At 52.3% G+C, this 111,256-nt stretch overlaps 4 protein-coding genes and 1 long non-coding RNA gene across 10 annotated transcripts; 1 reads left to right on the top strand and 4 right to left on the bottom strand.

Annotated features, from left to right (window-relative positions):
- Positions 1 to 1,613: 1,613 nt before the first annotated feature.
- On the bottom strand, positions 1,614 to 5,200 carry CD79B (CD79b molecule). Of its 2 annotated transcripts, none has more exons than XM_009251937.4 (6): positions 5,064 to 5,200; positions 4,195 to 4,245; positions 2,946 to 3,257; positions 2,642 to 2,760; positions 2,306 to 2,347; positions 1,614 to 2,198 (listed from the first exon to the last, which is right to left on the bottom strand). In XM_009251937.4, exons 1-6 carry the CDS (start codon positions 5,128 to 5,130, stop codon positions 2,100 to 2,102), a joined length of 690 nt encoding a protein of 229 aa, XP_009250212.1. In that variant the 5' UTR covers positions 5,131 to 5,200; the 3' UTR covers positions 1,614 to 2,099. The 2 variants fall into 2 exon arrangements, with proteins under 2 accessions (XP_009250212.1, XP_002827757.1); XM_002827711.5 differs by having other exon boundaries at positions 4,195 to 4,248.
- A 6,248-nt stretch (positions 5,201 to 11,448) lies between these two features.
- SCN4A (sodium voltage-gated channel alpha subunit 4) lies at positions 11,449 to 63,304 on the bottom strand. Of its 2 annotated transcripts, XM_024234933.3 has the most exons (25): positions 62,524 to 63,304; positions 45,609 to 46,269; positions 45,391 to 45,509; positions 45,175 to 45,264; positions 44,761 to 44,889; positions 44,202 to 44,293; positions 41,085 to 41,417; positions 39,539 to 39,602; positions 39,159 to 39,300; positions 37,529 to 37,738; positions 36,733 to 36,886; positions 34,174 to 34,412; positions 32,263 to 32,436; positions 30,117 to 30,473; positions 24,350 to 24,826; positions 22,318 to 22,453; positions 21,536 to 21,690; positions 20,812 to 20,985; positions 19,968 to 20,090; positions 18,300 to 18,578; positions 17,947 to 18,000; positions 17,613 to 17,750; positions 16,689 to 16,793; positions 15,747 to 16,017; positions 11,449 to 14,892 (listed from the first exon to the last, which is right to left on the bottom strand). In XM_024234933.3, exons 2-25 carry the CDS (start codon positions 45,879 to 45,881, stop codon positions 13,670 to 13,672), a joined length of 5,511 nt encoding a protein of 1,836 aa, XP_024090701.3. In that variant the 5' UTR covers positions 45,882 to 46,269; positions 62,524 to 63,304; the 3' UTR covers positions 11,449 to 13,669. The 2 variants fall into 2 exon arrangements, with proteins under 2 accessions (XP_024090701.3, XP_063574320.1); XM_063718250.1 differs by lacking the exons at positions 45,391 to 45,509; positions 45,609 to 46,269; positions 62,524 to 63,304 and having other exon boundaries at positions 45,175 to 45,348.
- A 4,876-nt stretch (positions 63,305 to 68,180) lies between these two features.
- Positions 68,181 to 71,305, bottom strand: LOC112129676 (uncharacterized). The gene is made up of 3 exons (XR_008515678.2): positions 71,066 to 71,305; positions 69,515 to 70,230; positions 68,181 to 68,606 (listed from the first exon to the last, which is right to left on the bottom strand). It is a non-coding gene; the product is annotated as an uncharacterized LOC112129676 (long non-coding RNA).
- PRR29 (proline rich 29) lies at positions 71,260 to 75,979 on the top strand. Of its 4 annotated transcripts, XM_063718251.1 has the most exons (7): positions 71,275 to 71,393; positions 71,687 to 71,762; positions 71,949 to 72,055; positions 74,162 to 74,391; positions 74,548 to 74,618; positions 74,814 to 75,052; positions 75,741 to 75,979. In XM_063718251.1, the coding sequence occupies exons 1-6, from the start codon at positions 71,334 to 71,336 to the stop codon at positions 74,840 to 74,842; spliced, it is 573 nt and encodes a 190-aa protein (XP_063574321.1). In that variant the 5' UTR covers positions 71,275 to 71,333; the 3' UTR covers positions 74,843 to 75,052; positions 75,741 to 75,979. The 4 variants fall into 4 exon arrangements, with proteins under 4 accessions (XP_063574322.1, XP_024091226.2, XP_063574321.1 ...); XM_063718252.1 differs by lacking the exon at positions 74,162 to 74,391 and having other exon boundaries at positions 71,260 to 71,393; XM_024235458.3 differs by lacking the exons at positions 74,548 to 74,618; positions 75,741 to 75,979 and having other exon boundaries at positions 71,274 to 71,393; positions 74,162 to 74,389; positions 74,814 to 75,056.
- Positions 75,676 to 80,064, bottom strand: ICAM2 (intercellular adhesion molecule 2). Its single transcript, XM_002827713.6, has 4 exons — positions 79,703 to 80,064; positions 78,220 to 78,486; positions 76,737 to 77,057; positions 75,676 to 76,006 (listed from the first exon to the last, which is right to left on the bottom strand). Exons 1-4 carry the CDS (start codon positions 79,761 to 79,763, stop codon positions 75,828 to 75,830), a joined length of 828 nt encoding a protein of 275 aa, XP_002827759.4. The 5' UTR covers positions 79,764 to 80,064; the 3' UTR covers positions 75,676 to 75,827.
- Between the last annotated feature and the right edge of the window lie 31,192 nt (positions 80,065 to 111,256).

Here is a 111,256-nt window from a genome sequence, read left to right on the forward strand (position 1 = left end):
GGCGGATGGATCACTTGAGGTCAGGAGTTTGAGACCAGCCTGGCCAACATGGTGAAACCCCGTCTCTACTAAAAACACAAAAATTAGCCAAGTATGGTGGTGTACGCCTGTAATCCCGGCTACTTGGGAGGCTGAGGCAGGAGAATTGCTTGAACTCGGGAGACGGAGGTTGCAGTGAGCCGAGATGGCGCCACTGCACTCCAGCTTGGGCAACAGAGTGAGACTCTGTCTACAAATAAATAAACAAGTAAATAAATAAATAAAACAAGAACTTCAAAGTCTCAGGGAAACTGAGTTGTTCAAAGGTGTTAAAAAGTCTTTAGGTAAAGCCAAGGCCTCCCCCAACCCAGGGCAGCCTCAAGCAGGTGGAGACCCTGCTTGGGGGAGAAGTGAAGCCTCCTCCACCATCTACCCGGCTGCCTAGGTCCCTGGTGGAGGTAGGAGGACGGAATTAGTGCCACTATGCAAAGCAGCAGGAAAGGAAGGGCTCCGGCTCAGTAGAGGCTGATGCCAAAACAACCCGGTTCCCTCCAGCAGCCCAGAGACTGGGGAAAACACAGGGGCCGCCTGGCTTGGCCCAGCCTGGCCCAGCCTGTCCCAGGGTGGTGGAGAGATTTACCTGAAACTGCAGGCGTGGGGGCCTTACCCACCTGCCCCACCTGGAATTCCAGAGGGAATCTGGTGAAAATTGGCACTGTTCTCACTAGTTCCCGTGTGCTGGTCTTGATTCCCCAGTTAAACTGGCAGCTCCCACAGCATAGGGGCTCCCTTGCTGGAATTCAGAGCAGGAATAGCAGAGGGGCCTCGAAGGATTCCCTCCAGGGTCAACAGGAAGTGGAGCACAGCCTGGCTTGGGAGGGAGGCTTTGCACATGCAGGTTGATTGCAGTGGGCCTCCCAGCTGGGAGCTGTTCCCAGTACCTCCCACAGCTAGTGGGCTGGAGGGCCCTAGGGGCCATTGTTTGAGGACCCTGGGGCCATAGGGGACCTCCGATGTGAGGCTGGGAAAGTCTGAAGGGGTCCCCTGGCTAAGAACCCCAAAGCTTCACCATACAAAGCTCCACTCTTCAGGATCTCACTCTTGATGGCTTTGCATCAAGCTTTCTTAGGCTTCCTGGGAGGTGGGGGTGGGAGTGTTGTAGAGGCAGGGAAACCCCTGCCCTCAGGGAGCTTCCAGTTTGACTGAAGAACCAAGGCCAGTGTGAGTAGCACAAGGCAGTAGCTAAGTCACCGCTGCATAGGCTGGTCTGAACAGGGCTTGGACGAGGACCCAGGTGCTTTGGGAGGGCTTCCTGTAGGTGGAGGCAGAGTGGGACTCAATTGCTGCTTTTTGGCTGAATGGAGTGCAAGATGAGGGTGTCCCTGCTGAGGGGAAGGACAGGCCCAGTCACTGGCCAGCTGCTCTGGGTCCAGCTAGGGCCTGGCATGCAGCCCCATTCCAGGGAGAAGAAAGGGGGATGTGACCACAGGTTCCAACTGGGTCTTCAGACAGAAGGAGTGGCTGTCACCTTTCCTACACCCTGGAGGGCTCACAGGTGCCACATTCAAACAACAGAAGTGCCCCCATAGATGTTCTATCCACCCCAAACCCATAAGATGCCACGAGCCTGTGTGTGGTTTCTCAGGACACACTGTTTATTCCACGGGGGAAGGCACTGGAGGCCAGGGCCTCCCTGGGGTGGGAGCGGTTGCAGGAGAGAAGTGATGTTCCTGTGGCTCTTCTGGGGCCCAGTTGGGTCCATGGCCCTTCCCAAGCTCTGCTGGGAGGCCCTCGGCTCCGAGTCCATTTGCGGGCTCTGGACAAGTCTCTGCCTCCCCCATCCCATGCGTGGGGACGGATCCCCTCATAGCACCCCCAGAAGGCTGGGTCCCGTCCATCCCCAGAGAACTCCCTCCAAGTTGCTGCCCTGTTGTCCTTCTACTCCAGGCCCTTTGGCAAGAGCTGGGGACCAGGGGCTGGAGACGCATGGCAGCTCTGGTGGGCCAGCTTCAGAGGCCAGCTGGGGGTCTGGGAAAGGGGTTGGGCCATGAGCCAGGCAGCTCCGAAGCAGTCACTGAGGCTGGGGAGCCTGCACCCAGGGCGTGGGGACGACCTGGCTCTCACTCCTGGCCTGGGTGCTCACCTACAGACCACTTCACTTCCCCTGTCCGCAGCGTCACTATGTCCTCGTAGGTGGCTGTCTGGTCAATGTCCAGGCCCTGGAGACATTAAGTGGAGCTCAGGCTGGGGCCACACCCCGACCACCAGCAGATAGTGGCCACTGACCCCGAGGACTCAGAGCTGCTGGGCCTGCCCTGCTCCTTACCTCATAGGTGTGATCTTCCTCCATGCCAGCCTTGCTGTCATCCTGAGGGCGGAGAGGGATGGAGATCAGAGTGTCAGTGTCCCCCAGCCCCATCCCCCTCTGGGCCAGGCTGGGGAGGGCCAGGGAGAGGGGTAAGGGGTCAGGAGTGAGGTGCATTCTGCAAGAACAGCTGAATGAAGGAAGGAAGGAAGGAATGATTGAATAGGTGAGGCAGTGGGGACAGGCTGGACCAAGAAGGCCACAACGAGAGCTGGGGAGATGGAGACCCTGCATATGCCTGGCCTATGCAGTGGCCTCCTCTGCGGTCCCCCAAGGCTTCCCCCGTCCCCTGATCACCTTGTCCAGCAGCAGGAAGATGGGTACGATGATGAAGAGGATGATCAGCAGCGTCTGGATCATGATGATACCGTCTTTCAGCGTGTTCCTCTGCTTCAGCTGTGCCAAGGTGCTGAATCCTGCGGGGACAGGGGTGGGGTTGGGAGCCTGGGCCACAGTCCACCTTTTAGGCCTACAAGGGCAGCTCCCTCAGGTCCCAGTGGCTCTCCTGAGTGCTCTAGGGCCATGACCATCACCACAAGAGGCAGGCCGGGCTAGGGTGGGGTGGACAGCTACAGGAGCGTCCCAGCCACCTGGCACACACCCATGACTCGCAGCTCGGTGCCGCAGCCCCGGTAGAAGTCCGAGGTGTTGTTGCACTTCTGCTGGCAGAAGTAGATGCCATTGTCCTCAAACCGGATGCCTTGGATGGTGAGGGTGGCGACAGATTTGTTCTGGGACTCCTCCATGTGGCCCTGTTCCATCTTCAGCTGCTGGGGCTCCTCGTCCATCTCCCGCTTCCAGAGCCAGGTCACATTGCTGGAGGCGCTGTTCACGTAGCAGTGCATTTTCACCGTGAAGCCCCGTTTCCTGGCTATGAAACGTGGGCTCTGCCAGATCCGCGAACATGCACTACCTGCGGGTGCCAAGGCCAGGTTCAGCATTCCGCTTGGCATCTTCCTGACTGCCAGCCCCGGCAGCAGGCCCCTGCCCTGGCTGGCACAGACTCCCTGGGCTTAGTCCTTGCTTCTCAGGGTGTGGGACAGGCAGGAGGCTGAGGCTGGAGTTACGTGCGACGCTGAGCCACATGAACAGCCACGGCCAAGCTCTCAGACTCCACCTCTTCCCGACTGCCCCACCTCCCCTTGGATTTTCCTTTGGAAGAGCCCTGGGATCTTGCCATTCCTTCCTATGCCCATTACAACAGCCTGACCCAGGCCACACCCCCAGGACCTGGAGGCCTACAGGCCTGGCCCCTCCTTTCACTGGGCTGCCCTGCGCAGGCCTGAAATCCTCAGTGTCCCCCTCAGTCTCCGGGGATAAAGGCCAAATTCCTAGCCTGTCAACTGAGACCTTCCTCAGTCGACCCCCTCCCTGCATGACTTCCCTCCATCATCCCCCTCTTCCCTCCTGCAGGGACTGGGTCCGCTTCTTGTTCCAGAACTCTCTTTCCAGCTTCGACTGCCTTGTTCTTAGCGAGCACTGCCTGGGAATCCCTGAGCCCCTCACATAGTGACCCTGCGCTGGAGGGCTCACCCGAGACTCAGCCAGATTCCCAGCTAGACAGGCCCGGGCCTGAGTCCTAGAGGAACCCCCAGGCTCCCCTGCTGTGACCTAGAGTTTAGCCCAGCCCTTCAGTGGCCAAGGCTGGAGAGCATGTGTCTGATGAGGATGACAGTGGGCTGGGGGTGGGGCTCAGAGGAAATCCTAAGGAGGCCTGAGGATGGTAATCCTGGGTGGGAAGATCAGGCAAGGGTGGGAAGGCGGGCCACCCGCAGGACAGGGACCATAGTCGGACACAGGACATAGTCGCACACAACTTGTCCTCAGAAGCGGCAGGCGAGGCTACTGACCTTTGGGATTCTGGTACAGGTCCTCTGGTCTGGCTGCTGGCACTGGCTCAGCTGCTGGGTGGGAGGAAGTGGGCGGGGCCAGGTCAGGGCCTCCTCTGGCCTGGGCTGCCCCACCCCTGCATGCCCTCTATGTTCCCGGAGCTACTTCCTCCTTCCATGACAGCAGCTTCAAGACCCCTCGTTCCTCTCTGCCCCCTGTACTTGGGAGACAGGCATGGGGTTGGGGTACCGGAAGCCCCGCCCCCAGCCCCCTTTCTGCCTTTGACCCTCAGGGTGGCTTTAAGCGGGCATCTGAATGAGACAGGAAGGACAGGGAAATCTCAGTATTTTGAGAGGCCAAGACAGGAGGATCGCTTGAGGCCAGGAGTTTGAGACCAGCCTGGGCAACATAGGGACACCCTTTCTCTATTTTTTTTTTTTTTTTTTTTTTTTAAAGAGAGACAGGAAGAAAGTCACAGCCTGGAGGATCTTTCATCTCTCAGAAGAGGGGGCCATATTTGGATCTCGCATCTTCCAGGGTCCGGTTGGGACAGCCTCTTCCCTCCCGACCCCCGGCAGTGCCCTCAGCCTCTCTTCCTCCTGAGCCTAGTTCTTCCACGGTCCTGGTTGCTAACTCTGGTTTGCTCCTCATGCCCAGCTCAACCTGACGCCCTCCAAGCAGGAGAGGAACTGGGGCCACAGGCTCCTGAGCCCATCACCACGTGCAGCTGACACCCACAGACCCAGGCCCCAGGGCCATGAGAGGGAGACAGGCGGTAAAAAGAGTGAGAGACAGAGGAGGAGGGTGGAGCAAGCAGGAGGCAGAGCCACAGGGCCCAGACAGCTGGAGATGAGAGCAAACCCCACAGGCCTTGTCCTGGGTGCTGTACCTGAGAGCAGCAGCAGCAACGCCACCATCCAGTGGCTGGGCACAGGAGACAACGCCAGCCTGGCCATGGTCACCGCTCTGTCCCCGACCCCAAACCCGTGACAACGTCCGAGGCTCCTTGGAGGAAAACGTGTAACTGCACCGGCTGCAGCCTGTCCCCCCCCGCCTCTTCCTCACCAGGCCCCTTCCTGCCATGCAAATTGGGACCCAGGGGAGGCACCAGCTCTCCGGGGACCCTGGGGGAGGGCGGGCTCTTGTCAGCTGGGCCGCTAAGGTTTGGCGGTCGCCCAGCTTGGGCAGCACAGCTGGGGTCCTCTGTGGATGCCTCTGGGGGCCTCTCAGTCTTCTGGGGGAAGCCTATGCTCCCCTCTGTCTGTGCTTACCCCACCGGTGGTCATCCCCTGGGCCAGCCAGCCTCCCCTCTGCCGTCTGCCAGCTCCCTGAAGGGCCGAGCCTGGCAAGTCTTTATTCCTGGGCTGTGAGCGAAATAGGCACCTGTCCTATGAATGAACCTGAACTTAGCTCCTCTGCCCTGAACTATTCCTCACCCAGCGGGAAGAGGAGCACTGAAGAAGGACAGGGCAGCCACAGACCCAGTTCAGGCACCTGGAGGGGCCCAGAGCAGAGCCTCTTGGCTGGAGTGCAGGCAGCCATGTTGGAAGTTGACTCTGTGGAGGATGGGAGCCACAGAGGTTCTGGAGCAAGAGCAGGCCAAGTGTGGCAGCCACTGGGAGAAGATTCAGTCCAGGTCTTGGTGAGAGGCCTCCCTTCCTCATGCTGTGAAAGAGTATGTAGGGGCTGCCAAACAGGGTGGATGTAGGTGGAGACAGCTTTGCGAAAATCCACCACGCAGCCACTGGGGGCTTCTTCAGGGAGTTCTTAACTGTGGGACTCTGAGTGCGTTGAATTGTTGTCTGCAGGTCCAGGGGGTCTTGGGCAGGGAACGGGAGCTGGTGTGGGGAGCCCTCAGGTCCTCCAGCTGTATCCTGCCTGTCCGCAGGGTGCTGGATGGAGCCACAGTGCTCAGGAACTGATATAAGCTCACCTTTGGGCCCCTGCTCCTGGGTCCAATGCAGCCCCTTCAGAGATGCCCTTGTGCAGGGCACAACATGCATGACTGTACACAGCATGCTTGCAGACCTCAGCCCTGCAGCTGAGCCCTCTTTGAGTTTTGTGTTTCCTGGCAGCTTCTCTTTTGTTTCTCATCCTCGACCCCCAGGAGAGGAAGAGACACTAAATCGTCGGTGCCCTCTGTCCACCTCTCACTCTCCTCACGACCCTCCATTTTCCAGTCTGTGCTGGGGCAGGTCTGTCTGGATTTAGGGAGAAGCAGAACCGCCTACCATGCCGTGCTTAGAAGGCAGAGGGTCTGGGTGGTCCCTCTTTAGATCTTGGCCTAGGCCTCGGACCTGATAAGGTGGGGGCCACTCTCAAGGGGTGCAGGCCAGGACCTGAGCCACGGAAATCAGGGGCAGGAGGGTTAAGGTTTCATCCGAGGAACAGCCCGTTCCGGGCAGCCCCAGATGTTCTTTCTTGTTTCCAGATGTTCCAAATGAAAAAACATTTCTCTGAAAAGGTGTCAGATGTTCAGTTCATGGAATAAACAGCTCAGAAATATAAACATCACCTGAGGTCAGCTTGAGGACCATGGGCCCCCATGCTGGTGAGGGTGGCTGGAGAGAGACTGACCCGGGGGGAGTGGGGCAAAATCTGGGAGTCTCATGGTTTAGGAAATACTCTTCCCGAGCCCCTAACGACAGAGTCCTTCGTTAACTTTGGGGCTAGTGTCTCCCCAAAGTTGGGGGTATAACTGGGAGAGGGTTGGGGCACACGTGTTTGTGGGGGGGTGGGTGTGTGTGTGTGTGCATGCTCACACAAGTGTGTTGCCTGGACCCTGTAGTGTGGGGCCTACTCGGGAGCTGGTCCTAGGGCCCAGCAGACTGTAGGGGACACAGAGGTTGGTAGGGGACAGTTGGCATCCATCCTCAGGTGACAGGTGCACTAAAATCTCAGAAATCACCACTAAAGAACTTATTCGGGTAACCAAAAAAACTACCTGTACCCCAAAAACTATTGAAATAAAAAATTAAAAAAAACAAGTGAGAAGCAGCTCCCACTCCAGGGAGGGAAGACACACACATCCCATGGACAAGGATGCAGATGTGGCCTTTGGGCTTCATTCCCATTCATGCCGGGCAGGGATCTGTTTTCAGGAGGGGCGGAGGCAGCGGGGGCCCCACCGCCTGCAGGGTTATTTGTCACATTTTGAGCCGTGCTGTTCCCTCACTGGTGACAACAGCCCTGAGCCCCATCTTGGGCTCATGATGCCCTTTTCTTCCCAGAACAGGAGGCCTCACAAGCCTACCCCCGCCTCTGCCCTCGGCTGCCCCGGGCTTCACATTCTGACATCTGACGACACCTCCCTTTCCAGGAAGGCAACATTGAAATAAGGAATGGGGGCCGGGGTCAGGGAAAGGGACAAGGGGCTCAGGGGGTGGGGAAGCAAGAAGGCAGTGACCCCCAGCCACCCTAGGATGCTGGGAGGGGGAAGAACCTCAGGGAAAGAAGAGCTCAGACCCCTGCCTCCTTCTCCAGCCCAGGTGTCCTGGATCTGCTGGGCTGCTGTGACTGGGAAGAGACCTGCTAAGAAGGACATGGGTTTGAGTCCTGAACCAGCAGTGTAGCAGCCAGGAAACCTCCCCAGGTTACCAGTGGTTCTCTACTAGGGGTGGCTTTGCCCCCACGGAGGGAGCGTCTGCACATGCATCAGGGCAATTGCGCTGGTCTCAATGACCGGTGGGTGCCCGGGGTGGGGGGGCATTGGCTGGCAAAGCAGAGTTCCCTGCCCCACATGCCAACAGCACCCATGAGGCAACACCCATTCTTAACCTCTCAGTCACCAAGGTTCCTCATTTTCGTAAAACAGAAATAAGCCCAATAGCGCGTTTTTTTTTTTTTTGTTGTTGTTTTTTTCTGGGGTTTTTCTGAGACAAGATCTTACTCTGTTGTCCAGGCTGGAGTGCAGTGGTGCAATCTCCATTCATGGCAAACTCTGCCACCTGGGCTCAAGTGATTCACCCACCTCAGCCTCCTGAGTAGCTGGGACTACAGGTCATGTCACTACACCTGGCTAATCTGTGTATTTCTTGTGGAGACAGGTTTTACCACGTTGCCCAGGCTGGTCTCAAACTCCTGAGCTCAAGCGATCCACCCGCCTCAGCCTCCCAAAGTGCTGGGATTACAGGCATGAGCCACCGCGCCCGGCCCCAGCAGTGCGTTCTTCGAAGGGCAGCTGTGCACATTGAAGGCCATCCTACATCTGAGGTACTTGGTGAATGTGGCGGACAGCACGCCCTGAGGAGGGCGAGGAGTGGCACAGATGCCTGGGGAGGTGGGTAGCTGTGCACTGTTGTCCCATGTTGTCTCTGTTTCTCACCCAAAATGAGGCCTTTTTTCTTCCACCATTCAAGGCTCAAAGGATGTGTGGGCTTGAGCACCCTGCGCTCTGCAAATCTTCCTGGCCCTGATGCCAGAGAGGGCTCCAGGTGAGGTCTGGAGGAACTTAAAGTGAAAAGAATATCTCCAGTTTCATTTCTAATAGAGCTTATTTGGATCTTCTCTCTTTTCTTGGTTAATCTTGCTAATGGTCTATCAATTCTATCTTTTCAAAGAACCAGTTTTTTTTTTTTTTTGAGACGGAGTCTTGCTCTGTTGCCCAGGCTGGAGTGCAGTGGCATGATCTCAGCTCACTGCAACCTCCGCCTCCTGGGTTCAAGTGATTCTCCTGCCTCAGCCTCCCAAGTAGCTGGGATTATAGGTGTGCAACACTGCACCCAGCTAATTTTTGTATTTTTAGTAGCGATGGGGTTTCACCACGTTGGCCAGGCTGGTCTCAAACTCCTGTCCTCGTGATCTGCCTGCCTCGGCTTCTCAAAGTGCTGGGATTACAGGCATGAGCCACTGTGCCCAGCCCAACTTTTTGTTTTAATTGATCTTTTGTGTTGTTTGTTTCAATTTCATTTGGTTCTGCTCTGATTTTTGTCATTTCTTCTCTTCTGCTGGGTTTGAGTTTAATTTGTTCTTGTTTCTCTGGTACCTTGAGGCATGACCTTACATTGTCTATTTGTGCTCTTCCAGAGTTTTTGATGTAGGCATTTAATGCTATGAACTTTCCTCTTACCACTGCTTTTGCTGTATCGCAGAGGTTTTGAGAAGCTGTGTCATTATCATTCATTTCAAAGAATTTTTAAATTTCCATCTTGATTTTATTGTTAACCCCCAAATCATTCAAGCACAGATTAATTTCCAAATATTTGTATAATTTTGAGGGTTCCTTTTGGAGTGGATTTCTAGTTTTATTCCACTGTGGTTGGAGAAGTTACTTGATATAATTTTGATTTTCTAAAAGACACATGCACATGCATGCTTATAGCAGCACAATTCACAATTGCAAAGATATGGAACGAACCTGAGTGCGTACTAACCTATGAGTGGATAAAGAAAATGTGGTGCATATATACACCTCTTTATGGAATACTACTTAGCCATAAAAAGGAGTGAAATAGGCTGGGCATCGTGGCTCACACCTGTAATCCCAGCACTTTGGGAAGCTGAGGCGGGCAGATCATGAGGTCAGGAGATTGAGACCATCCTGGCTAACCAGGTGAAACCCTGTCTCTACTAAAAATACAAAAAATTAGCTGAGCATGGTGGCGGGCGCCTGTAGTCCCAGCTGCTTGGGAGGCTGAGGCAGGAGAATGGCATGAACCTGAGAGGCAGAGCTTGCAGTGAGCCGAGATCGCGCCACTGCACTCCAGCCTGGGCGACAGAGTGCAACTCTGTCTCAAAAAAAAAAAAAAAAAGTAGCGAAATAGCATCTTTTTGCAGCAACCTGGTTGGAGCTGTAGGCCATTATTCTAAGTAAAGTAACTCAGGAATGGAAAACCAGATATCATATGTTCTCACTTGTAAGTGGGAGCTAAGCTATGAGGATACAAAGGCATAAGAATGATATAATGGACTTTGGGAACTCAGTGGGGAACGTTGAGGGAGGGGTGAGGGATAAAAGACTACATATTGGGTATAGTGTACACTGCTCAGGTGACAGGTGCACTAAAATCTCAGAAATCACCACTAAAGAAGTTATCCAGGTAACCAAAAAAAAACTACCTGTACCCCCAAAACTATTGACATAAAAAATTTGAAAAAACAAGTGAGAAGAAGCTCCCACTCCAGGGAGGGAAGACAGCACCCTGGGGGCACTCAGACAACCCTGTAGAGATTCTCCACACCTCCCCTCGCACTGCACGCACAGAGAGCTGCAAGGTGGAAGGTGCTGCAGAGACAATGGAAGGACACCGGGGGGCAGCCTGAGGGCCCCTCCCCATCCCCAACGCCAGTGCTACATAACCTCAGGACCCAGGAAGAGAGGGTGCAGAAATTCTGAAAATAATTAAGTGCTTACTTATCTGGAAGAATACAGCCCTGGGAGTCAGAAGTTGTTACAGAAAATAAAATTACAGGCTGGGTGCAGTGGCTCATGCCTGTAATCCCAGCAACTTGGGAGACCGAGGCAGGAGGATCACTTGAGGCCAGGAGGTTGAGACAAGCCTGGGCAACAGAGCAAGACCCTATCTCTATAAAAAAACCATCCAGGTGTGGTGGCATGTGCCTGTAGTCCCAGGCTCAGTCGGGAGGCTGAGGTGGGAGGATTTTTTGAGCCCTGGAGTTCGAAGCTGCAGTGAGCCATGATTGCACCACTGCACTCCAGTTTGGGTGACAGAGTGAGACCCTATCTCCAAAAAAAAAAAAAAAAGAAAAAGAAAGAAAAAGAAAATTACATACAAGATTATATTTCACTCTCTGGGGGCTGTGGGCTAAACTTGCTGCATAAGAATATGCTTAGTCACAGGTCCACGTGACCCTGGGCTATCCGGGGTCAGAAGTCAGTCCTGGGGTCAGCGCCTCTGAGGAGAGGGAGAGGCTGTGCTGTGTGCCCCACAGGCACCTTGAGGCCTCTGAGAGGGGCAGAGAAATGAAGGGGCCTCTGGAGAGGAGGAGCTGGGGACACAGAGTTCCAAAATGGATCACCCGGAAGAGAAGGAGTGCAGTGCTGCCTGTTGTGGGAGCCAGGCCTTGACCCCTGATCCTATCTGGTCTCTTGGATTCCAGCTAAGGGGCTTTTGTAAGGAGGCTGGAGAGAGCTGGACTGGGCCAGAGCGGGGACCTGGGGCCTCCTTATCCTGCCCGGCCGCCTGAGAGGCTCCCGTGTCTTCCACGTTTGGCTCCAATCCCCACCGACCCTTTCTGCTTCTCACTGCCCTCAGCCCCCATCCACATCCACACACTGACACGCAGAAGGCAGAAGCCACACACCAGAGGCACCAAGGAGGGTTTATTGTAAGAACTGTACAAAGGAGCCCGCCTGCTGGCCTGGCGTGGGACTTGTTCCCCACTGGACCAGGCAGGAATGGGCATCCGGCTGCAGGGGAGGGGCCACAGGCAGGGAGAGGCCTGACCCGGCTCATCTACTCTTCCTCTGCAACCTGCGCACAGTCCGAGGAGAATATCCAATTAAACAGATTTCTGAGGCTCCAGGGGCTGTGCCAGCCCAGGGCCCAGGAGGGCAAGGCAGAGGGGCAACGTGCCGGGCAGGGGAGACTGCCCCCATTAGACGAAACTTCTGAAGGAAGAGACGGAAGGAGTGGAGGCCTCCTTCCATAGAGGAGACACAGGCAGGAGGCAGGGAGCAGGGCTGAGGCCAGGGGTGTGACAACGAGAAACAGGAAGGGAAGGAGAGGGGAGTGAGAGAGAGGGCTGTTCAGGCAGGACCGGGAGCAGGTGAGAGAGCATGGTGGACAATAAAGACAACTCTGGCCCATAGGCATGGCACGTAGATGTGCACACACACACACACGTGTGCACACACTCAAGCACGCATACATGTCTTGTTTTGAAGGTTTTGCTGCTTCAATTTTAATCAAACATTTCATGAGAAACAAGAAGAAAAAGAAGAGGCACTTAGGCCAACAGAATGCCCTGAGTACACACCTTACCACATACGTTCACACTCATCCACACACTCATAGCACAGGTCCACTCTCCCAGGCACAGAAACACTCCCAGGGACAGGTCTACACAGTATGACACACCAGCCGTACTCCATGGACCTTGAAACAGTCCAGGGCACACCGACACACATATATACAAAGATACCCAGACACATGTGCATAATGCAGGCACCAGTACACAGTGGTTCACACACACACGTACAGTCATGCACTTGAACACACACACAGCTATACACACAGGCCTATAAAAGCATACAAGCAGACACACAGCCACAGGTACACACACAAGTAAATAAATCCAGTGACGCCTGAGCAGGTCTCTCACCCCTCCTCCTCCAGGCACAGCCTCTGTTCTCCAGGAGCCAGCAGAGGCCTGGCCCTGCCATGCCCAGAACACCGATGCAGCAGAAGTGCTTCTTCAGGCCACAGAAGTTGGAAGGTTGAGCCTGAACCAGTTGGGCCTTCCCTGCTGCACGCTCCAGGGTCGAAATATCTAACCTGAGCTCAACTGTACATTCTTAGGATCACTTTGGGGAGAGAGGTGGGAAAGGTGAGAAAGAGTCGGGCTTGGGGAGATGAGAAGGGAGATCTCTGAGGCTGGATGAGGCTCCTGGAGCCCTGGCGGTGCCCACGGAGGAGTGAGGCAGGGAGAGAGGGAAGGGGCGAGAATCTTCTTACTGAGCAGCAGGTCCCTGACCCCCGCTCAGGTCTGGATGCTCAGGCCATGTGCAGCAATCCAGCTGGCAGGACCCAGCCTGTCTCACCCCCCCGTGCTTCCTAGAAAAGGACAATTCCCAAGTGGCATCCTTCCTTCTGCTCTTCCCCTAGGGGCCAGCCAGGGGAGCTACAGACCTGGACATGGCCTGGGAAAAGGTTTCAGGAGTCACCATCCCAGCCCAAAGCAGCAGGATCCAGTGGCCAATCAGGTTTTGAGGCTTCAAGGAGCTATTTCTGAACCAGTCACATTCCCTTTTCCAGGGAATTCCTGAGCTGGCCTGCTGCGCGAAGCTGCATCCCAGAGTCAAAGGGGGTGGGCTGGCAGTGCCCTGGGGTTAGGTGTCTGCACTCCCTGAGGTTAAGACATCTTTGTCTGGGCTGGGGCTGAGGGGTCTGAGCCACTTCCTGGGGAGAAGCCAGTGACCCTTAAGACTCTGGTGATGGGGGGCAACTGATCCCTCCACCGCAGGCCAGCTCCTCCCCAAGTGAGGGGCAGAGATTCAAATGTTCTGACCGCCCCCAGGCCAAAAGGAGGGGCGACAGGGTCCAGAGGGGGTCAGAGCAACTTGAAGGTTAAATCATGGAGGTAGGGGCCTCAGACCCAGCATGGAGCCCCTGAGCGCAATTCCCATTTCCCGTGGTCTGGGAACGCAGGTGCTTGGGCCTGGGTGTCAGCCCCAGTGTGGCCAAATCCTGTCCTCCATCAGGGAGCCAGACACAGTCTCAGATTCAAAGCCCTCTCCCTCACTCTGTGTGCAGGCACCATGGGTGAGCTCTGGGGACTATGCCGAGACTCAGCGGGCCACCCCGACGCTGCCTGCTAGACAAGAGACTCCTTGACCCCTGGGCGCACCGTCTGCCCTGGGGGAGGGGCGGGAGGCCAGGCAGTGTCTGAGGGGCTGATGGGCATCAGCCCCATAGTGGGTCCGGCGTCCCCTGCCTCGCCCTTCTCCTCCGGGCTCGGCAAGCTGCTGTTCCCATTCTCCTGGCCATACATCTTGCTCATGGTGTTGGCAAGCAGCCCCTCCTTCTCAGGGGCATCGTCCCCACTGCCGTCGTGGCTGTGGCGGTACATGTAGGATGCCTGCTTCACGGAGCGCTGTAGCAGGTGCCGGCGGTAGGCCCTCTGGATCTTGATGGCGCACACCTCCTCGTGCTTCCTCTTGAGGGTGGTGGTGATGGGCTCGTAGGACACCTTGGAGGGGTTGGCCGCCATGAACTTCTCCTCCATGGTCTGTTTGAGGGCGTCCATTTCCCCAGAGTCACCCAGGACCTCTTTGGTCAGGGCAAAGAGGATGTCCAGGCAGTGGATCTTGTCCCCCGGCACCATGGGCAAGTCCAGCGTGATGAGCTTGATCTTGTTGGGCTTGGCTATCCTCAGCGGTTCCTGCAGGGTGTCCACGAAGTCAGAGAGGCGGCTGTAGGCGATGAACTGGGTGGCGTCGGGGTCGAACTTCTCCCACGTCTCATAGAACATCTCAAAGTCATCCTCACCAAGGGGCTCGCTGCTCTCCTCTGTGGCCACATTGAAGTTCTCCAGGATGATGGCTATGTACATGTTGACCACGATGAGGAAAGAGATGATGATATAGCTGCAGAAGAAGCAGATGCCGATGGAGGGGTTGCCGCAGTCACCCTTGACACTGGTGCCTGGGTTCTCCAGGTTGGGGTCACAGTCCGGGGGCCCGCTGTTGAGGATGGGGTTGAGGAGCCCGTCCCAGCCAGCCGATGTGGTGATCTCGAACAGGCAGATGATGCTGTTGCCGAAGGTCTCGAAGTTGAACATATCATCGATGCCCGACTCCTTCTTGACGTAGGCAAAGTTGGACATGCCGAAGATGGAGTAGATGAACATGACTAGGAAGAGGAGGAGGCCGATGTTGAAGAGGGCAGGCAGCGACATCATGAGGGCGAACAGCAGCGTCCGGATGCCCTTGGCCCCGCGGATCAGCCGCAGGACACGCCCGATCCGTGCCAGGCGGATCACACGGAACAGCGTGGGTGACACGAAGTACTTCTGGATCAGGTCAGAGAGCGCAAGGCCTGCGGGGAGGAGCTAGTGAGGATGCTGCCATTGGGGAGGGGGGCTGGCACAGGGTGTGGGGAGCATGCAGGGCTCAGGGGGCCCGGCCTGGTGTGCTCTGCTCAAGTCTCAGAGCACAGCCCAGATGACTGACAGGTGAGGCTGGGCTCTCCCACGGGTCTTGGGGCCAGGGGCTGCAGCTTTGTCTTGATGGAATTGGAGGTGGGATACCCTGAAGTGGGGGAGTGTAAGGCCCATTCCCAAGGCTGTTTGCAAATGCCACTGGTGTGTGTGTGTGTGTGTGTGTGTGTGTGTGTAAGACACAGAGAGAGAGAAAGAGAGATAGACAGAGAGAGAGAGAGAGAGACAGAACAGCTGTGTGACTCTGGGTCTCCACTTCACTTGTTTGTGCCTCAATTTCCTTACCTGTAAAATGGGAACAACAGTTCCTGATCATGACATTGTCATGAACAACAGGTGAGATAACACCTGTCAAGCGCACAGCACAGTTGATAATAAATGGCAGCTAGTTTCTATCATAAGTACACGCATGACCGTGCACTTCTCAGTGCACACAGACATGGAACCATCTTTTACACTTTTCACTCAGTATGTGGGCACCTGAGTTGTGTGTCCTGAGGTTGTGTGTCCTGAGGTGCATCCACGTGTGCGTGGGTGACGATCTGCCTGTGTGCACACACGTGTGCCTTTGTGCATTGAGAGTGAATGGCAGGCATGAACAGGTGTGTGTCTGCGTGGGCGTGTGTCTTCGTGAGCGTGTGAGGGTGCAGGGGCAGGTGTGTGCATGAGAGGATGGATCTTCCCGAGTACCTCAGCTCAGTGTTGCCCTGCTGGCCCAGCCTGCCCCGCTCACCCACAATGGACAGGATGACGACCACGAAGTCGAAGATGTTCCAGCCGACGGTGAAGTAGTACTGGCGCAGGGCGAGCATCTTGAGCACGCACTCCCCAGTGAAGATGATGATAAAGATCATGTTGATGTTGTACAGGATGTCCACCTTGAGCTGGCTCTGGTCGTCTGTCTCCACCATCATGGTGACCATGTTGAGGCAGATGAGGATCATGATGGTGATGTCGAAGGCCTGCTTTGTCACGAGGTCATACACCATGCCCTGGATCTTGTTCTGCAGCATGGGTGGGAGTGGATGTGGGGGAGTTGGGGTGGCCAGGCCCAGACAGGACATGGACAGGCAGGAGACACAGGATGGCACCACAGCATGACAGAGATGACAGAGACAGAGAGAGAGAAAGAGAGAGAGAGAGAGAGAAAGGAGGTGTTGGGGGTTGTGGTGGAGTCAGCCAGGGGAGGAGGGGTGACCCATCAGATCACGACAGGTCTGGGACCAGGTCATTTTATGGGGTTCATGGTTCTCTCTCCTCCCCCGGGGACCTCCTTCAAGGTCCCCCAGATGCTCCTCCCCTTTCTTTCAAAGTCATTGTTCCTGGGGAGGGTGTCTGGACATCCTCTTCTTTCCACTTGTGGGAGCCCTTGCCCCAGGGGCCACTGGGGTCCCAGGTGGGAGGTAGATGAGCACTGAGGGGCTTCGCAGGGCCAGGTGAGGGTAAAGCAGTCACTGAAGTTTCATGGACAGCCTCTGTGCATATGGTGTCTCTGTGGCACTACAAAGAGGCGTCCCTCCCTGCAGGTAGACCAAGTCCCCTGCCCCTGGGGTGGGCCTAACCTCACCCAGGGACACAGCCTGGTGGGTGGAGGGCAGGAAGTCTTTTACCCCCATCAGTCCCCTAGGCAGGAGCCTGGCACCACACACAGGACAGGGGCCCCAGAGGGCTGTACCTGGGGCCGGGGAATTGGCTTCTGAGGCTTCTTGGAGCCAAGCTTCTTCATGGCGTTATAGTATTTCTTCTGTTCCTCCGTCATAAAGATGTCTTTCCCTCCTAAGTATAGTGGGATAGGGCTTGTCAGGTTGAGGTGCAGTTCCCTTTCCTGCCTCCAGGACCCCCCACCTCAGGCACCACCTTTAAGGCAGCCCCTGCCCCTGTAGATCGGCCTCGAGGAAGGGAGAGGGTCAGAGATGGAGGGACAAGGGGAGAATGGGGGACCGAGGAGAAGGGAGGGAAGGGGAGTGGGGATCAATGCTGTCTTGCAGCCTGTTTCTGGCTACTTTTCATCAACATCTCGCTGAGCCCTAGAGTAACCCACAAGGCAGGTTGTAGCAGCCTCGTTTTTTTTTTTTTTTTTTTTTTTTGAGATGGAGCCTAGCTCTATTGCCCAGGCTATAGTGCAGTGGCATGATCTCGGCCCACTGCAACCTCCATCTCCTGGGTTTAAGCAATTCTCCTGCCTCAGCCTCCTGAGTAGCTGGGATTACAGGTGCCTGCCACCACGCCCGGCTAATTTTTTAAAATTTTTTTTGGTATTTTTAGTATAGACGGGGTTTTACCACGTTAGCCAGGCTGGTCTCGAACTCGACCTTGTGATCCACCTGCCTTGGCCTCCCAAAGTGCTGGGATTACAAGCATGAGCCACTGCACCTGGCCCAGCAGTCTCATTTCATAGATAAGGACACCGAGGTTCACGGAGGCCAAGCCACTTGTTCAAGGTGGCCTGGTGGGACTGGGACCCAAGCTAGCTGCCTGAACCAACAACCTGGTAGGTGCTCAGGCAGCATTTGTGGGTTTGCACAATGGAGAGTGGACAAGGGAGGCAGGAGGGAGGCCCGGCACGGGGAGGGCCCCGGGGGGCTGAGCTGATACTCATCTTCTTCTTCTGCTGGTTGAAGTTGTCAATGATGACGCCAATGAAGAGGTTGAGGGTGAAGAAGGAGCCAAAGATGATGAAGATGACAAAGTAGAGGTACATGTAGAGGTTCACCTCGTACTGCGGCTGCTCCTCCTTCTGCAGGAGCCACAGGGTGGGATGGCATGGGTTTGCACGCTGGCTTCTCCCTGCCCCTCACAGCCCTGAGGGCAGGACCCATCCACCCCCAGGGCTGCCGAGTCTCGGGGACAGAATGTGCTGCCGTGTCTCCCTCCTGTCTTGAGTCCTTTTCCCTGGCTCACTCACCAGCCACATCTCAGCGACCCCGACTCACCTCCCGGGAGTCCACGGCTGCATACATGATGTCCATCCAACCCTTGAAGGTGGCCTGAGAGAGTGTGGTTGGGGAGTGAGCCGGGGGGCCGCTCCCTGCTTTCATCATCCATGAGTTTCCCTCCCCCGCCCAACCTGGTCCTCCCCTGCCAGAGGCCGCCTGCCAGAGCCCCACTGAGCAAGCATCAAGTAAAGACCAGAGAGGTCTAGACACTGCCTGGGGATCCCACAGCATTGGAAGCAGGGTGGGCGGTCCCCTAACTGGAGTGACATTGGGGTTGGGTACAACGAGAGGGACCGGGGTGGGGGGCACCTCCACCCAGGTTCCCGGCAGGGGTTGTGGGTCACACTCACCACCTGCAGGAGGGAGAGGTAGCCCAGACCCACGTTGTCGTAGTTGACCTTGACATTGAGCCAGCGGACCTGGCCCGTGTGCATGAGGCTCTCGCACTCAGACTTGTTGTTGACCTCGGAGATGTCGAACCTCTCAGAGGTGGTGGTGTTGATGCAGTAGTAGAACTTGCCGGCAAACAGGTTGACACCCATGATGCTGAAGATTAGCCAGAAGATGAGGCAGACGAGCAGCACGTTCATGATGGAGGGGATGGCGCCCAGGAGGGCGTTCACCACCACCTGGGGGCCAGGGGGTCCATTGCCAGTGCCTCTCCCAGCCTCTGAGAGAGCGCTCCCCATCTCCATGCCACCCAGGGGACCAGGCAGAGCTGGGCATTGTCAATTAGGGAGGGCTTCCTAGAGGAGGGCTGACCTGCTGGGCTGTGTGTGTGCAGGTTGGGGGTGGTAAGGGGGAGGGGGAGGGAGCTGCAGGCCTGGTGGTCAAGAGGGCTCTCTGCTTGGCTGGAGCCATCAGCCTACAGTAGGGGTGCTGGGTTTCTCTGGAAGAAGCCTGGTCACGGGTCACCAGGCAGGAGACAAACACTCTTTGCTCAGCCCCCATAGGAAACTCAGCTCACGTGACCCAGCCCCTGCTCATGGGTTTTCAGCCCCAGAGCCCCAGACACAGGCACAGAAAAGAGGGCACCAGGGTCTTTGAAGCAGCAGGAACTCTGGGACAGAAGCCCCATCCCCACCAGCCCTAGTCACACAGCCCACCTGACCACTGCAGACTGGGCTGGATCTGACACCCCTCTCTTTTTAAGGAGGAGCCATTTCATGACCTCTAGAGCGTGTGGCACAAGCCTGGTGTGCCCAGGGGAGCTCTGTTCCTGGTTGGGGCACCGACCAGCTGCATGGCCACAGGAAGCTTGTCTCCCCTCAATGGGAGGGCTCCCTGGCTCTGGGGGGTCAGAGGGCCCAACATTCGGCTGGCCTCTTGCAGGGACAGGAAGGGGCCGCTTGGGTGGGCTCGCCATGGCCTCCAGATTTGCAGAAATTTGTCCCGCTGGAGCAGGTCTTGCTCCCGGCAGACCTCTCTTCCTGGGGAAGTCCCATTTTTCTTGCCCCCCCAACCCTGTGTTTACCTGTCGCTTCCGCTCTCCAGGGCCTGAGTGGATCTTCCCCAAACTGACCCCAAGCTCAAGGGCATGGCCCCAACCGTGACTCCAAGCTCATCAGGGGGTGAGGGGGAGGCTCAGAGCCAGGGTGCAGGCACCTTGTTTCTAAGCCTTGGGTGGCTCAGTCTGAGGCTGGGGAGGGCCACCCATAAACCCACTCATAAACCACCCATAAACACCACATAAACCTGCCTTCCTTCCTCCTCTTCCCTGGCCGTGGGGCCCTCCTGGGTGCTTCTGCAGTCTCTGCTCCCCTCAAGTAGTGGCAGAGGTAAGCTAAGGGCGGGCTGGATCGGGGGCTGAGAGCGGGAGTGGGGCAGGCAGGAGATGGCCTGTGGGGAGGACAGCTAGGGGAGGTGGGGGCCAGACCTGGCCTCAGGCAGGGCCGTGGGTCCAAGCTCTCTGCTTCCCTCTGGTGGTGGTTGGAGTATAGACATGCAACCTCCCCCCTGCAGTGAAGGTGGCGGGTCCCCCATCCCCAGCCCACCCCAGAGGCCCCTTCAGCACCCACCCTCATGCCCTCGAATCGGGACAGTGCCCTCAGGGGACGCAGGGCCCGCAGTGTCCGCAGGGATTTGATGGGTCCCAGCTCCGAGTAGCCCAGCCAGTTGGCCACCAAGCTGATGATGGAGACCTGCAGGGGAGTGGTGAGGGGGTCAGTGCGTGCAAGGCCCCCAGCCTCCCCTCAAGCCCAGGCCACGGGGGTCTTCCTGGACTCACAGCTCCTGGCTGTCTCCCTCAGATCCGCGCCCTAGTGGGTGGTCCTGTCCGGTGGGAAGAGCAGCCCTGGGACCTGTCCCAGTACCTGTAGGAGCCTGGCACCACCTCAGTGATGTCATCAACTAACTGGGGATGACTGTGAATAGGAGGGATGGTACCCGACTCCTTCAGGAGGCCTGTGAGCCCATCTAAGAGGCTAAGAAAATCCTCCATTCCTGGCCGGGCGTGGTGGCTCACGCCTGTAATCCCAGCACTTTGGGAGGCCGAGGTGGGAGGATTGCTTGAGCCCGGGAGTTCAAGACTAGCCTGGGCAACGTAGCAAGACCTCATCTTAAAAATAAATAAATAAAATGTATGAAGTAAGAAACTCCTCCACTCCTATTGGCAGGGATGGTAAGTAGCCCCCCTGCCTGCTGTCCTCCCCCAAAGCCTCCTTTCCCTGAGGAGAAGGGAAGGCCTCCCAGTCCCTAACCCTTCCCTGGGCAGCTGTGTCTGAGAAGGGCAGCGCTGATCGAGGATCTGACTCTGGGGGTGGCCTTGGGCAGGTCCTGCCCTTCAGGGCCTGGGCTTCCTGAGGTCCCTGACACATTGACAGCCTCTGGATGTAGCTACGGGGCCAGCGTGTGGGGACTCACGTCCACGATGAGGAAGTCAAGCCAGCACCAGGCATTGGTGAAGTACACCTTAAAGCCGTAGGCCACCCATTTGAGCAGCATCTCCATGATGAAGATGTAGGTGAAGACCTTGTCAGCATATTCGAGGATGGTGCGGATGACTCGACGCTGCTCAATGTAGATGTCCTCGAAGGCCTGGGGGCACCAGCACCACCAGGGTGGCTGGGGTCCAGCAGGCTGGGGCGGCAGCCAGGTCCCCTGCCCTGCTCTATGTTGCTGGTTCCCGGGGGTCTGCCGAGGGGGCCCAGCCCAAGGGACAGGCTGTCCGCATCTTCTGGACTCCCACCACCCATCATGGGGATGAGCGTATTTCCCAGTGGGGAGAATCCCTCAGCCCCGCCCTTCCCCAAGCCCAACAACAGCAAATTGCCATCATCTGCTGGACAGGTCAACAGTGACACATCTTCAGTCCTGCGCCCCCAGTTCCCAGGGTTCTCCTGCCTCCTCATCAGCAGAGAGTGCACAAAAGTCAGCGCCCACGTAATAAGAGAGGCACCTCTGCCATGTTAAGAAAGTCAGCACATCCTATAACCTATCCTGGAGGCACAGCGAGTTCCTTTAAGATTCTCAGGGTTTGGGAATGACCAGAGCATGGCCCTTCCTGTGTGTGGAGATGGGGAGCCCCAGGAGGACCTGCTGCGGGCCTGGCCCCTGCCCCTGCCCCGTGCTCCCAGGCGGTGCCTACCAGAGCCCCACTGCTGAGCAGGATCATGAAAACAATGAAGGTCTCGAACCAATTGTGCTCGACGATCTTGAAGCAGGCCCTGCGCAGAGTCCACCACTTCTTCCCGCGGCCCTGGGAGATGTCCACGTAGAGGCAGGGCCAGCGCTGCACGCAGGCTGATGGGGTCGGGGGAGGCAGGGACAGGCACCACATCATGGGCCTGGGGTTGCCTTGGGGTGCACAGTCAGCGCCCTCCCACGGCGTCCCAGGATGCCCCTCTCCAGCTCCCAGACTCAGGGCCCCCACCTCCTCCCTCACCCAGCTCCATCTGGCTCACATGGGGGACTCAGGGCCTCCCTCCCCAGCCGGATCCAACATGCGACAATGGCTGCTGGGGAGCGGCATGCAGAAGAAAGGCCTCCTGGCCCCCAGCTCCAGTGCTGCCCCACCCCCCACCTCGCCCAGGCGGTCTCCATCCTGCACAGTCCAGCAAGCTCTATGGACAATGACATTTCTCCAGTGCCATGTCCTGAAGGCTTTGCTCCCTGAAGATGGAGAGGAGGATCTCAGGAGCTGACACCCACACTTCTGCACGTTTGCTCCAAGCTAGGTCTGCACCAAGGGCTCTGCATGGATTTTGTGCCACAGTTCTGGGCATGCACTGCCACCACCCCTAGACACGTGAGGCACGGGGATGGCCAGGCAGCCCCAGGTTCGTGTGCTTTTTGTCCTGGTGTAGCCTGCCCCTTGCAGGGGCTGCAGGCCTGGGGGAGACACCCAGACGAGGTGAGGGGTGCCCTCACCCTCGGTGAAGCACTCCTCAGGCTGCTCCCCCTCGGGGTTCTCCTCTGCCTGCTCCTCAGGGTCCTCCTCAGGGGGCTTGTAGTCAGCTGTGCTGCAGACGGACGAGTTCCCATCATAGAGAGGCTGCGGCGGTTTCTGTAGAGGCCACAGGGTCACATGACATCTGGGTCCCTGAAAGACCCCCTCATCCTCCCACCAGATGGGGCAGGATGGGAGACCAGAAGGGAAGGGAAGAAGAGAGGGAGGAGCAAAATCATTCATTCATTCATTCATTCATCCAGCCCTGGATGGTCGAGGAACCACGGGGACGTAGGTGGCCCTGGTCATGCCCGCATGACACTTACATAAGGAGTGGGGCGGGGCTGATGCCTGGGAAGGGACGGTGAGGGCATGAGGACACATGCGAAGGCCTCAGATAAGGGAGGAGGCAGGGACCCCGGCCCGAGTGGGGGGTCTGGGAGGCATGGGGGGCCTAAAGGTAGCTCTGAGGGGGCAGGGGTATGAAAAGGGGTCAGGATGGAGCCAGGCTGTCACAGCCCTCAGAGCATGGGTGTGTGGTGCCCCTAGCGTCTGAGCCTTCCCACCCCCAGGGTCTGTTTGGCTGAGGAATCCAGAAAGGGTGGAAAATGTTCCCTAGCCAAAGCCTCCATCCCGTGCCAAGGGAACCTGATCAGTGTTGGGAGCGGGAGTGGGGAAGGCGGGTGCTCCGGCCGGGCCAGGCCTCCTCCCACCTCCTCCTGCTGGGCCAGGCCAGCTTCCCGGCCCTAGCCTCCACCCCGCAGGGGACCCCTTCAAGGCTGAGGGTGAGGCCTCTGAAGAGAAGAAGAGGGCAACTTGCGGGGCAGCTCTGTATCCAGAGTGGTAACCAGAAAACCACCATGGTGGGGGGGGGTCCTTGTTTTCAGTAGACTAAAAGGGAAACTGAGGCACAGAGTGTTAGGTCAGCCAGGGCATCCACTGAGTTGCTTGCCCCGATTGTGCACCCAACTCCCTAAATCCCCCTTGGAGTTGTGCTCGCCCTCCTTGAACAAGTCCCCAGGCCTCGGCCCCGGCCCCGGGGAACCTGGGACTTTGGTGCTCTCCAGCTCCCCCGCCACCTGAGTGCCTCATACTGAGGTCTGCGCCACAGTTGCCTGGGTATTTATAGCTCACAGGCACTTGGTCCCTGGTAAGCCAGCGTGCCACATATTTGGGAGGAATAAGGAGTCAAAAGCTTTCAGGGCAAAGTTCATTAGGCTCAGGCCGATGGTGCAGGGGTGGGCAGGGGCTCCCGTCCTAGCTCCTGTACGAGTCCTTTCCCTGCCAGAGCTGGACGGTGGGGAAGGGGGCTCAAGACCCAGGCAGGGTCCCAGCCTCAGCCTCAGCTGCTGGGGGTGACCACCACTGCATTCCTGTCCCTTCCTCGCCCTCGCAGTGGAGGGGTGGGGAGGGGCATCTGAGCCCAGCAGCACACCCCCTGCATGGCCGAAGGGTCAGGGCTCCTGCCCGAGGCTTCTGCCCTCCTTGTCCCCAACTCCCGTTGGCCCTTGGCTCCTTTCCTGAGTCCCCTGCCTGGATCTGGCACTTTGGCCCACACTGGGAGGTTGAGAGCAGACCCAGGTGGGGTCTAAACAGAGATAGAGGATAAGTGTGAGGACTGGGCAAGGGGCCTCAAGCCCAGCGGAGAATATGTAAGAGAGGCCTCTCAGGTCCTGGTCCTGGAGCTGCGGTGCCCAGGTAAAAGCAGCATGTCCAAGGGCACCACCTGCTGGTGAGAGGGGCCCAGGTGTTCTGGTCCGAGGGAATCAGGGTTTCCGGACAGACAGGGTTGATCATAATAACCACATCAATAATGATAGTGACAGCCGCCACTCACAGGGCGCAGACTGCATGCTTTACATACAGCGTCTCACATAATGCTCGCAACAATGCCATAGGGCACCACCCCCATTTTACAGCTGGAGAAACTGAGGCTCAGAGAGGATTTAGGGCTTGCTCCAGGTCACAGGAGAATTTGAAGCCGGGTCTGTCTGAGCCTCCGCCCCGGCTCACCTTGCTATCCTCAGGCTCCGAGAAAGTGTCGGTTTCCTCCTCGGTGGGCATCTCCAGGTCGGACTCCTCGGAGGCGATGGGCACCTGTATGGTCAGGTAGGGGTTGTTGATGAAGTTAAGGTGGTCCAGCTCAAGGCTGGATGGGGGGCCGTCAGCCAGGCCCATGTGGTTCAGGATGTGATTGTCCTTCTTCAGGTCCTCCTCGGGCGGCTCCTTCTTCTCATCCTCGGGGGCAGTCTCCTCTGCTTCTCCAGCCTCCCCGGCCCCATCAGCCTCCCCGAGGCTGAGCATGATGTCCTTGGGGCTTAGGATCTTGCCATGCAGCAGCCCCAGGAGGAAGGCCTTGGCAAAGCCGATGCCCAACTTGATGCGCCCGATGGCAATCTGCAGGTTGTTCACCTCACCATCCTCATCTGAGGCTGCCAGACTGTCGGCGCTGAAGGAGCTCAGCAGCAGAGCCAGGAACAGGTTCAGGACCTGGGGCATGGGGTCAGGGGGAGTCTCACATCAGTCCCCGGGACCCAGAGGGTGCCACCTTCAGCCAGCACAGGGGTCCTCAGTCTACAGATCCAAACTACCACATGTTGGGCATTTAAAAGAACGCCACCTAAGAGGTGTTCACAACTGCTCATGGAGGTGATGGTTATTATCATCCCTTCTGCAGATGGGGAAACTGCAGATGGGGAAACTCAGAAGGCTTGGGCTTCTGAGAGGACTCTGCTACCCAGGGCAGAGGCAGGGTTTAGGGAGGTCTGCTGGGGGACAGGAACTCTCTCCATGACTGTCCTTTTTTTTTTTTTTTTTTTTTGAGATGGAGGAGTCTCCCTCTGTTGCCTCCAGACTCCAGGCTGGAGTGCTGTGGCACGATTTCGGCTCACTGCAACCTCCGCCTCCCAAGTTCAAGTGCCACCATGCCCAGCTAATCTTTGTACTTTTTGAAGAGATGGGGTTTCAACATGTTGCCCAGGCTGGTCTCAAACTCCTGACCTCAGGTGATCCACCTGCCTCGGCCTCCCAAAGTGCTGGGATTAGAGGCATCACCATGGTGCCTGGCCCATGACTGTCCTTTACCTCCACTTCTGGAGGATGCGGAACAAAGAACTGGGCTCAACTCGCCGAGCCTCCAGGACTTACTGGGAACCTTTATCTTTTGTGCCTTCTTCTCCACCTCTGTTAAGTGGGACTTTATAGACCCCGCGCTCCTGGAGTGCAGAAGCTTGGCCCCTGCTACTCTGGAAGGGACATCTGACCTACTATTTACCCTCTTTTCTCCTCTTGGGGTTTCCGACTCCATCTATTCTGGTTCTTGTCCCACATCCCTACGGAAAGAGACTTAGGAGGCTACTGCTCTTCCCCCCCGCAAGCACCCTCACCCACTTTATTTTCCAGTGGATAGACATTTCCTGAGCCCCCGTCACTGCATGAATGGCCGCAGGGAGCTCACAGACCAGCAGAGACAGAGAGCAGATCAAACACATGCAATACTGTGGGTTTGGGTGGCAGCAGAGACTGGTGTGCACAGCTTTTGAAACCACATTGCAGGGCTCTGAACCCCAGTTTATTAGCTGTGTGCTCTGAGGCAATTTGCCTCACTGCCCTGTGCCTCAGTTTCCTCATCTGTGAAAAGGAGATTATCCAAGTGTTCCTCCCATTGTTGTGAGGATTAAAAGATCAATACAAGCCCGGGCGCGGTGGCTCACACCTATAATCCCAGCACTTTGGGAGGCTGGGGCGGGCGGATCACGAGGTCAAAAGATCGAGACCATCTTGGCTAACATGGTGAAACCCCGTCTCTACTAAAAATACAAAAAATTAGCTGGGCGTGGTGGCATGCGCCTGTAGTCCTAACTACTTGGGAGGCTGAGGCAGGAGAATTGCTTGAACCCGGGAGGTGGAGGTTGCAGTGAGCCGAGATCACGCCATTGCACTCCAGCCTGGGCGACAGAGCGAGATTCCATCTCAAAACAAAACAAAACAAAAAAACAAAAACAAACAAACAAAAAAACCCATCAATACAAGTAGACTACACAGTAGGCACTCAACACATGTTGGCTGTTATTATGTTTGAAATAATAGAAAGCTATACAAGGTGCTCCAGCCTGGCCAACATGGTGAAATCGTGTACTAAAAATACAAAAATTAGCTAGGTGTGGTGGCACACACCTATAATCCCAGCTACTTGGGAGGCTGAGGCAGGAGAATCACTTGAACCCGGGAGGCGGAGGTTGCAGTGAGCCCAGATCGCACCACTGCACTCCAGCCTGGGTGACAGAGCGAGACCCTGCCTTGAAAAAAAAAAAAAGAAAGAAAAAGAAAGAAAGAAAAAGTAAGTTATACAAAGTGTAAGGAAGAGTGTGGTGAACTCTGAGGCCAGCTCAGCATTTTATAGACGAGTAAACTGAGTCCTAGAGAGGTGGCGTGGCATGCCCTAGGACACAGAGCATAGCCGGGACTCGAACCAGGATTCTAGTCATTGTATAACTTTAGAAGGCATCATTCACTTAGCCTACAAGGTGAATGGCAGCCCCGAAGGTCTTTAATGTGGTTGCCCTTCCTTCTACCAGTCTGCCTGGCCCTGGGCAGTGGGAGGAAGGAGAATGCTGGCTGGGGTGAGGGTCCTGGCTCCTGTCAGCCGGAAGCATAGCCAGGTTCTTCCTCGGAGGCCTGGGGGAGTGAGAGGGTGTGGGGAGTTGGGGAGCCTGCACTTGCAGATCCGCCACTCTTGGCCGTCTCCTGAGCGGGTCTCACTCCTGGCTGTCACCAGCCTCCTCCAAGGTCTTCTCGTCATTGTCTTCACTACATTCTGTTGATTATATTCTGTTAATCATGTTAAATACTCTCTTTAAGAAATATCTGAAAACCCTCTTTGAGAGAATGTGCTGGGGGAATTTCCACGGCTCCCTTCCTCCCTGCCATGTCCCCTAGAGGCTTTTCTGCCTTTGCCCCCCACCAAAACGCATTAGTCTTTCTTCTCCCTCTCTGGGAGGAGGCATCCAGTTGCCAGAAACACATCTGAGATGGGAATTAGCTGCTCTCTGGGTCAGCAGGGTTTGCACACGGCTCCTGCCCAAGACAGAAATAGCTGCCCTAGGCATGGGGGAAGGGAGGAGGGGAGGGGGCCGACATCAATTTCCCTGGGGGTTCTGTGCTTTGGGTTACTGATGACCTAGTCACTTCCTCTTCTTCTTCAGTTACCCGCAAGAAGTGACCAAGTGCCATGGGTGCAGGGGACGCGGGTCCTCACTCTCTGGCAGGGTGCCCTGGTGGCCTCTGGCAGACACCTGCTTCTCCGAAGCCTGGGGAGGTGGTGGGAGGGGACAGTGCCCAAGGAGCTGACAGTGCCACCTCCCTGGGCCGTTCCACTCCATCTGAGCAAACTGGGAGAGCCACAGAGCTGGGCTGGGAAAGGATGTCAGTGGTGTGTGCGTGTGTGCATGTCTGTGTGATAGGGGTGACAGGCACACAGAAGCAGGGCCTGCACTGGTTCCAGACTCTGCAGCCAGACTGCAGGGGCTCCCATCCCACACACGAGACAGATTCACCTCCCTGAGCCTGTTTCCTCATCTATAAAACAGATGAACCAGCGCGCCCCTCACAGGTGGGTGTGAGGATGAGGTGAAATGAATACACGTGAAGCACCCAGAATGCTAGGTAAATGCTAAATAAATGTCAGCTGTCACCATGCTTCTGCTGATGCTGACGTTATCATTATTACGATACTGTTTTCGTTGATGTTATTGTTACTGGAGTTATATGGACCCAGTTCCAGTACCAGCTCTGTCTCTCACTAGTTGTGTGGTTCTGGGCAGTGCCTCCTCGAGAGTGTGGAAATAACATTACCTGTCTCATGGGGTGGCTGAGAGAATTAGGGGCAATGCCAGTAAATCCCTTTGGCAGGGACTGACATACAGTAGGCTCTCCACTGCCAATACAGGAGCATCACCCTGGTGGCGGGAACCTAAACCAGCACTGCCCCGCCGCATGCCTGCAACAGCTTCACCCCCAGCCACGTGGCCAGGCACTTTGGTAAACACTTGTAAGCGCATGCATCACATAATCCTTGCAACCACCCAGTGAAAGAGTCATCCCCATTTTCATCCCCATTTTCCAGATGGGAAAACCGAGGCCCAAAGGGTTAAATAATGGGCTCAAGGTTTCCCAGTCAGTGAGTGGCAAAGTGGGGGCTTAAAACGTTTTTGAGTTTCCACACATAGAAACAGCAACTCCCTGAAGACTCAGTCACCCCCAAGTCCCTAGACTTACATCAACAAACTCCTACTCAGGGTCTGCTGTCCCCATCCCCAATCCTGCCCCAGAGTTGAGCCTGGGCACCTTCCCTCTCTCCCCACTCCCTAAGATGCTCCTTTCAGGGACGGGAGGCCTGGGTTCTCCTCTGTAGCTGCAGCATAGTCTTCTGCAGCTGAGGTGACACCCTCTTCCCTCTCTTCGTGCTGCCCCCAGTCAGAGATCAGCAATATCTAAGAAGCTCTGTCCCTGCAGCTCAGGGATTTCATAGACCTTTGGGGAACATGGGGACAGGCGTCTTCCCAGTCCCTGTTGCCGAGGGCAAGGCCAGCCACTGCAGGGGGCAGCTGGGCACAGCACTGCAGGGCTCTGGCAGGAGTGACCTCCACTGCCACCCCAAGAAGGGGAGGAGTCAGGGTCACCTCCAGGGGCCCCAGCCGCAGAAATGCTGGCCAGCTGGACCATGGCCCTACACCATGGCTCTCACCTCCTGGCCCCTTCCTCTGCACCAGCCCCTCATGCCAAGCCCTGAACCACAGCAAGCGGCAGAAGAGATGCAGTTTATGCCATCTCTGCATTTTCCCAATATCTGCACCTGTTTCTTTTTTGTTTTCTAGAGATGGGGTCTTGCTCTGCCCCACCCCCAGGCTGGAGTGCAGTGGCAGGATCATAGCTCACTACAGCTTTGAAGTCCAGGGCTCAAACCATCTTCCTGCCTCAGCTTCCCAAGTAGCTGGGTTTGGTGTGTGCCACCATGTCTAGCTAATTGTTTTCATTTTTCCATTTTTTGTAGAGATGAGGGTGTCTTGCTATGTTGCCCAGGCTGGTCTTGAACTCCTGGCCTCGGCCTCCTAAAGTGCTGGGACTATGGGCATGAGCCACCACATCCAGCCTGATTCTCTTTTTCAGAGCCTGGACCATAGGCCCTGGAGCAGAGGAGTTCAAGAGGGTGGGAGAAGGCCAGGAGGCCCAGGTTCCCCCACAACACTGTGCCTTTGTACACACTATGGCATCATCTTTGCAGTGACCTCATGAGGTCCCTGTTGTTTTTCTTCTATGTGAGGGTTAGAGAACTCAACTCAACTAGAGAGCAGCAGTTAGCTCAAGGTCACACAGATGATGGCAAAGGAGCTGGGACTGGAATGTGGGTCTGTCTGACTCATTATCATGTTGCTTTACTCAAAACACTTGGTTCCAACAGCGCTACTCATAGCACGGTCCCAGAACCACCATCAGCATCCGCTGATCAGCATCACCTCGGAGCTTGTCAGAAATGCAGATCCCCAGGCCTAGGCCCAGAGCTGCTGAATCAGACACTCTGGGGGTGGGGCCAGGGATCTATGTTTTAAGTAACTCCTAAGTGATTCTTACACAGGTTAAAATTTGAGAACTACTGAGTTAAACCACATAAAATTGCCATTTTGGAGAAGATGTGTTGGGGAGATAGAAAACAGTCAAACATCAGGCACATCTTGTACGCTTCCCGGGCGAGGGCAGGGGCCACCCAGCCAGTCTCACTCACCACGAGGTTGCCGATGACCATGACCATGAGGAAGACGGTGAGGCACATGGCTTGGCCAGCCACCTCCATGCAGTCCCACATGGTCTCGATCCACTCCCCGCACAGGATGCGGAAGACGATGAGGAAGGAGTGGAAGAAATCGTGCATGTGCCAGCGCGGCAGGTTGCAGTCCAAGGCGATCTTGCACACGCACTCCTTGTAGCTCTTGCCGAACAGCTGCATGCCCACCACGGCGAAGATGAACACGATGATGGCCAGCACCAGCGTCAGGTTACCCAGTGCCCCCACTGAATTGCCAATGATCTTGATGAGCATGTTCAGCGTTGGCCACGACTTGGCCAGCTTGAAGACGCGCAGCTGCCGGGCAGGGAGAGCAAGGGTGAATGAGGCCCAGGGACCACCACCCAAGGCAGCCCCAGCCTTAGGAGAAAGAACAGTGTCGAGTAGCTTGAATCTCCAGCCCCCTGCACAATCTGAGTCCTCAGTTTGCCCTTCTGTTAAATGGGAACACTCATTCTACCACCTGAGGCCCTTCATGTGTTAAAAAGAAAACAAGTCCCGGCCAGGCACGGTGGCCCACGCCCGTAATCCCAGCACTCTGGGAAGCCGAGGCGGGTGGATCACTTGAGCTCAGGAGCTGGAAACCAACTTGGCCGACAGGGTAAAATCCTGTCTCTACTAAAAATACAAAAAATTAGTTGGGCGTGGTGGCGAGTGCCTGTAATCCCAGTTACTCAGGAGGCTGAGGAAGGAGAATCGCTTCAACCAGGGAGGCGGAGCTTGCAGTGAGCACAGATTGCACCACTGCACTCCAGCCTGGGCTACAGAACAAAACTCCATTTAAAAAAAAAAAAAAAGAAAAGAAAAAAGAAAAAATGTCATTATCTGTTAAAGATACAGACTGTGGCTGGGAGCAGTGGCTCACACCTGTAATCCCAGCACTTTGGGAGGCCAAAGAAGGTGCATCACTTGAGCCTAGGAGTTGGAGACCAGCCTGGGCAACATGGCGAAACCCTGACCTACAAAAATTACAAAAATTAGCTAGGCGTGTTGGTCCCAGCTGTGCAGGAGGCTGAGGTGGGAGAATCACCTGAGTCTGGGGAGGTCAAGGCTGCAGTGAGCAGTGATTGTACCACTGCACTCCAGCCTGGGTGACAGAGAAACCCCATCTAAAAAAAAATACAGACTAAAATATTTACAAGTGAAATTATATGTTGGGATTTGCTTTCACAATAAAAATTAGGGGACAGATGCAACAGGAATTGTAGAATGTTGATAATTGTTGAAGCTGGGTGATAGGTACATGGAGGTTCATTATACTTTCTCTATACTTTTGTGCATGCATGAAAAGATCCCTTGATAAAGTTTGTTGTTGTTGTTGTTTTTGAGACAGAGTCTCAATCTGTCACCCAGGCTGGAGTGCAGTGGTGCGATCTCGGCTCACTGCAACCTCGGCCTCCCGGGTTCAAGTGATTCTCCTGCCTCAGCCTCCCAAGTAGCTGGGACTACAGGCGCTTGCCACCAAGCTCAGCTAATTTTTGTGTTTTTAGTAGAGACGGAGTTTCATCATGTTGGCCAGGCTGGTCTTGAACTCCTGACCTCAGGTGATCCACCCTCTTTGGCCTCCCAAAGTGTTGGGATTACAGGCGTGAGCCACCTCGTCCAGCTGATAAAGTTTTAAAAAGAATAATAGTGCTCCTTATGGGGTGGTGAAAAGACAGAAATTCAGAGGTCCCAATCCTACTCCTAATGAACTTCCAGAGCCTCCGCTTTCAGGTCTGCAGTATGGGGCTGGAGTTCCTGCTCCACTGCTGCTCAAGGTCATTAAGGAATCAAACCCAGTGTTGGCCTCTGTCACTTTGGTCCCCCCAGCAGCCCTATGAAAGAAGACAGGGCTCTCCACAGCGTAGTGTGGGCGGGGGGTGGGCAGGCAGGCAGGCCCGGTCCATCACGTACATCCCAGCGGGTAATGCTGGTTTTACAGGTAAGAAAGGTTCTGAGAGGTAACAGGTGTGCACGAGGCAGAGGAGGCCTCGTTTTCAGCCCTCTAGCTTCCTGGGGTTTCTCCTCTCATCCGTGTGCCCACCCTCCTTAGTCTCCTCAGCCCACCCCCATCCCAGCCCCTGGCCCTGGGGCTTTTGTGTACCAGACGGAAGGAGCGTAGCACAGACAGTCCCTGTACGTTGGCCAGGCCTAGCTCTACCAGGCTGAGGGTGACGATGATGCTGTCGAAGATATTCCAACCCTGCTGGAAATACTCGTAGGGGTCCATGGCGATCAGCTTCAGAACCATCTCTGCTGTGAAGATGCCTGTGAAGACCTAGGGGGTGGGGTAAGGCCCTGTCACAGAGCCTCAGGGAGCCCAGGGCCCTGGAAGTCTCCCACCCAACTCCCACCTCCTGGCAGAGGCTGCGGGGGCTGAGGGGAAGGGGCCCAGAGCCCTGAGAGGAGCAGGAGTGGCACGCATGGCCCGTGTGTGTGTAAGTGAGTGATGGAGGCAAAGGTGAAGCCATAGGGCCTAGGTGGGTACAACTCTGAGACCCGTTCCCATTCATTTCTGGCCTCATGACAGTGGGCAAGGCACTTCACTGCTTGGAGCCCCAACCCTGTCATAATATTCAACATTTGCAGGGCGCTCTGTGGTTTGCTTTGTGACTTCATTGGTATTCTGATCTCTGCGATGTTGGGAGGGATTCTCACATGCGTTCCACACATGAGCAGTTGCGGCTCAGCTGGCTGGCATCCCAGCACCCACATGGGAATGAGCCACATCTCAAGCCTAGTTCTCAGGTGCTCAGTTCAGCATCCTGCCTCTATGCCTACAGCCTCTCCACAGGGACCAGTCCCAGGATCTTGCAAATCTTGGCAGACTCAAAGGTCTAGGGCAGGGACCAAAAGGAGCAAAATCAGTGAGACGAAGACCAGAGCTGCCCTTGCCAACCCTGGACATGGGGTCTGAGGATTGCACAGTCCCTGAAAGCTCCCTGGGCACGGCCCCCCTCCTGCCGGGCACCAGCTGCCCTGGGTCCACAGCCTGCCCAGGCACATGCTGAGCCCCTCCCAGAGGCTGTCCTTGGCCACAGCAGGTGCCAAGACAGCAGCATAGTGTGGGCAGGGGGTGGGCAGGCAGGCAGGCCCGGTCCATCACGCACATCCCAGCAGCTGTGCCACGAGTCCAGAGCACGCCCTTACCCCTCCAGCCCGGCCTGGCCATGGCTGCCTCAGCACCTCTATAGGACAGACGTGCCTGCCTCAGAGGCTGGGGAGCCCAGGGTTTGATTCTCGTGCCACTCATCCAGCCCCGGGTCTCTCCCAGACCCCAAATCTTACTCTCCCTGGCTTCCCCTAACCTTCAGGGTTGGGGAGCATCTCGCCCATTTGCCGTCCTGGAAAAATTGCAAAGGGAATTGGGAAGGGTGGGGCAGGGCTGGAGGAGAAGGTGGCTTTTCCCTTTGTCAGGCTCCTCTGGGGCTGGCAATGAGGTGATAATGCTCCTAATGGGCCTGGATAAGCGGGTGGATCAGTGGTGTCAACAATAGTGGAGCAGGAAAGGGCTGGAGAGAGAAGCCTGGCCACGCTGGAAAAACAGGTGAGGGCTTGGGGAGTGACCCCTGCAGCCCACCGGTCCTGGGTAGCCAGGGCTATAGGTTCCACTACCAGATCCCTTGGCTCCTTTCAGGCCCATGACAACTTCTGGAAGTGGACAGACTTGTCAGCCAGCCCCTTCACCCCTATCTCCACACCCCCATTTCCTTACCCCTGCTTCCAGGGCATGGTCTGGATCCCAGATCCCCAAGAATCTGGACCTTAAGAAGCCCAGCGCCTCATCCCCATCTCCCTGCCCCCAAATGTCCTGAAACCCCAGTTCTGTGTGCCACAGATCACCCCAAGTACCCCCCCACGTCAACTCATGTCCCCCATATGCTGGGAAAATAACCCCAGCTGTCCGCATATGTCCCCCACCGTGCCCTATATTTACATACAGCCAGACAGCTCCACTGGGCCCCAGCCCCTCCCATCCTGCCCATGAATGATCCCCTCCCCCGCCGCTCCCTACCAGGTTGCCCACAGTGAGCACGTTGTCAAAGTGCTCCGTCATGGGGTAATGTTCCATGGCCATGAAGAGGGTGTTGAGCACGATGCAGATGGTGATGCCCAGGTCCACGAACGGGTCCATGACGATCAGGTGGATGATGTTCTTGAACTTCAGCCACGGGGCGCAGCAGTTCCATATGAGCACTTTGTGGGCGCACTTGTACCACCATGGTGGGCACTTCTGGTGGGCCTCTTCCAGTTCTGGGAGAGGGGTGGTAGCAGGTATCTGGTGAAGATTATCCCCTCACGTGCACCCGGCTCCACCTAGAGCTTTGGTTCCACCTTCCAAGCCCCGCCCCTTAGCACTTCACATCTCAACCCTCTAGCAAGGCCTATTCCAAGTTCCACCGCCTCTTGCGTCACCCTTACTGTCACCTCCCCTGTAACCTTCGCCCCACATGGCTTCACCCCAAAGCCCCGCGCTCTGAGCGCGGCAGGCTCCAAGCTCCACCGCCTCAGTGAGCACCCTCCAGATCCCGCCCTCTAACCCCCGCCTACAGCCCCACCCCTCGAACCCCCGCGTCCTCAGCGCCCCGCCCCCTACTTCAAGCTCCACCACCACTCACTGCATCACTCTCCGGACACACCTCTCTAAACCCCGCCCACAGCTCCGCCCCTCAAGGCACCGCCTCCTCAAAGCCCCACCCCCGGCTCCAAGCTCCTCCGCCTCACAGAGCGCATCCTCATGTCCGGCCCCTCTAAACCCCTCCCACATTCCCCACTCCTGAGGAAGCCCCGCCTCCTCCCGAAGCTCCGCCTCTTAGCGCAGTAACTCACAGGCCCACCTCCTCAGCAAACTTTTCCCCAAGCCCCGCCTTTCAATGCCCTGCCTCAATCCCCGCCCTCTTGACTCACCCCACAAAGCCCCACCCCTCTGGGAGCTGGACAGGACGCCCACCCCCTGCCAGAGGCCCAGGGCTGCGAGCCTGGCCTGTGAGATGCCCTAATCTGTCTGGGTCCGAGTTCCCAGGGAGAGGCGGGAGGCCACTGCAGGGGCTTGGGTTCCAGCCCCATGAGCTGCTGGTTAGTGCCACTCTGCACAGACAGATCCCTCGGGGATGCACTGTCGGTAATACCGGCCCCTCCAAAGTGTCCCCAGCCGGTCCATCCTTTCCCACCAGAGTGGCCTTCAAGAAACATCCCCTGTTCTTGCCACCCCAAAGCCATGAGTGCTTTGTAAGGACCGTGGGACGAAGCTGCTCCTCCTCCTCCTGGCCTTGGTGGGCTGTTTGGCTGTGTGGAAATATGGGGCACGGTGGGGACACATGCGGAGTGTCCTTGGCCCAGGCATGATCTCACTTACTCATCACAGCGGGTAAATACAATCAGTGCTTCCAGGTAAATAGAATCAGTGCCTCCCATTTCAAAGATGAAGAAAAGGGACTGGAGTGGGTGGCAGCCCCATGGAGACCCTGGATTCATGCCGGGGAGGGTGGCTGAACCTCCCTCCCACACCCAGTAATTAGCACACTGAGTCTCACTCAAAGCCTCCCCAGTCTGCACCTCCACCCCTACCCTGTGCTTCTGCAGATGCCCAAACAGTGTCTGAGGCCCAAAACTTCTCACAGTGGTCCCAGGAACGGCAGGGTGGAGAGGCCTCCTCCCCCAGCATTCCCCGGGCACCCTCTGGCAGGGCATATGGGCACCTGGATACCTGTCATACAAGGTCAGGTGACATGGTGACCTCTAGAGATCTGCAAAGTCCTGCAGGGCCCCCAACTCCCTGGCACAAGGCAAGCCGACTTGGGGAGGGAACCAGATCTCTGTGTGTCAGAATTCGTTTACTCTATTGTCCCTTTTTCCTGTGCTTCCTCCTTCCCTCCTGCCTCCCCACTTCCCTCCAACTCATCCATCCATCCATCCGTCCATCCATCTGTCCATCCATCCACCCACCCATCCATCCATCCATCCATCCGTCCGTCCGTCCATCCGTCCGTCCGTCCGTCCATCCATCCATCCATCCGTCTGTCCATCCATCTGTCGCGTCGTGTCTATTCACCCTCTCTCATCACGACATCCTTATTCTTCTGAGATTCAGCATGTGGTACAGGCATTGGGGAGTCTGTCACTCTGCTTGGGCAGAATTTGACTTTTGGCCTTTAACTTTTACCCAGAGAACACTTGAGGAGCAGGATGTCCAGTTTCCGGAACATTGGGCCTTCTGGTTAGTATTATTAGCCTGTGCTTCCCATTGGGCAGCCCCCAAGGCCCTCCCGGAAGCCCCCAGTTCCCATAGCAGCCTGGCCTTGCAGCTAGAACTGGGCCAGGTTAAGACAGGACTATATTTATGACAGCCAGAAATGGCTGGGATAAATACAGTATAAATATAGCCATTTCTTCTATGCCAATATTAAGTTACTGTCCTGAAGCTGGTCCAGCCAGGCCCCACCCTGACCTCAGGGGCCTGAATGGGTAGAGGGGGCACAGGGCACTCACCTTCCATGGCATCTCTATCCTCCTGAATCCAATCCAGCCAGGCTCCACCCCTACCTAAGTGGGCACGGGAGCACAAAGCACTCACCTTCCATGGCGTCGGAGATGCCGCTGTCTCCGCTGCCGCTCTGCCTCGGAGCTCCCTTCTTCCCTTGCGATGTGTCCAGGCTGCCATTGCAGTCTTTGCCATGGGCTGGGTCCCCATCTGCCTCCCCACCTTCCAGAGCTTGGGCGGCCTTGGCCTGTAGACCAGCAAGAGTGACTGGCAGGAAGTCCAGCTCTGAGCCAGAGGGATGGACTAATTGACCCTCAGAGCTTCTTCCAGAGTCCTTCAGGGTGGCAGCCCCTCTTCCTGGTCTGTGTCAAACTTAGTGCAGGTGGGGGAGGGACCAACCTCCATGGTGGTGGGGGTGACAGGGTAGGGGCCAAAGTGACTAAAGACCCTCTGCCCTGAAGACCCTTGACTCTGATGCCCTGACTAACCCTCCAATTGTTGACAGAATGAGAAACTGGTCAGCTGCTCCCTGGGGCCTCATCAGGAACTGCCCGTCCCTCAGTATGGACCCTTCCACTACCCAGAAAGCATCACAAAACCAGAAATATTTGAGCTGGAAGAATACTTCAGGTTTTGCTACTCCAGATTCCTTGTTATAGACAGGGACACTGAGGCACAGAGAAGAGAAATGCCTTTTCTACTGCTTGGATCCCTCTACCCCTCTGCCACCAGCAAAGCTCCCAGGCCAGGGCCTTCTGCTCCTTCTGCCTCAAAACCCCTACCCCCATGCCCTCCCTCACCCTCGGCCCCCCAGGGAGAAGCCAGTGGCAGCCCTGGCTGAGGGCAGGTAGAACCCTGGGTCCTCTATCTCCTTTCCCTGAGTCCAGACCTTCTCCAGCTCCTCCTGGTGCTTTTTGAACTTCTCAAGCATCTGCTGAAACTCCTCCTCTTTCTCCTTATCCTCGGCCAGGGTGGCCTCGTTCTGTTCGGCATATGCCATGGCCACCACGGCCAGGATCAGATTGATGAGGTAGAAAGAGCCCAGGAAGATGATGACCACGAAGAAGATCATGTAGGTCTTGCCAGCTGCTCGAAGGGTCTGGGAGTGGAGGGAGAGGGAGTGGAGGGGTCCCATGACATCCACCTCCTTTGACCCAGTGCCCCTTTCCATACATCCATTGCCCGGATGGGTAAGCAGAGCCCCTCCCTCACAGAGCCTGGGGAACTGATGGCCGTCATTGGCATGCTGAGCCATGCTCTGGGGAACTTCAAAATATCTGCTTGGGACTCAAATGTTTCTGGTCTCCTGGCTCAGAGGAGGACCGAAGCCAGACATCCTGATATCAGAGAGCCAGGACAGAAAATTGGTGAACATGGGTTTGGGGTCAGCTTGAATTCTAGCTTTGCCACAGTGCCTGGCACCTAGTAAGAACTCAACGAATAGTAGCTATTATTATAATTTAATCAATTTATTTATTTGTTTTTAGACGTAGTCTCGCTCTGTTGCCCAGGCTGGAGTGCAGCGGTGCGATCTCGGCTCACTGCAATCTCCATCTCCCAGGTTGAAGTGATTCTCCTTCCTCAGTCTCCTGAGTAGCTGGGATTACAGCTGTTTGCCACCAAACCTGGCTAATCTTTGTATTTTTTTTAGAGACAGGTTTCGCCATGCTGGCCAGGCTGGTCTCAAACTTCTGACCTCAAGTGATCTGCCTGCCTCGGCCTCCCATAGTGCTAGGATTATAGGCATGAGCCACTGCACCCGGCCAGTAGCTGCTATTATTTTTGTTATTGTTATCAACACCGTCAATGTTAGAAGCATCACCAGGCATCAGAAGGCAGTCACTCCAGGCTCAGCCTGCCTTCCCTGCAAACAGTAGAAGGCAAATAAAGTATGGCCAGCATTGAATTTCTTTCTTTCTTTTTTTTCAGACGGAGTCTCACTCTGTCACCCAGGCTGGAGTGCAATGGCGTGGTCTCGGCTCACTGCCACCTCCGCCTCCCGGGTTCAAGCAATTCTCCCTCCTCAGCCTCCTGAGTAGCTGGGAATATAGGCGTGTGCCACCATACCCGGCTAATTTTTGTATTTTTAGTAGAGATGGGGTTTCGCTATGTTGGCCAGGTTGGTCTCGAACTCCTGACCTCGTGATCCGCCCACCTCTGCCTCCCAAAGTGCTGGGATTTCAGGCGTGAGCCACCGCGCCCAGCAGGCAGCATTGGATTTCTAAGCTGCCCTACTGGCTATGATGAGGCCTAGGGGGTCCTGGGCTTGTGCCTGTGCTAGGTCCAGACCTTGGCTCTGAAAGCAAAGGTGTGGAAAGAATTAAAGCTGTGGCTTGGCTTGGAGCAGGTGTCCAGTTTCAGAGAGCACAAGCTCCTATAAGGGCACTGTGGAAGTCCATGAGGAGATGGCCCAGCTAGGGGGTTGGCCATCCTGTGGTAGGCCCCATCAGGCCCTGCAGAGGCTGCAGGGATGGAGGGGAGTGGCTGTAGGGTTGGGTGGCAGGCTGGGGCAGCTGTACCAGCTGGAAGAGGTTCTCCCAATAGTCCTGTGTCATGAGGCGGAAGAGAGCCAGGAAGGCCCAGCTGAAGGTGTCGTAGCTGGTGTAGCCATAATTGGGGTTCCGCCCAGTCTTGATGCACTCATAACCCTCGGGGCAGTGCCTAGGAATAGGACAGGGGGCTGGGTTTAGGGTGGGAGGAGCACTCCAGCTGGGGACAGATAGGGACCCCAAGGGAAAAAGATCCGTCAGTTCTGCCTGTGTCCCCCAAACAGAAAAGTATTCTATCCATGCCCACGGGTTTCCCTGCACTCCCATCCACCCTAGGTCCTCATCTCTAATCAGCTCCCACCTTCCAAGACCCCTGGGGCGCCTTTTCTGCATCCCTTAGCATCACTCACCCAGCATCACTGCTGTTCCCACAGAGCAGGGCATCGTTGGAGCCCTCCAGGAAGTAGAAGTTCCCTTTGGGAGTCAGAGGCCACAAAGGAGGCAAGTCACCCACATGGACACAGTGTGAGCACCTGCGCCCATTGCACACCTGTGGACAGGTCTGCGTGTACCACATAAACCAAATGGATGTTCCCTGGCTGCCTCTTCCCCGTCCTTTAAGGACAGCTCCAAGTTCCAAGGTCTCTGGGTAGGGACTCGGCAGGGAGCTCAGCTTGAGCCCTGTCAGCCCAGTGCCCAGTGTGGGCAAAAAGTCACGACGCAGCAGCGGCACAGAGACGAAATGTGTACGTGTGTGCATGGGGCTATTGTGTACCTGTGTAGGGCCCCTGAGTGAAGGGTGAGTGGGGGCTGGAATCCAGGTGCCAGGGTGAGAAGGGTTACCTTTTCCTAATTTGCAAGAAGGTGCTATGTAGACTAACAGTGGCTGTGTGAGAATGTGTGTGTTTCCGGCATGTGTGCCTGTGAAGATGCATATGTGAATAGGATGTGGGTGTGTGGGTGGGTGATGGTGACCCTGCTAGGGTGTGAGTATGTGAACACGTGGTGTGATGAAGGAGGACAGGAGGTGCACAGGTTAGGGAGTAGGAACTATAGACTCTTGCTTTGCATAGTGAGAGCTTTAGGATTTTTTTTTTTTAGACTGAGTTTCACTCTTGTTGCCCAGGCTGGAGTGCAATGGCATGATCTCGGTTCACTGCAACCTCCATCTGCCAGGTTCAAGTGATTCTCCTGCCTCAGCCTCCCGAGTAGCTGGGATTACAGGCATGCGTCACCACGCCAGGCTAATTTTTGTATTTTTGGTAGAGACGGGGTTTCACCACATTGGTCAGGCTGGTCTGGAACTCCTGACCTCAGGTGATCTGCCTGCCTCACCCTCCCAAAGTGCTGGAATTACAGGCGTGAGCCACCGCGCCCGGCACTTTAGGATTTTTAAAACAGTTTGCCATTTGTTGTTGCAGTGACCCTTTGAGGAAGGTATTGTTATCTTGATTTTATAGGTGAGGATTCGGAGGGCTGGGGAGATCAAGTGACTAGTCAGAGGGACACAGGCTGCCAAGTGCTGGCTTTAAGCTCAGGTCCTCGCCATATTATTTGTCTCATAAGAAGGGGAGACAGGGCGGGGAGCGGTGGCTCACGCCTGTAATCCCAGCACTTTAGGAGGCCGAGGTGGGAGGATCACATGAGGTCGGGAGTTCGAGACCAGCCTGGCCAACATGATGTAACCCTATCTTTACTAAAAATACAAAAATTAATTGGGCCTGGTGGCACATGCCTGTAATCCTAGCTACTCAGGAGGCTGAGGCAGGAGAATTGCTTGAAGCCGGGAGGCGGAGGTTGCAGTGAGCCGAGATGGCACCTTTGCACTCCAGCCTGGGTGACAGAGTGAGACTCCATCTCAAAAAAAAAAAAAAAAAAAGAAAAGAAAAAGTGGAGGCAGAGGCTACCCTAGGGACTGGGACAGGATTCCCCTTGCCCGTCACCGTCCATTCTTACCTTCATCACTGATGTAGGCATCCCAATCAAAGGTATCGTTGGTGGCCCAGCTTGCATGGCTGTTCCACGCGTTGTTGGCATACCATGAGTCATTGCCGTACCACATCTCATTGCCGTACCATGTGTCATTGCCATACCACGTGTCATTGCTGTACCACGTGGTGTTGGTGTCATTGAACGGCGGGGGCCAGCGCACACACTTCTGCCTCAGGTTTCCCATGAAGAGCTGCAATCCCACCAGCGCAAAGACGCTCAGGCAGAAGACAGTGAGGATCATCACATCCGACAGCTTTTTCACCGACTGGATCAGGGCCCCCACGATCGTCTTCAGCCCTGACCACAGAGAGGGCAAGGATATTGGCAGGGGGCAGGGCAGGGCGATAACAGAGCTCCCCCGGCCCCCATCACCAAGCTTTTTCCTACTCCATCTTCAAGGCTTGACTTACTGAGCACCACTACTTCCCCGAAGCCTTCTGAAATTAACCCCACCCTTCTCTGATCACGTCCTCAATCTGGAGCCTTCAAATGGCCACAGACGTTCAGCCACTAAGAGAATGAACTATAAAGACCTGATGGGCTGTTGCCTGACCTATAGAGCAAACAAAGGCATACAGCAGAGCTTAATACATGTCACTAGGTTAGCGCTGTCAAAGTGTGTTCAATAGAACGCTAATCTCCCATGCTGTGCCCTTAAAAAGGGGGCGTTGATAATGTTTGGGAAAAGCTGCGTTCTAGATTCTGCTCTTGGAGAGTCATTATGTAGTTGATCCTATCAAAGGCTCTGAAAAGTCCTGCAGAAATAAACAAAAACTTTATTTGTATTTATTTATTTAGAGACAGAGTCTTATTCTGTCACCCAGGCTGGAATGCAGTGGCGTGATCTCGGCTCACTGCAACCTCTGCCTCCTGGGTTCAAGTGATTCTCCTGCCTCAGCCTCCCAAGTAGCTGGGATTACAGGTGCGTGCCACCACACCCAGCTCATTTTTTTGGTACTTTTAGTAGGGATGAGGTTTCGCTTGTTGGACAGGTTGGTCTTGAACTCCTGGCCTCAAGTAATCAGCCTGCCTTGGCCTCCCAAAATGCTGGGATTACAGGCATGAGCCACCTCACCTGGCCTATTAAACAAAAACTTTAATCCCACGTATCCTTAACATATTTGACCACAGAACCCTTTTCCTTAAAATGCCTAGTAGCACCCGAGGAACGGCAGAAGCTCTAGACTGACCTTGAAACATCATTATATTCTTTAGACAGACAAAGGCATAAACGATGCTGAAAGAATCCCAGGGGCAGATTCCCATCACCTATGGAAGAGCCATAACTTCTTCCTCGGGCCTAATCATAGTACCTCTTGCGTTAATATGACTTCATTTCCTTTTCTTATCCTGATATGGAAAACAAATGCTCGGCAGCCTCCTTATAAAAGCCCTCCTGCGCCCCAAGGATGCTGGCAGCTGGCACAGAGGAAAGGCAACGCCGTCTTGGCTCAGTGGCCAATGTACAGTGTGGAATTTGGGAAGTGCTTCCTCTCCTGGGTCTCACACCTTCCTCGGCTGCAGTCACAGGGCTTTAGACTAGAAGAGAGCTCAGGTACTTTCTTTCTTTCTTTTCTTTTCTTTTGAGATAGAGTCTTGCTCCATCACCCAGGCTAGAGTGCGGTGGTGTGATCTTGGCTCACTGCAACCTCTGCCTCCTCGATTCAAGTGATTCTCCTGCCTCAGCCTCCCAGGTAGCTGGGATTACAGGCACGTGCCACCACGCCCAGCTAATTTTTGTATTTTGAATAGAGACGGGGTTTCACCACGTTGGCCAGGCTGGTCTCAAAGTCCTGACCCCAAGTGATTCACCCGTCTCGGCCTCTCAAAGTGCTGGGATTACAGGCGTGGGCCACCACACCTGGCCTCAGGTACTTTCTCATATTAGGATTTAACAATTTCCCCTCTTCCCAGAGCCTGATCTCTATCCTTTTTCTTTCTCTCCTTTACTGGGAGAGAATCTCCAGTTTCTCCACATGCTCTTTTGCAGGTCTGAATGATCAGATTCTATTGATTTCATGCTTCTTGATTCATTACTTTGGAATTGCTCTGAGCTTATTGCTCAGCAGGTGCCTGGTGTGTTCCTAATTGAGCTCTCAGGGCTTGGACTTTACCTCATGGAGCCTTTTTGTGTCTCTCTCTGCTCTGCTCGGTCTGCTTATTTTATTGAGCACACACATATATATCACAAACCATGAGCCAGGGGCTGTGAGGGCCTTACAGATATTAAGGCATTTAATCCTTACAACAATCCAAGGAGTGGTACTATGAGTCTCCATATGCTACAGATAAGGAAACTGAGACATGGACAGGGCGAGGCACTTGCCCAAAGTTAAAGTTAGGAAGTGGTAGAGGTGAGAATTGAACCCAAGCAGCCAGGCTCCAGAATCTGTGCTTTTTTTTTTTTGAGACAGTCTTGTTCTTTTTCCCAGGCTGGAGTGCAGTGGCAAAATTACAGCTCATAGCAGCCTTGATCTCCTGGGCTCAAACTATCCTCCTGCCTCAGCCTCCCAAGTAGCTGGGACTATAGGAGAGCATAACCAGGCCCAGCTAATTTATTTATTTATTTTTTTGAGATGGAATCTCACTGTGTTGCCCAGGCTGGAGTGCAGTGGCATGATCTCGGCTGACTGCCACCTGTTTCCCAGGTTCAAGTGATTCTCCTGCCTCAACCTCCTGAGTAGATGGGACTACAGGTGCACACCACCATGCCAGGCTAATTTTTGTATTTTTAGTAGAGACAGGGTTTTGCCTTGTTGGCCAGGTTGGTCTCAAACTCCTGACCTTAGTTGATCCACTCGCCTTGGCCTCCCAAGGTGCTGGGACTATAGGCGTGAGCTACCATGCCCAGCTGAGTCTGTGCTCTTAACCAACTTGCCATGCTGCCTCTCAAATGCCCATCCTTCCACGTAGGACCCCATCTGCCTTCTGGTCACGTGGGCCCCTCTGTGTCCAGGCTTTGCTGTGAGTTCTACAAAAACACCAGCCTGGGAGTGTTGTGACACTGAGTCAGGTTCCAGGCCTGCGCATGGTACGGGGGTCTCTCAGCTCAGGCAGAGGGTCCCTGCACCTCCCCAGTACCTGGGATGACCGTGATGGTTTTGAGGGCCCGCAGCACCCGGAAGGTCCTCAGGGCTGAGATGTTGCCCAAGTCCACAAACTCTGTCAAGTACCTGGGTAGGGGGTGGAGGGGGGTAGGGGCTGTCAGAGCCTGGGGTGGGTAGTAGGACAGAAATCAGGGCTTCTCCAGGCCTGGGATGAGGATTCCCAAGAAATTGGGGGTACCACAGGGTCTGGGGGGCAGGCAGACACCCCCAAAGCTCCTCTGGGAGCCCAAGGGTTGGGAAGGACAGTGCAGGAGCTCTGGGGGAGTGGGGATGACAAAGATAGCCCGGCTCGCCCAGCAGGTGAGGACCCATGGGTCTGTGGGTCAGGGCTGCCTCATGTGATTATCAGGAGTCCATCAGGAGAGTGCTGAGCCAGACCCTGAGAATGGCAGCTTCTAGAATTGTGCAGCTCCCTATCTGCACAACTGACCGATGTCCCCTGCAGCCCTCAGCCCAGGCAGCTGCCCTCTTTAAGGCCTGGCCCCCTCCCCTCACCCACTGCAGCCTCAGGATGTCCTGGGGCCCCTGCTCACGCCATCATGATGACACTGAAGTCCAGCCAGTTCCAGGGGTCCCGGAGGAATGTGAAGTTGTCGACACAGAAGCCTCGGGCCAGTATCTTGATGAGGGACTCAAAGGTGTAGATCCCTGTGAAGGTGTACCTGGGGGGGAGAGGGCCGGCCGGGGCAGGCATGTCACCTGGGCAGGCGTGAGTGTGGCAACGACAGACCCCTAGAACGGAGGGACACAGAAATGAAATATGCCACTCAGGCGGCTAAGGACACTAGCGAGTGACAGCGTGGCCACCCCAGGGGCTCAAGGTGTGGATGAGGGTCACAATGACAGTGTGTCTCCCTGAAAGACAAGAGCAGCGCCACACAGAGGTGCAGACACCTGAGACGGGCTGTGTCCCAGTGCTGGGGAGCTCAGGGAGCGGGGAGACTTACTCCACATTCTTGGACCAGGGAGGCGGGTCACTCATGGTCATGAATACGCAGTTGGTCAAGATGGTGATCATGATGAACATGCTGAACAGCGTGGGGCAGGGTCAAGGAAAGTGAGGAAGCAGCTAGGACGGGAGGTGACAGAGGGTCTCCTGGGCCAGAGCACCCCATCTCGCCCATCCCTAACCCCTCCCACCTCTCCCGTCTTGGGCAGGATATGCGTGGATGAGCACCTTGATGGCCCCGCGCCTGACCACACTGAAGGGGCTCAGCAGGTAGAGAGCAGGTGTGGCAGAGAAGCGGAAGATGGCCTTGCCCTTGTTGAGTACGATGAAGGTCTAAGGTGGGGAGAGAGGCTGTGAGACCCGGGGACAGACAGACAGGCAGACCGATGGATGGATGGCAGACAGACAGAGGGAGCCTTCCCAGGCCCAGACCTTCTTATTGCTGTAGTAGGGATCCAGGTCCTCCAGGGGGATGCCGATGACCTCCGGCGGGGGGTCTCCGTAGATCATGGGTAGGTTCTTGCCAGCCTCCAAGTCACTTCGTGGCTTCCGTTCGGGCTCCTCGATCTCCATCTGCTTGTTCCGCTGCAGCCGGGCCTCCTCCTCCACCACCCGCTGTTCTATGGCTGCCAGTGACTCCCGGGTGAAGGGGCGCAAGCACTCAGGGCCCAGAGGCACCAGGGTGCACAGAGATGGTCTGGCCATCCTCGCATCCTGGGCTCAGAGACCAGAAGGGTGGTGGGTGGCCTGGGGACCTGCAGTGCGCAGCCCCGGGGTGCTGGGCGGCCGCCCCTCCCTGGGCGGGCCGTCCACTCCTCGCCTCCTGCTTGCCCAGTGGCCGAGCCGGGGAGGTGGGCGTGCAGGCTCTATCGGGACTGGGAGATGTGCCTGCAAGGTGCTGCTGCTGCACAGGTGCTGGGCACAGAGCATCACCCCTGGCCTCACACCACACTTTCCCCAGCAGTGGCAGGGGCCGCCCCCAGGAACAACAGCAAACCAACCAGATTCTTTGTGGCCTTGGGACTTGGGGCCAACACCCCAGTGCCTTCGACTGCCTCCTGGGTCCAAGCTCCGGGAACTGTGTGGCTTCAGCCTAATGGAACAGAGAGAGAACCACAGCTGGCTGTGCTCAGGCGACCTCTGGATAGGCCAGGATGAGGGGCCTGGTTGGGGGGTTAGACCAAAGTGGGACTGGCACAGGGACTTCACCCTGAGAGCCGACGTGGATCCTGATATTGGCCACCTGGAGATGTAGGTGGAGACCATGAAGGTGGCAGCCAGGCTCTGTGCAAAAAGGTTGCTGTGATTGATTAGTGATGTCTGCCAGGGGCGCAAGGAGGAAGACCGTGGTGCCTCTGCCTGTGTTTGCCATCCCTGGCCTGGAGGGAAGGGAAAAGGAAGATGGGGGTGGGTGTGGATTCCTCTGTCCTGACCTTTGGCGTACTTGGTGTTGGGCTGGGAGAGGGAAGAAGGAAGGGCTCTGGGCCCGGCAGGGGTCTCCCAGCAGTTCCCTCCCACAGCCCTGGGGGCCCTAGCCCACTGGGCAGGCAAGGTGAACTGGGAGAGGAACATTGCATCTGGAGAGCTGCAGGTGCTAACGTGGAAGAGAAGACGTATAGGGAAGGTCACAGGGACAAGGAGATGGACAACTCCAATGGTGGGGGCAGGGCTAGAGCTCCTGGGGACTGCTTTTGGCTGGTGGTCCCAGCACAAGCTGGATTGGGGGAAGGGGCACCCACCAGGAGCCTTTGATGCCTGTGAGCATTGTGTGGTCTGGGCCCCACCTGGCCCCTTTCCCCTTCTGCCCAGCCCTCCAGAGCCTATTCCCTGTGGAAGGGAAGGGGGATCACTTATTGCAAATGGCCCTGGGGGAATGAGCACATCAGCAGGCAGTTGCAGAGAGACCCCTGCAGCCCAGCCGCACGCAGCCACTGCGAGACCCACGTGGACAGACCTGGAGCCACCCCTGAACCACAGAGACCTGGACAGACCACTAGAGACCCCCAAAGCCACACCTGAGGGTGGCCCTCTCCCAGTGGGCCTTGACCCCTGCAGAAGCCCCCGCCCTGGTCAGCACGGGCACTTCTCAGGCTTGCTCAACAGGTGGGGAGGGTGGCCAGGGAGAGGCCAGAGCCATTGGGCAGAGCTGGCCACGCCCTCGTGCCTGGCTCCCCAGCTGCTCCCTACAGCATCCAGGGAGTCGTGTTTCCACGGGGATGACTCTGCTTATTCTTGCCAACCCTGCCCTCAGCTGCTCATTGGCCCCTATCGTGAGCGTGGGCGTGCACGAGCACACACACTTGCACACACAGGCACGTGCACGCACACCCGGTCTGGAGCCACCCCTCTTGCAGACCTTCCCAGTTGCATCTCACAGCTCTGTCATATACCTTGCCACCTTCCTCCCCATCACCCACTTCACGTACACCCCCACATGCTGCTTGTCACTACACAGAAGGCGCCAACCAGCCAGATGGCCTTGAAGAGACCCCAGGGCTGCTGTGCACCCACCCAGTCTGCAGTCCCTGCTGCGATGATCCTCCTGTCCTGATACTGCTCACTCTCTTCATTACAGGAGCCCAAGTAGGGCCACAAAAGCCCACAGACACATAGTCTGGCTCCCAACCCCAGCACTCGAGGAAATGACTCTCACCTGAGTCACCAGAGCTCCCCAGGGGACAGATCCAGTGTTTTCTTCCCCGCTGGCCCTCCTGAGCTTCCCACACCGCACACCGCCTTTCTTCTTGAGAGCAGGACATCACCTGCGCGTCCGGCCACTCTCCCCAGCTCTGCTCTGGGTCCTGCCCCTTCCCTGCCCCTGGAAGATGCTTCTTCTCTGGGGCCTGTTCTGCAGCCTGTTTTCTTTGCACAGCGCACACCTCTCCCTTCAAAATGTTCACTTCCTCCTAATTTCCTCTTCTCCTACCCCTCCATTACCCCTGAGGTCTGGCTGTTTTGTAATGTGAGGGGAAGAATGTCCTCACTGGTTCCACTTGTTGAAGCTGAGTTTGGTTGGTGGCTGCCCGAAGCATCTTGGTGGTAGATCTGGCCGGTTCCACACCCTACTGATGCTCCCTCTCCAGTGTCACTGCCCTCTCCACCCTCCACCCCTCACCTGTTCTGTTCAAATAACCTCCCCGAGTGGTGACATGCTCCTGTAGTCCCAGCTACGGAGGCAGGAGGATCCCTTAAGCTTAGGAGTTCGAGGCTGCAGTGAGCCACGATGGTGCCACTGTCCTCCAGCCTGGGTGACAGAGTGAGACCCTGTCTCAAAAACCAACCAAAAAAATACCTCCCACCAGGCTCTCCCCCAGACTGCCATAAATACTTGTAAAATCACAAATTTCATCCACTACTTAAATCTTCAATGGCTTCCCACTGCTTAGGAGTACCTCCTAAGCCCTACCCACGGCTCCCAAGGCCCTCCATGATCAGATCCCTACCTCATTGCCTACCCTTCCCGCATCCTCTGGCCATGCTACCTCCATTTTCACAAATGGGCCAAGCTGTTTTCCACCCGCCTGCCCTAACCCCCATGTCTTTGCTTGTGGTTTGCTATCCTCCCAGAGCACCCATCTTCTTTGTCTCCCTGGAGAGCTTCCATTCATCTTTCTAGACTCAACCCACACAAGAACCACCTCCTCCAGGAAGCCCTCCCTGGGTACCCTGGCTGGGTGGAACTCGCCCCTTTTTTGTGTCACCAGCTCAATAAAAGTTTATCAAATGAATAAGTGAGTGAATTACAGGGACACTCCACCTTAGCTCTTTTCTCCTTTAAGCATACCCTAAATCTAAATAATAACCAGAAACCATATCTCCTCTGAAATCACCACTTCAAACTCTCCCCTTGCCCCTGCCACCTTCTCAGCTCCTAGCTCAGGGGCCTGGTTGCTATAATCTTTGGGCACCTTCAGTTCTTTGGCCCTGCACTTTCTCCCTTTCCATCAGACCGCTTCTGACTTCATGTCTCTCCTCATCTAGGCTTACTTAGAAGATCATCATTCTGGTCCCTCCTCCACAGCTCCCAGGGAGAGATCCCAGAAGGAGGGATCTCTCTCCTTCTATCACACTGTCCTGGGGAACCCCTAACCTGCATGTCCCCAGCTCTGCTTTTCCAAAGTCAGCCCCCGAGCTGGAGAAATGTGGCTGGGGAAATGGTATGACTAGGCTGAGCTCACCTTAAATTCATGGTCACATACTCTGGGTTTGTCCTCAATCCTGCCAGCCCTGTAGTGTGGATTTTTCTGGTAGGCTCACTTTTCCACTTTTTGAAAACAACTATTTCAGACCTCCTCAGGTCGTTCCTCAGACCTCCGCACTCCTCCCCATGAGCCTCCCAGCTGATGGTCTTCCATAAGGAAGGAAGAAGCACCACACACACACTGTCAAATCCACAGAACCATCTCCCCATCCCACCCCGTCTTCCTCTATCCTGTTAGAATAATAATAATAAGCAAGGGTCAGGCTTTCCTGGGGCTCAGGACCCCAGCCCCTCTTGCTTCTCAAAGACCTCTCCAGGTGTCCTCTCCCTACTGCCCATCCACCTCTCCCCATCTGTGAACAGACTCTAGTGTCCCCCACTTTAAAAACAATGGCAGTGGTGACAAAACTATTCTCCTGGCCCCACACCTCCCTGCATCTATTGCCCTACTTTTCTTTCCTCTTCACAGTAAAACTTCTTGGAAAGTGTCTACACCAGCTGTCTTGACTTCCTTACCTTTCATTCTCTCTCCAATCCATTCCAACCTGGCTTCCCTTTCCCCCTCAACTGAAACTACTTTTGTCAAGTCACTAACACCCTCCCTGCTGCCAAGTCCAGTGAACACGCTTCTGTCCTCAGCTCCCAGAGCCTCTCAGAAGCATGCAGCCCAGTTAGCCACAGCCCCTTTCTGGAAGCACCTGATTCTCGCAGCCTCCATGGAAGCTGCTCGCTGTTTCCCTTCCGCATCCCTGGCTGCTCCGTATCACTTTCCTCTGCTTGTCCTGATTTCTCTCCCCAATCTCTAAGGTTTTTCAGGGTTCGAGCTGGTTCAGGGTGGCATCATTCCTATGACTATAAATAATGTCGTGGGGCCAGGCACGGTGGCTCACACCTGTAATCCCAGCGCTTTGGAAGGCCAAGGTGGGAGGGTCATTTGAGCCTAGGAATTGGAGACCAGTCTGGGCAACATAGTGAGACCCTGTCTCCACAAAAAACAAAATAATTAGCTGGGTGTGGTGGTGTGTGCCTATAGTCCCAGCTATTCGGGAGGCTGAGGCAGGAGGATCACTTGAACCCACGGAAGTGGAGTCTGCAGTGAGCTGTGATTGCGCTACTGCACTCCAGCCTCGGTGATAGAGCAAGACCGTGTCTCTAAAAATCAATAAATACAATAAAATAATAAATTAACTATAAAATAGTAAGTTCATGAATAAAATAATAGTAATGTCATGGGAATATGATAAACGTTTCCCTTGAAGTCCAGGCTGGTATATTCAACTGCCCCCGGACGGCTCCACCGGGATGGCTCACACCCTCCCAACTGCAATCAGACGTTTACATTTTCCACTGTTCCACCCTTCAACCCAGGAAATGGCATCACTGCTGTTGGCGGCTCAAATCAAAAATTAAGGTGTCTCCCTGAATTTGCCTTTTCCTTCACCTTCCACGCCCAGCCTGTCCAAAGTTCTATTAATATCATCTCCAACATACTCCTATACTCGACATTTTTTCATCTCCCTGGGTCCATACCACAATAGTCTCTTACAATAGCCTGTTTCCTGCTATCTGCTTTTGCGCACACGCCCTCCGAATCAGTCCCCTAAAATAGCTATTGATCTTTTAAAAACAAAAACTAGTCATGCTGTTTCTCCTTTTAAAATTCTCCAGGCTGGGCACGGTGGCTCATGCCTGTAATCTCAGCACTTTGGGAGGCCGAGGCAGGTGGATCACCTGAGGTCAGGAGTTCAAGACCTACCTGACCAACACAGTGAAACCCCGTGTCTACTAAAAATACAAAAATTAGCTGGGCGTGGTGGCGGGCATCTGTAATCCCAGCTACTCAGGAGGCTAAGGCAGGAGAATCGCTTGAACCTGGGAGGCGGAGGTTGCAGTGAGCCAAGATCACACGACGGCATTCCAGCCTGGGTAACAGAGTGAGACTCCGTCTCAAAAAACAAAACAAAATAAAATAAAATATAAAAAATAAAATAAAATTCTCCAGTAATTTCTCATTGCATTTAGAGTAAACCTAACCTTACCATAGTGGCCTCTCTGGCCTGGTGATCGAACCTTTCACCTTTGTCTCCTGATCTGCTCCCTCGTCTCTCTACTCCAGTCCTACTGGCCTCCTTCCAGCTCCTTGACCACTGCGCTGGCTCCTGCTCTTGGCCTCCACCCAGCTCCTGTTCCCCCTAGGTCCCTCTTCCCTCTCCCCTTTCACGTGGTTTTTCCTTCTCATCCCTCTGTGCTAAGCTCAAACGACCCCTCTTCCAAGGGGCCTTTACTCCCCCTCACAGGCCCCTGTATTTTCCTTGACATCATGTATCATAATTTGTTAATCACTTGCTTATTTGCCTTATGTATTTTTCTGTCACCCTCACTAGGCTGAAACGCCAAGAGAGCAGCGACTGTATCTGTCTTGGTTTCCCTGGCCAGTCCCAACACTGTGCACACAGTAGGCACTTAATAAGCATCTGTTGAATGAATGAGCGAATGGGGCCTTGGATACAGACCTTTCCAGGGATACAATGGATTCTGATATGTTTCATTGATTCATTCATTCATCCACCCATTTATTCATTCTGTTTGTGGGCTGGAAGCTGAGCTGGCCATGAGTAGGACAGAAAGCTGCCACATCTGACAGTCCTGGGGGAGGTGGACGTGGCACACAGCAGCCGAGACACAAGGAGAAGGCGAGGCCTGCCCTCAAGAGGGGAGTTGACTGTGTTTTGGGAGTTTGAGTGGATGAGGGTTACTTCCAAGTAGGGGGAGGAAACATGTGGCTTTTCAGTTGGGCCTTGAAGGATGAGTGAGTTAGGAACACAGGGAAATGGAGGGGAAGGACATCCCAGGTGGCGAGAATAGCCAGAGCAAAGACAGAGGCAGGACGCAGGGAACTCACTCATGTGTAGCATAGAAGCTGTTTAGGGGCTTGGGGGCAGGGAAGATGGCAGCTGGGCCAGGGCTTGCTGAAGGCCTGAGGGTCTGGACTTCAACCTGCAGCCTCGGAGAGCCCCTCATAGGGCAGGTGGGCTAGGGTGGCGCTATCACTGGCAGCATGTGTGGTCCACTGGCCCACAATTTCCGTGTGTCTAGAATAGAGAGCATGAGCTGTGTTGTTTCAACAGGCAGCAGTGGAAGAATGGAAGGACGTCTGGGATGTACGAACCGTGACTTCCTGGCAGGGACAAAGCACCAACAAAGCTCCCAGAGATAAGGCAGGTGATGGGCTGGCCATCTCCATGTGGCTCCCTAGGCCACAGGCAGGAGTAATGGGGGCCAAGATGATGGCTTCCGCTCTCCTTCCACTCGCCTCCACCCCTGGGTTATCCCGAGATGTGGCAGCTGAGGGTCTGGGGGAGCTCCAAGCAACCTCCTCCCAGTGAATTTAAGAATGTTGGAGTCTGCCGGGCATGGTGGTTCACGTCTGCAATCCCATTACTTTGGGAAAGCGAGGGAGGAGGACTGCTTGAGTTCAGAAGTTCAAAACCAGCCTGGGCAACATGAGACCCCGTCCCTACTAAAAAATGAAACAAATTAGCCAGGGATGGTAGCATGCGCCTGTAATCTCAGCTATTCGGGAGGTGGGGTGGGAGGATCACTTCTGCTGCAGTGAGCTATGATTGTGTCACTGCATGCCAGCCTGGATGACAGAGTGAGACTGTCTCAAAAAAAAAAAAAAAAAAAAAAAAAGAATGTTGGAGTCACAAGGACTTAAGAGCAACATTTTGCAGATGGAGAAACTAAGGCCCAGAGAGGACCAGGACCCACCCAGAGCTCACATATTTATTCATTCAACAAACATTTTCTGAGCACCTGCTACAGTGTGCTGGGCTGTGGTCTGGGTGCCAGGGCAGACTGCAGCAGTGGCAAAGTCCCTGTCCTCACTGAGCTTGCATTCCAGAGGGAGGGGGCAGGCAGTAAATAGGGAAGCAAATAAGATAATTTTAGAGAGTGATAAATGAGAGGCTGAGCCAAGACTCAAACCCAGCTCCTCAGGAGCCAGGGCTGGAGTCCGTTTCACAAGCGAAAAGTCCCATGGAACCTCCGTTGAAATGGAAGTTTGGGCGGAAGTGGTGGGCAAATTCAGGCCATCCTGGGGGCCTGGAAGTGCTGAGCAGACAGGGATGGGGTGGGGGAGGAGGGGTTGGGAGTCAGAGAGCCAGGCTGGGGCCAGCTGTCTGCGGGCAGGGAGCCGAGGCTGAGGACGCTGGAGGGCGAGGCAGCTCTTCTCTGGAGTGGGTCCAGCCCTGCATTGTCTCTCTCTGTGGTGCAGCCAGATCGGAACACCCAATTCCAGATATAGTCTGATCACAGAGGCCTTTTCTCCCTGGCCTGGACACCCTTTATGTTCATTCATTCCGGGATGGCATCACTTCTTCCGCAGCCCAAACAAAGGTGGGGTTTGCAGTCACTCCTAGGTCTTTTCCTCATGAGCTGTGATCTAATTAGGTCTTCCCCTTCTTATGCACTGTGCAACTGATTTTTTTCTTTTAAACCCATGTGCACCTCACAAAATATTAGCATCTGGAATCCAACAATGTATGAAAAGAATTATACACCATGACCAAGTGGAATTTATCTCAGGTATGCGAGGCAGGTCCACCATTTGAAAATCAGACTGGACACATCGGTTTATCCCCGTAATCCCAGCACTTTGGGAAGCCGAGGCGGGCAGATTGCTTGAGCACAGTTCAATAACAGCCTGGACAACATGGTGAAACCTCAACTCTACAAAAAGTACAAAGTGCTTTTTGTACATGGTGGTGCCCACCTATAGTCGCAGCTAACCAGGAAGCTGAGGTGGGAGGATCACCTGAGCCCAGGAGGTCAAGGCTGCAGTGAGCCGTGATCACACCACTGCACTCCAGCCTGAGTGACAGAGTGAGACCTTGTCCCCCCCCCAAAAAAAATCAATTAATATAATCCATCACATCAACAAGTTAAAGAAGAAAGATCACATAATCATATCAATAGATACAGCAAAAGCGTTTGACAAAATGCAGCTCCCATTCATGATGAAGTCTCAGCAAACTAGGAGTAGAGGGAAACTTCCTGAAGTTAACAGAGTGTTTATCAGGAAACCTACAGCTAACATTGCTTTGTTTTTCTTTTCTTTTCTTTTTTTTGAGACAGAGTTTCATTCTTGTTGCCCAGGCTGGAATGCAATGGAGCAATCTCGGCTGCAACCTCTGCCTCCTGGGTTCAAGCAATTCTCCTGCCTCAGCCTCCTAAGTATCTGGGATTACAGGCATGCACCACCATGCCTGGCTAATTTTGTATTTTTTTTTACTCAAGACGGGGTTTCACCATGTTGATCAGGCTGGTCTTGAACTCCTGACCTCAGGTGATCCACCCGCCTTGGCCTCCCAAAGTGCTGGGATTACAGGCATGAGCCACAATGCCTGGCCTAACATTGCTCTTAATGGTGAGAAACTCAAAGCTTTCCCACTAAGATCATGAACAAGGCAAGGCTGTCCCCTCTCACCACAGCTTTCCAGCATCAGATGGGAAGTCCTAGCTAATGCAATAGGACAAGAAAAGGAAATAAAAGGTATTCTGACTGGGAAGGAAGAAATAAAACTATCTCTGTTCACAAATGATGTGATTATCTAAGTATAAAATCAGAATCAACACGAAAATTTCTAGAACTAATCATGATAACAGCAGGGTTGCAGGATACAAGGTTAATATAAATCCAGGTGCAAGATTTTACATCTTCCTTTACTTAAGTTCCTTTTGCTCATTGCACCTCTTTACCTCCAGTCCTCCGAAGGTCAGCTGGATCTTGATTTTCCTTCAGTTCAAGGCCATCCCTCACAGCTAAGTGTCTCTGATCCTGTCCCAAATTATTGGCCAGGCAAAGCTCAGGACAGATCTCCCTCCCTATCCCCATTATATCCTTCCAGAACCTTCCCTCATGGGACATCTATGCTTTTGGCAAGGGTTCTTCAAACATCCAGAAATCCACCCAGCTGAAGTGCATCAGCCTGAAATCCCCCAAGTGGTCTCAGCCATGCCCCTGCCAGCCTGGAATATAAAAGCCACTGTAGGGGCCTGTCGTGGGGTGGGGGGAGGGAGGAGGGATAGCATTAGGAGGTATACCTAATGTGAATAACGAGTTAATGGGTGCAGCACACCAACATGGCACATGTATACATATGTAACAAACCTGCATGTTGTGCACATGTACCCTAGAACTTAAAGTATAATAATAATTTAAAAGCCACTGTAAGGTACTAATAAGGTTTGACTCTGTGTACCCACCCAAATCTCATCTTGTAGCTCCCATAATTCCCACATGTTAGGAGGGACCCAGTGGGAGATAACTGAATCATGGGGGTGGATCTTTTCTGCACTGTTCTCATGACACTGAATAAGTCTCATGAAAATCTGATGGTTTTAAAAATGGAAAGTTTCCCTGCACAAGGTCTCTCTCTCTCCTTTCACCTGCTGCCATCCATGCAAGATGTGACTTGCTCCTCCTTGCCTTCCACCATGACTGTGAGGCCTCCCCAGCCATGTGGAACTGTAAGTCCAATAAACCTCTTTCTTTTGTAAATTGCCCAGTCTGGGTATGTCTTTATCAACAGCGTGAAAACTAATACAAGTACTCTCTTGGAAGATTGAGAATGAATGTAATCTGCCCCTCACTGCCTTCCCTGTTAACTCCAGGGCACATCCTTCCAGATGCAGAGGTGGCAGGTTGCTTGCTGGCCTTGCTCAGGCACCAGCCACCTCCCCTCTTGCCAACCAAGCGTGCTCTTCATCTCTAGCAAAGCTGCTAGCCACCCACAAGGATCTAGCTGTTTTATTTCTCTATGGATTGGGAGCAAAATGATCCAGTGCCATCTGTCGCCAGTGGAGACCCCACCCCCACCCCCAAGCTTCACCTGCAGCGGGGGCTCAGAATTGGAACTTCCTGGGAGTCTGAAACAGACCAGACTTCTTTTTCCTGGCCAAAGACAGCACCAGGCATCCGGGTGGCCCACTTCCCAAATTCCTATGTTCCTGCTATGGCCCAGTTCCAGGAGTAAAAAATCCATCCCTATGTCCCCCGGGTTGTAAGTCTCAAGTCACAACATTTTCTCAGCTGGGGCAGGCTGGGGGTGGGGACAGGAAGGGGGTAGCTGTATTGTTTCTCTGCCAGCACTTATTGCCTGGAGAGGAGGAAGAGTGGCCTGTGCCTTGGCAGGCAGGGGCCTAGAGGAAGTCACCCCAGGTGGCCCTCCCCTCCTGGCCTGACACTCTGCAGAGGAAATCTGCTCTGAGAGACTTTGGAGGGAGGCCTGGAGCCAGGAGCCTCGGACAGAAACCTCCAGACACTCAGGGGCCCAGAGAGTTCCGGAAACCAATTGGGGTGATGTGGGGGTGGGCTCCTGCGTGACGGGTGGGCTAAAGCTGATTGCATTTTCCATGGGGGCTCACTGGGTCAGAACAAGCCTCCCTGTTTTAAACTCCTGATTCAACCGGCCTAATAACTTGTTCTACCCAAGGGATAAGAGTAACAGTGGTGGCCATGTTTATTTCGCACCTACTGTATGCCACGGTTGGTTTCCTCTTCAGGATGCATGGGCAGGCCCTCCTTTCACGATCAGCCCCATTCCCTGACAATTTCCAAAGGCTCTCCAAGAACACTGGTTAGCTTTTTGTTTGTTTGTTTTTTGAGACAAAGTCTTGCTTTGTCATCCAGGCTGGAGTGCAGTGGCACGAACAATCTCGGCTCACTGCAACCTCTGCCTCCCGGGTTCAAGCAATTCTGTCTGTCTCAGCCTCCCAAGTAGCTGGGATTACAGGTGCCCACAACCATGCCTGGTTAATTTTTGTTGGCCAGGCTGGTCTTGAACTCCTGGACTCAAGTGATCCACCTGCCTCGGCCTTTCAAAGTGCTGGGATTACAGGCATGAGCCACCGCACCCTGCCAACTGGTTAGTTTTTCCCCAACTTTCTTCCTCCTCTCCTAAACCCGACCCTTTTCCTCTACCCAGAGTGCTTCTAGCAGGCTCAGGTCTGATGAAATAAAAGCCCACAAACATGCTGGTTGGGTTTCAGGCACCGTGCCTGCTTCCCACTAACTTCTCCCAGCTCATCTGTCGGCCCCAGAAGCCTTTTCTCCCCAGACACAAGGTTCCAGAGTGGGTTTCTCCTCCCAAGTCTGAGCCTTAAGTTAAAAGAATTTGTTGTAAGATGTGGAATTCTGAGCTTCAGTCAGCTTGGGAAAGATTTTCCTTAGTGTGGGAGGGGCTGGTTTCTGGCCCCCAAATCTCCGTGCAGTCACCTGTCGTGCTGACGTGCACAGACCCACGAGGTGGAGGCCTAAGAAACATTTCTAGATGAAAAGTTATCACGGACATGTTCATTTGGAGCTTATCACGTGCCAGGCACTGTCCCAGGGACTTCGCTTTCATCATCCTAGCTAACCAGCGGTGGAGCCAGGACTTGAACGCAGCTCTCTCTCATGCCAAGCTCCTGAGCCTGCTACTACAGACTCGGCCTCCCTCCAGCCCCTTGGGGAACTGGGCTGGGCATAGCTGCCCTCCCTCAGCACGGGGCCCGCCCAGGTTGAGGTCCCACTCAGTTTGCTCCCTGGACCGGCCTGACTCTCAACCATCTATCCCCTTCTAAGGGCAGACCAGATCCTTGGGCCAAGCCCCTGAGAGGCGTGGGCTGGGGTCAGCATCTGGTAGGCCCTGGCAGGGTCATGCTCAGGCCTCCTGGGGTTTTGTGCTGGGAGCTGTGTGTGGGAGGGGTCAGTGGGGGGAAGAGAACCACAGGTCAATTTGCACCAATTGACCCTCATATATCCCCTGACCTCCATATGGCCTACTTAGATGCATGCACATGCCTCGCCAGTGTACACACACACTCACACACTCACACACACTCACACACTCACTCACACACACACTCACACACTCGCTCACACACTCACACACTCACTCACACACTCACACACTCACACACACAGTCACACAGTCACACACTCACACACTCACACACTCACTCACACACACTCACACACTCACACACACTCTCATTGCCTCTATGACTCATTTCCCAGCTGCTCAAAAGGGTGGGGAGGCTAATTTGTTCCACTCAGGCCCAGGGCTTCCTGCCCTCTGTTGGCTTGGATCTTTCTTTTACAATCTTTTCTAGAGATAGGGTCTCACTATATTGCCCAGGATGGGCTCAAACTCCTGAGGTCAGTTGATTCTCCTGCCTCAGCCTCTCAAGTAGCTGGGACTACAGGTGTGTACCACCATGCCTGGCATCAGATCTTTTTAAGGAGCCCCTGAGCATGATGGCCCCCAAACTGGTGTGTGCACATCCTCTACACACACATCTAAGCCCACCTCCCCTGCCCTTGGACACATAGCCCCTGAACATAGAGCTACCTCCCTTCCCCTGCCTGCTCCTCAAAGCACTGGGTCCACGGAGAGGCCACCAAGAGGCCTGCTCACACCTGATCCTGGGCCTGGAGAACTCCAGGCAACCTGGCTCCCCATTCCCTCCATCCGTCCCCAGCCATCCAGGGAGGGTGGCCTTCGAGTCCTCCCGACTTGAAACAGGGGAGCTGGGTGCGCAGTCACCAGCACTAGAGAAGAGGCTTTTCAGAAACAGCCTGAAACCTGGAGGAAGGAAGGGGAGCTGACACCCAGCTCCCCTGCTCCCACCACTGCGAGCACGCCCCCTTCAGGAGCTGCGCCCTGCCGCTCGCTCTGGGAAAGTCCTCCACCGCGGAAAGTACTCTGGGGGTGTTTCCTCCCCAGCTGCTCTTTGGAGAGCCTTCTCCAAAGCTAGACTGATCACGAACTTGCCAACCTCAAAAAAAACTAAGTGTTGACGGCAGAGCTTACTGAAAGGTGGGCTGGAAGGACCCTGCTCTGCCGCTCTGGCGTCATGGCCATCATGGCCACATCTGCAAACCACAGGCCCTCATGGAAGGGGCTCTGCAGTCCACTTTATAGAAGGACCCTCACCCAGCCGGGCATGGTGGCTCAAGCCTGTAATCCCAGCACTTTGGGAGGCTGAGGCAGGTGGATCACTGGAGGTCAGGAGTTAGAGACCAGCCTGGTCAACATGGTGAAACCTCATCTACACTAAAAATACACACACACACACACACACAAATTAGCTGGGTGTGGTAGTGGATGCCTGTAGTCCCAGCTACTTGGGAGGCTGAGACAGGACAGTCACTTGAGCCTGCGAGGTGGAGGTTGCAGTGAGCCGAGGTTGCACCACTGCACTCCAGCCTGGGCGACAGAGTGAGACTATATGGACAAAAAAAAAAAAAAAAAAAAAAAAAAAGGCCCCTCACCCAAGGGAGACCAGATAGGGAAAAAAAGCCCATCTCTGACCCCCAGCTCCGAAGGGTGCCCAGAACTGAACAAAGCCATCCTTCTTGTAACTCTTTCTCTCCGCTTTTCCCTGGGACGAGACATTTTATGTCAGGGTCACAGACTGGCAATAGCCACAATAATACTGGTGAACACGTATGTAGAGCTGGTTACATGCCAAGCACTGTTCCAGGCACCTCACATGTCCACGAGCACATTAAATTCTCACCCTGATCCTGTTATCACCCCGATTTGACAGATGAGGACACTGAGGGACAGGGGAGATAAGTAACTCACCAGATGGTATTTACACAGTAAACTGGGATTGGAAGCCTGGCCCTCAGGGTTTGAAAGAAACTCGCGATTTTAATCAGGAGGTGGACCATGACCTTCAAGCACCTATGGGGTAGGTGGGGGTGCCTGGTTTCACAATCCAGTTCAAAAACAGGATGGGGGCCAGCCACTATTGGAGTTTTACTCTTTCCTTTTATGCGAGGGCTCTTGGCAGAGGGCCCTGCCCGGGCACTGTGGCTTCCCCACCACCCCTACTGTCCCTGGGTTCCTTGAGCCCCCCTCTCTCCTCCAGCAGCCCCATCCCCCCAACAAGGGCTGTTGACTGAAAACTGCAGGGAATAAAAATAGCTGTTGCTGATGAGGCAGAACAGGGGCCAGAATGCATGAAAGGCTGGGGTGAGGGTGCTGCAGGGAACCTGGGATCCCCCAGCCCCAACGAGCACCTTCCAATGGAGCCACGGGGGACCTGGCCTGTCCCTGCCACAGCAGGGCTGGGGACCCCTGCCGAAGTCACCAGAACTGCTGGGAGCCCCACACCTGCCCCAGCCATAGGGCTGCCCATGAGACCCACTGCCCTCTGCCACCACCCTGCCTTGCACCAGTCAGCTTCCTCCCCAGGGAGTGGGGGCCTTGGCCTCTGTGGACAGAGCCCTGGCCACTCGTGAGCTGTGCGCCCTGGGGAAGTGACAGGAGTCAAGGGCCTGTTTCTATAACCTGTTCCCTGGTCCTTGACACCCTCCTCCAGCGTCCCCTCCCTTCTCCCAAGCTGCTCTCTGGGGCCTCAGGGCCAGATTTTCCGTTTGGAGAGAGCCTTTCCACCCCTCCCTGAAGGTTCCAATCCTTCCTGCCTCTCTGGTTATGCCTCCTTCAGGAGCCTTCTCAGAACCCGCCCCTGCCCTGAAGATGCACTGTCCCCACCCCCACCACCATCAGATCTGTCCTCCTTTCTGATGGCCAGAGTTGCCCCCAAAAGGCAGACGCCTTGTCAGAACCATCCCAACACTTGACAAAGAGTTCCATGCCTTCAGCATCAAACTCGGGGCTTCCCTGGGCCTGGCCTGGGGTCATGGCAGAGACCCTGGCGACGAAAGTCAGCAGAGCAGGTCTCGACCAACACTCAGGCCAGCCTTGAGCTGAGGAGAAGACCCCTGAGGCTGAGCTCGCACCCCATGCAGGTTTCCAACCAGAAATGACGAGCAGGGCCAGGCTGGGATGGGAGCCACCATCTGGAAAGGACCCCTCCGTTGCCTTCCCCAAGCCCCCTAAAATCCCAGCGCAATTCCTTGAGAGATGCCAGGGATGGAGAGGGGGAGGGCTGCTGAGGAGCCCGGGGGCAGGGCACATGTGGCCAGGGGGCTGGGCAGGCCCTTACCCAGCTCATCTTTCCTCGGTCGCCCTGCCTGACACAGGTTCCAAGGCCCTTGGGTCTATTTACGTGGTCCCGCACAGGTGATGTGGCTCCAAATGCCAGCACAGTGACCATAGCTGTCCATACCACCGCCACACAGAGTGAGGCCACTGGCCACAGGGAAGGGACTTGGGGATGGCCCGGAAGAATCCGGAGGGTCCTGGTAGAACCAGCCCTCCCTGCCTCCAAACTACATCCCCCCCAACTCCACTCAGGCCACTCTGCCTTCTCCACCAGCCACGGCCCACCCCAGCAGGGAGGAAAGGAAGGGGCTGTGTTCTGTGCCAGCCCCAACCCCCGGACCCCACTCTCCGGCCCCGTGTCTCCTCCTAAGACCCCCCCCAGACCCCTTCTGGCCCCTCAGAGTACCCTTTTCGCTGTGGTCACATATTTTTCCCCTCAAGCTGGGCTTTCTGGCTCCCATCCCCATGTCCCCCTTGCCTTCCGGGCAGGGCTCAGCGCTCTCGACTTCTCTACGAAAAGAGCCCAGCCATGTCGGGTGGGCTGGGGGAGGGGCAGGGACGTGGGCAGAGCCTGGGATGTGTCCTCTGCTGGCATCTCGCAGATTCCTGTTCTCAGCAGAGCAAAGGAGCCGCCGGCACCCCCCCGCTCCCCGCCCCCCGGCCTCCTGCCGCACTCCTCCCCCAACAGCCCTGCCTCTGAGCCATGCAAACAGGCCAAGCAAAGTCACTGTTTCGGCTCCTTGCTCTCCTCTCCTGAAGAAACTGCAGCCCCGTTCTGCGTCCCTTGGGTCACCCATGCCCCTCCGGAGCCGAGCCTTAACCCGTGGGCTGTTTGTGACCAGAACAAGGAACCTTGCTGAGGGCAGGGACAGCTCGCCAGGCAGGGGCAGAGGGAACAGATGACGGGACAGAGAGAGGCAAGTCTGGGGCCGGAGAGAGGGTCCAGGCACCAGAAGATTCGGCAGGGGCTGCGGGACAGAGCGGGGCTCAGGCTGCAGAGTGGGCAGGCGGTCAGCAGTACCCAGAACAAAGTGGTGACTTCCTCAGAGCCAGGCTGGGGTTGGGGCCGGAGAGGCCTGCCCCTCGGGGTGGCCTGCCCCTCGGGGTACCCGGCCCGGGGCGGGTGTGGGGGTGCAGTACTCACTATTGGACGGGAGCAGAGCAGTTGCTGACAAGCCCAGAGCGCCGTGCCCACCTCAGGCTGGGGCTGGAACTCTGGGGGACTTGGCTGGGGGGGGGCCGGGCCGGCGAGGACAGCTGCTGCCGCTGATGTCACAGGGTCATAAGTGAAACCTGAGGACTGGGCCAATCTTCAGGTGGGAGCCTCGGCCACACTTCCCTCGCTGGGTGTGCTCTGGGCTCAGCCTGTGACCGCTTGGGCTCCGGCCTCACTGCTCTAGGAGTGACAGACTCCCGGGCACACGCACCCATTCACAAGGGCACACAAACCCTCACTCACTGGGACACGTGTATGAGCCCACATAAGTGGTTCTTCTCCCAACCTCGACAGTTTACACAGGCTCATCTCACACTTGAATCTCCACACTTATTCCCAGAAGCACTCCTGAGGTACGCTCTGGCTTACACTCACACAGTCGCTGGCTCACTCTCACAGTCACTCGAGTGCACACTCACGGACGTACCCACACAAAAGCCGTGCTCCCACAGGCTCAGTCATGTGCAAATCACCCTTCATACGTTCACGCAGATGCTTCCTCTGCTGTTACACCTGTTCACACACACGCTACCTGCTCACACGCACAAACACACTCACACCCGCGCAGCAGGCTTGTGCACATACACATGGCTTCTAGTTGTGCCCACAGTCACACTCGTGCCCTGAGCAACACAAATGCCATATCGCACAGACACAAGACTCTTACTGAGTGCCTGCCTGTGTGTAAACACACCACAGCACAAGCACACACACTCACACCCACAACTACAGCCACAGCCACACCCACTCCCACACCCACTCCTACAGCCACACACACCCACACCCACTCCCCCCCCCCCCACACAGCCATGCCCCTGTGTTTATGGATTTCATGCATGTGACACGCTCCCGTTCACGTGGAGAAGTACCACTAGCATGGTCACTAGATGTGCACCAAGCGCATGCTCATCTGTACACCCACAGCCGTACCCTCACATCACACAGCAGACACACACAAGTGCATGCACACCCCCGCCCCCAGCTGTTTAGCTGGACCACACAGACATCTCCAGGTCCCTTCTCCACCCCCACACCCACCCCCCTGGCTGGACATCCGTCCCTGGCTGAGGGAGGGCTGTGCTGGGGGCCAGGCTGATGGACCCCACCTCGTTCCTCCACTCTGGGGCTCTGGTGACCCCTGGTGGAGCCGCTGTGAAGTGCCCCCTGGCTGCCAGCTGGAGAAACCCCTGGGGAGTCCTGTCGCCTAACCCTCGTTCTCCCAAATCTGTCAGCCTTGGCAGTCCCGTGCCACCATCTTTCCTGGCAGCCCAGAGCTCCAGCGGCTGCCCTGGGCCCCGAGTGAGCTGAGCCCAGGTCAGAGCAGCTTTCAACAGAAGCATAGGGAGGCCTGGGGAGGGGCTGCCCACCCCCCTGTCCCCACAGCAGCTCCACCCAGACCCTGTGGACACAGCCTCAGTCCTTGCCGAGCCCCTCCTGGGGGCCAGGACTGCCCGTGGTTCAAGAAGTTCCTGCCAGGCCCGATGCCCATCTCTGCCCAGCCCTGCTCTGTCTGTGGCCTGTGGTCCCCACGGAGTCTCCTCACACCCCCAGGGCTGTTTTCTAAACCCCAGGGCTGTGACGCTGGTGTTCTCTATGCAGAGACTCCTGACTTGTGATGGTTCCATTTAGGATCTTTCTTTTCTTTCCTTTTCTTTCCTTCTTTCTTTCTTTCTTTCTTTCTTTCTTTCTTTCTTTCTTTCTTTCTTTCTTTCTTTCTTTCTTTCTTTCTTTCTTTCTTCTTTCTTTCTCTTTGTTTCTCTTCCTTCCTTCCTTCCTTCCTTTTTCTTTCTTTCTTCTTTTTTTTATGGAGTTTCACTCTTTTTGCCCAAGCTGGAGTGCCTTGGCGCGATCTTGGCTCACTGCAACCTCTGCCTCCCGGGTTCAAGTGATTCTCCTGCCTCAGCCTCCCAAGTAGCTGGGATTACAGGTGCCCGCCACCACACCCAGCTAATTTTGTATTTTTAGTAGAGATGGAGTTTCACCATGTTGGCCAGGCTGGTCTCAAACTTCTGACCTCAGGTGATCCGCCCACCTTGGCCTCCCAAAATGCTGGGATTACAGGCGTGAGCCACAGTGCCTGGACCATTTAGGATTTTTTCAACTTCACGATGGGTTTATTGGGACAGAGCCCATGGTAAGTGGAGGGGCACCTGCACACGGTTCTTCCTCCGGCTCTGCTCGCTGAAGAGACACGCACAAACACACTCGCACCCGCAGAGTGGGCTTGTGCACACACACGTAGCTTCTATATGCGCCCAGAGGAACACTCGTGCCCCCAGCAACACAAACGCCATATCGCACAGACACAAGACTCTTATCGAGTGCCCATGTGTGTGTACACACACCACAGCACAAGCCCAGATACCGACAACTATAGCCACACACATACCCACTCCCACCCACTGGAGTTTCATCGCTGATGTAATCCAAGTGCCTGCCAAGCCCCACCTCTTCTTTGCAAGGGTCTGCTTCTTCTAGCGTTCGGAGGAAAAGCAAATGTTTTTTCCCATTTCCTTCCCGTGCCGTCTTCCCGAAGCTGCTCCTCGGGGGCCCTCTCATTACCCCCAGTCCTGCTGTGGCTTCAGTTCACTTTGCTGCTGGTCACCATGTGGGACTGCTGGTCACCACCCCAATAATCACCGGGCCGCTGCTCCCTGTCTGTGGGCATGGGAGAAGAGGGGGTAGGAGCTGCTGTCGTTCCCATTTATGGCTCTACTCCTTGGTTTCTGCCTCTCCACTGCCCAAAGCTCTACAGGGCAAGACCTTTTTTAAAGAGCAATTGGAGTAATTGAAGGGGATTACCACATATGAGCGGGCAGGGCTGCTACATTCCATTGCATGGGTTGCATACTACACAATTCTGGGCACCAAGCACATTTGAAGTCAGTGTAGATTAGTATAACTTAAGATGATAACATTCTGAAAGATGGCAGCAAAACGCCTAGGGGAAGGGGTTAACTTTTCTAATTTGCACAGAGTGTCTTTGGACTAGGGATGGGAATGATTGGACAAGAAAAGCTGTATGTTAAATATGGCTTTTTCTCCACAACCTAAGGGGAACCAGTGTTTCCCTCTCTTTGCTCCTTCCTTTGGGAAGCGGCTTCCTCCCCTACTCCATCCAAATATGTGATTCTGCGGAGTTGCTGCTTAAAGGATGACCCCCTCCCCTAACACACGGAGGGGCATGTTACCCACCTCTGGCCAATCCTTTGGGCCATAGTGGCTAATCCAAAACCTGGGGACACGACTCAAGCTGAACCAATCATAGTCCTTCCCTGGGAGTTATGTGTACTGAGATTAGAGGAAAGACAATCTCTCTGGTCTTGGGAGTTTCTAAATGTGTCTGAAGGAGCCACGGTGTGTCTCCCACCTGTGAAGGAAGCTTGCCTGTAGGAGGAGGAAACAGGAACATCAAACAGAGAAGCAGAGATGTACAAGGGGAAGGAAGGAGGAAGGAAGGAAGGAAGGAGGAAAGAAGGAAGGAAGGAAGGAAGCTGGCATCCAGGCTGGCAGGGGCAGAGTCAGGAGGGAGGAAGGAAGGAAGGGGAAGGGAGGTGGGGAAGGGAGGTGGGGAAGGGAGGTGGGGAAGGAAGGTGGGGAAGGAAGTAAAGAAGGAAGGAGGGAAGGAAGGAAGGAGGGAGGAAAGGAAGGAAAGAAGGAAAGAGGGAGGGAATGAGGGAGGAAGGAGGGAAGGAGGGAGGGGAGGGAAGGAGGGAAGGAAGGAGGGAGGGAAGGGGGAGGGAGGGAGGGGAAGGGAGGGAAGACAGGAAAGAAGGGAGGAGGGAAGGAAGGAAGGAGGAGGGAAGGAAGGAGGGAGGGAAGAAAGGAAAGAAGGGAGGAGGGAGGGAGGGAAGGGAAGGAGGAAGGGAGGGAGGGAGGGAAGGAAGGAGAGAGGGAGGGAGGGAAGGAAGGAGGAGAGAGGGACCTGAAGACACTGAGTCTCTGAACCAGTTAAAGGATAGACCAACTTCATTACTGTCCCGTCACATGAGCCAAAAAAGCCCACTCTTTTCTCTTAACCTAGTTTAAATTGAGTTTTAGTTACCCACAAACAAAATAATTCTGCGAAACAGAACCACATCTCAGAACCTGACACACAGGAATTGGCCTGGTCACACCCCACTCCACCCCAACCTCAACCTGCTCAGTCAGCTTCCTCCGTGAGTGGTTTGGTTGGAGTGATTTCCTGGGAGCTGCATCAGGATGTTCCCTCATGGGTGGTGGCACCCTGACTCCAGGGGGCCGGGAGGGGAGGCTCTGGTACTCCACCCCACAGTGCAGTTCCAATGGAGTGGGACCTCAAAGCCAGGTCCCCATCATGGGGCATCCCACCTGTGCAATGCGCTCACTTATAAGTCCTCAGAGTACCTGCAGGTGTCTGTTGGACAAAAGCACACCTGAGTATCTCACCAGGATAACCATAATTTGTAGAAACAGTGCAGCTAGAGCCTCTAGGCAGAAAATTGAGGTTTCTTCACTGTTGAATTTTCAAGATTCCCTCTCTCCCGCATATCCAGTCAATAACATAATTCTGCAGAGGAATATTTAGTTCCTTTCCTTCAACTTCCATATTGCAGTTCCTCCCAATTTGTGTCTCTTTAGGAACTGCACCCAAGGAAAGGGCTGATTTGCTGGGGTCACTCTCTGAACAATGCTTCCTCAACTGTACCAAAAATAGCTTTGAAATTTCCACTTGAATTCTTAGAAAGGGCCCTTTTCTCTCCATTTCCATCTGAGGAAAAGAGGAGGTAGCTTATTTTTGTAGTTCCATGGTTTCTAATAATGGCACAATATTCTTTTGAGTGAACTGCCTTAATTCACTCAACCACCACCCTATTATTAGACATTGGGTAACGTTCAATTTTTCCTTTTTCTTTTTTTTCGAGACAGAGTCTCATTCTGTTGTCCAGTGCAATGGCACCATCTCAGCTCAGTGCAACCTCCACCTCCTGGGTTCAAGCAATTCTCCTGCCTAAACCTCCCTAGTAGCTGGGATTACAAGTGCCCGCCACCATGCCTGGCTAATTTTTGTATTTTTAGTAGAGACGGGGTTTCATCATGTTGGCCAGGCTGGTCTCGAACTCCTGACCTCAAATGACCCACCCGCCTCGGCCTCCCAAAGTGCTGGGATTACAGGCGTAAGCCACCATGTCCTGCCAAGTGTTTAATTTTTAACCTTTAAAAATAACAGTATGATGAACATGTTTGAGTATAAATCTTTTCCTATGTTTAGCTTATTCCCAGAAATAGATTTACCAAGGCAATGGGGAGGACTTATAGTATATATTGTCTTGGGTCACTGAAAAAAAAAAAATCTGAAAAGCAAAATAATCCAAAGAGGCCAACAAGAGCTCCTATTGAGAAGAAAATAAAAAAGAAATAGGTGGAGTGTTCAGTGTCTCAAAGAAAATAATAGTAGGCAAGGCAAATAGCAGGAAAGTAAGTCATCTCCTACTCTGCTGTGCTGATGTGAGATCTTCTATGAGCAAAATAGCTCGGGCATATAAGTGTGTGGCTTTCCTTTCTTCATAGCAAATACTTCGTTTCTTTTGACAAGGAAATCGAATTGAATACCATAAGCCAGATAGTTTTGATCTCAGCCTTGTTTTTCAAAATACAAGTGGTTAACATGCACTTTTACCTCTGAGGCATTGGAATGATCACCTCCTCCTGACTGTTTTCTACGGCCACCTCTAGCCCGCTGCAGGCTTCCTTAGAGGGACAAGGGTGGTAGCCTCTTTGCTGGGCCCCCTGCCTGCAGCCTTGCCTCAGTTGAATCTATTGACCATTGTACACCCAAACTTTCTTCAATGTCTATTTCAGTATTTCACATCTCTGAATGCAGATGTATCATAGAGCTACTTAAGTCCCTTTTCCAGGAGTTTTCAGTAGCCTGGGGGCAGATGTGGAGCGAGTAGGAGGCTGATGTCTTCGTTGGGATCCCCCAAAAGCAGACCCTGACACAAGGCTTGGGGAGCAGTAGTTTCTTTGGAAGGAGATCCAAGTGAGCACTACGAGAGAGTGGAGAAGGGACAGGGATAGGAGAAAAGGCAGTAAAGTGTGCGTTTCTGAGCGGGTCACTGTGGGCCACCTGGGCACAAGCCCAAAAGCATCACTGAGAGGCTCTGTGGGAGACACCTCAGAGTTGTCGCACTGAGGCCAGGAGGCTGCGAGTTTAGCTGTCAACTGCCATCCATTATTGCTTGAGGGCTGCTCCTGTGCCACCTTCTGGCCTGTCTCACCTGCGGCCAGGTGTCCTCAGGTGGAGCGGCTGTAGGTGAGGGCAGGAACCCTCTGCAGAAGACTCTGGGGGAGGCTGGGGGTACAGGCCAGCTCTGACAGCTGCTCCACAGTTGGATCTGTGTGTGTGTGTGTGTGTGTATGTGCATTCACACACACACATATGTACATACACACATGTATATGCATATGAATTTTTTTTTTTTAGATGGAGTCTCTGTCGCCCAGGCTGCAGTGCAGTGGCATGATCTCGGCTCACTGCAACCTCCACCTCCACCTTCAAGTGATTCTCCTGCCTCAGCCTCCTGAGTGTCTGGGATTGCAGGCACCCGCCACCACGCCCGGCTAATTTTTGTATTTTTAGTAGAGACAGGGTTTCACCATGTTGGCCAGCTGGTCTCGAACTCCTGACCTCAAGTGATCTGCCTGCCTTGGCCCCCCAAACTGCTGGGATTACAGGCGTGAGCCACCGTGCCTGGACTTATGCATATGATTTTTAGAACAAAAATAAGATCTTACTATGCTTACTGATATTTTTGACTCAACTCTCTTGGACAACTTTCCACATCAACAGAGGTATTCTATTCCCACATTATCCATGGTTGAATAGTATTCTATTGGGAGGATGCATCCCCATCAGACATTTGTTTGTTTGTTTGTTTTAGAAACTGGGTCTCACCCTGTTTCCCAGGCTGGAGTGCAGTGACGTGATCGTAGCTCACAGCATCCTTGAATCCCTGGGCTCGAGCGATCCTCCTGCCTCAGCCTCCTGAGTAGCTGGGACTATAGGCACAAGTCACCGCACCTGACCCCCTATCAGACATTTATTACTTCTAAATGTGGTTGACATAAACAAAGGTGGACAAGAACAATCTTCCTGAAACATGGCTGGCCACAGCACTTGGTATCTCCGTCTTGCTTGAAACCCACTGATAGCTCTCCATTACCCACAGGGCCAAGCCTAAATTCCAAACCTTGGCATTCAAGTCTGACCTGTCCCTGGACCTCTGCTCTCTGCCCAGCTCCCCTTCCACAGTCAGACAGTTTGACCCACTGGGTCATCTCAGGTCCTGTCCATTCATACACCTGGGTCTTGGCTTGGGCTCTGTCCCCAGCCTGATAGCACTCGTCTTCCTATGCTGCTCGGCCCCATCAAGGACTGCCTTCCTTGGAATTCCATCCCTCAGTAGTCAAGTCCTCTCTTTTTCATTATCCCCGGGGCGTAGTCTTATCTTTCTGCTCTCTTTCCATGGATACATTTTCACTTCCCAACAATGCTGGGACCAGTGACCATACTGCTTATGCCTCCAGGGTTCAGATGGCACATTGCACACGCAGACGCTTCCTTGGTCAAGGTTTGTTGACGATGAGCAAAATGGCTGGTTCTCTTTCTACCTGGAATGAGAGTGGAGATGGAGAGAGGCACCTCTGTGTTCTATTACTGGGGGGCTGTGACCCCAGTGCCTGGATCTCAGCTTGTTAACGGCTGTTGAAGCCATAAGACCCACGGGGACAGTAAAGCAATGCCCACAAGCCTGCTCCCCTAGAGGACAGTGACTACGGAGCAAAGGAGGAGGTGGGAATGGTCTTTCTGGTTCTTACTCCAGGACTGGCAGGAAGGGGAGCTGACATGGAGAGTGGGGGAAGGGCTACTCGGGGTGCTAAGCCCAGCTTCCTGTCTGGATTTTCCTTGACTGCTGCCGAGAGTCTATCTTAGGATGGTCACAGCTGCAGAAATAGATCTCACCCTTCACCTGTTCTTAAGCAAGGAAGACCTTGCTAACTTCCTGTCAAGAGAATGCGTGCTTTGGTAACTTTTCCAGTACGGGAGACAGTAGTGGGGATGCGGGTGCTGAAGTCACCACGATTTTCCTCGTCTGAGGAGCAGTGGCTCACCTTGGCCAGGGAACAGGGGGTAAATAGCCGCAAGGAGAGAGGCGAGAAGCCGGCCACGTGTTTCCAGCCAGAGTCCTCAGCCTCTTCCGTGAATTCGGGCAGTGTTTCCTTCCTTGGTCTGCTCCAGAAACCACTCTTTCCTGGCAGGAAACCCCTCTCTCTGTCAGAGTGACAGGGAACAGACCCTTTGTCCTCCTCACTCGTCTGCCCTGGCACCCAGCCTGCTCCTGCAAAAGTCTCTGTTTCTCCTGAACTTTTCAGCTGAGTCCATCGGGCTCTGGGACCCCGAAACCAAGCCTCCCCAACCACTCGCTTATTCACTCAACAAACATACCTCCCTTCGCCGCACTAACCCAGGCCCAGTTCTGGGAACGAGCAAAGGGAAGGGAGGGGAGCCCCGAGCACCGCGGCGGGAGGTGGACATGCCGGGGAGGAGACTGGCCTCCTGGTGGCGGGGGAGGGCTCCTGGGGACCCCAAGTCCGCGGAGGAGTAGACAGGAGGGTGCAGGCAGGTGGAGGACCCAAGAGCCCGGGCGGGCTCCGCGCATGCGTGGGAAGAGACCTTGGCGTCCTCGGCGTCGCCAAGGCAACCGGCGCCAGCCATGGCCTCTGGGGCGGGCGGGAGCTGGGGTCGCTCCCCACCGCAGAGCGCAGTCCCGACGGTGAGGGCTGAGCCCGGGAGCAGATCCTGCCTTAGCTTGGGAGACGGCAGAGTGGGGAGCTGTCCCTGGAGGGGCCAGATCCTGGAGGGGTGGGGGCGGGTGGGGGGCGAGGAGAGACAGCCCCAAACCCAGAGGAAGAGGCGTGGCAGGGAGCAGGGAGGCCGCAGGGCGGGGAGGAGAGAACCTGGCCCCTGCGGGGTTAGGGAGGCCACTGGCCGAGAGGGGTTGGGGCTCGCGACGTGTCCCCATCCATTCCCCCCACCCTACCTGGCTGACTCCGCGCACACCCCCAGCCCTGGGTCACCGTCCTGCAGCCCCTCTCGTGGACCATCCCACCTGCGCCCCCGCAGCCAGGCCGCGTGAAGGAAGGTGAGACTCCCGGGTCCCCCCACTCCATCCCTACCATCACCACCACTCACCCCCTTCTGCCCCGCACATCCTCTGGGAGTCCCCACAGCACAACCCGCCAACCCATTCTTCGCCCCCTGGGACAGGGGTGTCAGGGGGAGGGGGACTCGGAGGCCCGGCGTGGGCTTGATGAACCCCGCTTCCTAGACCTGCTGGAATTGATGATGCTGCAGAACGCGCAGATGCACCAGCTGCTGCTGAGTCGCCTGGTGGCTGGAGCGCTGCAGCCCGGGCCCGCCTCGCCCTGCCCTCAGGTGTGTGTGGGTGGGCCGCCGGGGTCGCTCACCGTGGGTCCAGGGATGCTGATCCACCCGGGGTTCCTGTCCAGGGGAGAAAAGAACTGGGAGACAGAGGAGCAGGAAGCCAGCCCGTCTCTCTGGCTGGGGCTGTTTGGCATTTGTTATGTTTCAGCCTCCATGAAAGGTTGGCGGGGGGAAGAGACCCCCCCAAAGTCCAGACCACCGAGGTCTTGTTTTCAAGGAGGTTTCCCTGCAGTGCCTCCCCCACTGGACTTAAGGTTCCAGGAAGGCAGGCACCCTGGTAACCCTGCTCCATGCATCATGAGCGTCTGGCCTGGTGCCTGACACCGTGTAGGGGCTCAGCTGATATTTGTTGAACAAGTGAATGAATAAATGAATGGTTAGGGATACAAGGCCAGGTTGGCTGTGATGGCACATGGAGAGGTACAAAGCACAAGTGCACACAGGGTTGGGGGATGGGGACAGGCTCCTTGGAGGAGCAGAGGATCTTAGAAAGCCAGGTAGGATTTTGACCCTTGGAGGAGGCAAAGGGTGTGTCCGCCATCCAGGCTGGCAGGGGCAGAGTCAGGAGACAGAATGGGGGAAACCGTGTGCAGCAGTGTGTGTGTATGTGTGTGCAAGCGGGTGTCTGTGTGCATGCGTGTGTGTGTGCAAGGCTGTGTACATGCATGTGTGTGTGCAAGTGTGTGTTCATGTGCGTGTGCAAGAGTGTGTGCAAGCGGATTGTGAAAGCAAGTGTGCGTGCAAGCGTGTGCGTGCAAGCATGTGCGTGTGTACAAGTGGGTGTGTGTGCAAACGTGTGTGCGCAAGTGTGTGTTCATGTGCGTGTGCAAGAGTGTGTGTGCAAGCGGATTGTGAAAGCAAGTGTGTGCGTGCAAGCGTGTGCGTGCAAGCATGTGCGTGTGTACAAGTGGGTGTGTGTGCAAACGTGTGTGTGCATGCATGTGCATACAGCTCTAAGACTGAGCCTTACTCAGCCAATAGTGGGCATCCTGAGGTCAGGAGAAGCAGGGACTGGGTGGAGAGAGAATGTTGTTCAGCTCGGAGGAGGCGGAGAGGGGTTCAAGGAATCCAGACAGAAGGAGACCCTGAGGAGCTACTGCCACCCCCTCACCCCTGGGTCCTCAGTGATGACACATAGGTGGTTCCAGGGGCTGGGGGTGAGGCTGGGGATGGCTCAGTGGACTCCTGGCCCCAGCTCTGAAGGTCACACCTGGAATCAACTGGGTGGCTAAGTTGCTCAACATCCTTGAGCTACAGGAGTAAATGTTTCCACAATGCCTTGTCCGCATGTAGTAAATGCTCAGTAAACACAAGCCATTCTTTTCTTCTTTTCTTTTTTCTTTTCTTTTTTTTTTTTTTTTTTGAGATGAAGTCTCTCTCTGTCACCCAGGCTGGAGTGTGGAGGCGTGATCTCGGCTCACTGCAACTTCCGCCTCCTGGGTTCAAACGATTCTCCTGCCTCAGCCTCCCGAGTAGCTGGGACCACAGGCACCCGCCACCACACCCGGCTACTTTTTTGTGTTTTTAGTAGAGACGGGGTTTCACCGTGTTAGCCAGGATGGTCTCGATCTCCTGACCTTATGATCTGCCCGCCTCAGCCTCCCAAAGTGCTAGGATTACAGGCGTGAGCCACCGCACCCCGCCTACACAAGCCATTCTTTTTTTTTTTTTTTTCATTTTTTTCTTTTGAGATGGAGTCTCGCTCTGTCGCCCAGGCTGGAGTGCAGTGGCTCGATCTCTGCTCACTGCAAGCTCCGCCTCCCAGGTGCACGCCATTCTCCTGCCTCAGCCTCCTGAGTAGCTGGGACTACAGGCGCCCACTACCACACCCGGCTAATTTTTTGTTTTGTTTTGTATTTTTAGTAGAGACGGGGTTTCACCGTGTTAGCCAGGATGGTCTCGATCTTCTGACCTCATGATCCGCCTGCCTCAGCCTCCCACAGTGCTGGGATTACAGGCGTGAGCCACCGCGCCCGGCCACAAGCCATTCTTACAAAGCCTATCTGGAGGAAATAACTTAGGGGAGTGGAGGAGTGGTGGTGGGGAGAGCCTGATGGTGGATTCTTATTTCCCCTCCCTGTTTTGCACAATCCCCAGGTCTACCTGGAGGTTCCACAGGAAGAGCCTGAGGAGGAGGAGGAGGAGGAGATGGACGTGCAGGAGAAAGGGCCTTTGGTGTTTCACCACCACTACTTGCCCTATTCGATGCCCTCCCCGGGTGCCCTGCTGCCCTGGCCAGGCCCCTTCTTCCCCACCCCCGCTTGTCAGCCCTACTTGCAGGACGTGCCCACGATTCAGCACTGTCCTGCCTCCAGGGAAAGGGAGGTGTAAGTGAGGCTGGGTGCTGCCAGGGTTCTGCTCTGGGCTGGAAGTTGCAGAAGAGCTGCGCAGGGGCTGGTGGTCGATGGAGATAACTTGCGGGTGAAACCCCAGAGGCCACCCCTGGGCCTCTGATGGGGGTCTTTTTCTCTCCCCCATCTCAGGAGAGCTGTGCCCCCACCCCCACCCCCCAGTGCCACAGGGACTGTGGGTGCCGATGTACCCCCGGCTTCAGGTAGGGCTGGGGCGGTGGGCAGTGGGGCCCAGGCCTGGGAGTGAATCAGGAGGCCAGGAGGGCCTTGTGCCCTCTGGTGGGGTTTGGGGGTTTCCTACCATCACTGCTGCAGGCAACTGGCCTGTCCCCTTCCCTTTTCCTCTTTGGGGTCCACTGAGACAGGAGGGAGTCAAGATGAGGTTCTTGTTTCCCCAGACTACTATGATGCCGAGAGCCTCCTATGAGGACAGACCCTGGCCCTGGGAACTGCACCGGCTTCCTGCTCTGGATACAGCCCCGGAGCCGCCTCCTGCACCTCTCTTGTTGACTCCCCTGTGCCCGTGGCTGGCAGTCCTTCTCACTCCCTCAACCTCAGCCAGGCCCTCTTCTCCTGGGGAAATCAGTCCCTGCCCCACCCCAATGAGTTCCTGGATGGGCCAGATCTGTGCTGTTGTGTAAGAGCTTCTTAGAGCACACCCCGGCCCTTGAAGCCATGTCAGCCCACCTCTGCCCCACTGCTTCCTGCCTGGAGCAGGGGGAGGCCTGGGAACAGAGCCCCCCACCCTCTCTCCCTCACCCCTCTCTCTGGGATGATGAGGTCTCCTTCCAGCCTAGTAATGGAGCAAGAGGGGAGTAGAGGGTTCCTTCTGCTTTCCACAGCTTTGAAGGCCCCTTTGAGGTGGCTGGAAGGGTGCAGAGTGGTGGGGGAGAGGCCTTGCTGGGCAGTGCCCCTGAGCAGAGTCAGTTCCCTGGGCCCCCAACCCTCGTCCCAGGAAGCAGCTCTGTTGGCAGAAAGGAGAGGTCAGAGCTTTGTCCTGCTGTGGCCAGGAGTGGCCTGAGGTCTCCTGGGGGCCAGGTGGGAACAGTGTGTCCTCTGCCCCCTGGGCCAGGGTGTGTTTCCCCCACCCTCCCTCAGTAGGAATGAGCTACTCAGACCAGATGGGGGCCTGGCGCCTGGACTGGGAGCCCCCTGTGAAGGAGAGGGTAGGGAGGGAGGCATCTAGGGAAAGGGGTCCCCCATGGTGGCCCCCCTCCCTGGCCATTGTTATCCCAGGAGGAGACACTGTGGGCACAGGGCTAAGTCCAGGTGTTTGTATTTGGGCTAGAAAAGGCAATGTCCCAAGTCTCTGCTGCCTGTCACAGTCCTTCAGCCAGGGCTGGACCTCAACCCTGAGGAGTCACACTGAGTTCCAGTGACCACCGTGGTGGTGGCCATGCCACTCATGCGTGCTATGGCCGGAAGGCCTGGGGCAGCCTCCTCCAAGCCGCTCGCACCCCGTAGGTGCCCGTCCGCCGCTGGCGCCAGTGCTGGCTGAAGATGAAGCAGAGCAGGACAGATGTCACGAACAGGAACAGCAACACCGACACCACCGTGACTATGATGACCATCTGGCTGTCCGACACGGGCTCTGGGGAGGGAGGGGGCAAGGGTCTTAGACATCCTGTGATCCCAGTTACCAGGGACCAAAAGGGAGTGGAAGTCCACCCCCGACCCAGCCCCCCAGCCTCCGCCGCCTACTCATGCATCCTGCAGTCACCCCAGGTTGTAGAGATGAGTGGTGAATGGTGTCTGCATTAAAACTATTATCTGGGAAAAAGGTGGCCCAGATCTCAGGCTACCAGCTGGACTTCTGTGAGGCTGTGAGGGCAGATGTCCCCTTGTCAGCAGCCATGGGACCAGTGTGTAGCTGCTGGACACCGTGGCCTGGAGGCTGGCATGGTCCCAGCCAAACCCCTTCTTGGGCAGAGCTGAGTGAACTTCATGCCAAGCTCCCTGAGGACAGGGAATGTGCCAGCCGTCCAGAGTCACTGAGCAGCAGAGCTCTGGGGACCTCAGCGGGGGCAGTCAGGCCAAACTTCTCATTGTGGAGGGGAGCCAAGGCCAGGGAGAGCAGTTAAGGTCACGGGGCTTGATGGTGGCCGAGGAACTAGTTGACCTCTCCCGACCTCTGGAGCAGTTGAGGTCCAAGCTGGGGACGTGGAAAGAACTTCAGGGAAGAGGGAGAGTAAGAGGGAAGCCTCAGGGTGAAGGGTGGGCTCCTGGGTGTTTGCTTCCCAAGTGGGGCTCGAGATTTTTCTTCCCCCAAGGGGCTGAAAGTGACTTCTCACTCCCAACTCCATCCGTGGAGCCCCCCTCACCATAGATCTCCAGCATCTTTGGGGCTGAGTATTTGTGAAAGATGTTGCCCCCGCGAGACATCAAGTCCAGCACAGCCAGGCAGGAGAAGTTGTGGTGGCCATCCTCTCTGTGAGCTGTGCTGCTGAATGTGGCTGTGGCCTCCTGCAGGGCAGGGGCTGCCTTCCCGAAGGTCTGATTGTGCAGAGTCTCATTGCCACGGAACAGGAAGAGGGTGAGGCTGTCCAGGGGCTCCACGGTGGGCACCCTGCACTCAATGGTGAAGGACTTGCCCACGGCCACCCAAGTGGGTTGCAGTGTCAGGATGACCTGCCTTGGAGGCTCTGCAGGGGACAAAGGAGGGAGGTCCGGTTAGGATGGGGGTGCAGTCCCAGCAGCCTCCCCCTGGCCAGGGCCATCTCCTGTCACCATGGTGTTCCATGGTTGGGGAGGAGGTGGCCTGGCCCGCTCCAGTGCAGAGAGGAAGAGGGCGGCAGTTGAGGATGGAGGCTGGACTGTGTGGTAGTTTTACAGGCATGATGGTTTCCGGTGACCAGGTGTCTACAAGGACAAGGTTCAGAAATTGTACAGCCAACTGGAAAGATACAAAATTTTGGGTCTGTCTCCTCTCCTTCAGAAATGAAATACAAATTTCAAAAATTAAACAGTTGGGTGATCACGTTGAGAGAGACTTAGATGGGCGTGCACGTTGAGGGAGACTTAGATGGGCGTGCTCACTGGAACTGGGCACTGGAGGAACGGAGCTGTGAAGTTCATCACTTAGGAGGCGGGGGCCGGAGCCAGATCTGCCCAGGTTCTCCAGGGTCAGGGCCATGGCCACCACGATTCCTCACGTATTCAACCACCCGAGGGGGTGCCCTGGATTCTCTTTTGAATTAGAATACTTCACCTCCACTCACCCCACCTCCCACCCCGGGAAAATATGTTGGATTTAAGATGTTTTTCTGTTCATTGATCCACTGAAACTGGTGATGGAATGGACCCAGGTGATTCACCAAGATGTCCTATCCCAGCCCATCTGGAAGGTTTTCATGGCTCATGTGCAGGTGGAGTGTGATGGCCACACATTTGCTGTGGGCCCTGAGGGGAAGATGAAAACCCTGGGCAACACCTCAACCTTCTTCCCATGAGATGGACAGGCTCAGCTCCCCTGATGGTGACCCCACTACTTGGCATGGGACATGGGGTGCTCTGGTGACTCAGCTATGTTGGGAAATAACTTCTGGATTTGGCTAAATGTTGGTTAGATTGTCCTCCCCCAAGCAAGATGCAAAATGTGGGTTGTCTACATCTTGAGATGCCAGCGGGCTCAAGGCATCCAACCAAGGGCTGGCCTGGTCCTGCCCCTTGTCACCCCAGGAGCTCAGGGAGGCAGGGCCCCATGATGACAGTGCCCAGGAGCAGGCACAGAGGGGCTCTGTGTGCATTCAGTAGACACAGGCTCTGCCCCAGGGGAGAGGAGGGCCCCGCGGCACAGCCACTCACGGTACACGCTGATGTTGGAATTCATTGACTCCTGCTTCCCGGAGCAGGTGAAGTGGCATTGGAGGACTGCGTCATGGGAGATGTTTGAGACCAAGTAATGTTTCCAGTGAGCCTGTTCTTCCAGCAGAATCTTATCTAGAGAGGTCTCCAGACCACCCACTTCAGGCTGGTTACAGGTGGTGCTGCAGTTGACCTCGAGGGACCCTTTGGGCTCAACCACCAGCTTCTTTGGCCTCACGTGTACCTCGAATACCTTCTCATCAGATCCTGGAAAACCAGAAACACTGGGCAGTCGTGTCATCCCCCCGCCCCCTGCCCTCCAGTGGAGCTGTCCATTGAGGCAGTCTGGCTCCTGGGTCAGGGGCTGAAGAGGAAAGGTCACTGGGGGCCCCGCTGCTACTTTCCCCTTGTCAGGTGTCATGGCCCCGGCTAGACCAGGAGGCCACCCCCCATCTGACTCCCTGCCTCTGGCTGTCCTTCCTCCAGCCCATCTGCCCATCAGCTCCAGATTAGTCTTCCTCAGGCTGTGCTCCATATCCATGGAGTGGGATCTGACTCAGTTTTTAAGGTCAGCCCAAATGTCCCCTCCCCCATGAAGCCCTCTCACAGAGGGCCCTCTGTGGCACTCCCTCCTTTCCTTTCTTGCACAAACACTTTTTGAACACCTGCTATGTCCAAAGCATCAGGCTCTGGGGATACAGCAGTGATCACAGTAGACCAAACACTGCCCTGGCGGAGCTCCAGTAAACAGTGACAGGCAGAGCACCCAGCCGGTCAGATGGCGGGAAAGCGCCGAGAAAGGGAGCAGGGAGTGGGGGTGAGGCCACTTTAAATGCTGTGCTCAATGAAGGCCTCACCCAGATGGTGACTCGTGGGCAAAGGCATGCAGGGGCGTGGCACGCCCTGCAGATACTCGGGGGCAGTGATCCAGGGGAAGGGGGCCAGCAGTGCAAAGGCTGGGGCAGGAGGATTGTTGAGCCCAGGAGTTGGAGGCTGCAGCGAGCTATGATCACACTCTGCACTCCAGCCTGGGCAACAGAACAGGAACCTGCCTATAATAAAAATAAAAAATTTTAAAAGCCTCAGCAGGCTGGGCATGGTGGCTCATGCTGTAATCCCAGCACTTTGGGAGACCAAGGTGGGTGGATCACTTGAGTCCAGGAGTTCGAGACCAGCCCCCACCGTCTCTACAAAAAATACAAAAATTACCTGGGCATAGTGGCTCTCACCTGTGATCCCAGCTACTCTGGAGGCTGAGGTGGGAGGATCACCTGAGCCCAGGGAGGTGCAGTGAGCCATGATCATGCCACTGTACTCCAGCCTGGGTGATAGAGCGAGACCCTGTCTTAAAACAAAACAAAAAAACCCAAGAACCTCAGCAACTTTTGGGCATTCTCTTCCACCTGAAGCCACAGGGAATGGAGCACCCCCACCCTCTCGGCTGGCATGTGCCAAATCCAGGAACCCCAGGAAACTGGCTTACCTGGACAGCAGAGCAGGGCTAAGAGGGCCACAGTCAGGGTCCTGTAACCAAAAGAGGACATCTCCAGCAGTGTCCACGGGCTCGCAGGGACCAGCCAAGGGCTGCCTGGAGGGAGATGGAGGGCGCAGGTCTGAGCTATGGCCCAGAATCCCCAGCCTTCTGCAAACTGATGACTGCATTTCCTCTCATTATCTGAGAGATCTTTGGGAAGCCACGTGCACCAGCTGGTTCTAGGACCCTAGGCCTCTAAGAATCCAGGCAGAGGAAGCTGGGAAGCTGCTGATAAGCGGGGCATAACCCAGACCTCCCTGCTGGCTCCCTGTGCAAGGGGCGGGGCAGGCAACGGGTGCACGCATGCGTGTGTGAGACTTGTGCACAGGGGAGAGTCAGGCCTACAAGCCCCAGATCTGGGGAAACCCAAATCCCATGGGATGCATTGTTGGAGTCACGCCTGGGAGGCAACCATCCAAAGGCCAGAACCTGTCCAGGACTTGCGGTCACCATAGCAAAAAGGGAGAGTGACTTGGGCTTTTCTAAGGAAGCCTGGATGGGAATTTTAGCTTCTCCTGCTAAATGCTTGGTGCAATTCTGCATAAACCTTCACATCCCACTCAGTTTTCTTTTTTTTTTTTTTTTTTGAGATGGAGTCTCACTCTTGTCGCCCAGGCTGGCGTGCTGTGGCACAATTTTTGGTTCACTGCAACCTCTGCCTCCCAGATTCAAGCAATTCTCCTGCCTCAGCCTCCAGAGTAGCTGACATTACAGGATTGCGTCACCACACCCAGCTAATTCTGTATTTTTAATAGAGATGGGGTTTCTCCATGTTGGCCAGGCTGGTCTTGAACTCCTGACCTCAGGTGATCTGCCTGCCTTGGCCTCCCAAAGTGCTGGGATTACAGGCCTGAGCCACCGCACCTGGCCCTCACTCAGTTTTCAACCTAGACTTGATCTTGACTCAGCTGATTCAGGGCCAACTTGAGGCCCAGAGCCTCAGGAAGTGCATCCCATAATAGTCCCCAGCAACCCAGGCACAGACAGAAAATGGGGTCAGTCTGGCTGCAGCCACACCCCCAAACCATGGCCTCCATTTCCTGGCCTACCTGGTGTCGTCCATCATCTCTCTCCCTCCAGGAGGGAGCCTTGGGCTGGGAGGGTTGGGGCCTGAGGTGTTTCACTTTATTCCTAGGGAGGAATCCGCAGAAGCAGTGAGCAGGTAAGGGAGGGATTTCAGTGGACGAGAGGACCTTCCTGGGGGATCGCCACCCAGTCTCATCCCTCAGTTCTGCCTAAGATCCCTTTTGCAACCAGTCAGGGAAAGAGCAGGACTTCTTGCTTTCTCAGGGGAACCCCTGATGGGGCCTTTCCAAAGGGATGCCCCAGAATCCTCAGGGCTTTGGCCAAGCTCCATTCTGGGTTGGGAGGGCAGGGTGAGGTCCTGCCCTTCCCTCACTGCTGAGGCCAAAGGCGGTTACTACTGTACACAACCATCAAGTGCTGCCATTGTCAGCCTGGACCCAGGGAAGTCCCTGGACGGGGTTGCTGGACTTGAGAATGATGCAGGGAGGAAGGGGCAGGGCCTGGGGCCAGCAGAGAAAAGGAGAACAGGGTGGAGCTTCACTCTCAGCCTGAAGGAATCTGATTTCATGTGGGGCCGGCAAAGTCCTGAGAGCAGGAAACGCTCCTGAAACCCAAGCCAGGGGCTGAGGAGGTGGTTCCAGGGGCTGGGACAGAAGAGTGGGGATGGGGACATTGCTGTAGTGGAGACTCTGTGTCCTCCACTGAGTCAGAATAATAATAACAATAACAACATCAATAATAATAATAGTAAACATTTATTTACTACAGGTCAGGCACTGTCACAAGCACTCTATAAATATTAACCAATTAATCCCCTAATTCTGTGAGGCAGGTACTGTTACTGTCTCCATCTTACAGATGGGAAAACTGAGGCACGGCAAGGTTAAATGACTTGTTCAAGATCACATACCTAGAAAAAATGAAGTCACCATGAATGATAGCCTGCCATGGTGACGGTTGAAGCCCGCCCGAGCAGGCGCAAGAAGAGGATTGTCAGGAGCCTGGTTCCCAGGAGACCCTCAAGAGGGAAAAGCAACATAGCAGAAGGCCAGAGGAAGGTTCTGGGGCCTTCCTCACTGTGAGGGACCGTGGGAAGGTGGGGTGATCCACACCTGGAGTGCTCCAAACAGCTTCGGGAAAGGACAGTGCTTGGGAATCCCGCCTGCATACAGGGCAGGGCCAGCCTGATTCCCTCTTCAAGCAAGGCTTCTGCAGCCCAACGTCCTCCCCGAAACACAGGCCCCAGTTCCTACCCCCCATCTCCTCCTGTGATGTCTCCTGTCCTTCCTGGGCAGGCCCTGCTTGGCTGGGACACACCGGGCATGTGACCATCTATTTGTTAGAAATATTTACTGTATTCTAACCGTTGACACAATAACCTCCCTGCCTCCCCACTGGTCCATCAACAGAGAGGGCAGAAGCTGAATCTCATGTACTGCTACATCCACCCAGTGTAGGACACTGCCTGGCACACAGGAGGTGCTTCATCATTGTTGAACTGGTAGATGGATGGGTGCATGCATGGATTAGTGAATGAATGAGAGAGTTTGTCCTAAACAAGCTTGGGCGAAGGCTGTTTTTAGTTTTAGGTCCTAAGCATTTACTGTTTTTTTTTGTCCAGCATCTTCCTCCTGCTACTGCTAAAGTCTCTGCTTCCCAATGCCACAAGGCTGACCTTATAATGTAAACAAGGCCAATCATGGTACCTTACTCCTTGAGGATGGGCACTTTGAGTTAGGCCTGCGCAGAGGTTTTCTTTTTTTGAGATGGAGTCTCGCTCTGTCACCCAGGCTGGAGTGCAGTGACACGATCTCAGCTCACTGCAACCTCTGCCTCCTGGGTTCAAGTGATTCTCCTGCCTCATCCTCCTGAGTAGCTGGGGTTACAGGCGCCAGCCACCATGCCCAGCTAATTTTTGTATTTTTAGTGGAGACGCGGTTTCACTGTGTTGGCCAGGCTGGTCTCGAACTCCTGACCTCGTGATCTGCCCGCCTCTGAGCAGAGGTTTTCCTGGGACTTTCTGAACCAGAGCCGGTTCCTTCTAGCCAGACCCTTCCCTTTCTAGTCCTAACACTAGATGCACATGAGCCAGCAGCTGTGTGTGCTCATGCCCCACAACTGAAGAAGCTGAAAGGAAGGAAAGTCAACTCAGAGTAGGAGGTACCCTTAATCCAAGATGGAAGGTGATCTAGAATTGTTACGGGGAAAGTGCTGGTTGTAGGGGTAAGGGGTGGACTCTGATGGGTGGTGGGCTGGGTTAGGTGCCCGGCGATGACTCTCTGTTCACTCAGGAATCGTGTTGCAGAAGGGAAAGAACTATCCAGGCTGAACACAGTGGAAAGTTCTGACCCTTCAAACCTGCCCGTGGGAGGTTTGGACATGGGTCCTTGTGTACAGAGAGTTACTGTGGGGCTTGCCCTACAAAATGTCCACGACAGGAAAAGAGCATGCAGCACACTCAACATTAATCATTAGTTCAGTATGCTCTCTGACCTGCTTCCTCACAGTTGCTCGGTGCCTATTGCCCCAGAATTATGCAGACTCTCTTATAGGATTAGAGTTCCCTTAACTGCTCTAAAGGTAACAGCTTGAACATTATAAAATGTTAAGTTTTCCCTTTGAGATATTCTTTCAGGTCCTGCATACCAGTGAAAGTACTCATGCCAGCTGGTCTGAAGGACCCCATTGATGCCAGCCAGTCTGAAGGACCCAATTGATGCCAGCTGGCCTGAAGGACCCCATGAGGAGCTGACTCAAAAAAGAATGCAGTTTCCATATTCCAGTGATTTTATCCCCTTACCTCGACCAGTCATTGACTCCAGTTTACCAGCCTCTTGCCCTCCACAATCTCCTCTAAAATCCCAGCCCAGAACTCTTTGGGGAGATGGATTTGATGGTCTCCCCAATCTCCTCATTTGGCACCCTGGGATCATTAAACTTTTTCTCTGCAGCAAACCCTGCTGTGTCAGTGTAATTGGCCTGTTGCTGCACAGCAGTGGGCCTACACACCTGTTGGTCCTGTAACACAGGAATAAGAGGAAACTGACCATGATGTAGAAGAGAGAAGAAACTTGGGGTCCTTCCTGGAAAATTGTTTTCACCATGAAATGTCTCCTGTTTTGCTCTCTGGATCCCTAAGTTTCTCAAGGAAGGGAGCTATAAAACTGGAGGAGTTAAGATAGTTCTGGAAAACGTGAGAGAATTTTTGAGGGGAGGGGAGATTAGAGTCTCAGTTTAGAAAGTGAACTCATCTCTCCCACAGAGCTTTGGAAGGATTATGCTCTGACAGGGTCCTAATCCAATGACTTTCCTCTCTTGTTTGAAAGAAAAAAAAAACTATTAGAATTGTGTACCCAGCAAAACCATCTTTCAAGAACCAAAGTTAACAAAAACAGATAAACAAAAAGTTTATCCCCCAAAATACCTAAATGAGCATTTAAAAATGTGCTTCAGCAAGAAGAAAAAATGATTATAGAACAGTTTGCTATGCAAAGAAGGGCAAGAAAATAAAATGGCAAATGAGTACACAATTCCAAACAAATATTGTTTACAATAATGGTAATATTAATCATTATAATGTTTATTTTGAGAAGTTTTTAGAAGTTCAAAACTAAAATACTGGGTAAGAATATATAAGGAAGGATTGGAGTTAAAGCATTCTAAGATTCTAACTTGGAATTTTTAGGAGGGAGGACACATTTTAAGTTATATAAGGAATGGGAGAAAATATTTGCAAACCATACATGCAATAAGGGACTAACATCCAAAATATATAAGAAACTCAAACAACTCAATAGCAAGAAAAAATAACACAATTTTAAAATGGGCACAGACCAGCCCAATGTCTCTTGGACTTTATTTAATGCCATATAATGTTGTCAGAATAAAGAGAAAGATGAAAAAAATAAACAAAAATGGGCAAAGGACCTGAGTAGATATTTCTCAAAAGAAGACATACAAATGGGCCCAGCGTGGTGGCTTACATCCGTAATCCCAGCACTTTGGGAGGCCGAGGTGGGTGGATCACGAAGTCAGGAGATGGAGACCATCCTGGCTAACATGGTGAAACCCTGTCTCTACTAAAAACACAAAAAAGTAGCTGGGCGTAGTGGCACGCACCTGTAGTCTCAGCTCCTTGGGAGGCTGAGGCAGGAGAATCGCTTGAACCTGGGAGGCAGAGGTTGCGGTGAGCCGAGATTGCGCCACTGCACTTCAGCCTGGGTGACAGAGCGAGACTCCATCTCAAAAAAAGAAGACATACAAATGGCCAAGAGGTATATTAAGAAGTGCCCACCATCACTAATTATTAAGGAAATGCAAATTAAACCCACAATGAGATATCACTTCACACCTGTTAGAATGGCTATTTTCAAAAAGACAAGAGATAAGTGTTGATGACAGCTGGGCATGATGGCTCATGTCTGTAATCCTAATACTTTGGGAGGCTGAGGCAGGAGGATCCCTTGAACCCAGGAGTTTGAGACCAGCCTGGGCAACATAGGAAGACTCTGTCTCTAAAAAAACAATAATAATACTTTTTTAAAAGAGATACATGTTGATAAGAATGTAGAGAAAAAGGAATGCTTACATGCAGTTAGGAAGAATGTGAATTAGTACAGCTATTATGGAAAATAGAATGGAGGCTCCTCAAAAAATTAAAAGTAGAACTACAGAGGATCTAGCAATCCCACTGCTGGGTATATATCCCAATGAAATGAAACCAGCATGTCAAAGAGATATCTGCACTCCCATGTTCATTGCAGCATTATTCACAATAGACAAGATATAGAATCAAACTAAGTGCCCAACAGTGGACGAATGGATAAAGAAAATCTGATACATATACACAGTGGAATACTATTCAGCCTTAAAAAGAAGGAAATCCTGTCATTTTTGACAACATGAACAAACCTGGAGGACAATATGTTAAGTGAAATAAGACAGGCATAGAAAGACAAATACTGGCCAGGTATGGTGGCTCACACTTGTAATCCCAGCACTTTGGGAGGTTGAGGCAGGAGGATTGATTGAACCCAGGAGTTTGAAACCAGCCTGGACAACACAGTGAGACTCTGTGTCTATTATTTTAAAAATTTTAGGCTGGGCAAGGTGGCTCATGCCTGTAATCCCAGCACTTTGGGAGGCTGAGGCGGGTGGATCACTTGAGGTCAGGAGTTTGAGACCAGCCTGGACAACATGGTGGAACCCCATCTCTACTAAATATACATAAAAATTAGCCAGGTGTAGTGGTGTGTGTCTGTAATCCCAGCTACTTGGGAGGCTGAGGCAGGAGAATTGCTTGAACCTGGGAGGTGGAGGTTGCTGTGAGCTGAGATTGTGCCACTGCACTCCAGCTTGGGCAACACAGCAAAATTCTGTTTCAAAAGAAAAAAAAATTATTAAAAAGTTTACACAACATTTCAAAAAGCAAAACTTGGGTTTGCTGCACACCAAGTACTGTTGAATCCACGTGAATGAAGGGATGTGTAACACTGTATTAGGTGTTCTAAATAATCTAGAGATAGTTTAAAGTATACAGGAGGATGTGTGTAGGTTATACGAAAACGCTATGCAATTTTATATTAGGGACTTGAGCATCATCAAATTTTGGTATCTGTTGGGAAGGTTCTGAAACCAATCCCCCCATGTATACTGAATAGTGACTCTACAATTTTTGTCAAATATTAAAAGAACATGTAAAATTTCAAGGAAAACCAGTAGAGATAAAGTATATAAATTCTAAACCACTAGAGAGGCTTAAAACTGTATAAAAACAACCAAACAACCCTTAGTTTAAAAAAATTAAGAAGAAATCTGAGTGTGGTGGCTTATGCCGGTAATCCCAGCACTTTGGGAGGCTGGGGCGAGTGGATTACCTGAGGTCAGGAGTTTGAGACCAGCGTGGCCAACATGGTGAAACCACTCTCTACTAAAAATACAAAAATTAGCTGGACATGGTGGCGTGTGCCTGTGGTCTCAGCTACTCAGGAGGCTGAGGCATGAGAATTGCCTGAACATGGGAGGCAGAGATTGCAGTGAGTTGAGATCGCACCACTGCACTCCAGCCTGGGCAACAGAGTCTCACTCTGTCTCAATAAATAAAAAAATTCAAAAACAAATACAAATACAAAAATTAGCCAGGTGTGGTGATGTGTGCCTGTAGTCTCAGCTACTTGGGAGACTGAGGTGGGAGGATTGCTTGAACCCAGGAGGTGGAGGTTGCAGTGAGCCAAGATCGTGCCACTGCACTCCAGCCTGGGTGATAGGGTGAGTTCCTATCTCAAAAAAGAAAAAAAAAATACTAAAACACAAATCTCAGCTCTATGTTGTTTGTTGTTTACAAGAGACATACTTCATGCATAAGGATATGGAATTGGTTGAAAGTCAAAGGATGAAAAAGATATACTAGGCAAACACCAAAAGAAAGCTTGGAAAGCTATATTTATATCAGACAAAAATGAATTTAAAGACAAAAACGTTTATTAGGGATAGAGTGAGTACCTAGAATAAAGGGTCAATTCACCAGGAAGTTACAATAGTTCTAAACTTCTATATAGAAGTTTATATATAGAACTATATACTTCTATATATACTCTTTATAGTTCTATATACTCCCATATAGAACTATAAAGAAGTAAAACCACCATCACAACAGGAAATTTTAACATATGTCTCTTAATTATGAGTAATGATGCAGACAGAAAAAAAAATCAGTGGTGTAAATGCTTGAACTGCATCTATAAGGTAGGGAATACAAATTCTTCAAGAAGATGAGTTTTAAAACCCTTACATATTTGACAGTTTAAAAACATAATCTAAATAATGCATTGGTCAAAGAAGAAATCATAATGACACATTTATAAATTCCTAAAATTGAATGATAATGAAAATACCATGTTAAAATTTCTGTGAGGCTGCAAAAGTTGTGCTTGGAGGGAAATCTATAGCCTAGAATTCTTGTATTAGACAAGAACTCTGGGCCACATGCAGTGGCTCATGCCTGTCATCCCAGCAGTTTGGGAGGCCAAAGTAGGAGGATTGCCCCTGCCCAGGAATTTGAGACAGGCCTGGGCAACATGGTAAGATCACATCAGAAAGAAAAGAAAAGAAAAGAAAAGAAAAGAAAGAAAGAAAGAAAGAAAGAAAGAAAGAAAGAAAGGAAAGAAAGAAAGAAAGATAGAAGGAAGGAAGGAAGGAAAGAAAAGAAAGAAGGAAGGAAGGAAAGAAAGAAAGAAGAAAGAAAGAAAGAAAGGAGGGAAGGGAGAGAGAGAAAGAAGGAAAGAAAGAAAGGAAGAGAGAGAGGAAGGAAGGAAGAAAGAAAGGAAGGAAGAGAGAGAGAAAGAAAGAAAGAGAGAAAGGAAGGAAGGAAGGGAGAGAGAGAGAGAAAGAAAGAAAGGAAGAAAGAAAAAAAGAGAGAGAAAGAAAGAGAGAGAGAAAGAAAGGAAGGAAGGAAGAAAGAAAGAAAGGAAGAGAGAGAAAGAAAGAAAGAGGAAGGAAGGAAGGGAGAGAGAGAGAGAAAGGAAGAAAGAAAGAAAGAGAGAAAAAGAAAGAGAGAGAGAAAGAAAGGAAGAAAGAGAGGGAGAGAAAGGAAGGAAGGAAGGAAGAAAGAAAGAAAGAAAAGAAAAGAAAGAAAGAAAGAAGGAAAATAAGTCTGATGGCCAGGCATGGTGACTCATGCCTATAATCCTAGCACTTTGGGAGGCCAAGGTGGAAGGATCACCTGAGCTCAGGGGTTTGAGACCAGCCTGGGCAACACAGTGAGATATTATCTCTCTATTAAAATAAAAAATATTTTTAAAAAAACCCTTCCCTACAAAACTCAATAGGATAGGCAAGTCTCCAGTGAAATCGATATATAAAGAAAAAGAAGGCATGCGTAAACATGATTAGGAATGTAAATGGAAACATAAACATGAGAAGAAAGAAAACTATACAAATTTATAGAAACAGAAAGTGAAACAGTGGTTGCCAGGGCTGTGGGAGAGGGGAAATGAAAGTCCTTTAAATGTGTTTAGTTCTGGTTTTGCAAGATGGAAAAATTTCTGGAGATGGGTTGCAAAACAATGAGAACATACTTAGCATTAATTGCTGAAGTGTACACTTAAAAATGGTTAATTTGGTACATTTTATGTTATGTGTATTTTACCACAATGAAAAATAAAGAAGACTATAAGAAAGTTATCCTACAACATAGGAATTGAAGTAGATCAAGTCTCAGAAAAATATAACTTACCAAACTTATTTAAGAAGAAATAAAAAGCCTAAATGGTTCTATAACTATTAAAGAAATTGAATCAGGGCCGGACATAGTGGCTCACAGGTAATCCCAAGAAAGTGCTCACGGCTAATCCCAGCACTTTGGAAGGCTGAGGTGGGAAGATCCCTTAAGCCCAAGAGTTCGAGACCAGCCTGGGCAACATGACAAAACCCGTCTCTACAAAAAATACAAAAACTAGCCAGGCGTGGTGGCACACGCCTGTAGTCACAACTACTTGGGAGGCGGAGTTAGGGGGATGGCTTGAGCCTGGGAGGTTGAGGCTGCAGTAAACTGAGATTACGCCACTATCTCTAGCCTAGGTAACAAAGTGAGACCGTGTCTCCAAGAAAAAAATAAAAGAAAACAAAAAAACTTGAATCAGCAATTTAAAGATCTTCCCATGAAGAAAATACCAGGTCTAGATGGTTTTGCAGAAGTTCAAGTAAGGATAACTCTTTAAAACAAAAATTATTATTATCTATTTATTTTTTTTAGAAATGGAGTTTTGCTATATTGCCCAGGCTAGTCTCAAACTCTTGGGCTCAAGAGATCTTCCTGCCTTAGTCTCTCGAGTAACTGGGAATACAGGCACACAGCACTGTGCCTGGTTAGTAATTCTAATTTTATAAAAACTCTTTCTGAGAATGGAAAAAATGAAAACATTAACTCTTTCCGTGAGGCCAGTGTAACCTTAATATCTAAACAAGACAAGTACAGGAAGAGAAAGCAATATTAGAGGCCAGTTTCACTCATGACTATAAATGCAACAGTTATAAGAAAAATACTGGTAAATCAAATCTGGCAGTGTAAAAAAAAAAAGACATCACGTTCTAGTTGGGTTTATCTCAGGTATGCAAGGATGGCTTAACAACGAAGAAATGTCTATAAACATTATTTATTATGTTGGTAATAGTAGACTTTGGTGCTCTGTGTCATATCACTTCTGCCCTCTGCTGATTTCAGCTGTCCCTACAGTGGATAATTTTGTGCAAGCCTAGACCCCCTTTTAAGCTGCCAGTGCCCCTCCACCTACCCCCAAACTTATACTATGCTTCTTTTTGCTTTTTGCCTCAGGGTCTTCTTCAATGCTTTAGGAACAATTTACTTGCCAGCTAGTGATTCCCAGAAGTGTGGGAGAGTTAAGGTCCCTAGAATGCGATCCTCACCCAGTTGGGGAACAGGAGCCAGTGGATATAATTTCCAGCCTCCTTCTTGCCAGTGGGCAATTCCGGGAGACATCCTGTAGTTTTATCAGAGGTCTCAGCAGAATAAGCTTCCGTCGCCTACAGCTGCAACATCAGTCACCCTCCTTTAAAAGGGCTTTTTGTTCCTTCCTGTCTGTTTTCCCTGCTTCTTAACCCCCTGCTTCCTGGAATCACCTCTCAAATAACCTATCTGAATCTAAGTCCTTGCTCCAGCCTCTGCTTTGGAACAAAGGATTCTGCTTTAGAGCAAAAGGAGACCAAAATAAAACTTACATTAACAGATTTAAAAAGAAAAAACATATGATAATATCAACAGATTAAAAAAATTGACAACATTCAACACCCTTTTATGACACAAGCTCTTAGCAATTAGAAGGAAATCTCCTTAACCTGATAAAGAAAACTTACATAAAACTTCTATATTGTTTTTAATCAGTAAATCTTAGGAGAATTTCCTTTAAAATCAGGAACAGACAAAGATGCCTATGATTTCTGCCTCTGTTTAATATTGTACCAAAGGTCTTATACATTGCAGTAAAAGGAAAGGAAGGAAAGAAGGAAGGAAGGAAAAAAGGAAGAAGGAAGGAAGGAAGGGCGATCAAAACCGTCAGTATTTGTATATGGCGTGACTACCCAGGTAGAAAATCCAAAAGAATCATCAGGCAAGTTATTCAAAGTAATAAGAGATTTTAGCAAGGCAACTAGCTAAAAGATCAATATTCAAAAATTGGTTGCTCTCGTGTATATCAGTAAAATACAAAAACATAATTTAAAAAATACATCATTTACAACAGTCAAAAAAGTAGAGCAAGAAAACTAACAAAACCTAGAACTATAAGACCTATAGTAAGAAAATTATAATACTTTATTGAAAAATATTAAAGACAATCTAAATAAATGGAGAGAAAACACATGTTCATGTATAGGAAATTCAATATTATAAAGATGTAAATTATTCTGTAACTGATCTACAGGGTCAGTGCAATTCCAATTAACCCCAGTAGGGTTTTTCATGGAAACTGAAAGCTGATTTTAAGGTTTATATGGAAGAACAAAAGAATCAAGACGCCCCTAAAGGAAATGAATAAGGTGAGGGATTTGCTCTGCTAGATATTAAGACTTTCTGTAAAATATGGTGTTAGTGTAGGTATAGGCAAATTAACTGATGAAACAGAATAAAGAGCCCAGAAATACACCTATGCTTGTTTGAAACTTTGATGCATGACAAAGATGACATAGAAGATCACTGGGTAAAAGAAGCGTCTGTTAAATGACACAGGATCAATTGATTAACCATATGGAGAAAAAAAGGGGAAAATGTATCCCTATCTCACACCAAATACAGAAATCCATTCCATTTAGATTAAGGATTTATATGTGAAAGAAAATCTTTATAAGAAAATATAAGGGAGTATTTCCATATCCTTGGGGCAAGACCTCAAAATTGTCAATCACAAAATCAACAATTGGTAACTTTGACTAAGATACAAAGAAACAGGCCGGGTGCAGCTGTGACCCCAGCACTTTGGGAGGCCGAGGTGGGCTGATCACAAGGTCAGAAGATCGAGACCATCCTGACCAACATGGTGAAACCCCGTCGCTACTAAAAATACAAAAAAATTAACCAGGCATGGTGGCGGGCACCTGTAGTCCCAGCTACTCAGGAGGCTGAGGCAGGAGAATGGCGTGAACCTAGGAGGTGGAGCTTGCAGTGAGCTGAGATAGCGACATTGCATTCCAGCCTGGGTGACAGAGTGAGACTCTGTCTCAAAAAAAAAAAAAAAGACACAAAGAAACATTTCAAAGAAAAGGAAACATGTCTAAACAAGTGAAAAGATTATTTAGCTCGAGTAGCCAGGGAAATTAAAATTAAAATTACAATGGGACAGATACTATTTTATATGTATTAAGTTGGCAAAAGTTAAGAAATATGACAAGACCAATTGTTGGAGAGGCCGTAGGTTAATAGGCACCCTTCTAACTGCTGATGAGAGTGTATATTGGTGCTCTTCGAGATAATTAGGCATTATCTTGTAAACTGAATATTCTTATACCCTGTAACTCACAATTCCATTCTTAGATGTATGCCCTAGAAACGCTGTCACACTAAGAACCAGACATGTCCTTGTGTTGTTTACTTCTCTTTTTTTTTTTTTTTTTGAGACGGGCTCTCGTTCTGTCGCCCAGGCTGGAGTGCAGTGGCTCGATCTCAGCTTACTGCAACCTCCACCTCCCGTGTTCGAGCTATTCTCCTGCCTCAGCCTCCTGAATAGCTGAAACTACAGGCATACGCCACCACACCCAGCTAATTTTTGTATTTTTAGTAGAGATGGGGTTTCACCTTGTTGGCCAGGACGGACTCTATCTCTTGACCTCATGATCCTCCTGCCTTGGCCTCCCAAAGTGCTGGGATTACAGGCATGAGCCACTGCTCCCAGCCTTACTTCTTACTATCTGTGTGACCTTGAGCAAATCACTTAATCTTTCTGTGCCTCAATTTCCTCATCTACAAAAAGGAATCAATAATAGTATCTTCCACGTAGGGTTTTTGTGCAGATTAAACAAATAAAATAAGTAAATATTTTAAAGCATTTAGAACAGTGCCTAGCACAGAGTAATGCTATATAACTGTTTCATAAAATAAAAATAAATAGGCATAGCTGGGTGCAGCAGTTCAAGACTGTAGTCCCAACTAATCAGGAGGCTGAGGTGGGAAGATCATTGGATCCCAGGAGTTCGAGGTTGTAGTGTGCTATGATCATGCCTGTGAATAGCCACTGCACTCCAGCCTGGGCAATATAGTGTGACCCCCATCTCAGTAAATAAATAAATAAATAAATAAATAGATATGCATATGTAATAAAGCACTTAAAAATAAGAGAACAATAAACACAAAGTTCCAGAGGGTGGCTACCTGTGGGTGGGAGGCAAGTAGCATAAAAGTGGACAAGCGGTGGCCAGGTGTGGTGGCTCACGCCTGTAATCCCAGCATTTTGGGAGGCCGAGGCGGGCGGATCACGAGGTCAAGAGATCGAGACTATCCTAGCCAACACGGTGAAACCCTGTCGCTACTAAAAACACAAAAATGAGCTGGGCATGGTGGCATGTGCACCTGTAGTCCCAGCTACTTGGGAGGCCGAGACAGGAGAATCGCTTGAACCCAGCAGGTGAAGGTTGTGGTGAGCCAAGATTGCACCATTGCACTCCAGCCTGGGCGACAAGAATGAAAACTCCATCTCAAAGAAAAAAAAAAAAAAAAAAGCAGACAAGTGGTGTTTGCAGTGTGGTGATATTCCATCCTTGTGCTGAGTGGCAGCTTCGGGCGTGTTTGGTATATTACTGTGCAGTATGATGTATATGTATGTTACATGTGCTTTTTATGTGTTACCTAGTAAATTTTACAAAAATAATAAAAGGGAAAAAGGGCCTTTCTACATGCCTAGAAAGAAGAGGCTTCATGGGAATGTGAGCCATGGGTTAGGAAAGACCCCCTCAAATCGAGGCAGGTAGGATGTGAGTGACTGAGATTCATTATGAACCCACCACGCCTGCTGGGGAGAACAGGGACTGTCCCTTCTCCTCTGCATCAGCTCAGATGGTCCAGATCATAGCCCACGTGGGCCCCTAAATAAGGAGGCAGCCCCACTTTTCTACATCGGCCACCGAGATGGCAGAGCAGAGGAAGGAGAGAGGGGAGACAAATCAGGAAAGGGGCGCCAGGGCAAGTGCGTGAGCTCGGAGACCTGGCAGGGCAGGAGCTTCACAGAGCACAGGATGTCGAGCCACAGGAGCGCTGGGGATTCCCCAACCCCTGCACTTACCAGGGAGAAACTGAGGCTCAGAGAGAGGAATGGACTAAAACTCAGACCTCGACACTGCCAAAATTCTTCCCGTGCTGCCAAGCTTCATTGGAGGGAAAGTGAGAAGCTCAACCTTACCCCTCTGGGCTCCAACAAGGGCGGCTCTGGGATCCCGGGCAGGAAATTGGTGACAAGGTGACAAGGTGGGCGTGTCACAGCTGCCTAGTTCACTGCTCGTTATTCAGTCTTCTCCCTCCCCCCACCCCCCACCAGAAGTGACGTGCTTCCTGTGCCCAGGTTCCCACCCTAAACTAGCCTCATTTAGCTCCACTCCCATCCTGCCTTTTTTTTTTTTCTAATTGTGGTAAAACGTACACAACAGAATTTACCATTTTAATTTTTTTTTTTTTTTTTTAGACTGAGTCTCAGTCACCCAGGCTGGAGTGCAGTGGCGTGATCTTGGCTCACTGCAACCTCTGCCTCCCGAGTTCATGTGGTTCTTGTGCCTCAGCCCGCAGAGTAACTGGGACCACAGGCATCTGCCACCATGCCTGGCTAATTTTTGTATTTTTAGTAGAGACGGGGTTTCACCATGTTGGCCAGGCTGGTCTCGAACTCTTGACCTCAAGTGATCTGACTTCCTCGGCCTCCCAAAGTGCTGGGATTACAGGCAAGAGCCACTGCGCCCAGCCAATTTTTTGTTGTGTTGTTTTTAAGACAGAGTCTTGCTTTTGTCACCCAGGCTGGAGTGCAGTGGCACAATCACAGTTCATGGCAACCTCTGACCCCTGAGCTCAAGTGACCCTCCCTCCTCAACTTCCCAAGTGACTGGGACTACAAGTGTGCAGCCACCAGGCTTGGCTAATTTCTGTAGTTTTTGTAGAGACAGAGTCTTGCTTATGTTGCCCAGCCTGGTCTCAAACTCTTGAGCTCAAGCAATCCTCCCACCTCAGCCTCCCAAATGCTGGGAATGAGCCACCATGCTAGGCCCATTTTAATTATTTTTAAGTGTACAGTTTGGGGCACTAAGTACATTCACATTGTTCTGCAACCATCACCACCATCCATCTCTGGAGCTCTCGCTTTCTCTTTTCTTTCTTTCTTTCTTTTTTTTTTTTTGAGATGGAGTTTTGCTCTGTTGCCCAGGCTGGAGTGCAGTGGTGTGATCTTGGCTCACTGTAACCTCTGCCTCCCAGGTTCAAGAGATTCTCTTGCCTCAGCATTTGTTGTTGTTGTTTGTTTGTTTTGTAGAGATGGAGTCTCGCTCTGTTGCCCAGGCTGGAGTGCTGGAGTGCAGTGGTGTGATCTCGGCTCACCGCAACCTCCGCCTCCCGAGTTCAAGCAATTCTCCTGCCTCAGCCTCCTGAGTAGCTGGGACTACAGGTGCAGGCCACCACTCCTGGCTAATTTCTTTTGTATTTTAGCAGAGATGGGGTTTCACCATGTTGCCTAGGCTGGTCTCAAACTCTTGAGCTCAGGCAATCTGCCCACCTTGGCCTCCCAAAGTGTTGGGATTACAGGCGTGAGCCACCGCACCTGGCCTTGCCTCAGCCTCTTGAGTAGCTGGGATCACAGGCACATGCCGTCTGGCTAATTTTTGTATTTTTAGTAGAGATGGGGTTTCATCATGTTGGCCAGGCTGGTCTCGAACTCCTGACCTCAAATGATCCGCCCACCTCGGCCTCCCAAAGTGCTGGTATTACAGGCATGAACCACCACGCTTGGCCAGAACTGCCTTCCTTTTGAAGGCTAATATCCTATTGTGCGTGCGTGCCGCATTCTGTTCATCCATTCATATACTGATGGACACCTGTGTTGCTTCCACCTTTGGCTATTGTGAATAGTGCTGCTACAAACAGGGTTGTACAATACCTGCTCAAGACTCTGCTTTCAGTTTTCTGGGGCATGTACCCAGAAGTGGAAATGCTGGATCATAATGGTAAAATATACACAACAAAATCTACCATCTTAACCTTTTTTCTTTTTTTTTTTAGTGGTAATTCTGACTGGGCTTGGTGGCTCACACCTGTAAATCCAGCACTTTGGGAGGCTGAGGTGGGAGGATTGCTTGAGTCTAGGACTTCAAGACCAGCCTGGGTGACAAAGAGACCCCATCTCTACAAAAAAAAAAAAATAATTTTGTTTAATTTTTGAAGATTTGCCATCCTGTTTTCCTTACTCCTCCCTCTGATGTGCAGTTTCTGTACTCACTGGGGCCTTCTGTGAATGAGGCGGTTCCAAGACAAGCTGCCTTCTTGTCCCCCAAGTGAGGCAGGCGAAGATCACAGAGCTGAACCTTCCCTGGCTGTGACATGCTACTCCACAAAAGCCTCTTATTAGCGACTAAGAGCTATCACTTCATCAAATCTTATCAGACCTGCCACCTTGCCTAGCAATTTTACAACAATTACTCTAGAAGAGTGACTTTGTACAAACAATCAGAAAGTATGAACACTGGGTGCAGAGGTGGGTGGCGGGTGGCCAGCTAGGCTCACCCACGAGCAGAGGATCTTGCTCCCTCGGGCCAAACTCACAGCACATTGAAACTTCTGGCTTAGCAAAGTCACAAATTAGACCATTCAGAGGCCAGGAGGACAGTCAAGGCCACACATTGCTCTGGCGCAATTTCTCTTGGTGCTTGTGTGCGTCAATTTTTTTAGCTCAGTTCTTTTTGGAATCTCCTTGTCATACTGCTGGCAAAACAGAGCCAATATAAAAGTACTATGGTGGGAAGGAGGCAGCAGGGCTCAGAGCTTTGAGGGGCCAACGTGACTTTAATCCTTTGGTGGCATCTGTCATAGACACAGATTGGGGTGGATGTCCCATTCGGGACAATTTCTCCAGGAGCCATGTTTGGACTCACCCTTTTTTAAAGATAACCCCTCCTTTTTCTACTTTAGACAAGCTTTTTGGGAAGCTTCCATCTTCCTACTCAGCTCCACCTTCCTGGTCAAATGATTGGTCCAAGGTTGGCATCATGGTACCTCACCTTCTGGCTCTTTCTTTTCTTTTATCCTTTTTTTTTTCTTTTGTTTGAGACAGAGTCTTGCTCTATCGCCCAGGCTGGAGGACAGTGATGGTGCGATCTCGGCTCACTGCAACCTCTGCCTCCCAGGTTCAAGGGATTCTCCTGCCTCAACCTCCTGCGTAGATGGGATTACAGGCGCCTGCCACCAGTAGAGACGGGGTTTCACCATATTGGCCAGGCTGGTCTTGAACTCCTGACCTCAAGTGATCTGCCCACCTTGGCCTTCCAAAGTGCTGGGATTACAGGAGTGAGCCACTGTGCCCGGCCAGAACTGCCTTCCTTTTGAAGGCTGAGTAATATTTTATTGTGCGTACGTGCCGCATTCTGTTCATCCATTCATATATTGAGGGACACCTGTGTTGCTTCCACCTTTGGCTATTGTGAATAGTGCTGCTATCAACAGGGTTGTACAAATACCTGTTCAAGACTCTGCTTTCAATTCTCTGGGGCATGTACCCAGAAGTGGAAATGCTGGATCATAATGGTAAAATATACACAACAAAATTTACCATCTTAACCTTTTTTCTTTTTTTTCAGTGGTAATTCTGGCTGAGGTGGGTGGCTCACACCTGTAAATCCAGCACTTTGGGAGGCTGAGATGGGAGAATTGCTTGAGCCTAGGACTTCAAGACCAGCCTGGGTGACAAAGTGAGACCCCATTTCTACAAAAAAAAAAAAAAAAATTAAAAAGTAATTTTGTTTAATTTTTGAGGATTCACCATCTTGTTTTCCTTACTCCTCCCTTTGATGTGCAGTTTCTGTACTCACTGGGGCCTTCTGTGAATGAGGCAGTTCCAAGACAAGCTGCCTTCTTGTCCCCCAAGTGAGGCAGGCGAAGATCACAGAGCTGAGCCTTTCCTGGCTGTGACAGGCCACTCCACAAAAGCCTCTTATTAGCGACTAAGAGCTATCACTTCATCAAATCTTATCAGACCTGCCACCTTGCCTAGCAATTTTACAACAATTACTCTAGAAGAATGACTTTGTACAAACAAGCAGAAAGTATGAATGCTGGCCATGTATGCAAGTTTTAACAATCCAGGTGCTAGATCCACCCAGAACTTGCAGATTACCCTGTGTACCCACTTTGTGAGCTGCACACACAGTCCTGCTGTTCTGTTGTGTAACCAGAGTTGAGACCCCTTTACATACTTCCTCAGGCAACATTTGGGCCAAACCCCACTCTGTAAACCTCCTCCCTCAACTTTGTGGCTTCTGAGCAGATCACTTTCCATTTCCATTTATTTCTTTTTCTTCTTTGCTTGGTTTCTGGCTCATTCCTCTTTGAACTGCCAAGATCATGCTAGGTAAATGTTTATTGAATGTAAGCTAGCAGCTTGGTTTTATGAGACACATATTTTATAGCAAGGGGTTTCAAACTTGAACGTGTGTCAGGATCACTTGGGGGGCTTGCTGCAACAGCCCACCAGGCCCCATCCCTAGAGTTCCTGAGTAGCAGGTCTGGAGGGAGGCCGGAGAATTTTTTGCATTTCTAACAGGTTCCCAGGTAATGCTGCTGCTGCTGGCATCAGTATCACCTGGGAACTTCTTAGAAATGAGGACCACACTGTTTTAGCAGAATAAGAAAGTGTTCTCAATTCACATAGCGTCCAGCTAATCAAAACCACAAGTAGAAACTAGAGGTATCACCAGCCTATAGACTGACTAACAGAGACTGTGCACTCAGTCTCGCAGAGTGGAATTATAAGGCTGTGTGACCTTGAGCAAGTTGTGTAACCTCTCTGACCTTCAGTTTGCTTATCTGCAAAATGGGATAATAATAATAGCCAACGTGACGTGCTTACTACATATGCCACACACTGTTCTAAGCACTCTACAGTAAGTATCATCACATTTCATCCTCATAACAAGCCTATGAGTCGATACTGTTGTTATGCCTCTTACAGATGAAGAACCTGAGACATGGTAGAGTAGCTGGCGGGCAGTAGCTGGCACACAGCCAGCAAGAGGCTGAACCAAGATTCAAATCCGGGCAGTTGGGACCCAACGTCTGAGCTTTCATACTAGGGAGCCCCTCTCGCCCCCTTCAGATCCCACCTCCAAGGGCTTCTGGGAGGAAAGTGTGATGATTTGTAAAACGCTGGCTGATAGCCTAGTACACGGAAGCACTCAACAAAGTTTGTGGTTATTGTGAGTTGGTGTCTGGACGTGCACCTATCTGTGTCCTTGTAGGCTGTGCCCAAGGGCACCCCAGCACGTGTGTTGACTATTGCACAGATCCACAGAATATCAGACCCCAAAATCATGCCCGTTGGACAGGAGGGGGCTGTCCATATTATGTAATGTGTTAATTCTTGGGTCCTTGGATGGGACAAAGTTGTGAATATGCATCACTTAGAAAACTTATCAGGGAGTGAGGAATGGAGTTGTTTACAAAACCAAGCCCTTGACGTCTTCCTGGACCTCAGCCTCATCTCATCAGCTCCCGCTGAGGAGTGGGGCGGAGGCGGCCGACACGCTGAACGCTCAGGGTCTAAAGGAGCAGGGGCTGCACCTCGCGCCACCTAGTGGCCAAAGTGAGCAGGTCCCCTAAAAGACACGACGCCCCGCAATCTGCGGTAAATCACATTCCTTGCGATTTTGCAATCACAGGTAGATTTGGAATGGGCTAGGATCCCCTGAGAGACTGTTTATAAGGAGGGCGGTCTATGTAGATGCACTAATTTGAAGGAGGGAGAGCGTGGGAGGGTCTCTGCGAAGGAGAGATGCCTTCTCTCTGGAAACCCTGGACGTGAAGGCACCTGCCAGCTGCCATTTTTCTTGCTCTAAGCTTTTCTGCAAAGGAGAGAATAAAACTGAGATGCTTTACTAGGAACTCAGGTGGGAAAATAAACGGTTCCCTTAGGAAAGATGCCAGAGGCAGCGAGCAGAGGCAAAATCCAAGAGAGAGATGAGGTTTTTGTTTGTTTGTTTATTTTAAATCAATTTGGGCTGGGCTCGGTGGCTCACGCCTGTAATCCCAGCACTTTGGGAGGCCGAGGCGGGCAGATCACAAGGTCAGGAGTTCGAGGTCAGCCTGGCCAATATGGTGAAACCCCGTCTGTACTAAAAATACATATATATATATATTAGCCGGGCGTGGTGGCACGCACCTGTAGTCCCAGCTACTCGGGAGGCTGAGGCAGAAGAATCACTTGAACCCAGGAGGCGGAGGATGCAGTGAGCCGAGATCGCCCCGCTGCACTCCAGCCTGATCCACAGAACGGGACTCCATCTAAAAAAATAAATAATAAATAAATATTTCCCCACTCTGCTACATCGAAAGGCCGGCATGGTTCACTCGTGGAAGGGGAGGAGCAGGTGTGCTAAGCAGTAGCTGTGGTTTTAAAATGTTTTTCTTTTCACCATCATCCTTCTTTATCCCTCAGTTTCTTCCCTCTGCAGCCCCGGAGGAAGGAGGTGGGCCGTTCCGCATTGCTGTAAAGGAATACCTCAGACTGGGTATTCAAAGAAAGAAGATTCATTGGCTCTCAGTTCTGCAGGCTGTACAGGAAGTGTAGCAGCATCTGCTTCTGGGAAGGCCTCAGGAAGCTCCCGATCACGGCAGAAGGCAAAGAGGGAGCAGAAGCATCACACGGCGAAAGCAGGAGCAACAGGAGCAGGAGGTGCCACACACTTTTTATTTTTATTTTTTTTTGAGACGGAGTCTCGCTCTGTCGCCCAGACTGGAGTGAAGTGGCGCGATCTTGGCTCACTGTAACCTCTGCCGCCTGGGTTCAAGCGATTCTCGTGCCTCATCCTCCCGAGTAGCTGGGAGGCCTCCACAATCACCGATCACTGTGTCCAAGGGAGAAGGTGCTGGAGGAGCGTGTTCTGCTCCTCAAGACTGTGGCTCAGAAGCAACACACGTCTCTTCTACTCCCATTGGCCAGAATTAGTCACATGGCCCCAACCTAACTGCAGTGGTGGCTGGGAGTGTTGTCTTCCTGAGTACCCAGAAAGAGGAAAATGCAAAAACATTTGGTGAAAATATAGCATTATCTTTGCCATAACAAACATCCTTCCTTTGTTGGTTTTTTTAAATCAAAAGCAATAATTGGAGATTAATGTGTTATATCTCCTCTTGGAGAATATTTTGTTGTCATGTTAAAAGCCTCTGAAAAGTCTTGCAGTAAATATGGAACTTTTATTTAATCCAGCATTTCCCAGATTTGGTGACTGAGGCCTTTTAAATAATTTAATAGCTCTTGGAATTAATATTTGGAGGTATAAACTTTGGGAAATTGCCCAAAATGAGTCTACTGGCGAGTCCAAATCTTTGGGGGGAAAATGATGAGCAAAGAGATGAGTAATTTGTTCTACAAAAGTAGAGGACAGTCAGGTGCGGTGGCTCAGGCCTGTAATCTCAGCACTTTGGGAGGCTGAGGTGGGCAGATCACCTGTTAGGAGTTCAAGATCAGCCTGGCCAACATGGTGAAACCCTGTTTCTACCAAAAATACAAAAATTAGCCGGAGGTGGTGGCAGGCGCCTATAATCCCAGCTACTAGGGAGGCTGAGGCAGGGGAATCACTTGAACCCGGGAGGTGGAGGTTGCAGTGAGCAGAGATTGTGCCACTGCACTCCAGCCTGGGCAACAGAGCAAGACTCAGTCTCGAAAAAAAAAAAAAAAAAAAAAAAAAAAAAAAAAGTAAGGAATGAATTAGACCTGGGGCTGAGAGAGGGAGAAGATAACACTGGGGAAAATTTTCCTGAGATGGGAAAGGCCTGGGAAGCAATGACAGACCCAGAGCAGAGGGTGATTCAGCCCAGGCCACAAGCTTGAGGGCCCTAGAGCAGACGCAGCTATAAACCAGGAGAGTCGGTGCAGCCAATGTCAAGAGCTGGGAGGCTCTTTTGGTGCCAACTTGTAGCCCTGCGTAGCTAGAGGAATCTTAGGGCTCATTCAAACTGCCTTCTTCATGTAATAGACAAGAAGGGTAGGGGCTTAGAAAAATGTAGTTTTTTATTCTTAAAGTAATTCATATTCATGAAAGACAATCTGAACTAAGCACAAAGAAGATTAAAAAAAAACCCACCATATTCTGGTCAGGTGCGATGGTTCATGCCTGTAATTCCAGCACTTTGGGAGGCCAACACAGGTAGATTGCTTGAGCCCAGAAGTTTGAGACTAGCCTGGTCAACAGAATGAGACCCCATCTCTAAAAAAGAATGTATAAATTAGCTGGGCATAGTGGCACTTGCCTGTAGTCCCAGCTACTCAGAAGGCTGAGGTGCGAGGATCACCTGAACCCAGGAGGTTGAGGCTATAGTAAGCTGTGATTCCACCACTGCACTCCAGCCTACGGGGGGCAACAGAGCAAGACCTTGTCTCAAAAAATATATAAATATAAATAAAAACGTATTCCACCTTGTAAAGGTGTTTTATTCTGGAGGAGACAACTGCCACCAGGTGGCACCAAACCTAGCTGGCCTGGGCTGATGGGGAACCCCAGCTGTGCAGGCTCTCCAAGGCCACTCATTAACCTCAAAATAAGGCAGCTCCTCAAGTCATACAGTTGTATTTCTGGACCCCGCTTACTGGTTAAGAAAAGATTTTACCATTTATTTGATCAGTCTTGCTAATTGTGCTGTACAAATCTTCCACATCTTAAATTTTTGGGGGTCTATTTGATCAGTGAGAAAGATGGTTAAAATATCCATTGTTGACAATTTTGCCTTGTAGTTCAGTTTTTGCCTTGTATATTTTGAAGCTATGTTGTTAGGTGTGTAAGGGTTCGTGCCTGATATGTTCTATTCAGTTATTTTTTTATAAAAATGAAATATCTTTTTCTGTCCCATTCAATCCTTTTCTTTTTGAATTCTGTCTATAGCCATAGCACTCTGAACACTCTTGATCTTGTCTGAATTCTATAGAATCTGATTGGTATTGCTAAACCAGCATTTTGTTAACATTTGTTTGATATATCTTTTTCCATGTATTTATTTTTAAAAACAATTTTTGAGACAGGGTCTCACTCTGTTGCCCAGGCTGGAATGCAGTGGCACCATCATGGCTCACAGCAGCCTAGGCCTCCCCAGGCTCACATAACCTCAACCTCAACCTCCCAAGCAGCTGGGACTACAGGTGCACACCACCACACCGGCTAATTTTCGTATTTTTTTGTAGAGACAAGGTCTCCCTATGTTGCCCAGGCTGGTCTTGAACTCCTGGGCTCAAGCAAATCCACCCGCCTTGGCCTCCCAAAGTGCTGGGATTACAGGTGTGAACCATCGTGTCCAGCCCACACTGTCTTAATTATAATATTATAGCATTTGGAAGGATAATGCCCTAATATTATTCTTTTTCAGAGCTCTCCTAGTCACTGGTCATTGTTCTTTATGCAATTCTACAAGAAACCTATTCAGATTTTTATTGAAGTTACATATGACATCTTTACAGTGTTGAGCTTTTCTGTCTCTCTTTCTGTGGTTTGTGTGTGTGTGTGTGTGTGTGTTTCTCTTTTTTTTTTTTTTTTTGAGACAGGGTTTCACTCTGTCACCCAGGCTGGAGTGCAGTGGCCCAATCATGGCTTACTGCAGCCTCCACCTCTTGGCTTAAGCAATCCTCCCACCTCCACCTCCAGAGTAGCTGGGACTACAGGTACACACCACCACACCCAGCTAATTTTTGTATTTTTTTGTTTTTGTCTTTTTGTAGAGATGGGAGTCTCGCCATGTTGCCTAGGCTGATCTTGAACTCCTGGGCTCAAGCAATCCACCCACCTTGGCCTCCCAAAGTGCTGGGATTACAGGTGTGAGCCACTGCGCCCAACTCCTATGTCTTTATTTTCAGTTTTCCCATGTGCCTTGATTGGGAATTGGTTTCACTTCATGTAGTAGAAACAAACTAATGCAGCTCCGTCAGTAAGATTTTTTTCTCACACAAGAAGTCTGAAGGCTGTGGTCCAGAAGAGGTGAAGGTCAAAGATACATCAACCACCTAGGCTTCTTCTACCATTTGCTCCTCTGCATTTTTTTTTTTTTTTTTTTGAGACGGGGTCTTGCTCTGTCGCCAGGCTGGAGTGCAGTGGTGCGATCTCAGCTCACTGCAACCTCTGCCTCCTGGGTTCAAGAGATTCCCCTGCCTCAGCCTCTTGAGTAGCTGGGACTACAGGTGTGCACCACCACGCTCGGCTAACTTTTTGTATTTTAGTAGAGATGGGTTTCACCACGTTGGCCAGGATGGTCTTGATCTCCTGACCTCGTGATCTGACCGCCTCGACCTCCCAAAATGCTGGGATTACAGGCATGAGCCACCGCACCCAGCCTTTTTTTTTTTTTTAGGTGGAGTCTCCCTCTGTCACCCAGGCTGGAGTGCAGTGGAGGAATCTCAGCTCACTGCAACCTCCACCTCCTGGGCTCAAGCAATTCTCCTGCCTCAGCCTCCCGAGTAGCTGGGATTACAGGCACCCGCCACCATGCCCAGCTAATTTTTTGTATTTTTAGTAGAGATGGGGTTTCACCATGTTAGCCAGGATGGCCTTGATCTCCTGACCTTGTGATCCGCCTGCCTCAGCCTCCGAAAGTGCTGGGATTACAGGCATGAGCCACGGTGCCCGGCCAATGCTCCTCTGTATTTAGTGCATAACTTAGACCTCCTGGTTGAGAGAGAGCTACTGTACCTCTATGTAGGTGACAGCATTCCAGACAGAAAAAGGTAACAAGGGTAAAGGACACAGAGACATGCAGATGGAACAGAAAACGAGAGCTTGCTATGAAGCTGCACCCAGCAGAATTCCACTCACATCTTAGTGCCCGGAACTGGGTGTCATGGACACCACCAGCTGCAAGAGAGTCTGGGGAGTTCAGCCTTTTAAAATGAGCACATTGCTTCCCTAAAAAAATAGGGTCTCCATTAGTAAGAGGGGAGGATGAATCTTGGGTGAATAACTGGCACTGTCTGCTTCGCCACAGTATTTTGCCTTTGCTATCTCTTGTAAACAGCATATAAATGAGTTCTTTTTAAAAACCCAATATGAATTTATAAAGCTTCAATAATAAAATAGTATGAGAACAGTGCATGAATAGACAGGGATAATTAGAATAGAATATAAATTTCAGGAATAGGCCTAAATACACATCATAGTTTAATAATGTGATAGGGGTGACATCTCAAAATAAATGGGGGAAGTCATGGACTATTCAGTAAATTATGTAGAAAAAAATAAGGTTAGACCTATACTTCACACCATATACCAGGATAGATTCTAAAAGGACCAAAGGCCAAAATGTTAAAAAAAAAAAAAAAAAAAAAAAAAAAAGAAAGAAAAGAAACCTTAGAAATCTGTAGGAAAACCTGGAATAACTGTTTTATAACATAATCCATATTTCAAAGTGAGTGTGATAGACCGCAAATGACCACAAATTCTTTGAAGCTCTTTTCCATCAAGAGATGGAGTCTATTTCTCTACTCCTTGAATCTGGCCTGGGCTTGTGACTTGTGTAGATCAACAAAATCATCAGAAATGCCACTAACAAGTTCCAGAGCCTAGGCCTCCAAAGGCCCTGAGCCTTTGACTGTGCTCTCTTGGAATGCTGTGGTCTGTGAAGAAGCCCAGGCAAGCCCACGAAAGGATGAGTGACCACGTGGAGCAGAGACAAGTCACAACTCAGATAGATGAGCAAGGCCATCCTGGACCATCCACCTCCTGCTGAGCTGGCCCTGACCAAAAGAGCCACCCAGCCACCTACAGAGTTGTAGGCAAACAAATGATTGCTATTTCAAGCTGTTTTTTTTGTTTGTTTTACTACATATTGGAGTAATTTATCACTTTGCAACAAAAGATAACTGTAACTTCACTTCTAAAAATTTATCCTGCAGATAGAATTGCAACATGTGCAAAATGACAGACATTAGGTCCAGACCATTCATTGCCCCATTGTCTGTAAAATCTTTCTGGGGTGCAGAAAGGGGGATGACAGGGTCTCACTCTGTCACCCAGGCAGGAGTGCAGTGGCATGATCATGGCTCACCACAGCCTTGACCTCCCGAGCTCAGGTGATCCTCCCACCTCAGCCTCCAGAGTAGTTGTGACTATAGGCACCTGCCACCACGCCTGGCTAATTTTTTTATTTTTTGTAGAGACAAGGTTTTGCCCTGTGGCCCTGGCTGGTCTCAAACTCCTGGGCTCAAGCGATCCACCTGCCTCAGCCTCCCAAAGCGCTAGGATTACGGGCATGAACTACTGGACCTAGTATTGACCCATCGTTTGTAATATCTAAAGACTGAAAACAACCTAAACCTCTATCACTAAGGGATGGGTGAGTAAATTATTATATATTCATACAAACGGATACTAGACAATGTGAAAAAATATTAGCACCTATGTGCTGATATGGAAGGATCTTCAAGAATATTGCTAAAGTATATAATAAAAAGATATACACGGCCAGGTGTGGTGGCGCATGCCTGTAATCCCAGCACTTTGGGAGGCCAAGGCGGGAAGATCATGAGGTCAGGGGTTCGAGACCAGCCTGACCAACATGATGAAATCCCATCTCTACTAAAACTACAAAAAATTAGCTGGGCATGGTGACATGTGCCTGTAATCCAAGCTACTTAGGAGGCTGAGGCAGGAGAATCACTTGAACCCAGGAGGCAGAGGTTGCAGTGAGCTGAGATTGAGCCACTGCACTCCAGCCTGGGTAACAGAGTGAGACTCCGTCTCCAAAAAAAAAAAAAAGTATACACAAGAATGTTCATAATCACCTTATTCATAATAGCTAAAACTGATCATTCAAATGTCCACCAACAGGTAAAGTATGGTGTATTCATGCAATGAAATGCTACACAACAAAGAATAACTAATATACCCAACGACATGGATGATCTCAAACAATATTGGGTCAAAGAAGTCAGACACAAAGAGAACATATTGCATGCTTCCATTTGTATGAAGAGGAAGAGGAGATGGATCTAATCTATGGTGATGGAAGCCAGAAGGGTGGTTACCCCCTGGGGAATGGAGAGGTGTGTTTGGACTGAAAGGGGCAAAAGAGAACCTTCTAGGGAGGTGGAAATGCTCCATGTCTAGATCTGGGAGGTGGTTATACTGGTTTTTATAATGTATGTAAAAATCACCAAGTTGCACATTTAAGATCTATGCATTTTATTATATGTAAATTATATCTTAATTTTTCTTTCTTTTTTTTTTTTTGGAGACAGGGTCTGGCTTTGTTGCCCAGGCTGGAGTACAGTGGTGCAATCTCAGCTTACCTAGGCTCAAGTGATCCTCCCACCTCAGCCTTCTGAGTAGCTGGGACTACAGGTATGCGTACCATGCCTGGCTAATTTCTGTTTTTTGTTTTTCTTTTTGGTAGAGGTGGGTTTTTTTCATGTTGTCCAGACTGGTTTTGAACTCCTGGGCTCAAGTAATCTTCCAGGCCCAGCCTCCTAATCTTTCATTTTTTTTTTTTAAGAGACAGGGTTTCACTATGTTGCCCAGGCTGGCCTTGAACTTCTGGGCTCAAGTGACCCTCCTGCCTCATCCTCTCAAGTACCTGGGACTACAGGTGTGTGCCACTGTACCCAGCTTTATATCTTAACTTTTAAAAAGGCATATTGCTAAAGAGAAAAAAAAAAGCAAGATTCAGACTAGTGTGCATAGTATGTGCATAAAAAAAGGGAGAAAGAATACGAAGTCATGTTTGTTTAAACAACGACTCTAAGGATACCCTAGAATCCAAAGAAGACAGTCTACTTCAGTGGTAGATTTACCAGAAGGGGCCAGGGAGGGGAGAGGGAGACATTTCACCTTTTATCGTTTCGGACTTCTTTTTTTTTTTTTTTTTTTTTGAGACTGAGTCTTGCTCTGTTGCCCAGGCTGGAGTGCAGTGATGCGATCTCAGCTCACTGCAAGCTCCACCTCCTGGATTCACACCATTCTCCTGCCTCAGCCTCCTGAGTAGCTGGGACTGCAGGCGCCCACCACCACGCCTGGCTAATTTTTTGTATTTTTAGTAGAGACGGGGTTTCACTGTTCTTGGCCAGGATGGTCTCAATCTCCTGACCTCATGATCTGCTGGCCTCGGCCTCCCAAAGTGCTGGGATTACAGGCATGAGCCACCACACCCAGCCCCGTTTTGGACTTTTGAATCCTAAGCATAAATTACTCATTCTAACAATTTTAGAAGTTTAAATTTAAAAAGAGTCCAGCCTGAGAACTGCTGCACTTCAGTAAGTGAGTTTATGCCATTGACTTCTGTCATTTGACATTTTCCTCTATCCTACGTTTGTACTTTTCTTGTTTACCAGGTTTTTATCTCTTTAACATAGTTAGTGGGTTGAATTTTGTTGTTCCATTCCTCACCTGGCCCCAGTAATTTGAAAGGTTCTGTCTGTCCTGCAGTCACCCCCGACTTAACCCGCCTACTTAAGCTCATTGTTTTACCATGTCTAGAGTTGACCATTATCTATAACCTCCTACCAAGCAGGTCAAGAGCCTTTGCAGACATCTGCCAAACCTTGGCACCCCTCTCCCTATATATTTGGGAATTTTAGACTCAAATTTGGGAGGGGGAGGTTTCAAAGAGAAATTAATGGAAATATTTAATTTTAAATAATTTTACTAGGTGCGGTGGCTCACGCCTCTAATCTCAGAGCTTCAGGAGACAAGGTGGGAGGATCACTCAAGCCCAGGAGTTTTAGACCGTATCTCTACAAACAATAAAAAAAAAATTAGCCAGGTGGGTTGCATACATCTGTAATCCCAACTACTTGGGAGGCTGAGGCAGGAGGATCACTTGAGCCCAGGAGTTTGAGGCTGCAGTGAGCTATGATTGGGCCACTGTACTCCAGCCTGGATGACATAGTGAGATTGTCTCTAAAATAAACAAACAAATTTCTATACTTACCATCATGGGTCTTAGTATCCCACTACCTTCTGAATTCCTTTTTGTTACTATGTATCTGCCAGTAATTCCTTTGTTGTGGGTTTGTGGGTGGTAATCTTTTTAAATTCTTTTATACTGTATTTGAAAATGTCGGCCACGCACAGTGGCTTATGTCTCTAATTCCAGCACTTTGGGAGTCCAAGGTGGGAGGATCGCTTGTGCCCAGGAGTTTGAGACCACCCTGGGCAACGTAAGTGAGACCCGTCTCTACAAAAAAAATTTTTTTAATTAGCCGGGCATGGTGGCACTCACCTAGAGTCCCAGCTGCTCGGGAGGCTGAAGCAGGAGGATTGTTTAAGCCCAGGGTCTTGGAAAGAGTCCACTTCCCGGCCTTTTCCAGTTCCATGGCCTTTTCTTCCATCAACATACATCCCTCCAACCCCGACCCTGTCACCATCTTCTCCTCCACTGTCACATCACTTCTCATGGCCCTCAGTCCCCAGCCCCATCATTAGGGGACATCACGCCCAGTACGGACATGGGACTGGAGCGCCAGGCCTCTCGTGGTCACTGTTGGTCAGTGACAGGCTCCCCCGGCCTGCCCTCACCCAATCACTTTCTCTTTAACACAGAAGCAGGCCTCCCTGTCATCCTCTGCGTCTTGGATCAGCATTCCAGCTTCTGCTTATCCTCTAGAAACTTCACTGGGCCATAGTCCTGGTGGTGATTACTCTTTCCAGCTCTGTGTCACCTGGAAGCAAACTCCAAGAACACCTCTGCGACTTCAACCAGTAGGGGAGCTGGGCTGGGAAGAGAAAGGGCAGTTTCAAGAGGCACAGGGATGACAGGAAAGGGAAGAACACAACAGTCGCCACTTATGGGACTGACTGGCTAAACCTCGCTCAGATGCCAAGTCCACTCAGTTACTGTCTGGCCAGTCCTACCCCTCAACCCCCACTGTGGGGGCTAAAGCTACTCCAGCTTGGATGCTGATCCCACATGTTGACCTCGATTAACCCTAGTTCCAGGAATGCTTCTAAGATTTCTAATTTCACGTACTTACCCTTAGGTCAAAAAATGTTGATGTTATTGCAAATGTACACTTACCCTAAATCCTGGTCCTTAGGCAAATCCTCCGTGGCATATAAGCCCTGAGTCTGGAAGATAGCAGTGCAGGGATCCACCTTCTCATCTTATGGCTGCCTGAGACATGGCTCTGTCTCTATGTCCCTTTTAAATGTTTCTGAGAAAACTGGATTTGTCAACCTCTTTTTTCAGCCTCTCAGCTCCCTCAGCCTTCAAAGGTAGGTTTTCCAGGGCTGCCATGTTCTAATCAGCCCTGACCCTCGGCCCACAGCAACTGGCCTGGAGATAGGTGGGCTCATGATCTGATTTTTGGCCTTGGCACAGGTTCTGGTCAGTCTCTTGCTAAAGTGAAAGATGTTAAATGTTTTCAATAGCGAAGGAAACACTGGTCTGCGGAGAGAGGAATAAGGTCATCAGGGGACTTCCCCAAGGCACAGGATGCTCCAGCACGGGTGCCTGGCCCACCATGGAAAGACAGACAGGGGAGGTAACTGTCATGAGGATCTGGGAGTGACGCATGGAGGTGACTACTGGAACAGGTACTGAGGTAGTATGAATAAGGACACTCACTGATGGAATACAGATATGTGTGCACACCGATCTGGCTATATTTTATGAAATGGATCAAACATCTGGAAAAGAACATCTTTTTGCAGTCCAGTATGGACTTGGCACGCAAAGCTGCAGACCCTGCCTCTGTGCCCCATCTTTGACAATTGTCCCCAGGCCCCAGAAGTACATCCAGGTCGTGCCTGCCCTCCTCCCAGGCCTGGACCATTTCAAGACTCAGTCCCAGCCCTGGTGAGAATCCAAGAGCTGTCTCTGCTGCCACATGAAGTGAGACGAGGCAGCCAACTGAGGCAGGAGAATAGGGTCTGGAGGCAGGGAACCTAAGGCTGTTTCACGCTGACTTCCTAGAACTAAATCGAAAGGAAAACCCAAACTTTCCACGCCTAAGTAACAAAAGGACCAGAGGCTACTTTGATCTTTTCTGTCCACAACCAATCAGACTGATTGCAGACTGAGTCTTCATTTGCATAGAAGTATAACTTTGTAACTTCATCCTAGCCTCTGATTGGTTGCTTTTCGCAACCAATCAGATGTTTCGCACAGGGGTGTGACCTTTGTAACTTCACTTAAGCCTCTAGTTGGCTGCTGTGTGCAACCAACTGATTGCAGGCTACCACTTCATTTACCTGAGGTGAGCATGAAGTGGCCAATGGGAATCTTCTAAGGGGGTATTTGGACCCAAGAAGATTCTGTATCTG

The sequence above is a fragment of the Pongo abelii genome, chromosome 19 (assembly GCF_028885655.2).
Source record: "Pongo abelii isolate AG06213 chromosome 19, NHGRI_mPonAbe1-v2.0_pri, whole genome shotgun sequence".
Taxonomy (NCBI): domain Eukaryota; kingdom Metazoa; phylum Chordata; class Mammalia; order Primates; family Hominidae; genus Pongo; species Pongo abelii.

Coding starts and splice junctions, on each gene's coding strand:
- CD79B (XM_002827711.5), bottom strand. CDS start 5,130: ATGGCCAGGCTGGCGTTGTCTCCTGTGCCCAGCCACTGGATGGTGGCG. Junction 4,249..5,063: donor GTTGCTGCTGCTGCTCTCAG/GTACAGCACCCA, acceptor CCTCCCACCCAG/CAGCTGAGCCAGTGCCAGCA. Junction 2,761..2,945: donor CACCGAGCTGCGAGTCATGG/GTGTGTGCCAGG, acceptor CTGTCCCCGCAG/GATTCAGCACCTTGGCACAG.
- SCN4A (XM_024234933.3), bottom strand. CDS start 45,881: ATGGCCAGACCATCTCTGTGCACCCTGGTGCCTCTGGGCCCTGAGTGC. Junction 41,418..44,201: donor AACCATCACGGTCATCCCAG/GTACTGGGGAGG, acceptor CTCTGTGGTCAG/GGCTGAAGACGATCGTGGGG. Junction 32,437..34,173: donor TGCTCACTGTGGGCAACCTG/GTAGGGAGCGGC, acceptor CCCACCCCCTAG/GTCTTCACAGGCATCTTCAC.
- PRR29 (XM_024235458.3), top strand. CDS start 71,334: ATGGCCTCTGGGGCGGGCGGGAGCTGGGGTCGCTCCCCACCGCAGAGC. Junction 72,056..74,161: donor CCGCCTCGCCCTGCCCTCAG/GTGTGTGTGGGT, acceptor CACAATCCCCAG/GTCTACCTGGAGGTTCCACA. Junction 74,390..74,813: donor CTGCCTCCAGGGAAAGGGAG/GTGTAAGTGAGG, acceptor TTGTTTCCCCAG/ACTACTATGATGCCGAGAGC.
- ICAM2 (XM_002827713.6), bottom strand. CDS start 79,763: ATGTCCTCTTTTGGTTACAGGACCCTGACTGTGGCCCTCTTAGCCCTG. Junction 78,487..79,702: donor AGCCCTGCTCTGCTGTCCAG/GTAAGCCAGTTT, acceptor CTGGTTTTCCAG/GATCTGATGAGAAGGTATTC. Junction 77,058..78,219: donor TTCCAACATCAGCGTGTACC/GTGAGTGGCTGT, acceptor TGTCCCCTGCAG/AGCCTCCAAGGCAGGTCATC.